Genomic DNA, 106,979 nt, shown 5'->3' with positions numbered 1-106,979 from the left:
GCCGTGCTCTTCATTTATGATGTCACCTCCCCTGCTAGCTTCACTGGCCTCACCGCCTGGTTAGAAGAGTGCCGGCAAAACTCCCTCGGTCAGGAAATACCCAGGTACCTGCTTCACCTTCACTTCTGTTTATGAAAAGTGCATGTGCTAATGCCATCTTCCTTAAACTTCGTGGTGTCCTGCGGGTCAAATTGACCCGTTGTAAAGTTGAAAAATGTGGGGAAAAAAACATATTTTCACAGTGAAAATTTCCACATTTTGAACATTTTTTGGAAATTTTTGAACATTTTTGGTGGAAAAAAAGAAATGTTTTTACATATATATATATATATGTATATATATATATATAAATAAAAAATATGTTTTTTATATATATATATATATATATGTATATATATATATATATATATATATATATATATATATATATATATATATATATATATATATATATATATATATAAAAATTTATTTTTTATTTATTTATTTATTTATTTTTTAAAAGAACATTCAGAAAAAAAGATTTTTTTTCTGGATGTTCTTAAAGAAAATATTAGAAGTTTTACTGATATACATGTAATCAATTTAGATATTTTTAGGATTTCTTTGGAAGATTTTAACTAATTTATTGAAAATATTTACAAGAATTTTCTTGCAAAATTTGGGGAATTTTTAAAACAATTTCTAATAAAACTTTTAAGGGAAACTTTTAAGGAATTATTAGAACTTTCTTCCTGAAGGTTTTGCAAATTTTCAGAATTTTGGGGAATTTTCTTGCTGAATTTCTGGATTTTTTTCAGACAAGGAAATAATATTTTTTTGGTGCCCGTAAATGAAGACAACAAGAGGGTTAATTCACTTCCCTGTCTGATTGCAGGTTCCTGGTGGGGAATAAGAGCGACCTCCGTGATTCCAGCAGGACCGGCAGCCAAGTGAACCAGGAGCAGGCCATGAGCTTTGCCAAAACCCACGGCATGATGTTTTTTGAGACGTCTGCAAAGAAGCCGCCGAAGAAATGCACAAAAGGAAGACGAGGTGACGGGGAGGCGCTGTATCAGCAGGACAAGGTGGAGGATGTCGTCACCGCTGTTGCTGCCAAACTGAAGAGACAGAAGAAACCCTCAGTGACAAACACACCAACATACGGAGGGTCATTTAAAGTCGGGAACAAGAAAAAACCAGAGAAGGACCTGTGGAACTGCTGCTGAGAGAAAAGAGTATGACTTTCTAGCTGTTTATATGTGAGTTTGTGAGAATGAATATGTGCAGGTTGTTCATTTTTGACCAAAGATCAGGAAACGTTTACATGTGAATACAGTCGTTTCCACACAGAACTTTGATACTTGTATGAGATGAACTTCTTGGAAATTTTTTGTATATATGTGATCTTACTGTCTACTATAGCTGCAAAATAAAATACTGTGAATGTAAACCTTCAAGTGACTTGCTAGTGCAGCGAGTAATTTACTGGGAAGTATCTGTGGCAGTGCTCATAGTAGCTGTGGTGTGTTCCTGCTTGGACTCTTTATTTGTAGAGTAACAGTGCAATTTGCCACAAGAAGAACCCCAGCAGCATGAAAATGTCATATGATGGGATTTTATCCCAGCATCTAAACAGTGTCTTGTAATAGACAAATCCAAACAGTTATTAGTCATGTGAGAGCTGCAAATACTGTCTAGTAGCAACCTAACTGTAGAGGTTCATTTGCATGTACTTAACTTTACAGAAACATTTGCTTTTCAGTTGTAATTGCAACTTGACAGAACAGCAGCACATAAGATTGCATCAACTTTCACCACCAGTATTATAAATGCAACACTTTCAACCCATTAAGACAAAGATAAAACATGTGTGTACCTGTGCGTGTGTTTAATGGTGCCTTAAGTTGCATTAGGTGCTTCTTTATTGGCTCTAATGTTTGCTCTATTTCTGTCTGAAACTGAACATGTAGACAGGAACCATGCACATTTATAAATGTTTTTGTTGACTGGCACCTCCAACTCCTGATGTTTCTCCACTTGCTGTGACACAAGCTGACAGCTGAGTGCCAATAGTTGCCTAAATAGCATTTGATTGGATAAATTTCTGCAAGCTATACTCCACCCAAGTGCTGGGTGAGTTATCAGAAGTGGTTTTACAGGAGAATAAAACATGCGCATACATTCACGTTTACAGGAACGTCCACTTCCAGGTCATAGTTACAACTTGACAAGATACCAACACAGATGTCACCTATTGTCACCAGAGTTATTATAAACACAGTGTCCTCAACCCATTGTGACCTGATGCGATGTATGTCTGTACTTGTGCTGGTATTTAGGCTGCCCAAGATGTTAATACATTAAAAGCCCACAGAAATGACAGTTACAGCTTTTTTAATTGCTTCAGTGGGCTTGAATTTAGTGTGAAACTGAACATGCAGTATGCAGTACATAAACCACACACATTTGTAAATGTAAAAGTTATTGCTAACTGGTTACTCAAACTCATGATTTTGCTCCATTAAGTGTCTCACAGATGAGTGCTGCTAGTTAACCAAATCATATTTGTTTAGATATATTTATGCAAGTTATCTACATTTCTACATCATTTTGCAGAAAGATAAAGCAAATATTTTACATGCAATTAGTAAATAAAGATCATTTGTCTGTTCTGACTTGCTAGATTTTGAGCAGTTTTGGAGAATAAAACGTATATGTATGAGAGTTTCCAGAAAAAATATATTTCCTAGTCATAAGTTCAGCTTAACAGAAGAAAGCGACACTCAGATTGCATCAATTTTCACCGCAGTCATTATGAACACAGTGGCTTCAACTCATTAGGACCTGCTAAACTATATGAGTACTTGCATGTGTTTACAGGTGTTAATTGGTTAAAGTGTCATTGAAATGACAGTTGCAGATTGTTTAGCTCTCATAACGTGTTGTATTTTTTGTTGTAAGGTAAACATGCAGACAGGAACCATGCAGATTTCTACATCTTGTTGACAACTAGCAGCTCAAACTCATCATTTTGTTCCAATAGCTATCCAAGCTGACACATTTATTCAAACTACCCTCTCACCAAGTGTAAGGTGAGTCATCAGAAGTGGTTTAACATTTTACCACAGGATAAAACATGTTTGGTGGTACAGTGGTCCAGTACCTCATGGTTAGGTGGTCCTGGGTTTGAATCTCAGCCTGGAATCTTTCTGCATGGAGTTTGCATGTTCTCCCTGTGCAGTGAGTGTTTCACCGGGTTCTCCAGCTTCCTCTCACAGTCCAAAAATATGCTGAGGTTAATTGGTGATTCTAAATTGTCTGTAGGTGTGAATGTGAGTGTGACTGTTTGTCTCTATATGTATCCCTGCGATAGACTGGTGATCTGTCCAGGGTGTCTCCTGCCTTCACCCTAAGTCAGCTGGGATAGACTCCAGCCCCCTTGTGACCCTACAGAGGATTAGCGGTGTAGGTAATGGATGGATAAAACATTTATTTGACCTGCACTTAGTGAATGAAAGTCATCTATCTATTCTGATGTACTTAATAATACAACTTTGTGCAGTGTTGTTTTCTAGTCCTGTCTACTTACAGTTTTCCACCACAGCACCACCACGTCCCGGTGGATCAAACATCACAGCAGTCATGCTCCGGTCTTGTGCATGAGCATGACGTGGGCGATGGAAAAGTGCATCATGTGTTTTTGTGATTTCATGTGTAATCGATGATTCAGAGGGAGTCACATGATGAAAGCAGACTGCTGCAGATGCTGCAGCACAGCAGAGGTTCGCTCAGCTGAGTGCAAAGTGTCACACTGGTGCCACATTCAGTAGCCAAATGTTAGACGGCTCTCTTTAAAATCAAAAAAGAGCATAAATGGAAGAGGAGAGATCATAGCAGCGGTTTGATATTTATGTAATTTGCCATGAAGACAGTATTGAACAAAATACGATCTGCTAAAAGATGTTTTTGTACATGAAAATCAATTTGTGAGTCTTGGAGAGCACTGTTCTGCCGTGAAATCAGCTGTTTGAAGTCTTTGATAATGTCACAGTTATGTCAAGAGGGGGGAGTCATTAGTTTGACTTGGGGGTTACAAACTTTGAATGGAAAGTCTCAGAAGAGTGAAAAACTGGGAAATTTGAAATACATGTAATTTCAGCAGGCAGGAGCAGAATCATGAAAGGATGTGTTATAGCTGCAATATGGGAAATGCAGGTGTCAGTGTTTTTGGAGCTTGACAGATACCACATAATACCTCTTCATGGGCATTTTATGAGTCCCACGACATTATGTAAGTGCAGTATTACATCTGTACCTAAAGAAAGCATGAAATTACTTACTTTAAGGCAGTGTTTCTCAAATATATATATATATATATATATGCAGCTTTGTATGTTCATTTGAATTTTGGAGCAGGCCTTTATAATCTTTAATTTTCTTTTGCAGAATAGCAATTTCCTCATTAACATCCTCTTGACTCACCGATGAGGCTGTTGCTCCATCCATTTTTAGTGTAGCCTTCCTTTTCTCTTTATTTTCCTGACCAACTTCTGCCACCTGCCGTCCGTTGTGGGTTTGTAGCTAGAGACCGTGGGACCATGTTGTGCAGCATGATGGTGGAGGGTGGTCAAGCTCTTACTGTAGCTACCAGTCCAAATTAGCGAAAGCCAGGACTGATGGTCAAATGTCTTCTGACAGGTCATAAACCAGGTTGCAGTTTGCAAGTCCAACATAGACCAACGTAGCTCAACACAGGACCAACGTAAGAGCTAAAACGGAAATAAAACACAGAAACGTCACATTAGCTGGCTTCAAAAGTACCACTGTATTTCCTTTAAACTATAACCTTGAGAATATATAATTACCGTACCTTGTTGCCACTTTCAACTAGAGCTAAATTCCTTGTTACACCTTACTCTCCCGTTTATCTTTGCCTTTTTTTTTTTTTAAATCACTGGTTACTCTCTCTGTGCTTCTTACCGTCTTTACCGTATACCGTTTACCTTGTAGCTCGCTGCACGCGCGAAGTGACCTTTCAAGATACACTTCCTTTATAACAGGAAATAACAATATAAAACACAAGAAATACATTTCAAAATAAAATTTCACACATTTTAACCATAATGAATTTGAGTCCTTCACACACATCATCACATAACTCCGCCGTTCCTTGGCGGAGTAAAGATTACTTGTGCTAAAATTATCCAAAATCTGCAGCTTCAGGTTTCTTCTCCTGACCACAAGATGGAACCAGTTTCCATTTCAGCTCTTTTCTTGGTTGACATCAAAATGTTCTTACTGATAGGAGACAATCAGAAGTGTTTTTGAGATAATATTTTGAAATTACACAAGACGCCTCAACACTTTTCTAAGAATATGCACATGCAGTCTTTTTATTTATTTATTTGAGGTTCATATGGACCCATTAATTTGGACAAAAATAAATAATTTTGTTGGATTTTTGAGGGTAGACATATATAGGGTGGGCCATAAGTTTCCATACATAGGAAAAATAAACATTTCATGTTGGGCAACCGTTTTTATTTATATAATGTGCTCTATATGATTACCATTGTTTCGAAAGCACGTATTAATACGTGTTTTCCACTGTTGATGAACTTGCATTAGCACAGTAGAAGTTATGCTTGTAATGGTGTTGGTGATACTTTCCTTGAGATGATTTATGTCTCGTATCTTCACCTGATACACCATGGCCTTCAGGTGCCCCGAGAGATAGCATCAAACGCATCTTCTAGGGTGTCTGAAACATAAAAAATATATATTATACATTTTCCTATGTATGGAAACTTATGGCCCACCCTGTAAATGTGTGTGTGTGTGTGTGTGTGTGTGTGTGTGTGTGTGTGTGTGTGTGTGTGTGTGTGTGTGTGTGTGTGTGCATATGTATTATGCGTAAAGAAGGGCATTGTTCTGAGCTTGCCCTTGGATGGAGAAGGGTAGGTCTGCTTGTGCTTGGATGTCAAATCAGAACTGCTATTTCCCATTTATCACATGTAGGGGGCGCTCTGGTAAAGTTACCTTCCTTTTAACACACACACACACTCTCTCTCTCTCTCTCTCTCTCTCTCTCTCTGTTCATCAGTAAAGCAGCAGCTGAGCTCTTTACTCATTGAACTTGAAAACCTGCTGGAAACGCTTTCACCGGAGCTGCTGCTGCTGATAACCGACAAACATGTTCTGCAGACGGGCATGGCAGAGAGTCGGGCCGCTGGCACGGAAGGCTTTCAAACCGGCATCCACAAACAGTGAGTCCCGTCCTTAACTCTGCCTTTTTAAACAGTTCACCGGCTTTCAAGTGACTTGGAGCGACTAAAACGTGCTTTTTTGAGTTAAATGTACGTTACTGGAGTTGCTTCGACGTTTTATAATTGTTTGAATATTTGTATTTCCAAGAGCTGTCCTGATATCTCTTAAATGATTTTTAAAGTTTCATTTGTGCAGTTGCGATTGCATTACAAATGTATATTTTTCAGTTGTATTTAAAATGTGTTCTTCCCATAAAAAAGCCACATTTGTGCGCTTCTCGGTTCGCAGAGACGCGCAGCAGCAGCATTCAGTCTGACAAAGGAGGTGTGTCCTGCTTTGGGAACACACCGTTCTGCACTAACGTTATGAAAGAGCATCACTGAAACACTCTCTGAGTTTAGGTTTTAAAACAAATCTGCATCAAGTGCACAATTTTAATTGCATTTTTTCATTTAGGCAGGCTGATATTTATGCAGAAATACGCGTTACAAGCGATTCTTTGCCATGGTTACACGTTGTCCCAGGACTTTTATGAGCAGGACCACATGGACACAGCTATGGACTAGAGCTGTTTCAAGGCCTGTCGAGGGTTAAAAATCTCTTACAAAATGTCACTTATGTAATTTCTAACCCTTTACTGAACAGAAGCATTTATTTTTGTGATGCATTTGGGTTTTAAACCTCACTTTGAAGAGTTTGTGTGGATTATGAAGGGGATTTGACATTTGTTCACTTGTATTTTCAGGAGGTTTTATCTTTTCACGCATGCATGCTTGCATGGCTCATCCTTTTAGTTTGGGATCTGAGCATGTGGAATTCAGCCCGAAGCAAAGCTGCTCCTGCTGCTTTAATTTCCTGTGTGAAGCTGTGTGACAGAATGCTGCAAATCTGAATATGGTCTGTGAGTTTTGCACAGTGGGAGTTTTTTTTGTGCATTTCTGACAAAAGCAGACCAAAAAGCTGCACATGTGGCCTTGCAGCCTTTGCAGTTGGTATAAGAAAGGGAGCAGAGTTGGATGCTCCAGGCTGCTGCTCTGTAATTATGTAACACACAGCTCTCTGTAGCCTAAAGGCAGCACCTATGTGCAGCAAGATCCCTTCAGTCCTACCCTCGACATCCTCCAGGTTTGCATGTCCGCCTCCTTCGTTTTGTCCAAGTGAGCACATGGTAGCTGACAGACAGTAGCAGGAGAGATCACCCCCCCCCACCCAACATGCATGCATCACACACTTGTGTCACTGCTACCACAGCAGCCGTCTTGTCTGTTGTTGCCTGACATGCGTGTCCATTTTTACAGGCTTGAACCTGGCAGCAGGGATTAGCTGATTACCTGTATAAATAACCTGTACTTGGCCTTGTCCCTGCATGCTGCTGCTGTGTCACAGGTATTAGAGCAGGACGCAGGACTTACAGCTACACTGGCTCAGCATCAACAACAGGACAATCCTCAGGCTTGTTTTGACTCAGCTTTAACTCTCTGAACCCCAGGTAGTTTCTGGGCGTTGCTGATTTTCTCCTGTCGCAGTTTTTTTTTGCCACTGTGGGCTCATTTTTCACTGAAATATAAAGTCCTGCACCTCAGAACAACCAGGTCTAGAAGTAGAGAGAACTCCAAAGTGTCTTCTGTGCAGTAGGGATAAACTACCTGGCCGATATTTGTCATTTTTCTGCTAATCAGTATTTTTATTGGCCAATTATTGATAAATTAAATGTGCAACTTCAGGTGTGATGCACCCTCCTCTCTCTGTCCGTCGTCACTCTGTGGTCTCAGAAATGTCTCTCAAGCAGAGAATTATAAAACTGAACAAGAAATACAAGCCACTGCCGCAAACCAGGAAATTAGCTACTCTCACAGTGGCTAAGGCTACGCTAACAACTAGCAGCTAAGTTGGAAGGCAACCACAGATTAACCTGAAACAGAGTCTGGAAACAATAATTAACAATACTTCAAGATCTGTACCTTAGTTGGTAATTAAAGTGATAGAATGCTAAAAGATTAAGAAAACAGAAGAACAGCAGACGTATCTGCAGGAGATAAACTGATAAATCTCAGTCGATTCCACATAAACAGAGGAGTTAATAACTCATATTTCTATTTTACATATTCAGTTGTAGTCACCCTTATTAATGAAGAAGCCTAGTTATGAATGACAGGTTCTCTGCTATAACATGCTGTTAAAATTTTACATTTGATGTGTATTGATTCAATCATCAGACTTTGACAAGAGTTTTTGAACACAGCACCCTGATCACATTTGAAGCTGATGAAGATCACATTCTTTTTGCTCTATTTTGCTCTCCACCAACTCCTAAGAGAAGTAGGTTGATGAAAAAGCCGAAATTTGAAAAATATTTCAAAAGCAATTGACATAACAATGAGTCACAAGTTGAATTTCTTTTATCATTTATTTTTGAAAAAAATAAAATAAAAAAACTGTGCAACATATTTCTAAGTGCCCTCTTATTAATACTGAAAAGAAAAATGTTGACACTATATAGTATAGATTGATGTTTTCATTTGTTTCCATACTCTCCCCTCTACTCTGCATCAACACATCCTGCAGTTCAGCCAAATAGGCGCTGAATTTTTATCAAATGACAGTTGGTATCAGCGGAGTCACTGTTTGCTTCTCAGTTGCACTGAGGAGTGCAGAATTTAGTTTTTTTTTTTACTGAATCTGGTTAAAGGAAACTGTTTATTATTGGCAAATTTTTAATGAGTATGTAAAAGTGATGTAATTTCTATTAAATAGGATTTTCAGCTGAGATTTTGCCACATTTTGCTAATGAGCAGCACATCACACATATTTCAAGGGCTGTCAGAACGTTAAACATCAGATTATATCTTTATTTTTACAGTTTCTAGCCCTGATAAATGCTGTAATTTCGCCATTTTTAAAAAAAATAACGTGCTTTTTAAAGCCGCCAGCAGATCTTTTGGGGTTCCAAGTGCTAATTGGCTAAACCAGTTTCTACCATATAAAAATCAGTGACTGGTTAAGTATATTGTGACTGATGTAGAACAGCCATCAGTGTTTTTACTTGAGTTGTCAATGGAAAAGTGACAGAATGAGGGAGGATTTGTCTGAACACACGTGCGAGACAAAAAGGGGCGTGTTGTGCTGTACATTGTGTCCTTTCACTGCCTCTGATGCCCCACTCAACTTGCTGAGCAAACGACGTGCATATGGACACACAAATCATGCTAAACGTATCATCTGCACTGTCACCCTCTTTGGGTGTGCATGTGAACGTAGCCTGTGCAATGTTTGTGTGTGTGTTTGTTTGTTTGTGTGTTTGTTTGTGTGTTTGTGTGTGTGTGTGTGTGTGTGTGTGTGTGTGTGTGTCTGTGTGTGTGTGTGTCTGTGTGTGTGTGTGTGTGTGTGTGTGTGTGTGTGTGTGAGGAGATTAAGCCAAGGCAGTGTTAGGATGCAGGCTGCTTTTATTTCTGGCCTCCCCTGCATGCACCACTGGAAATCCTTTAAACACCGGCAGATCTGTTTACAGCCACACTCACCTGTCCACCAACACAACAACAACAAAAGCCAATTAACTAGTTTTAAAGGACTAGTTTGTATATATTCCGGCCCATCTGCTCATTTTAAAGTTGTTTGTTTTTGATGCAAATTTAAGGGACAGCTGAGTGTTTAGCTTGGCCGCTGCTAAATCTTTCCGTCTCTTCAGCTACAAATGACCAGAGCTGTATTGTGTAACAGGATTAAGGGATGGAGACATGTTGACGTTGACAGAATACACAGTTCTTTCTGACAAATCATTCCTCTGATGGAATAAATAAAATAAGTCCAGATATTGTCAAAGATATAGTAGCTTCTCTGACTTTCACTCATTATTTACGCCCATTCTCTTTCTACACAAAGCATTGATGTCCAATCAGGGCATCAATAAAGCTACAAAAAACAATAATATCTCTTTAAAATATACTTTTCTAACTCTACTTTTGTATGTTTTGTAGCGACTCCAGTACGACACATGGCCTTTGGGGTCCCTGGAGGCTCCAACAACATGACATATTTTGTTTTGTGTGGAGGAGGCCTCACTGCTGCAGTCGTCTATGTGAGTATCAGTTCAGTTTGCAGTTAACAGCATACAAATGTGTGCATATGCTGCTATGACTGCTTGAAGTGATGTTTTAACTTTTTTGTATTAACAGGTTCTTCTCTTGTTAACATGAAAAAAGCTGGCCACAAGGATTCTTTTTAAAAAGTTGTAGTCATTCTTCTTTGTATTTTTTTTTAAATACATAGAAGTGTGAAGATGCTAATATTAAAATAATGTCACAAAACTGAAATTAAAATGAGCATGAATGCATCATGCACAATAAAAAAGCAGGAACAAGTCCAGAAACACAACATGTTAAGGTAAATTCCATTTTGATGATATTTTTTTTTTCCTGCACTGCTTCGATCACAGGACCTTCACTGATTTTAAAAAAAAAAAAAAAAAAAAAAAAAGGATTTCTTACATGGTGAAAGTTAGAATTAAATGTATATTCAGTGGTGGGTGGTTTTTAAGAGTTACTCATCATTTTTAGCAGCAACTGCAATAAATCGAAAATAAATTGCAACACTGCCAAATTCTCGATTCGCAAAATAGTGATACTGAACAGATGGTTTATCCCGCCACTTATCAGGTACTTAGAATGCAGTCTTGAGAAAAATTTACCTCCACTGAAGTCATCAGAATCAGAAATACTTTATTGATCCCAGAGGGGAAATTTCTTACGTTACAGTTGTTCTTGCTCAAAGTCTTAGAAATTTAAGCTGTACAGAAAATATTTCGATAAACACAAGTAGAAAAATATGCCCTAAGAATATAAACTTAAGCAGAAAGTATTACATAATAATAAAATATGAAATGTGCATTGTTCCAGGAAAAATAAAAAATGTAGGTAAGCAATGACTCTTGGTTTGCTAATAGGACATTACGATTTACAGGTTACAGTATGTATCTGGGACTTACATCAGTCAGTTAGGACAAAAATCGCTAATGACTTTTAAAAAAAGCGTGGTAACTGTTTAACAACTGAGAATCTATATAGACAAATTCCAAGTATAGTTTTCTACGTCTGACAGACAAGTTTATTAGATTCCAAGCTACAAGTTGAAATTACTGCAATGGATTGATCCAATTAATTAGTTGTTTTCCAGTCCAGTGTCTTTGCTGGTATAAACTAAGAGCCAGTTAACAGTTGACGTCACCACGGCTCAGACAGTGGAAGCACCACAGAGGCTCTTTGTACTTTCTGCCACTTGCAGTCATTGTCTGCTCAGACTGCTTGCTGTCAGGCTCTTGGCAAAGCTGTGTTGGTTCATGCAGGACAAAATGTCACTGTGAGGTGGTGTTTTGTAATTCTGTCACAGTTTTATGCAGTTATCACTGGCTGTGTGCTGGAATGTAATAGGTTCATATCTTATTCTGTCTTTCTCTCAGGCCTACAAGACAGTCAACGGTGATACTGAGGACAAACTCGCCAACACAGGCTCAGCGGCAAAAGGTCAGCTGCTCGTACAAACACACACAAAGATCACACAGTCAAGGTTTTGAACATAACTTTGTGCAGCACATGTGGCCTAAATGGGACAAACTAACAGCGGCATCTTCAGTTATCAGGAAGAGATTCAGCTTTATCTGTGTTGCTAAAAAGATCACCTTCGTAATTTCAATCCAGTTACACACTAAAAACATTACAACAGAAATGTGATTTTACACGCAATGACAGGCTCATCGTTATAAAAATGTCCTGACAGCTCTGTTGGAGCTCAGGATTTATCCAGAGAAGCTCTGATACAAATAAACCCTCCACTGAAACCTGGAATCAGCGTAGAACGGCCGACCAGTAGGATGTGTAGAGGAACACAAAGCATTGGTTACTGCTGCTGTCATCACTCTCCATTGCTTTGTGATGCTGCAGGTACTTTTAAAGTCAGAGGAAAGAATCTGACAAAAAGTCAGCTGGGGGCAGCGCATAGGACATCAGAAGGTGTATTAATGTTGTAGTAAAATCCTGCAGGTTTTCTTTAAAAAAAAAGAAGAAGAATGTATTGAAAATAAATGGGAAATACCAGACATTTCCACTAAGAGGGTTCATAAAAGGAAGACATATATGATGTGTTTTCTACTCCATGTTGGGGGAGAAATGTGGTGTTTGGTCGTGTCGTTGGTGTTTATTCACTATCTGACACAGCATCTACAGAATTATATGTCCTCGTGACTCTTGACGCACACTTGAGGAAGATATTCAGTTTGTTGTCAAATATGAGGAAAGAAACTAGAAAATCTTCAAATTTCAGGAGCTGGAAGCAGAAGATTCTACTCAAATAATCTCACAGGTGACAATTAATCTATTAAGCGATTAATAGTTGCTGGTCTAAATGTAATATAAGCATTGATAGCTGGATTTTAAAACCGTTGTTTGACATAATAGACATTTAGGTGTTTGTACTTATATGTCAAATATAATCTGAAAAATCTGCCAAGAACTGTGAAAATTTTGAACTTTAAAATGTGGACAGATTTTAAAGAACACTATATAACACTATATATTGCGTTTAATTTGTCTGTTTTGTTGAGACTTATTTGAGAGAAAATGGGATTCAGATCTCACAATACAGTTTCTTGTGAATATTTTGGAATTTTCCAACAGCAAAGGTCAGTTTTTACTTGGACACCAACCGAGATAGACATGATGTGACATGATTCAGTGCCTTATTTTTGCTTAATATCTTTACAGTGCGTGCTGACAGTTCAGGTAGTAACTCCAGAATGAGGTAATGGAAGATAAAGAGAGCAGACAGGGTGGCAACAGAAGCTCTGGGTGTATATCCGAGCTGGTTCTGGCTACGACACCCAAATATCATGCATGGTAGAATGATCACTCTCAATAGCTGTATCGTGCCTGTCTGTTTAGATTTCTGTCTGCAAATTATTTGTCTACTCAGCCTGGAGAGACGGTGGCTCTGAGCCCAGAGCTGCTAACTGGTCTGTAATGGGGAGAAGCTGCTGCTGTCACTGGTTCGGTCTTGTAAATGCAACCAGGAAATACTGTTTTTGGTCAGAAATGGAAACTTCCCAAAGCAGCGGAGAGATCTGTGGTCTTTAATCCACTGACCGCATTATGTAATCAATCAAAACTTTTCAGGAAACAAAGTAGAGCCATGCTGATGTGCATGTTGACTGTGATTAAAGTGATTGTGATCGAGGATCATTCTGTCCTGACACATTAATCTGAGTACACATCACTGAGCATCAGTACAGTGCTTCTTTATACAGTCTCTCCTATGTTCTCATCTGGGAACTGATCACTCACCTTCATCTTCATATAAAGAAAACATGTTTCATAATAAGTAGGAATATTAAGTTAAGTAGAAACCGCATTCAAATTTAAGAAAAGCTGTTGGAAAGACATTGCAGTAATAACATTTATGACTTTGGCTACATTCTTTCTTCAATCACATTTTTGGAAAAATTATCTGCTCTAGTATTGTATTTTAATGTAGAATTTAAGTGTATTTGAAATGAATGACTTTAGTAGAGAATTAAACCCACAACCACTCTTCTTGTGCGTTGACTGTGATTAAAGTGATTGTGATCGAGGATCATTCTGTCCTGACACATTAATCTGAGTACACATCACTGAGCATCAGTACAGTGCTTCTTTATACAGTCTCTCCTATGTTCTCATCTGGGAACTGATCACTCACCTTCATCTTCATATAAAGAAAACATGTTTCATAATAAGTAGGAATATTAAGTTAAGTAGAAACCGCATTCAAATTTAAGAAAAGCTGTTGGAAAGACATTGCAGTAATAACATTTATGACTTTGGCTACATTCTTTCTTCAATCACATTTTTGGAAAAATTATCTGCTCTAGTATTGTATTTTAATGTAGAATTTAAGTGTATTTGAAATGAATGACTTTAGTAGAGAATTAAACCCACAACCACTCTTCTTGTGCTTGAATCAGGGATGAGAATGACAAATGGAAAAAAACTCGGAAAATGGCTGAACACCCCCCCCCCTCCCCCGCCCCCAATGCGCGTTGCAATGCGCGTTGCAAAGCGCGTTGCAATGCGCGTTGCAAAGCGCGTTGCAATGCGCGTTGCAAAGCGCGTTGCAATGCGCGTTGCAAAGCGCGTTTCAATGCGCGTTGCCGAAAGATGTCGGCGGCGGGATGGCCATCACAAGCCTCGGCTCGCGACGCGTCGGCCGGCCGGCCGCTTGCCTACCCCTGCACCCCTACAATTTTCTCAACGGATTTACACGATTCACAAAAACTATACTTTCGGCGGAAAAAAACTCGGAATTCCGCGGATCCGCGGAAAATTCTCATCCCTGTTGAATAGTCATTGCAACATCCATTAATTGCTCCATAAATCCTTATAAAAGTATGAAGTGCATGCACAGACCTATTGGAAAAATTTTGCAGCCGTCATTGTGGATTTTCGACATGTTTAGATTAGAGCTGCAAGAACTAATCAATTAATGCTTAAATAATTGCCATCTATTTTGACCGTCATTATGAGTACTTTTTGGAAGAAAACATGCCATTATGTTTAGATGTCAGCCTTTCATATTTAAATATTTTCTGGCGTCTTTCCTTCTTTATGATGGCAAACTGAATATCTTTGGCTTATGGTTAAAAAAAGACATTTCAGGATGTTTTCTTGGACTTTAGGAAACACTGGGTAACATTTCACAACTTTCTGACATTTTACAAATCAAACAACTTTGTGATCAATCTGTCTATAAAAGAAAAAACTTAACTTTGGAATAAGAAAAAAAAATTAAAAGTAACGGTTCCTAACTGTAATTTTTTGAACAGTTTATAGCTTTTTTCCAGGTTTGTATTTTATGTATTGTTATTTATACACTAAATGATTTCACCATTAAATACTTAGTACTTATTTCCACCTCATTCTCACATACATCTACTCTGTCCATGTAAAGGAAATTGAGTTTCCTTTAGTTACTGACACTAAACAGCTGGTAACATCTTCAGTGAGGTCAGCAGTTATATTTCTGTCCCTCAAGTGGCACGTTAGGATTACAGATTATCCTTCACTTCATGGTGACCGTTTTAAGAGCAGCTTCTTCACCTTTTAGACCTTTATAACCCGACTTTGAACCCTTCATTACCTGCTGACAAAGGTCATGGGTCAAATAGTTTTTAAAGTTAAAATGATATTTTTGAAAACAACAACTGGATTATAGGAGTCTGGCAGTTTGACCTCTTGGTCACAGAAAGTGTTTAATACATTGCATTAAACACCTTTTCAAGGAAATTTTTTTCAGGCTGAAATACTGTTATCTATTGGTGTCTACAACTTGTGTAGTAGCTGCAAATATGAATGAAATACACACCCAAACATCATCCAACATCACAAATCTAAGATACACTGCAATGTTAAAAGCAAAAAAAAAAATCCTGCAAAGAAGAGTAAGTCAGCCAGTGTGTCAGATATTTTTTTTTAAATGACAGAATGCTGTAACATTAAGGAACCTTTTAAAATGGTGAAAATAACAGCAAATGTCTGTAAATCCTATTTTTTTTTTAGCAGATTTAAACAATGTAAAACTGTTTAATTTTATGGTTACACATTGTAAAAGAACAAATTATTTGTAAAAATACTGATCCTTGATGTGGGAATTCTGTACAGTTTTGGCCTGTTATTTGGAAATAAACACTTTATCATGATTTTACTGATATCTGTAATTTGACAAAATGGGGATGTTTTTTATTTTAAATAACCGCACAGTATCTGTAAAACAATACTGATTATTTTACTGATTTAAAAACAGTGAATACAGTGTCATTTTAGGAGAGAAACATTTTAAGGAAAGTTGCGTTCATGCATTTCTCACACTGACCTTTTCACCTGCAGCTCCTGCAGCCGAAGCAGCACCAGAGGCAGCAGCTCCTGCAGCTGAACCTGCTCCAGTGGAGGAAGCTGCACCAGTCGTCGAGGTCGCTGTCGAGTCTGTCGCTGCTGCTGTAGAACCAGTAGCAGAAACCGCCGCCGAACCTGTCGCCGAGGCTGCATCTGAAGAAGCTCCCGCTGTGGCTGTCGAAGCTGTTGTCGCCGAGCCTGCAGCCGAGCCTGCAGCCACAGAAGAAGCCGCTGCTCCTGCGGCAGCCGTGGAAGCTGCACCTGAAGCCGCTGTGGAAGTCCCTGCTGCTGTGGAAGTCGCTGCCGCTGTGGAGGCACCAGCAGAAGCCCCAACAGCAGAGAGCACTGGTACGGCAGCAGTAGATGAAGTCCCTCCTGCTCCCCCCGCTGAGGCAGAAACTTCCCCTGCTGCCCCCGAGGCTGAGGCCGCCCCTGCTGCAGAGGTGGCCGCATAAAGCTGTGATGTGGCTCAGTCGAGTTCACCCAGAGAGGAAGGCTAGGAGTTAGATGTGTTGCGTTCCACCTCCCTGGCCTCAGGAAAAAGGACTCATGAACCCCATTTCTATAATAAAAGGGAAAAAACAACTTTTAGTGGAAAAAAAATCAACATTTGCTGTAGGTCAATAAACATCAGTTAGGGGTTCATCAGTCCGGTTTTCAGGTGCCTTCCTCCACCCCCTCTCTCCAACCTTCAGATCCAAACCACAACATCTGGCATCAGTGTTTGTGGTTGGATTCAGTTTGGTAAATTCTGTTTCTTTAGGGATTCTCATCACCAGACCAGAGCAAATCCAAATTACAGTTTGGCGACTGTACAGCACACAGAGGAGTGTTTAAACTAGGCAATATAAGGGACAGAACTGAGTTGATAACTAATGTTCTCTGTAAAATTATACTTTAAGTGCCCTTAAAACAGCATGGTGTTGCATGTTGTTCCTTTGCTTGTCTAAAAATGTCTGAATGGTGAACGAATGCAGCTCATTTTTAGATGTCCACCCTTGTTTCTGTCAACATTTCCGCTCTGCCTCACTGTGACGTGACATAAAACCAGTGAGCTCCTTCTTGTCTGTTGTTCTGGACCTTCGAAATCCTTTTTGCACGAATCTTCTCAGAGTGAAACATACATAAAATGCCCTTCTATGCTTCTTTGTACTTCCTAATATTTACTTTTCGCACACTGAGATACTTTTATCTCCATTATTGCCATCTATCCATGTTCTCAGCCTACACCCAGTTTATACAGCTGATCCATGTTTCAGTGTCGACTTTTCTCGAAAATTCTAAGCCATTTTTTTCTAAAGCTCTTTTTGTGTGTGTGCTAAAAGAAACTTCTCTTTTCTCTTTAACTGTGAATCTTTCAGGGAACACTACAGAAAATTCACTCACCTCTGTGTGTGGGCATTGGAAGTTATTATTGCATTATGATTAATACAATTAAGCATTCAAACAATAAAACATCACTGGATGATGAGGAAGTTTGAAGTGTTTCAATAAAGACAACGTTCTGATGGTCCAGTTCTGCATGTTTCTGTTGAATGAATGGGTTTTTAAAACTATGATTTTTTTTTTCTAAAATGGTTTAAATTTCTCAAAAAATTCAACATAACTTGGGTTTACTTTGTAGCCTGTCGCTTTCTTAGTGATGCTTTCGCTTGTTGCTTCAAATATAAAACATGATCCTTTAGAAACGCCCTCGTCCTGCAGAGATGCTCCTTTTCCTGAAGAATCCCTGTGATGTGTTCATGCTCCTGTCAAGCTTCAGCTAAAACTTCATGTTTATGCCGTGAATACTGTGCTCTCTGGGATATTATAGAATGAGCCCTTTAACACTCTGAAGGATAATAAACATTCATCTGGATAAATACTTGCAGAAGGTTGGGAAACAGGCTTGTAGAAAACAGCTGCAGGCAGAACTCAGAAAAGAAAATATGGTCGGTCCTGCTTAACAAGTTGAGGAAAAATAAGTAAACAAATGCACAATGTTACAAAAAGATGCAGTTTTAGTTCTCTTAAAAGTTGGCTACATATTTGATTATAAAACTTCCGATTTGTAAGCAAGAGACATTGTGCCACACTGCTTTCAAATAGAGAAATACGATTAATGTTGATATTATAGACAGAAACCACATAATTCTCCTTGAGCAGCATTTCAAGACAGTGGAAAAGAGGAATTAGTTTCTCACAGGTAGAAACCTCCGGTGAAACCAGACTCGACGATTATCTGCCTCAACAGGAGGGGAAAGTCGAGAGAGAAACTGATGATAAACTCTGGACAGGTTTATTGAGACTGGAGTCTTTATTGTGACAAGTCTGATTTAAAGCTGTCTCTCAGACAGGTTAAGACTAATCCTAGATTACAATGCTCATTTTAAGGTGTCCTGGTGGGTTGCCAGGTTGGGGAGGCAGACAGGCTCACGGCACGCTGTGGGCAGCAGGCCAAGGATGACCTCTGATTCTGAGTCACTGTTGTTTAGAAACAACCTTGGATTTTTACTTGAGATCAAAATGTGATTTGAGGTTATTCCACATCTGCATGACCAGAATCAAGAATATTATATTGAAATTTACTGCTATCAAACAATTTTCTCCAATAAGGTTATTCAAAATGCTCAACACTTGTGTAACTAAGATGTTTTCTAAAAAGCAGAAGGAGCATGAACTGTAGTCTCCTGTAGTGCTTGAGCCTGTGGTGACTGTAGAACATCCAGTAACAGACACCTGATCAAGGTAAGTGGACTTTATATAAAATAGTATGTAAAATCTGTGTATTATCAGTATTTGTTACATGAATAAGTCTACTAATAGAAGAATCTATTCAATATCATGGATTTTTCTATAAATATGGGCCACAGGAATTTGTGCAATAACTGAATTTCCACACATGGAAGGTTCTGTACAGTATCAACAGTATATTTCTTGCTTATTTTATTACCTTTGCTGCTCAAAGGTTGCAAATTTCCCTGCTGTGGGGCTTATAAAGGATTACCTCATATCATATGCACATAGTTTAGCAGTCTTTGAGAGGTTCCAGTTTTCTTATGGTACATAGCTTGAAGTAAATATTAAGATATTGGTATTAGGCCAACTTTACTGACCGCTGGAAGATGGTTTTTCTATATAAAATATTTTCTCCCCACTCCCTCCAGAGTCTATGCCAGATCTGCTCACAGCTGTGAAGATCTTGGCCAGCTCTCCAGTTGAGATCGCAGCCGCTTCAGTTGGTGAGACAAGTCTGGTGACAGCTGTCCGACAAATTGAAAGTGAAGAAAAAGGAGTGGAGTCCACACAGGAGGTGTTGGAACCAGAAGCTCTGGAGGCAACTCCAGAGGTGACAGCTAAAGAGGCATCAGAGGAGCCAGCTGCTGTAGAAAGCGAAGAGGAGCTGAAGTCTGCAGAGCCTGAGGAGGTGCCTGGAAATGATGAAGCATCGGCTCCAGCTGCAGAAGAAGCGATAACAGAGGAGACATCTGCTCCTGCTGCTGCAGAGGAGGAGGAAGCTGCTGCTGCTTCTTCTGAGGAAACTGCTGCAGGCCCCACAGTGGAGGAGGCTGAGGCTGAAGGTCAGGAACTACAGGCAGAAACTGCTCCTGAAGATGCTGCTCCCACTGAGGAAGCTCCTTCTGTTGCGGAGGTCACCATTACTGCTGAAGCTGCTCCAGTGGATGAAACATCAGCACAGGAGGAAGCAGCTGGTGAAACATCAGCACAGGAGGAAGCAGCTGGTGAAACATCACCACAGGAGGAAGCAGCTGGTGAAACATCACCACAGGAGGAAGCAGTTGGTGAAACATCAGCAGAGGAGGTAGGAGCTGGTGAAACATCAGCAGAGGAGGTAGCAGCTGGTGAAACATCAGCAGAAGAAGCTCCGGCAGAGGAAGCAGTCATTGGCGTGACTCAGCTGGCAGCAGCCTCTACTGGCCCGGACCTGGAGGTTCTTTCAGCTGCAGAGCCAGAATCTCCAGCGCATGAGGAGGAACATTGCCACTCCTGCCACTCTGCTCCAGCAGCAGCAGCAGAGGAGGTGGCGCCATCTGCTGCTTTGGGAGAGAAGCTGGTCACTGAGGGAGCTCTGGATATTACACTTGAAGTCAATGAGGCCACATCACTGGTGGAGGGACAAGGTAAGAACACATACACTGTCCTTCAGCAAATGTCACATGCTACACAGTACATTCCTACAACTTTTCCAAATCTGAAGCAAGCCGTTCACTGTATAGCATAACTATCAACTTGTTGGGATTTACATAGAAGTGTAAATCATCTAAGTGCAAAAGTGCTGAAATTTATGTTTTACCTAAAAAAAAAAACAGCTAGACCAGTGAAGCATTTTACCTACAAGTGATGGTATACAAAATATAAAAGACTCGTGATATATAAATAAACAGAAGTTGAATTTCTTTGATAATTCTTTAACTAGTAATTATTACACAAAAACGGAAATAACCAGGATAACATTTTTACAACATTTAAGTGCCCACAGGTGTTACCAATACTGGAAAAACAAACTCTGACCCTATATACAATAGATATGTAACTAGTTACATATGGAATTTGTTCCCATACTTGTCTCTTTGTGGCTCTTTATTAACACAACCTGCAGTTCAGCTGAAAAGTCCCTGAATTTTTGTCATGTGACTATTTGTCAAAACTGAATCAGTCATGGCTGCTGAGTTCTGCTGTGGAACGCAGGAGTTATTTCTTTCTGTCAGAATCTAGTTTGTTTTTGTTTGGCATGATTTTCAATACAACACACTAAGTAAAATAATATTAATGAAATATTACAATTAAAAGCTTAGATTTGGTTCAGTTCCCTGACGGAACCACACATCTCAGATGGTTGTTCAAGAGCCATCAGAAAGCTCAAAATGTGACGCTAATTTTCTGGTTGTACAGTTCCTGACTCTGATAAATGGTGTTATTTTGGGGATTTTTTAAAAGATAATGTGCCTTTAAAACCCACTGGCAAGTTTTGGGGTTCGGAGGGTTAAAACAAAAAATATTGCCAACACACAGATTTCCCAGTGAGGGCTACTAAACAAATTTTAAAATTAGAATCAAAGAAAAAACAATATTTCTAGCATCACGGGATGTGGCTAAACTGATAACCACTGTTCAGGTTTGGCCTTGAAAAGAAAAATACAATCTAGTTTTCCCTGTATTTGGCTCTGACCAGATGTATTTCTGCCTGTATCCACAGAGCCACAGGTGTCTAGCTGGACTGTAAAAAGCTGCTCAGTGATGTAATATTGCAGTTTAGAAGGTAAATAGTTTACAGCAGCACAGCTACAAACACACCTGTTTGTGGAGAGTAGAATGGACATCATTCAGCATCAACCTTTTACATATTTAGAGGATGATGAGAGCAGTGTGCCTCAATAAAATGATACCAAAACCACTACTTCCACCTGGTAAACATTACACAAGATGCTGCAATAAAAGCTGTGTAACAATGTCCATTCTACTTTTTAAAATGTGCAAAATCACACAGTTGTTTACACTAAACTAATGCATTTCCATCTCAAAAAAGTTAATGTTGTGCTTGTGTGTTGCGGCCACAGGGACGATGGCGGTGGCGACAGCCCAGTCGTGACAGCGTGCCTTCCATAACACTCTTCCTATCTGTCGATCAAACCAGGATGACTGATGGAAAACACAGGAAAGGAGTAGCTGCAGATTAACTATCTAATGTGCCCTTTCTGAAGCGTTACCACAGAGTTCTGTTTTACTTGTGCAGTCAGTGTTAGCATGTGTGAAATGATTCCAGTGATTGTCCTCTAGGTGCTGCTGCTGCCAAACCTTTCGTGACCAGCTGAGGTTCTTGCAGTCTGCAGCGGAGTGGAAGTGATTTGCTGTTGCTGTAATTTTGTGATAGGCTGCACACAAGAGATTAGGTGGGGCTGCACCTACTGTGTATGTCATTTACCTGCTTGTGTCAGATGAGATTATAGCCAAGAGATGTACTTTTTGTCACTTTTTCCTGTAATACAAGTGCAGGTGCAAATATGAGTATCTTGAAGTACTTCAGAGCATTACACTTTTAAAATGTTGCTCATTTAAAATGGATGCATTTCTAGATTTTAAAAAAAAAATCCCAAAATCCAAATGAAAATGTTACACTAAGGTTTTTAAAGCTGATGTATGTAATAGCAAGTCCAGATTTGGTGCATGTATCTTCCTTTTTGAGGTGTTGTTGTTTGAATTTTACCCTGTACAATAAAAGATTTCTAAATCACATTTAAGCTCAAACTAAGATAAATTCGTTTGATTGTACTGAACAGCAATGCTTCCACTTATCTAAAAGTTGTACAAGGACACAAATGATTTACTGTTAAATGCGGGAATGAAAAAGTTATCAGTGCAATGAATTCCTGCTGTCATTGCCGGCTCTCTATTTTGATACCATTAATTACTGTATTCAGCAGAACTATACTAGAAACCAAAACTAAACAATATCAATAAAGTTTATATCCACACATATGCAAACATTTGTGTAGATACAAATATTTCCACTTATATACATACATACTGAGGAAGACAGTGAGAGAAGATAGATGTAGATGTAGAAGCAGATGGATACATTGTTTCAAATACAGTTGCATGTGTATTGTATAAATGCCCATATATGCTATTAAATTATGAATATATAGTGTTTATTTAGTAAATTGTAATACAAGCAAAGTCTCTGTTGATAACGAGCTCATCTTTTAAATAAAGTGATGTGGAAACAATTAAACTCAGTTTTGCTGTCATGAAATTCTGATCTTCACTTCAAAACTGATAACTGTGATTTGATCATGTGTCTAACTTGTATGATATTAGCTTTTTAGAAGCTTTTAATACAACTTGGACATTAATGGTGGAAAGTAAGTAAGTACAGTTACTGAAGTACTGCACTAAAGTGCAGCTTTGAGGTACTTGTATTTACTTGAGTGCTTAATTTATATGCTATTTTATTATGTTTTGTTTACGTAGGAATTTTTATGCAGGAATTTAATTTGTATCTGAATATTTGCATTGCTAAAGTTGTACATTTTAGTCAAGTAGAAAATCTGAATACATTGGAGTGAGAGGGATACATTAATAATGAACACATTATTACATTATTTATTGTCTTTTTCTGCAAATTAAAAGAAATAGCTTGACAACTAGACTTTTTTGTTCAAAAAGATAAAGTTTTAGTCATATTTTCAGCTTTACAATACTTTTTTCTTTTTAGTTTTTGTTTCCAGAATATTCTTCCTAAAGGCAGGATAAAGTTATCAAAGACATTCTAAAATGTATGTTCTTCTCAGAACATTTACCAAATTATGCACTGAGAATGTTTATCATTAGAATATTCTCTGATGTGTTACCTCGACAACGTCACAAAAACATCCTCAGAATGTCACAGACAAAATGTTCTGCCACAGTTTAGTACACCACATTAAAGGAACGTTTTTTTAAAATATAAAATACATTCTGTCTGACCAAACCATTACTTTTGCCTGAATTCTTTAAGTACATTTTGCTGCGGTGTACTTTTACTTTGGAAGGGTTTTTCATGCAGGAATTTTACTTGCTATTAAGTGTTTTTACATTGCTGAATTTATACTTTTAAGTTAAGCAAAGGAAATGAATACAATGGAAGAAGAGGGATCCGGTTTTTTTTATGACAAATTCTCTTTCTTGGGGGTCGAATTTTTAGTTTTAGCAAATGAGAGGAGAAAAAAACTTGCTAAAAATAAATAAACGAGCGGTTGTTTATTCTGCTGAGCCCGGATTGTTTATTGTACGTCGTGACGTCACGGGTGTAATTTGCCTGAACAGAGTAAACTGACATCAGACCGTCTCCATTAGCAGCCGCCGTCCGCTCCCAACCGACACTTATTTAACCACTTATTACTCACCGGGACCACCGGGCTCTCCCCCCCTCATCTGCTCAGTGCTGTCCGGGGTTCCTCACCATGGAGAAGAGCAGCTAACGTTAAGCTAAGCGGTGTCCGTTAGCAGCGGGACTCCTCCGGTTGACAGTCGACGGCAGCAGCGGGATCAGAGCGCGGCTCGTCCGGGGAGGAGGAGGGAGGTTACTGGATGTCACCGACACCGCGAAACTCTCGTTAGCCCGGCAGCCAGCTAACGATAAACCGCCTGTAAAGTCACAAACAACAAACGGAAAGCAGGAATTTAACGGTAAGTGAGCTGCTCAGGCATTAGCCACATGGTTTGTTGTTTCTTTTCTGACAGCTTGTTTTTGTCAGGAGGCTAACTTAGCTAGCTAGCGTTAGCCAAGTTCGTGTTAAGTGTTCAGTTTGTGTTTGTTTTGGTCTCGTTTGGGCCTCCTGTCTAGCTGTGAGTCACGTTAAACGAGGACAGGGCTGGCTGGAGAGAGAGCTCCTCTGAAGAGCAAAGGTACCACAGTGAATTTCCCCCCAGTGACCTGCTCCACATGCTCGTGTAATCTTCTGTTGTCTCTCCAGCTATATGTAACTCCAGGCAGGGGGTTGTAATCTTAATTAAACTCTAATTTTTGATATAAACTCACTGTTGTTTCTGTTTTTTATTTTATTTATTTTACATGTGTCAGAGGTGTAATCACTAAATCAACAGTCAAACTATATTGGCTCTGTTGGGTAGCTTGATGTAGTAACAGGTGGTAATAAGTAGGTCATAGATGTTTGTGGGGGATTTTTTTCACCTGAAACTTCAAATTAGTTTTCAGCAGGTGTATAGATTCGCTCCCCTTTCTGTACTGTTTGTTGACATGCATGTAGTTTGGTTTATTTAATAGATGCTATTTGTAGTATTTATCTACTGATTATACTGAGCAAGCATGTATTATTTAAGTAAATTCTAGCTCTTCTTTTTGACAAAGGGGAATAAGTATTTGTTTTTGTTTAACACACGACATCTCTACCACAGATTAAATATGAAACAATTAAAATGATAATGGGCAGATTGACAGACCAGATGTCACAAGTCAGTTAATAAATCAAACATACGAGACAGAGAATTTGTGAAGTTGTGAAAAACTGTTCCACTCTTCCTGAAAGGGCTTGATGAAGTTGGAGGACATTTTTGGATGTCCGGATCACATTGTCAGACACCCAGAGCATCATACGGCAGGTTCTTTGTTGTACCACTTTGTCTAAAGCAATTTTTTTAGATGGCAAATGGTTGAGTTGTGGACATTCAGGTGCCTAACTACAGCCCTAACTGGTGTGACAGCGTTGAGCAGCCGACATCACATTCTTGTCTTTCTTTTGTCATTTGTGACATTATGTAATTTGCATAAAGCTGCATTTTAAGACGGCCTTTTATTGTCACTAGTCAAAGGAATGTCTGCTTAATGGTCACGCTATCTGATCAGTAGGAGTGAATCTACTCAATAGTTGAGAATTTGTAAACAAACAATCTTTTAAAAGTTTTGGCTAACCATTTAAAAGAAGACAGTTTGCATGTTGCATTTATATCTTTGTTCAGTGTAAATTGGCTGTATTTGGATGACATGATATATAAACAGGTGGTGACAGGTAGGTTAATAGTAGACTATTTTCTCAATTCCTGTTCCATCCATCCATTATCTACACACAGCTTCATCCTCATTAGGGTCAGGCGAAGGCAGGGGACACTATGGACAGGTCACCATTCTATCACCGGGCTACACAGAGAGACAAACAAGCACACTCACATTCACACCTATGGACATTTTAGAAATCGCCAATTAACCTCAGCATGTTTTTGGACTGTGGGAGGAAGCCGGAGTACCCGGAGAAAACCCACACAGGGAGAACATTCAAACTCCGTACAAAAAGATCCTGGGACGCCAACCGACAGTGCTAACCACCGAGCTGCTGGTCAGCCCTCAATTCCTGTTCAACAGGTGGAAATATTCACTTCCCTTCCTGTAGTACTTGTTGACATGCATGTGATTTACTTTATTTGTAAAGTGTAATTTGGACCCTTTCATAATTATTTTGTCCTGTTGCAATATATTATGTCAAGATGCTGGTCTACAGTATGCTTTAGTAGGTACAGAAATTTACAGGTTTGATTGTGTGGGGCGAAGTAATTTGTGTTTAGAGGCGCTGAATTGTCTGCGCTTGTGCTAGTAAATGATTAACCAGCCCGCCTTTTGCTCAGCCGGTATATCCTGTTGTTTGAGCCAACAGTTGGACTGTGGTCTGAAGGTTTCTGGTGGGCGGACACAGTCGTGCTTGAATGTTCTGCTTTGGGGTTAATCATATGAGGCCAAACAAGGACACTGAGCACAAAGGTTTTGAACCACAGAGATGGAGGGATGATGGCTTACAGGAGAACACTGTACATCACAGTGGCAGGACTCAAATGTTACAGAGGGAAGCTTGCAGTCTCACTCAGGCTGACATCGGCTGTATATTATCATTACTGTTTTGTTGTTATTTCATCACGGACAAATGTTCCAGCTGATTTTAGTACAGATCATCTCACGTAATTAAGCCTTAAAATATTCACTGAAGCATATTTCCACAAGTGTTAACATATTAAAGCTGAATCCATAAGTCCGTTGGTTGAATGGTCAGTTGAAAAAGTCAATTGTATTGCAAATATTGCAAAACATTAATTGTTTCCAGCCTCTAAAATGTGAATTTTTGCTGTCGTGGTCAAACAAAACTAGACATTTTAAGATGCCATTGTAGTTTCTAGATAATTGTGATATTTTTGCTATTTGCTGACATTTTTATAGACTAAATTGAATAATCAGGAAAGTATTACATCAATTAACCTTCTGAACCCCAAAATCACACCGTTGTACATCTTTAAAAATTTTGGACAAAAATAAAACGCACTCTCTTACCAGATTCTGTGAAGTTAAAAAAAAATAAAAATAAAAAATTCTGTGCTCCATTGCCCTTCCAGCAAGTAATTAGGCTTTCCACTGTGACCATCAGTCAAGTGATAGAAACTTAAAATTTTTGCTAAACTGAGCTGTATCGCAGGCTATGTTTAGCAAAAGCAGATAGAAGACAAGTATGGAAACTAATTAAAAATTTAAGCAGTAAATATCTATATTATATAGTCATCATTTTTTTCTCCAGTGTTTGGTCACACCTGTGGGCACTTGTACATGTTGATTCCATGCTACCTACTGTTTTTGTGTAACAGTAGGTAGCATAATCAACAATAATAAGTTCACAACTGCTGAAGCTACATGTTATGTCATAACATTTAAAATGTAAGCCATTGCTTTGCTTGTTAATGCATTGACATTACACAAAACCTTGTTGAAAACTTTGTATTTAACATATCAGTAGGCAGAGATTATTCTTTTTGAATAATTTAGAATGGCAAATAATATTTCTTTCCATGATTGACAGCAATTTATTTTTTGTTAGGGATTTTTAAATAATCAACTCATAACTTACAAAAACCCAAAATTAAGTTTTAAAAAAATGACTTTTCTTTTTTATACCAACTACTGAAAATGTAGATGTATGTATTCATAAAACAGGTAATAGCAGCAAATCTTCGGGAGACTGAAACCTGTATGTACTTTGAATCTCTGCTTGATCAGGACTTAGAAGTTGAACTTCACGTAGTTAGAAAATAATTTTCTGTCTGTCACATAATTGTTTCACTAATCATTTAGCCACTAAATTAAATATAAAAGGCTCATTTCTCCTAACTTTGCACATTTTTGCCTCAACTCCTAGCCACATTTTTTAGCTTTTAGTAGACAGGAAATGTGGGAAACAGAGTAGGAAAATGATCATTTACAGGAAGGTCCGGCTGGACGGGAATCAAACTAGGGACTCTGAAACTAAAGGCGTTTTCACCCATGGGACTCTAACCAGTCCTCCATCAGGTCACCAAATGCAGCTACTTAAGATCCTCTTGACATGTAACGACTGAAGATGTAAACTAGTGCATTTTTCACTTAGACTTGATCACACAGTTTGCTGCCACTTGATATAATTTATACTGCAGAACAAACTGTGAATGTAGAACTATACACACAATTGGAAATGTTGTGGCTACAACTTGCTTCGTAATTTGTCTGAATGGTTTGTGTGACTGTCTGTAAAGGTCATACTTGCTGTATATTTGCTTGTTGTGTCATCGCTGTGTGTGTGTGTGTGTGTTTTGCTGGTGGAGGGCACGGTACAAGGCAGGGCGTTGTATCTGGACCAGCAGCCCCAGTTACATGGAACAAAAGCGCTGTTGTTGAAAGATCATGTGACTGTGTGTGTGTGTGTGTGTGTGTGTGTGTGTGTGTGTGTGTGTGTGTGTGTGCGCGTTTTCCACCCTTGTCATGTGATGTGAGCTCAGGGCAGGGTCTGAGAAGTGCTGAGTCGCTCTGTGAGGTTCCTTCCGCCCAGGGAGCAGTCAGACAGCAAGCATGTAGGCAGGGTTAGGAGATGGTCGGCCAGACGAATGGACGGATGGATAGATGTCAGGCAGAGAAGTGGAATGGGGAAGATCAGAGATGGACAGATGCAGAACAAGTCCTGTTGCTTTCTCTTGCCACAGCAAGATAAGCATCACTTTGATTCTCCTTGAGTCTTTGTGGATTTTGAACCAGCAGATGGGTAAAGATGCAAGACTGCATTTTGAATCGACTTCTCCGCGTCGAGGCAAGTTCGGACTTCTTTTCCTTTTAGTTTTTGATGTGCTCATTGGGATTGGGCGGTGGAAAATTTGCCCTGTCAGGATGAGTCTGCTTTTACCTCCTGAAGTCTTGAGTGTGCTTCTGACTCACCATAAACCAGAGCTACATTTATAAAAACAAAACTGAGCTATTCATCTGCTCTTACCCCACTTATCAAAAGTTAAAAGTGAGCTGAATCTGACATGTCTTAACTGGATAACATCTCAGACGTGGGTGTTATCCAGACTGGTGCGAATATTTTCAATTCTTGAAATGCCCACATGACCAACAGCTAACTGCATGGAGTTAAAAGGTTACACCAACTGCTTTTGATGAAAAATCATTAGTTCTGTTGCTCTTCTTCTGGCAGTTCCTGAGGGAAATGGTTTGTTGAAATGATAATAGTGCAGGCAGCTGAGAAGCAACATGCAGCCACGTATTCTCAGTTGTCTTGTAAGTCCTGTTATACTTGTTTGAATCTATGCAACCTGGGTGAAAGACTCGATCTTTGATTTGTGTGAGTGTGAATACAGTGAACTCATTTATAGTCGCCCTGCACCATACATGCTGCATTTTCCATGTGGCACTGCAGATTGTGTTGTGCAGTTGTTGCATTTTTAAAATTAGATGGATTTTCTTAATTTATTTTTCATTTTTTCTACATTTCTACAGTCTTTAAGTGGCATTGTAATACATATTTTGTTGATGAAATGAGAGCACTCAGTACATTTACCACACTGAGGACTCTGCACTTTGACACTCCTATCTCTCAATCTCTTGCTGATTAGCTTTCTAATGGACTGAGGTGCATAGATTACAAAATCCCAGTGTGTCACAATCTTCAACTCCTCCATAAAGTTACACAACAACAGCAAAATAACGACACATAGTGCAGCACACATGTACGACTCTTTGGTGTGCCTGTTTCTGTGTCGGAGAGGAAAATGTATGAAATAACAAGTAAAGGGTGAAATATTTAAACAAAGATAGAGCAGAAGACAGAGAGGGTACTTAAGGTAAAGGAAGTTGGTTCATTATAGAGGTTGGCTTGTTCTTGGGATCGATATTCAAAATTTGTGCAATTACTATTATTTCAATTCCAAATTTTAAAAAAATGATGAAAAAAATTGACTGCTTTGACTTTGTGTGGTCTGAAGCAATGTCCCGCCCACCGCATTATGTGATTGGTGACATGTCATGAGTAATCATAATCAACGATGTATGATAAAGGCTAAATTTCTCTTTTTGTTGAACATATGGAAAATAGAAATACACAAAAGCATTTCATTTAAGTTATGTCCTTTCATTTTAACTGCAAATACCTATTGTTTACACATTTCAATTTCAGCTCTGAAAAAAACCCCAAAACATATCATTAGGCCTATAGTTTATTCCTTTGTGCTCTCTGTAACTCTGTAATTTAACTTAAGAAAAAAACCTGTGGAGTAAAGTGTGTGTGCTTTGTCCTGATGTCCTGGGACTCTGCTTGGGACTCCAGATGCTTTTCTGCGAGACCTGTGGATTTGTCATATTATGACTAACCTCTCTGTGAGCACAACGCAAATTTGATTAACCGAGGCTTTTTGAAACGGTATGTACAGTTCTCTTGGTTGGTTTCTGCTATATGATATTGAATATTTGATCAGGAGGAATTTCCATCTGAGCCGATAGCATGCTGGTCTCAGTAGCTGAGGGAACACCAGCACAGCATGGCTCATCCATTATACAGCAGGCGAAGTAACTGAGCATGTCTTCATGTCCTCATACACACCATGTAAGAAGCTGGTGCAGTTGGCTTGTACAAAACTATAAAGACCCTGGATCGCGCTTGGATTTTACATTCTCCTCTGGGTATTTTTAAATATGGTGCTACATTTTCACTGAAAAATCAAAGAAATCAAACCATCAAAGATAAATAATTATTTTAAAATCTTTTGTCTCTGCAGAATTTGAAGAATTTAGTGTAGGATTGTCTTTAAACAGGGCGTAGGCACTTTAGCTGTAGAAGTGTGCAGATGTGCTCTGGTTGGTGAACTGAGACTGTTGTATTCCTTGATTTTGATCATAAAAGGTTCAGTATGCTCTAAACCAGGGGTCACCAACCTTTTTGAACCTGAGAGCAACTTCAAGGGTACTGAGTAGTATGAAGGGCACCTTGTTTGATACAAACTTCCTCAATAGTAAACTTGTACCATCATCTTTAAACAATAATAATAATGAAAATAATATGTAAAAAGACTGTCTGATCACATTTATCTTAATTATTCCTTACAATAATTAACAATGATTTCCACAACAATGACAGTAGGAAACACACACATATATATGGAAATCTGTTCCAATATTTAAAGGTCAGAGGTATCCCATCTCTGAAACTTTAGTAAATATCTTTCTTGGCAGTTTTGTATGAATCAGCATATTTGCAGCATTTTGTTCAAAATCACACCAGTTACATTTCTGTACAAATTATCACTTCTAACATTTTTAGGAAATCATTAACTGTCATCAAATCATGCTTCATTTGTGCAAACCACTACCTTTGTAACATTTTTGAACAATTCATGAACTCTGTCCCATGTTTTTATAAATTATCAGTTATGTAAGAAAAAAATCAACTCTTTCACATTTTGAAATGAATCCTATCACATTAGTACTAATCACCAGCATTTTTCACCAGCATTGCAACATTTTTAACAAATAACAACAAATCATTATGTTTTCAACAAATTATTTTTCACATACTTGTGTAATGGCACAGTGTTTTGAATGACAACAGATGCTACCTCTTTCTTTGTCTGTAAATGTGTGTTCGTGGGAAGCCTGGCATTGCAGAGCTCATCATGTCTTACCTTTACCTTGCAGCTCACAGTTCAGATGGTTCAGTTTCCCAGTGATGTCCGTTAAAAATGCAAGGGCAAGAATCCACTCAGTGTCCTCAAGCAGCAAGATGTCTTCCCCTTTGGATTGCATCAACTCTTTGATTTCGGCCAACAGTGACAAAAAAACGCTGCAAAACCGTTTCCCTGCTGATCCCTGGGGTTTCTGTGTGTAGTAACAGGTCACGATGTTCCGCTGACAGCTCCTCCAGCAGCACCTTCAATGTCCTGGTTGTTTGGCTTTGGAGTCATTTATGATCTTCACGACACGAGTCATCACAAGGTCAAATCCGGCCACTTTTGTACATACATATGTCCTGCTGGTGAATGATGCAGTGGTAATGTAGGAATGTTGGGAAGTCTGGATCACCTCTGCATCGTACAATGAAGCCTGCATGGCGACCCGTCATGGAGGAGCCCCATCTATCGTCACTGAAACAAACTTTTGTAATAGTACATTTTTCTCCACAAAGAAACTTTTCGCCGCGTAGTAGATGTCAAAGCTGCCTTTAAGTCCCAGGCTTTTTCTGTCCGTAGTGCGCATACAGTCTATGTGCGCTACCAGGTGGCTAGTTAGCATGGAAGCTTTGTAGCGAGTAAAGTAGCGTCTCTCCACATTGTGCCGCTTTGCCGACGCAATAGTCGCCCCGCAAATAGGACACTTACATTTATCTTTCACTGTCGTGAAAAATAACTCTTCCTCCCAGTCATCGTGAAAATAGTGTTTTCTCTTTCACTTCTCTGTCATGTTTTCGGGGTAAAAACCACATCTAGCTTCCCAAAGCGTCTGTGTCCGGATGCTGCAGCAGAATGACGTGGTGGTTTGACATGCGCAGTGAACTTTGACTCGGACAAGGTCAAAGTTCATTTACACCGAAGACATTTTTGTTTTTAAAAAAATATATAATAAATATTGTAATTTAAAATCTGCATTAATGTAAGTATTTTGGATTTAAAAAGAACAGCAACTATAATTTTTGATAAGGAATTTCATGGTGACTAGTGTTATTTTTAGAACATGTGTGGTGGGCAACTCACACGGTCTCTTGGGGGAAATTCTGCTGTACTGAAATGCAATATGTGAGTGTAGAGAACTGTAAGGAAACAAAGTCCCCTCACACTGAATTGCAACAGGATGTTTTCTCTTCAGGTGATAAAACATTGAGCTGTACTGCTGTGGTTTGCTCCTGAAAGTAATTATAGGGACTCTTCTACTTTGAAAGTGTTCGGTTTTTGGAAGCTTTTTCACTGAACCAAATTGGACTTTGTTTCCGCCGCCACTGTTTAGAACTCCAGTGCAGAGTTTTCAACAATGGCAATAAAATCCAAGTCCACTGACTGGAACCTAGACACAACAATTACAGTGATACTCATTTAGTGATAAACATTTGTTTTAATGGATTTAAGGTTTTGTCGTTTTTTGTTTTTTTTTTGTTTGTTTGTTTTTTAAAGGAAGACCCCAAAATATCAATATTATTCTGTGAGTTTACATTATATAGGCTAAGTCTGGTTGAAAAGCCTGTCTTCATAGAGAGGTGAGAGAACATTTTGTTTGAACTTTACTAACATCTTAAATTGCATTTTCTTATTCATTTTTGCTTTGAGCTGCAAGCTACTTTACTCAGTAATGTAAGAACATATCAAATCCCAGCGGGTCAGTTGTATGTCTTCAAAAACTGAACAAACTAAGTATAGGTGGGCCATAAGTTTAAATAACATCCAGCAATTTGTGTATATGCCTGTCTCTGTGTTCCGGTTTTCCCTTTGTCTTGTATCCTATTGTCACCCTACAGAGCAGCACAGAACAGGAACTCAGGGCCCTGCGGTTCTTAGCAACTGTTACCATGGCTCCAGTCCACTCTGCCTCAGTCTTCTACTGGACACTGTGTTTGTGTCTGAGGGAAGGACTTGGCTTGGTGTCAGTGCATTTCTTCCTGTAATAGCAGACAGGCACTTCCTGCAGGCTGAAGGCTGAAGGGAGGAGATGAAAGAGATGAGATCTCTGTCTTTAATGAGACCTCGGTTCACAGTTGGGACAGATGGATGAAGGTGTAGTTCAGTGTTAGACTACTTTCATTTTCTAAAGTATGTTCAGATTGTCAAACGTGAGCCGACAATTTAGCTTAACTTAATCTTTAGTCAAGCAACTGGTTTTGAATACTTTTTTTTTTTTTAACCAGAGTTGGTGAGGAGACTGACACCACTCGCATGTCTGTAAGGTAAATAGATAACTGCAGCCAGCAGCTCGTTAGCTTAGCCTAACGGACAGAATGGAAATATGGGGGACCAGCTAGCCTGCCGCCGCCCAAAGCTAACCACATCTAGCAATCAGCACCTCGAAAGCTCACACATCACTGGGTGCAAAACCAATAGGAATATATTTCAAAAAATTATATGATTTCTGATTGTTTAACCTGCATGAGAAGATTAAAATGCATTGTCAGCCAGACAGAAGCTACCTTGGATTGCAGTGATCAAGAAATCAGAATCAGCTTCACTGTATGTGTGCACATACAGTGAATTTAACATTGTGCTCCTTAGCTCCTAAAGTACTTACGCAAAAACACACATACATTTAAACCACAGGTTAAATATTAGAAAATGATTATTTAAATACTATGTACAGCTATTGATATGTGTAGAAGAGCATATTTAAAGTGAACCAAAACTGCCATGCAAATTGTACAGATTCTGATGATAGGAATAAATACAATTATTAGAAATAAACACGGGATTATTGACCCTTCACACGATGCAGGTGGATGATGGTGGAATGGAGCAGACAGCAACGTTGCTGGAATGAAATAATTGCAGGTATCTGATATACAGTATACAAAGTGGTCCAGGGTTGTGCATTCAAAAACAGTTGTTCCTGTCACTCTAGACTGAGTTAATTGTTCACATAGATCACAGTGTTGATCTATGGAAATGTATAACATCTGGTCATCTGCTATTGCTGCAATATGAACTTCACAGTCTTAAAGTTTTGTTTACCATCTTCTTGTTTCCAGGCTGCTGGCCAGAGGAGCTGTGGCGAACCACTGACTGTGGATGCTGATTCACGAGGAGCATGAGTCATGACCTCGGTGGTGCTGGTCGACACTGGTGGGACGGTGGTGGAGTATGTCACAGCTGAGGAGGATCCACAGCAGGTGCTTTGGTCACAAACTTAAAGCAACACTGGCGCTGTAGCTCACAATAAAGTATCACATTTTTCCTGACTCACTTTCTCCAGCAGGATGGAGAATGTGAGGTGGATCTGGAGCTGGAAGGAGAAGTGGAAGGCGAGTGTGAAGCTGAGGAGGCCTATGAAGATGCACTGGAAAGAGAAGAGGCAGACGAGTACCCAGCAGTCATAGTGGAGGAGATACCCGGTGCCAGCCTGACCGAAGAGCAGGGTTACTCAGCCCAGGTGGTGGTGTATGACAATGAGGAGTATCTCATGCAAGAAGTAGCCGATGAGCAGGAAGTGGAGACAGAAGGGGAAGCAGGTGAGACATAACTATTCTCATGTTTATAAGAAGTTCTATTTTTATGTGCTATGATCGTCATTTTGGCTCCGTATGTTCGTGCGTCAGATGATCAGACAATCTCTACTGCAGGTCAGAGCACATATAACTTACTGCTCAGAACAGCCAGAGGAAACTTTGGTTGTTAATAGTTTATTCCAGTTAATTTCACTCTGGAGTATTAGCTATTAATGTGACTCTTGTGTCTCTATGGGTCAAGCTAACTTTGCTCTCTCCATTTCAATTGTGGAGGCTCAGGGAAACAAGGAGTCGGACAAAACAGCATATTTTAAGGGAAAAGATTCCTGTAGCTCTCCCAAAAAACTAAGACATCCAGTTACTGTTTACTGAAGCTTTTTGGATTACCATGACCTGGATGACTGAGAGTTTACACAGAAAGTCATTCTAAACATTTGTTCTTGGTTCAGACTGAAAGTAAACACAGAAATTAACCACTTGGAATGACAGTTTTACTAATTGCAGTAAGGATGGCCATCTGGGACAGCTTGCCTGTTGACCTAATCACCTTGCATAAGATCAGCTGGCGTATTCTTCCACATATGCTGTTTACGTGTGCCAGGCTGACTTTCTGAAAACTCAGTAGCTAAATGCAGTGGAGGACTGCAAAGCTTGCATGAGTCACAACAACCACTTTAATACGGAGTACACCAGGGTGAAATAAACGGAAATTGTTCTTTAAGCAAATTCTTGTTTCTTTTGCAGCATCTCCTAGTTACCATTGCTGATGCACAGTTTCCATTTTCACTGGGTCACTAGTGTTCTGGACTTGTGAGACATTTACATTTATATCTCATCTATATTAGCTTCAATTAATAGGCTCATAAGCATAGCTTGGAGAGTAATGCAAAGGTTCACATTCACACAGTTGCATATTTTCTGCTGGATTCTACTAAACCTTGTAGTTACTTTTTCCCCTGATTGCTTCCTACCACTGGATTCTTGTGAGTTCCCATGAATCTAGATCTAAACTCCAGTGTTGCTTTTGTTGGGTGGTTTGGGTTTCAGTGAGTCATAATTGTCACATGATTCCACTACCAGCACCAGAGGAAGTCTGGCAAATTAGGCTGTCTGGCTCCCATGCCTCTGTGTCCAAACACTGCCACCTTGTGGTTATTTTTGAGCAGTTAATGCCTGATAAACAGCAAAGATGTCCAGCATTGCCTCAATAATCATGAGTTAATCTCCTGGACTCCTTTCAGACATGCATTCCTTTCTAATCTTCTGAGAGTATCTGAATATGTCACCTAAAGGAGCATCCTGGTCACTTTTCAGCTTACAGCTATTTTACTAGGTCAGACCTAATATCAGTTATATATCACTTTTAATACAGCACAAATCTGAGCAGCAAGCAGTCCCATTTACAAATAAGCATGCACGACTTGAATGAATGACAGTTGGGGAAGGTTTTTCCAGCATTTCAGCACCAATATTTGTAAAAAAGAAAACAAACATACAACAAATACTTATAGAACATTCAGTTTGTATGCCAAAAATCTGATTTATGCTTTTCATTCACTTTGTCATAGAGCAGAGGAAATACCAGCCTTTAAATAAACCCGCTTAAAAAATACAGTTTGATTTTTATTATTGTTTTTCAATTATGTCATGCGCTTACACTCATAATAGACTAAGGGTCCCTGACATGTAACAAACTTTTCAGGTTTACCATGTTATCTTAAATTGTGTTGTGTTCATGTGGTAGATGCGCCTGTAAAAAATGGCTTAAAAAGTGCATTAAAACTAGCTGTCATATAAGATTCCACATGTGCATTTTTTGCACAACTGTCTTAAGTGCTGCTGTATTTACAGCAAACACTGGTTGTCAACTAACAGTAAGCACATACACTGTCCTGGTGTATTTAAGTAATTCACCCAATTCACCTTAAATTGTATTTTACCTATGGAATTACTTTACTAATTTTTAGTTAAATATCTTGTTGGAGTGCGTTTGGCTTATACAGAATCAGAATCAAATTTGTTAATAAGAAATAAAGTACACACCGTTAAGTAATTCTAATCCATTGCTAACCATCTGAATACCAAACCCTGTAGGGGGTTTTGAAAGACATACTATCTTTTAAAAATTGCGAAATTACACCTTTTAACAAAGAGCCAGAGACTAGTAAAAACAGAATTGTTAAAGCTTAAACTTTCTGATGCTCTTTGAATAATAGTGCAATGTGTGGGTCCATCTGAAAAATTAACCTTTTTACTTGAAATTGTAATATCCCATCAAAATTGCTTTATTCTATGTGTCCCATTTAAAAACATTGGCAAAAAATATAATTTTCCCTAACTAAAATTTGTAAACAATTAAAAATTCAGCGATCTTCTGTGCAACCATGAAGCCATTACTTACTCCACCGTTACAAATAGTAACATGGCAAAAATTCAGGGATTTTTTGGCCGAACTGCAAGCTGTGTCTACACAGAGCAGAAAGGATATAAACATTGAGACATAATGGAAAAATTTAAGTAGTAACGAAAGAATCATATAGAGCCCTTATTCCCCATGCTTGGGGTTTATAGGTTTAAATCAGAGAAACAAAAAGTTGCATTGTGTTGAATTGGCTCAGATAGACTCTCCTGTTGTATTTCTTAGCAGTGAAGCCTCTTTCCAAAGTGCACTTCTTCTTTTTTTTAAAATTCAACTCTTGTCCGATGGGTGTATTTTAAAAACGGTGAGGCTCATTTGACGTAGTCCCTACGTAACAGAGGGAGGGCGAAGGAAGGATTTCCTGTGTCGGCGGCGGCGGAGGGATACCGCTGTGCCGCGTCTCGTTGAGATTTTTCCCATTAGCGGCGGACTGATCTGAGCTTCCCATACAATCCAGTGAGAAGTCAATGTGAATCTGCGGCGAGGGGGAAAACATGGCGACTTCACAGCATGAGGGGCACGCAAACCAGCTCGATCTGCTCATCAGAGCCGGTAACGTACCTTTGCTTAACCTCGGAGCGGGGAATTTACGTTACAACGCGCCGCTTTTGTTTCTCGCCTCGACCGCTGCGCCTCGGTGCGCGGAGCGGTGTGGTGGAGTAATGGAGGGCAATCAGGAAGTGATCACCTTGGTAGCAACCTGCATGGCGTTGCTACACGGTTTATCAAACACCGGTTTAACGATAGGGAAACTTTTCCAGTCTGCGCGGTTATGTAGCTGCCTGCATGAGGCTTGTTTTGCATGTCGGAGCTGTTTTTTTTAATCGCGGCGGTGTGGTGTTGAATAACGGTTTGCAGATCGGCGCTGCACAACCAGGAAGTGTAGAGATGTTGTCTTTGCTACGTCTTTGCCACGCTGTCTGAGTCGGAAGGACATGTGGGTTTATTTTTACTAGTATAAATGTGGCACACCGAGTTACATATAAGATGTGTTGCTGTTATGACTGACTTTTGTTTTAGCATTTGGGTGTTGTTAGTTTTATTTTTGCTCCGTTTGTTTGGATAATCTGCACTGGAAGTTCTCACATAGTAACAGTCCCTGAAATTACAGACTTTGATGTGGTGTTATTGTGAATTTTGGGTGTGATCGGGTCATTTTTCATACTCATGTTGTGTAATTTTGGCTCCTCTATGGCCGTTACCGTGCTGATTGAAACGTGGGACGGCCTGGCTTCACTCGCTTTCTTAGCTGCAGTTGTTTTGAGCTTCAGCCTTCGACTTTCCCGAATAGAAAATGCACAATTTATTAAATTGTTTCCAATTTTTTTTTTTAGATAAAAGTTTTGTCAAGAATCCAACGATAATTCTGTTTATTCGCAAAGTATTTTTGTCCCATTTCGATGGCGGAAGCATTGTTTATGTGAGGAGGCGTGGCGTGTGTTTGATCGACGTGTCCATTGGTCCAGTATCATCCGCGCTGCTTTAAAACGTCAGTAGGCCTCCAATCAGATCGCGCCGGCGGCGGGCTCTTAATTCGAGCGTGAGCCAATAGGAGGTGAGGCGGGTGTTGAGTGACAAGAGGATTTGTGTGCTTCTTCGAAGAGAACTGGAGGGAAAGGATGAGGAGTGTAAACACGGAAGTCATCACGGGCCGCACTACTTTTTGTCGGACTTGCTGCTATTCTTGGTGCCGTTACTTAGTAGTATATGTTAATAAGATATTTCCTCACTTCATGTTAAATGCTTTTACCCAGACACTGTGAACATTTATTGCAAGCTTTTTGGTATCTGTATTTTTATTACTCACTAATCAGGGATAAATTAGTATAATGCAAATTTAGAAAGGCTTGAAATGGCCACAGTCTTCATATGTGTTTATGTAGGTCAAGCTCAGCTGCAGCTCTTTGCACTCGCACCTTTTACAGCACGCTTGGTGTCAAGGACAGCTCAGCAGGCTATAGGATCTCTGCTGCGATGGCTACCAGCTTGTCCTGTTTGTTTGTGAGGTGGGACTGAGTGAGTGGGACAGTCTAAAGATAGCCCATGTCTCTCCCCTACACAGTGCCCATTGCCTCAGCGAGATAGCCAAACATGGACAGGGCAGGTTGTAACGGGATCTCGTATTTCCCACCGGTGATTGACAGCAACAGCAGGTGCCCTGGGTTCCTTCTCAGGATCCCACACAGGGCCACGTACGGTTTCTCTCACAAGAGGCTGGATTCCATTTTTTTTTTTAAGTCGGCTCTTTGTCTCAGTATAGATGAAGAGGTCGTCTTCTTTTTCTTCCTGCTTGTCACTCATATGTCTAAATGCTGATACTGAAGGGCACTTTTTAGAATCTGAATCTATATTTTTGCCAAGTAGGTTAAAACAAATGGTAAATACAAAAAGTACCAAATTTATAGAAGGATAAAAGATTAATAAATGCAAGTGCTGCAAATCAAAGCTATTATAAAGCTACAGTGATTTGCAATGGAAATGTGGAAAATGTCACAGTATGTAATGTTAGTGTAGTGAAGCAGAAGGATTTATTTGATCTGATGTCACTCTTTAGCAACCTCAAACCATTTGTGGTGTTTTCTCAGCTTCAAACAAAATCCAAAGCTCCGGTGTCAGAGACTGCCTTGATATGTAGGTTGGAGTTTGAAACAAGGCATGCTGTGTCAGGATCAGAGTGAATGTTTTGATGCTGAAAATGGCATATCAGTGGCCCAACAACAATCTGTTTTTTCACTAGGGGGCAGCATGTAGGTAAATGTTCTGATTGCTGATGTTTTATTTGGATAACGGTTAAGTCAGACAAGCAAACACAGAATTTGTGCCTTTTTATAGTGGTAGATATGGGGGAGGATTGTTTACCGTGTTGGATTTAATAAAATGCTTTTGAAGCCAACACCAGTCCAAATCAGGAACTGTATTTGTCCTAATTGATGATTTGCTAATATATTGAGTGTATTTCTGTTTTACAGTGGAGGCTTCTGTTCATGGCACCAGTGTTCATTGCTCAGACAAAACCATTGAAGCTGCAGAGGCTCTGCTGCGAATGGATTCACCTTCCAGTCTCAGAGAAGACCGAAGCCCAGGTAACACATGAAAAGCTGATGATACTCAAAAGATGTGTTCTTACTCCCATTATAAATGCTCACTCTTGTACAGCCCAGGCAGCTCAGCTGGCTGAGTGGGCGACCCATAAACAGGTGGGCTATAGTCCCCGATGCAGCGGTCATGGGTTTGAATCCAGCCCATGACCATTTACTGCATGTCATTCTCCCACTCCTCTACCCACGTTTCCGTCTGTCTCTCCACTGTCCGATATATAATAAAGGCAAAAAAAAAACTTTTAAAAAATGCTCACACTTAAAATGAATGTTTGCTAATTAGTCATCTGTTTTTGCCACTAATAGCTATTTTAATAATTGAATAATCTATCAGTTATTGAAACAAATCCTTGTAAATTGCAAAATTGCTTAATGGCTTTTATATTAGGTGTCAGCTTCTAAATTTAGCTTTGGGATGCTTTAGTCTTGTGCCAACTAGCAGATAATTAAGATGCCTGCTATGCACTTTTTAAAAAAATATAACGTCTGTTTTTTGTGGTTTATATGAATCGTTGCTACAACACTGCAGTTTTCAATGCCTAGCTTTATGACTATGTTGAAAAATTGTTAAACTGAAATGCACATATTTACACTACTTTAGCCAGGTGTCCTTTTGGACTAGAGGCCAGTGACAGACTAATGGCAGATTTAGATTAGGGTCCTGCAGTTTCTGTGATAACTTACCAGGGATGCACTAGGCTACCACTGAGATGTGGTGGAGCAACAAAAATTAGATGTCGCTGTTGAACTTTACAACCAAGCTCTAACTGTGGTTTGAAGTCTTTATTTTTGTTTTGAGTGTTCCTTCAGCTGTACTGTGCTGATATCAGCAGTGTACTTGGTCTGTATGTCCCCCACCTGTAAGAAGGTGATCTGTGCCTTCTTAAAATGCTTACTGGAGTGAATCACTCACTGCACTCTAGCAAGTGGAAATGCTTTCATGTCGGAGTATTCTGAGTCAGTGCAAAAACACTCGCAAAGACATCTCCTACTCAGCAACAATAAATTAGCTGGTGACTAATTTAGTTGTTGACCACATCAATTATTAATTCTCTGCAGTGACATTCTCTGTCATTTTTACTGTTTGTACACACAGAACGTTTCTTAAGCCTTTATAACTGATCACAGTCAAACTAAACATTTGGTGTTCTTCCTCAAGTTCTTCTAAAATACATTCAAATTTCTCTTCAAGCAGACTCCAATAATGCATTTTTCTCTTTTCCAGAAGCTTTTATCCCACCATGCGTAACCACGCCAGACTTCCTTCATGCGGCCATGCGACCCGACATGATTGCAGAGACAGAGGTGGAGATTTCAACAGAAGACTGTTGCGAGGAGGAGGAGGATGAGGAGATGGTCACCCTGCTGGAAGAGCCAGAGCCAGAACCGGACCACCAGGCTATCAGGAAGAGGCGAGGTAGAAAAAAAACTTTCTAACCCTAACACTAACCCTTAGTATGTCGAGGCTGTACACAAACCCACAAAATGTTTTTAGAACTTGTATTTCATTTAGTTTTAGACCTACTGTCATCAGCTTCATGGGGGTTGCTTTAACTATGGAAAAAGGAAAACCGTTTTGACTGTTTCAAAGCAAGTTTTAAATGGAAAACATCTGGCAGGTCTGTGTTTACCCTCAAGCCAAACCACAAACCTCAAACCTATAGTTACATAGTTTATTACACTGAATGACTTTATCCGAGAGCACCATCTAGTGGTCAGCTTTTACTGTTGTCTCACACTGTGGGATCTCAGGGTATTTGGCACTAAAGTAGTATCTTTAAAATGTTTCCTTTGTAGCTGGACGGAAGCCAAAGACACATCAGACGGTGATATCTAATGGCTCACCGGATCTCGGCATCAAGAAGAAACCAAGAGAAGGGAAAGGTATGTAACAATAGCAATAATACTGGCGCTCACTGACACAGACAGATGCATTGAATTTTAACGTACTAAACTAACTTTGATTTCCAGCTGGGAACACAACCTACCTTTGGGAGTTTCTGCTGGACCTCCTCCAGGACAAGAACACCTGTCCCAGGTATATCAAGTGGACCCAGAGGGAGAAAGGTATCTTCAAACTGGTTGACTCAAAGGCCGTGTCCAAGCTGTGGGGAAAACACAAAAATAAGCCAGACATGAACTACGAGACCATGGGACGGGCACTAAGGTACAGTCTCACACTGAAGCCCATAAATCTGTGCTGTTTTTTTAAGTAGGCATGCCAATAATTTAGCATATTAAGAATATAACAACTAAGAAGACAGAGGACATGCAAGTCAGAAAATGCATTGTAGATTAGCTGTAGTACTTGGTTATGGGATGCTTCTTATTGTTTACCACTTCAGTGACCTAAGGAGGCTGTCAATCTGAATACTGGCAGTTCTGTGTTGGCAAGCAAAGAGCATTGTGTGACTAGCTAAACCCCAGCAAATATCTGACAATGCTCTAGAAAAGTGCCACTTTGAGAAAATCTCCTGTGACACTTAATTCCCACCGACCAGTGTTACTGTAGCCTAGGGGCTGATTGTCTGTCATGTCAGGGTAGCACCTGTCACCTGTAAATAGCTTTTGGCACAGCAAGTGTCACTACATTAGGACATGAAACCATGTTCAAGGAGTTCATGTCATATTTTTTATTAATTTATTATTGGTTGTTGAGGCTCCTAATTATCAGTAAAAACAATTGTTTAAAATTTGCATCTCAAGTTTAAAGCAACATCGTAATGTCTGATTTTTTTTCTCAGGTATTATTACCAGCGCGGCATTCTCGCCAAGGTTGAAGGCCAGCGGTTGGTGTACCAGTTCAAAGACATGCCCAAAAACATTGTCATCATTGACGATGACAAGGCAGACATGCCCGCCCCTGAAGATCTGATCGGTTCAGATGCAGCAGCATCCTGCGAGCGTGTTCCTCCGCCATCAGATATGCTGCTCCAGGCCTCTGACCTGTCTTCCACAAAGAAGCCCAACATTTTGCGGGGCGCTAACAGAGCCAACGTAGTCCAAACTTCGGCCGCCAGCGCCAGCAAGCCAGCAGCAGGAGGTGGAGCAGTGGTGACGGCAGGGGTACCAAGGATAGTGGCAGTTCCAGGGGCAAACGATGGGAGCCAGACCCAACAGAGTCACACAGCTATCATCCCGAGCGCCACAGGGCCCAGGTAAGACTCCTGCAGAGATGGACGTTCACCTTGGACATGATAGGGCATCACTGCTAATGCAAGTGTTGGCATTGTGTCCCAGCAGTAAGCACTGACTTCTGTCTTGGCTCTCCTCTCATCTACAGGACGGTGCGGGTGGCTATGCAGGTGCCTGTAGTCATGACGACATCACTCGGTCAGAAGATATCTACAGTTGCTATGCAGCAGCCAGCGGGAACAACAGGGGCAGCCGGACACACCACCCTCCTCACCAACACCTCTGCTATCGGAGCTGCTGCTGGGAACACCAACTCACAACAGAAGGTGTGTACATGTGGAAACGAACCCACTGACAGTGACAAGGTGTCTGCGCTACTACCTGAAAGCTGTTTATTTAGGCTGCTAATTGTATGTTTTAATTGGGACGGTTCCCTATTTAAAGAACAGGATCAGGAGCGATCAAGAGGATCTCTGATACGATCAGTTCTCTAATAATATCCCTATCTTGCACAGAAAAATGTAAAAGTGCTACAAGTACAGCTGTAATATATTGCTTTTGAATTTAAGATTACTATCGTACTATCCTCATGGAAGTCTTTATCAAGTTGCTCCTTTACTAAACTTCCATAATTGTCTTTGCTTGTCAAGTGCTCGCCTCCTTCAGTTGCCACACTCTTAAACAGTAAGAGGCTCTATCTGGCATTTCAGCCAGGTACTGCAGGTGATCTACAATACTTGGGACGTGTATTATCTGGGAAAATGCTATCTGCATATATTTAATATTTAACAAATAAAAGAAACTTTATCAGGACAACCCTGTGATTTGAAAATGGAAAAGTACTGGAAAATTTTAAGTAAATCTGATAAATAATCAAGTTTTCTGGTATGCTTGCGTAGTTTGGTCAGTAAAATTGGTTCCAGGTATTAAATAGCATGGTGTGTGGTGTTGACATGTCTTGTTGAAACCTCCAGAATCCCTGTACATGTTCATAGATCAATCAAGGGAATTGTTCCAGTGTCACATCCTTAATTTTCAGTTAAGTTCAGTTAATTTTGTGTTTTCTTGGCCAGGTTGTGATCCAGACTATCCCCACCATGGTCCCTGCCACAGCGGAGAATGGAGACAAGATCACCGTCCAGCTGGCCAAGATCATCACAATTCCAGCCCACCAGTTAGCTCAGTGTCAGCTGCAGACCTCCACAGGCTCAAACAAGCCCAGCGTTGGAGCCTCCCCAGCAGGCATCAGCCTCCTCGGGAGCCCCCTGACGGTCCGGGCCCTGGCGCCCGTCAACGTAGCCCCGGGAACGCAAGTGATGAGACTCACCGTGCCGGCGCAGGCGCAACAACAGACTCTGGTGGTGTCACAGCCTGGAGGCGTCAGCAGCGGGGCGGGTGTGGTCACAGTGTCAACAGCCAATCAGGCGTTGTCGCCGCAGCCTCGCATCATTGGTGGCGTCATCAATGGCTCGGAGCTGGTAATCGGAGGAGCTGGAGGAGTCTCAGTGGAGAAGCTGAAGGCGGCAGGAGTCCAGGTCCAGGCTATCCAGGTACCGGTGACGATGGCAGTACAGCAGAACCAGCAGAACCCCAAAATTGTCCAGAACATCAAATCAGAGGCCGTGGACACTGAGGTGGTAATCAAACTGGAAACACCTGATGTGACGATAAAGACAGAAGAGCTTGAGTGTTAAAATACATCCTTCTTCTCTGCCAGAGACAGTTAGTTTGTACATTTCCGAAGTCATTTTTACTCTTGTGATAACCAGCAGTAGTCTGTGAGACTTTAAACACTCCTGAAGGCCTGTTTTTAGTCCTGAACCCATCTTCACATCTTCCATTTCGATGCCTAGAACATTTTCTGAACTCAGCCGGTCTCCCTCAGAACTACACAGAAACCTCCAGAGTGCCGTTTCCGGAGCCCTGCAACATAGGAACACACAGACTTTAAAGGGATTTGTTGGGAAAAGCAAAGGGACCAACCTTGATCACTACAATTTATGCCTTCAAAATGGATCGCTGTCACTGACTCAAATTAGGAAAAAACCTTGGAAAACAAAGTGAAACACTACAAAAAGAAAACAAGGCGAGTAATTACAAGCAACCAAAATGTGAACCATCAAGTTTTTAAAAAGACAAAATGAGGGCAGGGGTGGTATAATGCAGCTTTTGTAGAGAGCAGGTATTTGTGATTCTGCCTCTACAAATGTTAAAACCAGCAACTTGTTTTTTTAAAAAAAAAAAACAAAAACTTGTATCACTGTGCAGATCAAGTGTGGGTGGTGCTACAAGAACCCTTAAAGAGTGAAAGTGGAGCTGCGAAAAGCTCCCACAGGAACGATATCAGAAAGAAAATGGTCATGTATGTACATATATATATATAAATATATATACTATACAGTTTACAGAGCTAATGTTAACAGAACAGCCTTAGATTTTAATTTTGACTTTCTTTTTCATGTATTGTCTGAATGGTAAGATGAAATTTGTTTGTGTTTTGATACCTTTGTACCAAGCACAGTATTATTGAAACTAGGAGGATTAATATTTGTATTATTATTGGTTCCTCTTTTCAGGCTGTTAATGCTAATATAGGTTGAATCTCACAGTAAAAACAGCACCATGTTGTAGATCAGTGGCCAGATTGCTTGCGGTGTCTCCGAAACCGTTTTGACAAAAGGATCCTGTTTTTTTTTTTCCTCTTTTATGACAGATGTTTGCGGTTATTCCCAAACCTGCAGTCAGGTGCATGCACATGCCAAGAAATGTGGGCTGACGCATGCTGCCATGTCTTGGAAAAAAAAAAGTTTGAAAACATAAATAGGAATATGTCTAATCTCAGATTTCAATAATGAACTGAACCAAACTATTTTAATTACTAAAAAAAGAGGCGTTGGAAATCATGAGTTTATGCAAAATGGCTGCAAACATTGTCCACCCACTGTGGATTTCAGGTCACTTTACTTCTTGCTTAAAACAAAGGGTCAGTTTGCCAGAACAGAGTTTCTGCCATGTTGGCTCTGCCCCTACGTTTTATTATTTTTCTTTTTTTTTTTTAAACCTAGGAAGAGGGAAGAGAGAGAGAGAAAGAGGTTTGTGTTCAGACTGAACTGTTTGTATATTCAACATTTGAAGTATATTCTATTTTGTTGTACTCTTGTTTCAAAGTGTATTAAAGTAGATTTTACTGAAATATAAAAAGACATTTGAAACCTGACTATGGTCGTTCTTTATCACGATTTTTATATGTTTGTGTTCTTACATCTGGCCCGATGTGTGGAAAACGTACATGATTTGGCCTACTTTTCCTTTCTGCTAGTTTCCGTTTTTTCCCTACATGGTTTTAGTTAAGCAATAGCTTACAATAGCATACAATAGGAGCTTACATATAAATCCAAATCTGTCAAGCAGTAATCTCACTTTCAGGTAATGATAACATTTACTGATTTATCAGAAGCACAGTTGGCAGAGATTGTCGGTGGTTACTTTGCACATTCTGCTGTACAGTTTGAGGTCACAGAAATTTCCTTTTTAGTTTCGTGGCTAAACCAAATAAAAAATCAGGGTGAAATTCAGTTGGGCTGTAGCTGAGAAGATGCTCACGAAAAACAAGCTTAAAATGGTGCAAAAGCTCATAAATCTTTGGTATGTAGAATCAAAAATAGTTTCAAAAGTCTAGAGTGGCTTTTTACAGTGTAGTTTGTGGGATATTTAAGAAGTGTTGGTGTACTGCAGTAAGTTACAGGTAAGTCTACGGGGGGGGGGAACTGCTGCACCAGGTGAAGGAGTTTGGGAGATTTACCTTCGATATAGATCGAGGACTCTGCACATCTGGAGGGAGACTGGAGTAGTCGCTGCTCCAGTCAAAGTAGTTCGGACATGGATTTGAATGCCTCTAGAGCACTTTCCTTCGCAGGTTTTGAGGCAGACCACCAGGACCCAGAACTCACTGGAGGGATTATACACCATACAAAAAAATTACTCAATTTCTGTCCATACCTTCAAATTACACCACCTCTCAATAATTGCATTGTTTCTTTATAAGCTGACAAGAAGAGTACAAAGCACGGTCAACAGTCAGGCTTCCTTTGTGTTTACTGGCTCATCAAAACTTAAAATACCAAATTTGAGATAATGGGTATAATTACAGTGAATTTAATATTTATTAATCCAGGTTTTCTTATCAGGTCCATAGAACAAGACATTTGTGTGATTTGACTCTTCTTCCACATGAACTGGACCAATCTGGTGATGCCTACTTCAGTCGCCTGTTTGTGTAACGACAAAAGGATCATAAATCATGTGTTACAGCTCATGAGCTAAAATGCTATGTTTTATGGCACTCCAGTGACTTGTAGTAAAACAGCACTTTTTACGGTGTTTGAGGAGCGACAGTTTATGGCCCCTGTAGGCTTTTGATAGAGGTTGTTATATTGGTGAGCTATGAAGAATATAAAAACTTTATTATGGTAAAAGCGCTGCTACTTACTGCAAATAAAGCCAGAGAGGAATGTTGCAAGCTAATGTATTTATTTTACCTCTCTCACACATCTTTGACAGTAGTATATTAGAGCTTTAGAACTTCATACGTTTATACATTATACTCAAAAAGTGCATTTGCGTCAGACTCATGACTACTGAAGGATATGTGGATGTCAGTTTTAATTTTTGGCCAAATTAGTATGAAATTAATCATTTTAATTGAATATTTACTGTGATAAATATCAAAGATTAATCAATTTTCTAACCTGTGTTGCATTAGCTGCAGTTCAAGCAATGTAAAATGGACTTGGCAGCAAATCAAGATCAAACATAACATATTAATGCATTTTCTGCATCAGCTGAACACATTGTGTGCTACTGTAGCTGCACAGATAGGCTCAGTGGGATTACTAACGTACAGCTCAACAGGTTTGCAGCTCATAAAGAGAATCATCACAAAGCAAATTATTATACAGTCTAATTAAATCCTAAACTTTGAACAGAACAGTTAGCAGTGAAGTGCTGCATAAGTGAGTATGGTGATCTAGAAGGTTGATGCTGAAAACTCTGAAAAGGCTTTCATGCTCAACATACAACCTGGCCTCAGGATCCTCCAGGAGGAACTGGAAAACATCACTGAGGAGAGGGATGTCCAGAAAGACCTGCTTATTCTGCTGCCACCCCAACCTGACTCTGGATAGGTGGAAGAAAATGCAAAGATGGAAGTTACAAATCACATGCAGTAATGTTTCAACAGATTGTACAGAAAAACAGGACGAACAACGAATTTAAAAAGTTGTTTTCATGTCTTTAAGCTACTAGAACAAGTTGAGGTGAAGTAGAAATATCAGAGAACAAATAAAACCAAAACTGTATGGATAGAAAGATAAAACTATAGGTAAGCGAGATTTTTTTTTCTTCTTGGAAACAACCCTTTAAATCCTTTAATAAGTAACTTGCAAACTGACAAGAGGATAGTCAGAAATGGCAAACGGTAATGACAATCAAAATCTCACAGAAGTCAAGCAAAAACACTTTATTTACAATCTGTAGTACATTGGCAGTGTGAAGCAAACACTGACTATAGTTTGATTTTAGGATGATTTTAAACTCATAACAAAAAAGTACATCTGTGTGCAGTTTGAGTTTAGAAGGAAGTAGGTAACTTGGTGCAGAAAACACTCATGTAGTATGAGGAAGGTAGTTGATACAGAGTGTATCTCCGTAAATTTAGTGTCTTAAATCATCTGACTCTTAAGTCCAGTCACCATTATTAAACTGTCCACTCCAGTATCTCGGCCTCCTGTCTTTCTCTTCACCGTTTCACGTGGCTTCCCGTCTGGTTGCCTTCTTGTGGAGTGACTCGCACCAGGATCCAAACTCGACTCCACAGCATCATCACTTCTCGTGTTTTGATTCTTCGCCTCCTTCTCAGTCCTTCTCTTTAAAGCTGAAGTCACAAACCAGAGAGAGATGATCGGATGGATAGCTGAAGGATGGGAGCCTGTTTGGTCCGATTTCCTCCTCAGTGGGCATATCCAGAACAGCGTCCACTCGCAGCGTGTCCTGACTGTACCAGATGTAGTCCAGAGTGGAACAACATTCTCCCGTAGGCCGAATCTTCCACGTCGTGTACTCCGGCTCCGTCAAACCGTCTTGGCTGAGTTTCTTGTAGGCCGAGTCCAAACCGAGAGGTGAAGTGGAGAACCGCCGGTACACCTCCTCTGATGGCACTGCGTTAAAATCCCCACATATGAGCAGAGGAATGTTTGTTTTTGGTTCACCTGCAGGTCCACTGGAGTGTTTCTGAACCAGATTCTGCAGGTGGCGAAGGAGATCCGAACCCTGAGCGCTGCGGAGCCACTCCCAGCCAGAACGAGCCTTCAGGTGGGTCACGGCCACGCACAAACACCTGCCTGTGGTCCGACATCGCAACGTGGTCACTACGGCAACCTGCGGCAAGAAAGTGTAGGATTAGAGGCGCATCTGAGCGGATTTTTATGTGAGAATCGCATGAAATTTTACCCACTTGATTGGTTGGAATCCTTATGGCGGAGAGTCGAATGTTCACGCTGTCCAGGAGCTCGAATCGTGACTGGTCAAAGAACAGCGCGCAGCCGTCGGGGCCATTGTTGCCCTCCACATCCAGGCAGGGAGACCAGGGTTTGGGGCAGAAGTGGCTGCTGTAGCCCAAGCCTGCCAGGACTGGCTGGAAGGTGTCATAGTAGTGGTCGACTTCCTGTAGGCACAAGATGTGAGGTCGGTAGGTGAGGATCTCCTCCAAGATGAGGTACTTTCTTCGGGACCAACTGAGGGCCTCCAGGGGACACTGGACAAAACTGTCAAGTCCTTCGCCCAGAGCTGAAGGAGAGGAGAAAGAAAGAATGAAGTCTGACTTCAGTACATTTCAAGTATCATGAGATATGCAGCTAAATGCTAATGAGCCACCCTTGCCGAAGAGGCTGTTGGTCCTCGGAAAAAGCTCACATCCACCAAGATCTGGACTCTGGCCTCCTTTACATTATTTTACCATATGGCATGTTTTCACAACATGTTGGAAAATGACATTTTTCGACAGTATACTATTGTGTTTTTTTGCGCCAAAATTCATGATTTTTTTTTCAGAGAAAACCTTACCATAGTGTTTTTCACAGCCTCCTTTACATTATTTCATCATATGGCACGTTTTTACAACATGTTGAAAAATTGCATTTTTTTTTCAACATAGTATTCTATTGTTTTCCTTACAAAGTCTACACAACAGACTTTAAACACTGAAGATTTTGTTTGAATTTTATCATAGTGGTTAAATAATTATAGTATATTAGAACGTGTAAAAGACTCTTGTTAATTAAATTTTAAGTTTAAATGTTAAAGTTGACATCACATTATTAATCGTTGCTTAACCATGCTTAAATCAACAGAATTGCAAGATGACGATGATCTTGATGCTTAACAAAGAGCGATGCAGGAAGAGAGCTGTTGCTAACGGGCTTGGGATGAGGAAAACTGCTGTCAGACTGACTCTAAGGAGAAAACAGTCTGGTTTTACTACAAACCACAAATAAAGAGACAGAAAACACTGGTCGTAGCATCCTAATAATAATTTCCAAAGCTGTATGTGGCTTTTGTCATAGGCAGGTATCTAACTGCCCATGACTACTTGCTGTGCAAATATCTCAAACCTCAACACATGCCATTTTTTTGATCTTTTACATTATGATCCCTACACATTTCAGCGCTACAAAACTGGGCAGTTAATCTTGAAAAGTTATATTCAAATCCTGAGCTAATAATTGATACTAAATTTGTTGACGTGGTGTTAATAAAATCAGCATTTGTAGGTTTTCTTGGCCACCTGGGGGCAGCAGGAGCAGGTGTAAACCATAGACTGTACAAGTTACTGATGGAACATCCACCTTGTGGTGTGTTGCAATCATGTTACACCCTTGATAAACTGCTGCAACTCGCAAATGTGCTCACATTGCTGCTGCCACTGCTAGCCTCATCTATACATCTATGAGTCTGCTTTTGAAAATCAATAATATCATGTGGTATTATATATTTGATTTACATATTGAACTTAAATTGAGTTTATCCTAATTCAGAACAAAACAGAGAGCACTAAAAATATACTGGCCTTCACACAATGTTCACTTATTGACATGATGTAATTATAGCCTTCACTGGGTTTTTGCTGTGACTTTGTAGCACATACGTGGCCTCCACTTTGTCCTCTAACCCTCTGACCCCCAAGCAGGTTCTAGATGTTTTTTGTTCCTGTCACTGTTTCACTGCCCCTTTATGGACACAGCACACAATGGCTGGTTGTAGAGAGAACTTTGAAACTGTCTTTTGCGCAGTATGACACAGTTAAAATGTCATAAATCATAGACAAAAGAAAACAAGTTGAAGTTCTTTGATTGTTTATTTTTATAAAAAATTGAAAATAAAACAGGAACAAGATGTAAAACATTTTTCAAAGTGCCCATGAGTGTTACCAGCACTGGAAAAACTGATGACTCTACATACTAAAGATATTTTACTTCTTATTTTTAAAATTTGTTTCCATGAGTGTCTCCTATCTGCTCGGTGTCATCATATCCTCCAGTTCAGCCCAAAAGTTAGACTTTTTGTCATATGACTGTTTGTTACAGCTGAATCAGTCACGGCTCTGTGGTTGTGCCGGTAAGTGCAGAATTCTTAGTTTTTGCACAGTTAGTGCAAATGATTGATCAAGAAATGTAAAATAAAGTGATTTTCAGATGATTTCATGACAGAATGAAGACCATCGGAAAGCTGAAAATCTGATGATTGTTTTTACAGTTTCTGGCTCTGACAAATACTATCATTTTGGTGATTTTTTAAGACAGCACGCATTTTAAACTTGCCAGCAGGTTTTGGGGTAAAGAGGTTTAGCTTGTACTAAAACAGAGACAAATAGAGGAGACCTGATATCTAAAATTACACAGTGTCTGAAAAAATGACCTGGAATAAGGACTAGTGCATGATTTAAGTGCTTAAATCATCACGGCTCACTGAACTTGCCAAATGTCTGTTACTAGATGTATCTGAGCCTACAGTTCATTGTGATGTGGTGTCAGACAGTGTTCAGTGTAAAGGGAGTCTACCTTGGGCTAGTATGTTCCACTGCATCACCCTGATGGGGCTGCTGGAGGCGCCGTCCCCATCGCTCAGACAGATGAGCTTCCTGTGGAAGCGAGGTGGTCGATCCCTGAGGGCCTCCTGACACCGTCGAAGCAGCTCCACTGGATCAGGGGGACACAAAGGAGACCCCGTCTGCTCCTGCAAGGCAACGTGATGTTTATGTTTAGACATTTATCGACATGAAATTACTTCCTTGAGGTAAATGTAGTCAGAACAGAAGAGAAAGAGCGACCTGGCAGAAATCTGGATCCAGGTTTGTGTTTGCAGGCTGGTGAGGGTCCAGGTGTGAGGGAGGGAGGGGCAAAGGAGAACCGGTGCTGCTGAGGGTCTGAGTCAGGGTTCTGTACAGTCGGGTGGCTCCTCCACCCATCGGACACACTGTGAGGAGGAAAAACAGGGATTATGAGGCGGCGATAGGATGGAGAAAATTGAACAGTCAATGATGATACTAAATCTGCGTTAATAACTGAAGTCAACACACATCTATATTTTTATGGCAAAGACAGCCTCTGGTGAGCAGGTGGTGCCGTTTTCAAAATCCTTCCAAATGCTCAGATCAGATCATGTATTTACTGTGAGGATATCACCACCTCAAACGTCACTGCTGCTGCGTCATTTGGAGCGGCATAATGGACACAAATCCCTGCTTTTTAAACACTTACCAGATAACTAAAGTGTTTCTGATTTGACTCCCACAATGACAGTGAGGCTGCAGCTCAAGTCACCTTTTATCCTCCTTCAACAACATCTGTTGGCTCACATGTGAGCTGAATCACTAATGCGAGCTAAAAATAAGACTGTGCTTCCTAATTACTGCTACAGAGTGATTTTAGCGGAGTGGATGACGCATTATTTGCCACATCTCATCTTGATCTTTACTATACATCAGTTTAAACCTGAAATTGCAAGAAATATTTTTGCCTTTCAAGGGCAATGGCAACAACAATATTAATATGTATCGAGCTTCACTTTCAGAGCACTGTTCTTCACAAAGTCACAAAGCCGTTTATTGAGAGATTAAAAAAGGATCACATTAAGAAAGCAAATATAAACGAGCCAAAAAAAGTTTACACTGATATAAAAGCTATTTTTTTAAAAAACAAAGAACATTAAAAAAAACCCAAAAAACTGTTAAATGTGAGAGCCTTGATGGAAAAAGCACTCAGAACCTAGTCACCAGCTGGGTTTAGTGAAATAACAGAAGGTCTTCTTAGATCACTACCAGCTGACCTAAGATGTTCTGTGAGCTCATATGGGGTAAGCAGATCTGATATTGTGAATTAATATCAACGCGAAAAACAAGTTGTAAACACTGGCATAACTGTGACAGCGTAATTGCAACATACAGCTGCTTATTTACAGTCCAGCAGACAGAAGCTACTTTGTTATTTATGTGGACCAGAGGTCTTTAGAGTTCCTAGCATCTGGGATTCATCCTTGGACCTGTATGGGTTCCTGGTTAGGTGCTGTTACTTTCCAGGTCTGTTTAACATTTGATTACATCTAGGCCTAATACTGCATTCAATGGCAACTCGAACATAAAAAAAAATATTATTTGTTGTCTGCTTTCAAAGTCCGCATCACATGTTCGCAAGTACAAAAGGGTCCACTAGGGACCACATGACTTAAATACTGACATAAACATTCCAAGAACTGTTAAAGTTTCTTGAACTCATACTTCTGCTTTCACCACAGACATAAAGTTTTGTGTATTTGCACGTCATGACTGATGTGCAGATGTGTAGAAATTAGGCAATCCAACTTCAACAAGAGGCTTTTGTCAGACGATCACATTTTAAAATTACATCAGATGTTTTTGCTGAAGACTTCTGAGTTTCTGTTGTTTCTGGACACTAGAATGAATGCATATCCAATATTCACACTGTTTCAGTTGTGTTTTGATACAACTGCTAAATGTTACACTGTGTTCTACTGCTAATACCAGGCTCACTACTCTGTTACAAATAAACCTTTGACATTGAAAATCTAACTGGTACTCATACTTTAATGTATAAGCAGAATTTTCCTGTTGCAGTTGATTGAAATAGAGGTAATTTCAAACTATTTTATCCAAAGCTTGGATTGATTGCTTGGTCTCTAAAAGATCTGAAAACAGTGAGAAATTACCGAAATAGCAGATTTTCTGTCAATTAGTGAATTGATTAATCGACTAATGATTTCAGGTTGTATGAACTGTTGATTAGTTTCATTACCTACAAAATATCTCATTTTATAAGCTCTTCATACGTTTTGTGTGCAAAACTGTACATGCAGTGGAATACTTCCCTCTTAGATGCAGTTAAAGGAGTAGAAGAAGAAAGTGGCATCAAAAGAAAAGATAGGTGCATATACCTCAAATTTGCACTCAATTGCACAACATGAGTAAATGTACTTTGTGACATTCCAGCATTGCAGCAGTGAGAGCGAATCAAAACAATGAGCTAAAAGTGAAAAAGAGCTACAACTGCATAAAGCCAAGGGGAGCTGCAGAGATGGGTTTTAATTATATATCTATTAGGGTTTACAAGCAACACCTTTCACATATGCAGCCATCTGATCCATTAATGCTCATAAAATTTTATTATAGCGGCTTTAAAATTGCCCGAGTAAATGTTCATATTGTTGGTCTTTTCATTACAACAGCACTGAAAGGAGGCAACTTTCAATTTTAAATCACAGGTTGCAGAGGCCACACCCTGCTGGATAATAAGCACTGTGGCATGTGTTCACACAAACACACACATACACAGACACCATCTGTTCATCTACTTTGTACCTCCATGACTATTTAACACGGTGTCTGTGTTTGGCAACATTGAACTGCAGTAGGCCAAACCGAAGTGGGTCAGACTGATTGTTTGTTTTGCCAACAGACATTAAGTTTGGGCAAATCCAAAAGCTGCAGGCGCTAAATAATGTTAATTACACTTTTGTCTTAAATGCAATGCTGACCGTTTTCCTTTGCGGCAAGATAACTGCTACAACAACAACCAAATATTTGTGTTATTTAAGATTTGAGCTTAAATGTTCTAAAGGCAGGAGTATTTTAGTCAATTATGTTCCAGTTCATTGCTCGCTGCAGACACTCTCATCAAAAATGGAGTTTTTCAGATCTGTATAAAAATGTTGTGAGTGCTAATATGCACAAAACTGACCTCTGCACTGTCAAACAAATCCTGGCTTCTCTTCTCAGCTCTCCTAGACCAGAACTATATGACTATAAAAGGATGTGTTAGATATAGTTTGACCACTGGATGTTTAAATTATGTTCAGTACTCCTTTATGCATTTAAAACAAAATTCAGTGCATTCAGATTAACCAGAACAGACACAGTCACTGTTTCAGCCATGTTATTATAAACAATACAAACATAGTTTACCCACATACATGCCACCACAGCAAGTTCGGTAATTAAATTCCCACACTCTGCTCCATTGCCTCATCAGATATGCAGGTCTTCAACACCTTTATTCTAAGCTACGAAGCATCCAAACATCCAACATCTACAATAAGAAAAAGAATAGCTGCCTCTTACCCATAGTCTCCATCACTGTCCACTTCAATAAAATGTCCTGAGTCTCTCCTTTTAATTCTAGCGTCACCTCAACAGATAAGTTAGCCGTCAGCGATTTGAAGCCAAGTGTTTTCTCTACGTCAGAAAAGAGTCACAGATGTGTTGTCTGTGTGTGAATGCAGAAATCTGACTTCTCACTGCTGCCTATAAAGCCTCAGGGGGGAAGAGAGAGGGAGAGAGAGATTAGGAAACACAGACGTCACCAGGCCATATGGAGTATTACAGGCCATGCGGTGGTGAGGGAGAGAGGGATACACTGCGCAATCCAAACCGCTGCTCTCTCACAGTCAAACACAAGTTGGCTTTGTGGCAGATAAATGTCTGACAGATTCATTATACTGACTTGGCACGCCCTCGCTTCAATACAGAGCAGAAACATAGACTGACATCCTCACAAGTGGACACCGAAATGGAAGGACAAAGCAGAGGATAAGTCATTTTATATGGTTCAGTAGGTTAATGATTTCTACTCATTTGCTACATAACAGTCAGTGTATGAGCGAATGAGCATGTTGCAACAACTACTTCCCCAGTCTGCAATGGTGTAACAGCACCCACGTTGGTGTGATTGCATTTTTGCTAACATCATGACAGTGTTATTTTCCGTGTAGTATACTGTAGTTTTCCAGATTCATAAAACTAAACTCACTAATATCCTGGGCTGGAATCAAAGCTGGTAATTTTTAGCTACAGTCTGAATGAGGAATAACTGCCACAACACGGAGGGCATAACATTTTAGACTTTTATAAAAGGATAAATATAACATATACACTACCAGTCAAAAGTTTGGACACACCTTCTCATTCAATGGTTTTTATTTGATTATTTTATACATTGCAGATTAGTACTGAAGACATCAAAACTATAAAAGAATACACATGGAATTATGTTGTAATAATAACATATTAATCTACAATGTAGAAAATAATACAAATAAATAAAAATCATTGAATGAGAAGGTGTGTCCAAACTTTTGCCTGGTATGTATATTAGGCTGTATCGTGACAAATAGGAAAATCTTTACATTTATGAAACAGCACTCCTGCTGTTTTCCACAGTCTCTGCACTTAGCCTCTTTTAACTACCATATGCTGTTCAACAAGAGAGAATGACATGAGTGATGAGAAGCTGACAGCACTGTGAGTTTTAACCAAAGCAATGTACATCTACTATTGTAGGTCACTTTGGATAAAAGTGTCTGCTAAATGAAATTGTAGAATTTACACAAAGTTGAGGTCTAGGTTACTTTATACAAATGAGTAGCATTGAGTATGATCTGACAGCTCTGGAAACATCTGAAAAGCTTTTAAATTAAGCATTGTTCAGATTCAGCAGCCACATGGCTTATTTCACACCTTGAAAACACATTTTGGTGAACAGTCTTAGAATTAAAGTGAAAGCTTCTAAGCGAGTTGACATGTTTGTCCAGTTTGACATCCAGAAACAGGCAGCCTTTGAGTTAAGTGTCATCCAATCAGTTGCAGCCAATGGCCATAGGAGCTTAAAGCATGTATTGATTTTTGTTGAAAGCAGCTGTCAATCATCCATTGTGACATAGTCAAGTGTGAGCATCAAGTGTCCAATGTTAGGAAGCACCGTGATGCATTGCATCTAAAAATGCTCCTTTAGACACAAATCATAAGGACTACAGATAGCAGCAGCCAGTCTGTCATGTGTCCCATTACACAGCACAGAAGACACAGGCTTCATTCAGAGATCCATAATACTGAACTATATTAGTGCAGTATGTCAGGAAAAATGTGTGCGTCCCACAACATGATCTGTCAAATGCAGTATACCAAAAATACCTTGAACTTTGGTGACCATAGTAACAAAATGTTAAATGTACCTGCAGGACCAGTAACATTCACTAAAAAAAAGGAAACCATATATACCATTATGTGACTTTTTAACTCTCACAAGGTTGCCTATTACGTAACCAGTAATGGGAAATCTTCAATCAACGATCATTTAATCAGGGGCACCCGTATAGCTCAACGTGTTAAGCAGGGTGACCCATGTATAGGGGCTGGTCCCCGACGCAGCGGCCAGGGTTCGATTCCCGCTAGTGGCCCTTTGCTACATGTTTTCCCCCGTTTCCTGTCTCTCTCTCACTGTGCCTAAATAAAGCCAAGAAAAATAACTTTTAAAAAAACCCAAAAAACAATCATTTAATCAGTAACACAAAATGAACTCAATGGATATCATTCCAAGCACTGAAACAGGTCACGCAATCATGCAACACAAATCGCTCCAATAGTGCAGATTATCAGACACAAGCCGTGGCCATGCTGTCCTAGCATGCTGGCTAGTATGTATTCAGCATCAAAGACTTTTTCATGCTTTTTCATGTCCTAACTAAACTCCAACAATGCTGTCTGCTTGCCTACACAGAACTGCTGGTAGTCCGTGTGACCACTTGCTCAAGTCGCTACAGTGCCACACAATAAGAGGCAGCCTGCTGTGAGGGCCGACAGACTTTTTTGTCAGGATGCGAGCAGAGACCTGTGCCAGCTGCTAGAAACTTTATGCAGTGCGATGGCTCTAGGTGCAGCTTCATGTTTTGCTTGCTTTCTTTATTATATATGTGTGAAGGTGAGTTCAACAGAATGCTATTAAAGACCTGCATTTTGTTTTTCTGCACTAAAAACATGTCAACACATCATTAACAAACGTGGATGCTTGAGTGACTACGCAGAATCAAAATGAGGAATCATCATCAGTATTCTGCAGAGAGCTCTATGTCTTAGCTACTTGTTGTGCTATAAACATATAGAAGATAAATTTCTGCACTTGTAGATACTCAAAGAATTCCCATGTTTTATGAGCAGAGACAAAGCCACATCAGGCCTCTATCTGTAAATCCCCTTAATCCAGCTGAATAGAGTCAAATAGCGAGGAGTGTTTTCCTTTTCCATGCTGTTCTTTGACGTCAGTGTGCTGACGTACTGATTGGACAGCATCATGATAAAAAACTAAAAGCCCTGCTGACCTGTGAGTGGTGATTCATTTCTGTAAGCTCAAGTCCTTGCCTTTTATCATGAGCGATATAGGATTTCTACAGCACGGAGGTTGTTTTGAAAGCAGCAAAACCACAAACTAGTAACAGACCGAACCTTCGCTGATAATGTGTATGCACGCTACAGTGACTCACATCCTGTGGACAAAGTCTTGTGGCTCCGGGCAGAATAATTTATTGTAGTGGGGTGATCGGGTGCGCTGGGATGTGTGTAGGAGATGTGATTGTTTGTAAATGTGTGTATACAGTATGTATGAGTGAGTGAGAGTGTCACTGTATCCTTTAGTGGCACATTGACATTTCCACATTGAAGGTCAGCTGCTTCATTACAATATGTGAGTGGGTTTTTGTGTGTGTGAGTGTGGGTCTGAGAGCAGCTGAAACAGCTTTACTGTGTCTATTTGTGACACATCTTTCCCTGCTGGCACTACCATATACAGCAGATCATCATACATGTTTAACAGATTTTTTTTCAGATTTGCTGATTTACTAATCATAGGAAAAAATACAGAAAACTTCTAATTTAGATGGCACTCATTAAAATACAGGGGAAAAGTGTAAATGATGACTACATGAATATATCTGTCATTTTACAAGTAGTATTTAGTTTTTACTTGCAGGATATTTGTGATATCATTTGTGCCGGATGGAGCTTTAAGGTTCAAGGAGTGACTACTAAAATATTAAACCTAAACTAATAACACTTGTACAAACTGAGCAAATAACTAATAGTTTATTATTTCAGTCAATGTGTGATGATTTTTTTCTAATTACAGCAACTTATGGTACAAAAAAAAGTGCATTATTTTTGCTTGGCCACCTGTGGCCATATCTTGGTATTTACTTTAATGATTTGGTCACACTCTAGATATCAGCTAGATATAGGAAGCACCCATGTGCACAATAATGCTAACATTCTTATGTGAGACAGCAAAACCAAAACGTCTTTGTCATAAAAAACTTGATACGACCGGAAAATACTTAGACTTCGGTAAACAGATTTTGCAGTAGAACTGTATTCTGACAGCCTTGATTAGGCTCAGGACTTAAATGATTTAACTGTAGCTTATAAACTGTGACTCTCTGTGTAACAGTTCACCTGTGAAGTGTTAGATCCTGACTGATCCCATTGTTCATGTCGGGGATAATTTATAATATGAAGTAATTCATGAGGTTACTGCTGTTGTACGTAAATGTATGCAACTTTCTCTCTTTGGATACGCTCATAGGGATCCTGCTGCTGTCTGATGCTGCAGGTAATTAATACACCAGGAGGAAAATCTCTGGAAGCAACAATCTAATCTTCAGCTCCTGCTAATGTTTTGTCAAAACTCATTACTTTTGAGCCTCAATAATCTGACCTGTTCTGCCTCCATCATCCATGAAGTTTTATGGCAAATTCACTGAGGTTTAACTCAGCATACATGAATGGTGTTCTGTGATTTTGGAGAGGTCTGTGTACATGCTTTCAACAACTAAACGCATGTACTCTGTGTCTTAAGCCTTACTCAACCATTCCACTAGCATGACCAAATCAACCAACGCTTGTATACAGGGCTCCATATGATAGGATTAATGCTTGCATGCTGAGTATGAATGCATGATGCGTGGAAATCATGATTTTTCTAGTCATGGCAGCATTTCAGAAAGTCATTTATGATTTCTTTAATGCGCATGTAAACTGAGCAATGACAATGAAAACTTTCATGGCGCAAGAATAATTCATACTCGCCTGCAGCTGACAGTTCCCATAGACATTACATGTTATAGTGCAAATTTGACCTGATAATGGCGCTGGAATCACCAAGGTGATAATCTATCTGGAGGGAACATGGGGCCTGAATCAAATTCAATGACAACTCAACAACAATTCTTGGCATATTTATGTCTGGACCAAAGCTGTGAATTGGTATGGCTCATGAAAAATAAATATGAAGTTTCACATAACTGAATGACTGTTAAGTGTGTTTACATTTCCCACACAATGTAAGCCAAGGCTAGGAGTGACACCAGAATCAGAATTACAGCTAACAGTGCATTTAAAAATCCATTAAAGCCGGCTCTTACCTGTAAGAATCTTTAGCGCAAAGAGCTAAGATGTGTTGTTAGGTCTCGCAGTAATACATGTGCAGACATACTAGCAAGTACATCAGTGTGATATTTTGGGGACCTTAACGTGTAGTGTTAAATTGCAAATTTGCTCTTTGACCTTAAGACAAGCAGCTTCCTTCCACTGTACAACTGAGCAAACACAAACTACAACATACCGTCAAAAGAGCTGCTAATCCGTGACAGAAAAGACAGTGGCAATTTGTTATCTTTGTGAGAGATGTGACACACATTGGCCTGATTTGGTTACACACTGTGCCTTGCATTGCTTTATATTTTCAGAGCCCCAAACAGTCCTTGGCTCGCAGTATTACCCAGATTGGTGTGTCAATATTTTAGTCTGTTAAAAGTGGCATTTGTTTAAAAGTGTGAAACAATATGTGAGAATATAGAAAATCCATTTAAAAGTGAACAAAAACATTGGGCCATTGCAGAATATGAGATCGGAACCGGCTATCCTTCCTATCTTAAGTCATTAAACATCTTCTTAATCCATCTTTTACACAGCGTTATTGGTTATTATAACAGCATTTTTTTCTGTCAAAAACAAAGAATGAAAATTAAGGATTTTCCTTGTCCTGCAGTCTGGAAATTAAGTCAGCCACACATTTGACCTTGCATCTTTTGGTGACAACACTGTTTTCTCTAATTTTTCAAAGCCCTAAATGATGTAAAAATGCACAGGCAGAATATTATTATTTAAAGGTATTGGATACTTTAATGGTCCTTTACTTTCACTGAATTATGAAGGGACCTGGGACTCAGTTTTGAGAGGAAGATTTCCAAATCAGGGAGAGTCTGAACATTGTGTGTCTTTGCGTCTTTAATTGGTATTACGCTGGAAAGATCGGTTATGACTTAAAACAACATAAAGCTAATTGGACTCGATCCATTAGAAAATTTCTGTCTTCAAAACTTTTCACATCCCAAAACGAAGCCATTTTGAGCTCAGCTCACTGCAAAACACAAAACATTGAGAAAACAAACTGGGCTTTTCCAACTATAGAGCAACACATGTCCTTAAGCTGAACTTAAGTGGCAATCATCAAGAAAATTTTCTTGTGTCAAAAGCAACAAAACGTGCTGTACAAACTGTGTTTTGTGATGCAACATGCCAGAACAGAACAACTTGTGTTTTGACATCAGCCACAACTCTGATAAAGTAGATAAGCAGATACATTGAAACAGAGGGAACACTAAAGATAGCATACAGCTTCTCATACAGTCGGACCACACCATAAAACTAAAGATACTGTAGCTGCCGGTTCAGAGCAAAGCTAGAGTTCCTTAACTTTGCTCTAAACCGGCAGCTACAGTATCACTAGCTGTTAGTTCAGAGCAAAGTTTACTTCTTGGTTTTTCTGAAGCTTTACCTTCTTTACTGGAATGAACTGATTGCTGGCTCTCAACTTCAACTCTTCAGTTGCTGAAGTCTTGTGTTCCACTCTCTGATTTGACCTGTATTGAGTCCTGAGACACAGAAAGACGTAGTGTGCCTCTACATGCATGAGTCTGTGCGCTTTAGTTCAGAGGGAAGTGGCAGTATGTGGTTGTTTGACCCTAGTGCTGCAAGGCAAGGTCACAGCAGACAGAAACCTGGGCCCTTCTGCCATCTGCTGGTAGGTAAGAAGAGTCTTTTATCACCAAACTTCATACAGGGAAGTCTGAAAAGAAAGAAAAATAAATGTTCATTATTCCCAGGATCCAACTAGAGAAAGAAAGAAATCTCTCGAAAGGAAGGACTGATTAAAATGGTTTTATTAAATCAACATTCCTATGTGGACTACTAAAAATATGCCCACAGCTTGTGTCTTCTTCAAGGCATCGTGCAAATTGATGCAGTTAATCAAAAAGGACAAAGCAGAGGTGTCTATTAGTACTTTCACAAGAGCTGCACCAAACATCCCAGATCCCACCTCCAAAAGAATTCCACTGACTGCAAAATCTAATTAACTCGTTCTGCATGTGACATCTCTTAACTAAACACCAGCAACAACAAAAAGAGAAGACTCAAATACAAGAAATTCAATATATCGTCAAAGTCACAAATACACAGGATATGATATCCTCAGTATAGAATAACAATGCCTTGCGTTTATCTTCACATATTTATAAGAAAAAATTAAGAATGATAAAATAAACCACACGGCTATTGCAAAAACTTTAAAATCAATTGCCTTATTAAAACTTGGGTTTTGCCACAACTCTCAGTTTTCAAATTCAAAGTATTTCTAGTTAAAGTAACATTTTCAGTCACCTGCACACACAGATCTTTCATCATGTCAATGCATTACCCTGAAAGGCACCACATTGTGCCCACTTTCAGTGAAATAATGAAAATCTTATATGCCTCTGGAATGTGTCTTTCAATTTGTTTTAACTCAAAACACTGCAAAGATGGTTAATTTCACCTTGACTGTATAACTCCTGGTTTTAGCGATGTTATAAGCAGGCTATTTCAGTGAATGCATCTGAGCTGCTGCTGTTAATGTTCCAGGAATAAGACTCTCATTAACTGAGGGAATGGCAACTATACTGTGTTATGCAGCATGGTCAAGAGTTTTTTAGAGGACACTGGCTGTTGCACCCTCAATTAATGCCTGTGGACAACCCTGTTCACATAATTTGGATTTAGTTTAATTATTACCTATTAATACAGAGCATGCTTACATTTATCTTTCTTGACTTAAAGCATGCTGCAGACGATGGTAGAACACTCTCAAAATCAGTGGAAATTGTTGTATTATTGATCCTTCCTTCGCAAAAGAAACTGGTTCAAAAGATCCTTGGTATGTTTGTGTTTTTATTCCAGCACATGGAAGAACAAACCAGCAGGTAAAGTGCAATAGTTTTATCAAGGAATTTCACACCACGAATATGAAGGTGTTACAAAAAACAATGAAACAACAAAAATGTTCAAAGGTATTGCAAAGCTCCAAAGTAAAGTGCTAACTTTATGACCATAAATTTAGGATTATATAAACACTCTTATAGAATTTGATCCAGTTTTTCCACTGCACAGAAAATGAGCATTTGAAAGCCATTAGCAGTATTTTCAAGTAGGCACATTGGAGGACAGAAGCACAGCACGAATATTCTATGGAAGACCCCAGGATGGGACTGTGTGGACTTAATACACTGTATCTCTTTTAGTTTCCATATTATAGTCAGATTTTAGTCAAAGCTGATAGGTAGAAAGTGCTATTTAACTAAATAACTTAATTCTACCCTCAATTATAATTTACAGTAACCACAATTAAATCAACAGGCAAAAATAACATGGTCCTAAAACAAAAGAAACAAATCAGTTTGTGTTCAAGTTTGAATAAATCCCCAACAGTGTCACCAGCAAAGCATCCCCACACCATCACACCTCCTCCTCCATGCTTCACAGAGGGAACCATGCATGTAGAGACCATCCATTCACCATTTCTGCATCGCACAAAGACACAGCAGGTGGAACCAAAGATCTCAAATTTGGACTCAAACCAAAGCACAGATCTCCACTGGTCTAATGTCCATTCCTTGTGTTTCTTGGCCCAAATAAATCTCTTCTGCTTGTTGCTTTTCCTTAGTAGTGGTTTCTTAGCAGCTATTTGACCATAAAGGTCTGATTCGCACAGTCTCCTCTGAAAAGTTGGTTCTTGCCATAATTTGGATTCTAACAGTTTTCAAATAGAGCTGTCAACTGTGTACCAAACTGACACAAGACAACTGATGGTCCCAACCCCATTAAGAAGGCAAGAAATTCCACAAATTAACCTTGACAAGGCACACCTGTGAAATGAAAACCAGCTCATGGAGAGAATGCCAAGAGTGTGCAAAGCAGTAATGAAAGCAAAGGGTGGCTATTTTGAAGAATCCAAAATTTAAAACATGTTTTGACTTATTTCACCCTTTTTTGTTTACTAGATATTTCTTACTTTGTGACAGTGGCATCAGTCACAAAAATCTAGTATTGCCATGTTTTCATTTTGTGTGCATTCGCTTCCAATAAAACTTAACCTTAAAGGGTTACTCTGTTTACAAATCTAGGTGAGGATGGTACATGTGAAAAGTTCTATTAGGCTTTTTGTGGCTCCAGAGAGAGCTGCACAATGCCTGAAAAATGCCTCAAGTGACTGAGAAAAAGAGCAGATTTATAAATGAAAGAAGTCTAGGCTAACACATTGAAGCTACATTAGGCACTACTAGCACAACACACCCAAGTATCAAACTGAACATGTTCAAGTTGCATTGTGGTTAACGTGGTTGCCAGGTTCTGTCAAGGACGATGAATGCAGTATCAATTTAAATATTTTTAACTGTTCAGCGTCGGATAATATTACAGGAATGCTAAATTTGGCTCATTTAATACAAAGAAAATAATAATAAATCAAAAATTAATTTGAGCAAAATTAATGAAATGTGCAAAAGTTTGGATTTACTTAATGAAACTGACCACAGGTGGGTAAAATGCTGCAGTTTTATGAAGGGATTTCACATCACTTACCAAATGCTTGCAGCATTATAGTCATGTTGCTACAAGTGTTTTTATTACATCATCCTTAAATATTGCATGTACACAACTTATCTGGAACTCAGACCAGTTTTGATGCCTGAAATGAGACCGTGTATTATGTATAAAGTCAGCTTTGCTGTTTTACTGTTGTTTTATCTCCCAGACGTTTGCTGAAGTCCAGCATATGTTGGTGCAGGAGTGTGCTGACATGTCCCAACTCCTGTCTCCTGACCTTCAGATGGTTCAACAGAGAACCTATTGACTCTAACAGGACACCATCTCTGCATTGACTTTCCTGCGTTACCAATAAATCCTCCCTCCAGGCCTCCTGTAAACTCTCAAATAAGGCCTCAGTGTCCTGGTTGAACTGCTGGAACTCCTGCTGATATCGGTCTTTGTGCTGCTTGGCTCTGCTCACCTCTTCTGTCATCTGTCTGATACAGAGATGCATTCGGCTGTTCTCCATGTTGACCTCCTCCAGTTTCACATTGTTGTTATAGATGCTCACCTCCACGGCCCTCAGCTCTGAGGCCTGTTTGTCGAGTATGTTGATGTAGCGCTCTCTCAGCTCCTCCAGCTCGGACTTTAGTTGCTCTTTGGGCTGAAGCAGGAAGCTGGTTTTCTCCTTCAGCTGCTTAATGGACATCTCCAGCTCAGTCTTTTTCCTCTTCAGCTCAAGGGTGTGCACTTTCAGTTTCTCGTGCCGGTCTTGCTCCTTGTTCCACTCAGCCTCCACCTCCTTCAGCACCTCCTCTTTCTCTTCCACCTCCCTCTGCTTCTCCTCATTGCTCTTTGTGATGCTCTCAAACTCTGCAGTAAACTGCTGGATTTCCTGGTGGTGTATGCTCTCTATTTGTCTGTACTCTAACTCAGACTGGTTAATATGGCTCATCAGTAAACCATCATCTGAGCTCTTGGGCTGCCTCAGCTGGAGTGCCGCCTCTTCTCGTTGCAGCTCCTCATATCTCCTCCTGGTGTCGCTGGTATCAGACTTCATTTTTGCCACGTACTCCTCCTGCTTCCTGTTCGCCTCCTCCAGGAGGTGACTGAGCTGCCTCCTCTCCTCCTCTAAATGGCTGATGTTCTTCTTCTCTGTATCCACATTCTCACATAGCTCTTCCTGATTCCTCTCAAACACATGCTTATTAATTGTGTCTGTTTCCAGGAGTTCACCAATCAGCTTTTCCATCTCTTTGATCTCCTTGCTGTGTCTGACAATAGATGCAATGCGCTCCTCCAGTTGCAACTTGGACCGCTTCAGCTGCTGCGACACATGGAGATACTCAGCCCTCACCTCGGTTTCTTCACGGTGCCGAAATTTGAACACCTCACAGATCTGAGCCAAAGTGTCTTGACGGAGCAGCCTTGATGTTCGACCCTCCTCTATTTTACCTTCAGCTGTGGTGATTTCCTCTTGAAGGTACTGGACTGCAAGCGTGAAGGCTTCCCCCAACTCACGCAACTCCTTCTTCAACGTTTCTCTCTGCTGCCTCAGCTCCTGATGCTTTTGGATTTCCCCTTCCAGGTGTTTCTCACACTGGCACCGAGACGCTGTCAGTCTTCGCATGTTGCTCTCCTCCTTGGCCATGTGAATCGTAACTTCATTCAGATGGTCAGAAGATTCTTGTTTCTTGCTGGTGACTCTGTCCAGCTCTTTTCTGCGCCTCCTGATCGCTTGATTCTGCTGCTTAATCATCTCCTCGGCCTGGCCCACCTCTCCTGACAGGTTGTGGTTTTTCACAGAGAAAGCTTCTCTCTCCAGCGTCATGCTTTGCTGCAGTGCTACTTTATCCCGTTCCACAGCAGCAATGCAGGACTTGATCTCCTCTATCCGCTCCCGTGTCTGATCCAGTTGTATCTGCGAGCTATATTTGAGGGTGATTTGATCATTCAGAGTGGCGACGACGGCTTCATACTCAGCTTTCGCCTGTTCTCGCTCTGGCTGCAGCGCTTTGTTTTGGTTCAGAAGCTCCTGATGCGTCCTCGTGGTCTCTTCTTGGAGCTGAGAAGCTGCGTTGAGCTCTTTGCGGAGCGTCTCTATCTCCTCAGCGTTGGACGCCCGGGCTGCTGCTATGTCTGCCATTATTTCCTCAGTCATTCGCTCGCGTATACCGTTAATCTGGTGCCTCAGTTTGCTGTTTTCTATCGTTTCCACTTCCAAATGTTCGTGAGCAGCCCGCCTGTCCGCCTCCAGCTCGGTGATGGCAGCCGTTATCTCCGTGAAGTGGAGGCTGGCCTCAGGTGCGAACGGGACTCCTTCCTCTCTCAGCTGCTTGTCAAGCTCCTTTAAATGCTCCAGAGCCACCATCACGGCCGGGAAGTCGGGAACGAGGCAAGAGGCCATGCTAAACCAGTCGTTTTGTTTGTTTTAGCTCCGTGTTTCTCGAAAGTGTGTCCGCGGCGTTAAAGTTCAGGTAGTTTCTGCGGAGTGCTGTCGCCATAGCAACAGCTGCTACGGCAAGCCGGTGAGGCCAGAAGCGCTAGCTAACTGCCAGCTAACTGCTAGCTAACGGCTAACCGTGAAATAAAGCGGAAACGTGTACTAAAGCTGGAGCTGACAGCAAAAGAACTAAGCTAAAACGTAATTTAGAGGCACAAACAAGTCGGATGAGTTATGTACTTGTAGGCATTGTTAAATACGAAGCACTACGACAGACAACATTCTCGAAAATAAAGCATTTTAAATGTCAGCAACGGGTTTAGCGCTTACCTGACAGGCGTAGCAATTCTCGAGTAGACGTTCAAATTCACCCCCAGTTCCTCAACATGTCTGTGTTCGTCTTTACAGTAAGCTAATACTGTGAACGAGCTCAAGTCACAGGTTTGGTAGCCAAACGACAGTCTGTGGCCAGATGAACACGAGCTGCGGTGTTGCCAGATTTGAACATTTCACGTAAATCGAATAAAAGGGGGGCGTCGTTACCGCTGCTGTTACATGGGCATCTGGTTGTTTTTTTTAAAAATTACTTTTATGTTTGTGCTTTATTAATTACTGTTGAAATATTGCATATTTCAGTTTTCTTTTGTTTTAGCTCATCTTATATGCACCTTTATATTCACCTGGCCTTACTGTCTTTGGTGTCCTGCTTTTTAAAAGCGCCATGCTAAACAATAATATCCTTTTTTTTTTTTTTTTTTAATTAAATATTTGAACAAGCTTATTGAGAAGTCCTATTTAGGAGAGAGACAGACCTGTATTAAAATTTCCAACCTATCTTTCATATTGCACATTGGAGTTTAAAATGCTTTCATTAATTTATTTGCATTTATGACTGTATAAATATTGTGTTTTGTATTTTTGTGCCTTTTGTATTCTTGTTTTAAAGTCCTGCACCACTATTTATGCACTTTTAAACTGAGATTTAACTTAAATGTTCACCTTTAGTATGCTTTGATTTGTTTGGTCTTACTGTCTGGCCTCTTGTTATTTTTTGCCTTGTTGGTACACTGCTCTTTAAAAGTGCACTTTATCCTGAATGTTTACCTTACCATTTTTTTAAAAAATAGATACTTTTTTTTTACATGCTACTCTTCAATACATTTACATTTACCGAATTACCACAAACTGACACATAGCAAAGCAGACAAGTTTAACTTTTTATTTATATTTAATTATTTGAAAATGTAAATGCCGGTATGTTTCTGGGGTTTGGGCAAAATATATTGAACCATGTGCAGTCTGCTTTGTACACTGTACCTGATGGGCATTTTTTTTGCCCTGAAACCCAGCAGGTTAACCTTTCCCTGGTGACCTGTTTGTTCCTCACCTTCTCTTCACTTACAGTTATAGAGTACACATGACAGTTAACTCTAACTTTTGCTCGAGCAAGTACTAATATTCTACAATAAAGTCACACATATTCCAGGTTTGCTGTGTGTCAATTTGTTAGTAGTATGTCCGATGAAAGGACTTTATTGCCTTGAAGATATTAAACTGGGCCTCATGATTGGATAAAACTGCAGAAGCTGCACAGGAGCTAAAGGTTGTGGCTTCAGAAGATCAAGCAAAATACCAAACAAATGGAATTAATCAAGATTGCAGATACTAACCGATACACAGGTTTAGACATCCAGCTTGTAAACTACATTCATTTAAAGCAAATAGTTAATTATACATCTGACACAATGAGCTAAATTAGTTGTTACTTTTGTAATTGTACTGTAATTTTGTTATTTTAGTTACAACACAAAAGGAAGCAGTAGCTACAGTTAAAAAAACGGCTCAGCAGAGGGATAAACGTTTGTCACAGCTGACATTTTAACTTGTCACAGCAAGAAAACCAGTGGAATTAATAGAATAAATCCTAGCTCAGTTTTATTAAGTGTTCCAGTAAGCTGTAAGAGTCAACCAGCACACATGAAGGCTAAAACAACCCTCTCTATTACACCTGTGCATGTCCTGCTTCGACATTTCAAACTGTCTGATGTGAAAATGATTTATTGCTGCCAGGGAGAAATCTAAAATAAAATCTATTTTTTTTCTAGTTTGGAAATAAATTGATTTACATTTGCATTTAAAAATGCAAATCTCCCAGACATTTGCAAATATCTGGTAATTTGTTCCTTTTCCTTACATGCATGTTCTGTGCAGGTGTTGACAACAGGATCTGGCAACCCTGACCGTCGCAGTGTGTTGTCGTTGGTCCACAAAGAAAGACGTGCAAATCATAGAAATAGAGCAGGTAGAAGGTGCACCAACCGCCAAATGATTGTCATCCTATGAGTTTATAAAGGCAGCCACTGAAAATTCTTGACACATTTGTTACTGATTTAGCATTTGCACAAAAATAAATACTGAACTGTCACATTTTTACTGTGTAATAGAAGCTATAGTCGTACTGAAATTAATGTGCCGTGCAGTTATGCAGCGGTCATGATATGAATCTGAGTCTCATGTTTTTCAGCCTAGAAATTGTAATCGTAATTGTCATGATAATATGAGACGTGTTTATTGCATTACATTAACATTGTTGGTGCAGTTTGCCTATGAGTGTCCTTTCTATCCACCCCAGGTCTGCAGCCAGCGGACAGGCTGCAGAAAAGCAGAAAGAGACCACAGAAACATGGATCTTATCGCTAAACCGCGGAGCAAATCCATGGTGTGGTTGTATTTTGGGCTGAAAGCAGATGACAAAGGGCAGCCTTTAAACTCCAGGGAGGCTGTTTGCAGGTTGTGCCGAAAAATAGTGCTAGCAAAAGGTGGAAATACCACGAATTTAAGAAGTCATCTGAGACGTCGACATCGTGCAGATTTTTTCGAGACCACTTCCTCCGCGACCTCTGGAGCTTTGTTTGAGGCTCAAGGTGATTTAACAACTAATTCTGTTATTTCTTTGCAAAAGATATGCTGGAATGTAAATTGTGCATGATGTTATTGCCTCACAGCAGAGATCTCTTACTACACATGCATCCACAGTCTTAACAGTTGCAACATGCAGCTGCAGTGGGACTCTGTTATGGGTGTTTTAAAGTTGGATTCAACTGCAGAGCTGCTAAATGGAAGAAACATAGACCCTGATAATAATGCTGTTATTCAATTCAATTCCATTCAAAACATTTTATTTATGCCCGAGGAGCAATTAAAAGAGAGCAGCACATAGGACGCAAACAAACATGAGACTTAAACACATAAACTGTAAAAAAAAAAAAAAAAAAAAAGTCCGCAGTAACCAACCACATTTTAAGCAGTTGTGATTATCTGGTTCAATATATAATTGAGGGGCTTTTGAAGTCCATGGGATATATCTTGCATACATTTTTATTAAAGGTAAAAAAAAAAAAAAAAAAAAAAAGTTTTTATGTTTGTTATGATCTTGTCTTTACAAATTCCATAACTATTTATTATGGAAACAATAACTCAATCAAAAATGACTGGATATCACTAAAATGTCAATTAAATAACTGTCCGAATTTAATAACAACCACCTTCTAATTAGCTAAGAAACAATAAAATGAAGTTATTCAAAAAATGTTTGATTGATTGTAATCATGACAGATATTTCTTTTTTTTTTACAATATATCAAATTTTATATGGAAAACAACAAATTGCATCTGTGTCTGAGAAATCCCTTCAACTAAGTTCCCCATTACAAAAACACCTCTCAAGGAAATGTGTTAATTCCAGATCACATGACCTGCTCCACATGATGTCATTTCCTCCTGAAGAAAAGCCTGGCAAGACTCCAAGGCTTTCTGAGTTATTTAATATAAAGTAGTGTGTGAGTCAAGTGTGGATTTATGGCATGTCAACAGGTTTACTACAATATCTTTATAAATAACTTCAATTTCAATTTTACTCAATAGTGTATATAATATTTAGAAGAATCTTTCTGTAAAAATGCCATGTGGTGTTTGGTTATAGGTGGCCATGTTGATTTTAGGCCTGAAAACAGCAAACATGTCAGCTATGATAGAAAAAGTCCCACAATTATATATCGACCCATCTGTTGTTCTCAGAGGTGAGATATCCAATAATTTTGGAGCAGGACTTTGTGATGGTGTTCAAGTGTGTCTGATTTTGTAAGTTGACGGAATTAAACCAGCAAGTAAATGAGAATATGAGCACACTCTCAATGAAGGAGTGGTAGAAAGTGGTGAAAATATCCTTGTTCACCCCAAATGATCTCAGCTTCTTTAGTGGGTACTGGCGCTGGTGATATTTCCTAAGGATTTCCTCAGTGTTGGAGGGAAACCTCAGGAAAATGTCAAAAATTGTACCCAGGTACCTGAACTCTTCCACCATCTCCACCAGCTCACCGTGGATGACGGTGGTCACATCTTCTGCCAGGTGTCTCTACATATTAGACCATCTCACAATGAGTTCCTTTGTCTTGTTTATGTTCAGTTCAAGAACTTTGACAACAGGTGGCAAACTCCTGGAGAACAGAGCTGGGATGTACTGCAGGGACAAAGAGCAGAGAGTTATTATATATGCACAGTCTGTGGAGTGAGTATTTTTAGTAGCTTTTTTAAAAAAATCAGCTGATATAAATGTATTTACAGTGTTGAAAACATATGACTGCAATGCTTCAATTGTTTTAGACATGTTCAAATAGTGCACCAAAGAGCAAGTTTTCAAGCAAAATAGTGTTTACTTCTTTAAATGTGGAAACTTCACGATTGTTTGCAGGCTATTGTTTGCTGGCAAACAATAGTATTGCAAATAAAGTCTAATATTCTTGTACGCATGCGCAAAGAGAGCACAGCCTAACCGCTCGAAGTCTGTTGTTGCCATGGTATCAGCTACACTGTTTTATCAGGGAGCAGACGGTCACATTTGGGGATGACTTCTTATTGAAATTTAATTTGCTGCGATTGTTTTAGTAAATATGCGTTTAGTGAGAGTCCAGCAGGGGTTAGCCACCTGCCATTTCTAGAGTTTTTAAAGCCCATTTCTTTTCAATACAGGCCGATATTAACTGTGGTATGTTCCCTGTAATGCACCTGAGTACCAAAACTGTATCCCTCCGCTGTGTTTACATTCATACGCACAGCTGATGGAGTCTGAAACCAACATTGAGGATTTATTTGAAGCCGATGTGAAAACTAATCTGAAAGAAAGGGGAGAGTGTGACATTTTCAGACATGTGGTGGTGTCAGACTTGGAGCTGGATGAGCTTTATGACAGCAGGAGTGAAATAAGCGAGGTGACGAAGAAGCAGACAAATCTTGGCAGTGAACTTCTTAATGGGCTGCTTGGAGTCGCAGGGCCTCGAGGTGGATCTGACCTCAGTGGAGAAACCCTGAGCTGAACCTGCTGCTCAGCCATGTCCTGCTGGGAGTCACTTATCTGGGATCAGCGTTGGCTCACATGTGCAAGGAAGATGACTTATACCAACCGCTGCATCAGAAGCACAACTTTCCACCAGCTGTGTGACTCTGGACCAGAGAAGAGGGAGGTTATTTCCTGTTAGAGCTCATAAGTGTGAGGAGCAAAGGAGTGAGATCTTGCCAGAAAGTGATCCACCCGGTCCAGCAGCTGCACCCTGACAATGGACTCCCTTATCAGAAGTTCACACACTGCTGTGAAGGATTTATTTTTGAGGAAAATATTGAGAGAAACACCAGCAGAAAGTCAGAATGAAAAAACATGTGATGCTGTAGGAGGTTAAGTAAAGTTTTCATGGTCAGGGAGTTAAAAACATGTTGTGCCTGTATTTTTTATGTAATATTTCTAATGTTGAACAGTAATATCGCATTTTAATACAGCAACATCCTCAAAAGGTCTTTGGTGTCTTTCTGTTCTTTCATCTAAAATGATGAATTCACCCCCACTGATTGTCAGCAACATCTCACCATAATTCCTTATTTCACTGTTTCTCTATTGTTTTTTTTTCTCCAGGTTTGGATCTCAACCACGAAGAGTTCTTTGAGGATGTTCCCTTCCTCCAGGCAGCTTCCAACCAGAACTACGTCCCAGATGCGGCGCTGCCGCCCGGAGAGCCGTGGCTCCATGGCGGCCCCTCTCGGGCGGTGCTGTCGCTGCCCTCCTGTCTGTGCCTCTGTGGGGATGTCGGATCTGGATTATCTGGTCCTGGATCTGCTGGCGAGGAGCAGATGGGGGAGATGAAAGTGTTCGCCAAGTGTCACCTGCAGCAGGGCGTTATGTTCGGGCCATTTGTCGGGGAAGTGTGCAGGGGACAGATGCCAGCCAACCTCAAATACGCCTGGGCTGTGAGTAGACCAACTGATTATTTTTCATACAGGATTGTGTAGACAGTATTTTAACTTATACTTTAACCTATAGTGGCAGAGCTTCTATCTCCAGCTCTTCCTTCCTCATGAAGGAAGATGAGTGTCAAATTGCAGAGAATGTAAACTGCATTGCATCACAGTTAAGATGTGCAAAGCAGCTAATCACACCTCAGATCAAATAGAAACTGTAAAGAAGAGTTATGTGTTAAGATGCAAGAAACAGAATTATTTCTATTTTCTGAATTGGATTTAAGGAAGTCAGAAAACTGAGGTCAGCCAGCAATTGTGGTTACTCTTTATTATAGTAATGGTATTAAAGTCAGACTGTCTGATAAAAGAAATACTCCCTTATATAAGAAGAAAAACACAATATTTCTTTTACACATAACTTAATTTCATAAGCAATAAAATGCAGTCTTACTTGATCTGGTATGAGCACTATGTCCATTAATTTCAGCTAACTTTTAACAATTAATCCTGTGTGACTGACATTACAGACTCAGTTCTTCTGACTCCATTACGTATATCTACTTATGCTACTGTTACATACTACTGTTTTCTGTAAATGACACCAGTTTTATAGTCTCACTGCACATCAGGCTGAAGTAGCTGCGTATTGCTGCCCTCTATGGTCGAAAATTTAAATGAAATACCACAATTCCTTAGAGGGAAGCAAGATATTACACCTAGAACTAGAAGTTAGCAAAAAACGATTTTAAAAATGTCTCAAGTTACTCTTTAAATAAAAATGTTCATATTTTGAATGATTAGTCTGTTAACTCTCTGATCTCCAAGCACTTTCTGCATGAACAGCATTTTGTACTGAGTCTGTATAGTCACAGCCGAGTTACTAATGGCATCACAGTTGTGCCAAAAGTTGGCATTTTTTTTCTCTTTTACAGGAACTGGTTAAGCACAAATGCTTTATTTTCTGAGATGTTTATGATATATGTGTGATGTACAATGATATGTAATGATTTGCTTAGATTTGTTAACGTTTAAGATGGAACAACACATCACAGATACATAGTTCAAGATCCTTCTAAAAGTTAATGAGCTTTTACAGTTTCTGGCTCTGACAAATAGTTTAATTTTGTATTTTTTTAATGATAATATATGCCTTGTAAACCCTCCAGCAGGTTGTGGGGTTCAGAGATGAACCATTTCAGTTCTGTAAACTTGAACTGTTGTTACAAGCTAATTTTGTTTCTGCTTGTCTCTGATTCAAACTTTGTATCATGTTTTTGAGTAAAAAAAAAAATCTGACTCTGGAATGGTTTCTACTTCCAGATCAGGGATGATGCTGCTTTCATATATGTGGATGCCTCTGATGAGAACATATCAAACTGGATGAGGTGGGCAGTTATTATCTTGTCTCTCTGCTTATTGTTGTTGTCTGAATAATCTTACCTCGCTGATTATAGTTACATGCTGTGTGTGTTTGCTGTTTCAGGTATGTAACATACACCAGCAACGAGGACAAACACAACCTGGTGGTTTTCCAGTTTTACCGTCACATCTACTACAGGGTTTCCCAGCCTATACCAGAGGGGGCAGAGCTCAGGGTCTGGATTGGGAAGGAATACGCCACCCTTCTGGGCCTGGGGATGGGTGAGTTCTGTCCCACTAGGTGATGGATACATACTAGCTGATTTTGGATCTTTCACTTAAGCAGAGAGTTAAATTCTCTTAAAACTGAAAATACAGCTTGCCAACATTTTCCCCGTACCTTTGTTTTTGGTGGTGATTTCAGGTGACAATGTGAAATGTGAAGTTGGAGACAAGGAAACAGCTCTGCGCCTCCTGCAGGACATCCAGCTGGTCACCCTCCCGGAGCCTAGCAGCACTTCCCTTTGGTCGGACCACAGCCAATCACAGAGCCCCATGCCTGTCATCAGTGACGTGATGACAGTGTCAAACCCGGATGCAGCCAGCGATCCTGGCATAATTTCTGGCTCCATCTTCCCCTCCACCTCCCTGATCTCCTTTCCCTCTCCTAGCGCTCATCTGATTGAAAAGTACGATTTTCTGCCCGGAACTGAGAAATTGCTGAGCAACCCAAATGCCACGCAGAACAGCCCGTGGTACTTTTTTGGGTTTGAGCCGGACCCGACCGGCCAGCCTCTGGATCGGAGCACCGCGGTGTGCAAACTGTGTGTGGATCAAGTGGGCTGTGCAGGAGGAGTCACCGATCTCCAAAACCACCTGCTTAACAAGCACCACATCAGACCACGTCACAACAAAGAAGATCGCAGTGTGATAACAGGTAACTGTTATTCTACTTCTTCTGTGTCGCATAATAGATAACAGTGTCAGAGCTGCAAGACTAGAGGAAAGTTCAAGGTTATCACAAGTTATTTTTGTAGATTTCACGATCATTTCTATCAGTTACGATAATCTTTTACTCACCAGAGTAAGTGCAGAGATATGAATGCAGAAACGTCAATGCAATAAAGTCCAACACAGCAAAGAAATGTGCAGTCAGTCAGGCTGTAAACAAACCAAGCGTTTAACCACAAGATATTTGAAGGTCAGACTACAAATTAGCCCAACTAAAGTGTTAAAAGTAATAATCCTTCATTTATTGCTGCATGATTATGGCAAAAATGATAATACATAATTTTAGGCTTAAAATATTTTTGTTACACTTTCACATTTTCCTTGTTCTATTTTTATGCATAAACATTAGACTGCTCCTTCTTCACAGAGCATCTTAGAGACGCTAAATATGATTAAACTAGTACCAACATTTTGCCTTCTATTTAATTATACAGTTGTACCATCATTATTTGAAAAACAGTGAGCTAACAGATGTGAGTTTTTAAGTACAGCAAATTTACAAATTGCAATTTAAGTAATAATTTTGCTAATTGTTGCTGAAAGAAATGATGGCCAAAATTCGACTAAAATTCTACAGTCATTCGAACACCTCTCTGAAATCTGTAACTCATCCTGAAGGGTATATGAATGTTTCTACAGATCCATAATATAGCAGTTTAGGCATTTCATTTAAACCCACCAAAGAGCGTCAGAGTTTCACAATTAGTTTTCACCAGTCATTAGAATTCATCATTCTGGAACCATGAATTGTTGTAGCAAATTTTGTGCCAATCTGTTTTGTTGATGTTGAGACATTTCTTAGTACAAGTGAACAGTTTGACTTACCGATGGCGATACAGGAAAACTTGGAGGATCACCCACATCTGTAGGACTTGTCCTCTGGGGACCCTGCATGTCTTTAAAAATGCAATTTAATAGCAGCAGTGCATTCAACCACACAAAATTAATATGACAGTTCACAGAGCTGCACAACTGTCATGGCTAAAAATAAGAGGATTATTTTTTTACCCAACCTAGACTTTTGTGGTGATGGAGACAAATTTCTTGTCAAAATGAGTCTGAAAACCGCTCTTTTTTTCAACCAAACGTACAGGTTTAGCCAATTAAAGGACATGTAGTAGAGAACAGCGTGATCAGATGTTGCTAAACTCTTGAAGCTTATTTTCTGATTAAAAATGTGTTTTTTTCATAACAGGTCAACAACGCTCTCAGCCAATGATGCTTACCAGCGGTTTGATCGGCACACTGCCCCTGGTTTTATCTGCTCAAGTGACTGATGCCATCGCCAACTTTCTCATCATGGACCTCCAGCCCCCAGCTCTGGTAGAAGGGGAAGGCTTCAAACAGCTGATCCACACCCTCCTGCCTTCCTGCAAGGAACTGCCTTCCCCTTGTCAGCTCGAGGACCTCCTGAAAGACCACCACGCCAAAGGCAAGACGAGTCTAGCTCAGCTGTTCAGGCGGAAAAGCGAGAGCATTGAGAACGAGGAGTTCAGTGACCACACCGCTCCCATCGAGTTTGAGGTCAGGAGACGTGGCCGACCTCCCAGCAAATGGAGGGAAGTTCCTCACTTTGTTACGTTGAGTGGAGATGTTTGGCTTCATAACTGGCAGGGCAACACTGAGAGGTACCTCACCCTGTGGGCACACTACACAGACGGTCATTTTCGTTTTCAGAATCTGGCCCTTGCGACCCAGAGACTGACAGAGAGTGGAATGAAGGACTACAGCCTTCAAGCATTGGAGGCCCAGGTGAAGGCAATGGCACAGGAATGGGGAGTCTCTCAGCCCAATCTGGTCTTACTGGGAGGAGACGGGAGAAACAGGATGAGGCTGGGGATGATAAAGAGTGAGAAGGGCGAGGAGCCTGCAGCAAGTGTCCATCACCCAAACTCCACAACATTTTTAGAGCGGGATGACTCTGTATGGCCTGAGGAGCCACACGCCTCAGAGTATGGCCATTCCAGTGACGGACTACCACCTGTCCCGTGTTTCTTCAGTGCCGTCCAGGGATGCATTGAGGAAGTTATGGCACACCCCACTGTCTCTAAAACACTCAGCCAGTTTCAGAATATTCTATCTACCCTGTTCTTGCCACCTGCCCAGAACAGAAACTTGTATCATCATCACAGCCAGAGCCTCTTGCACGGCCTGACGAAACAGGAACAGGCAGGACTGAAGTCGTGGGCTCACAGCCGGCCGACCTGGAATAGGCTGTACCCTTTACTGAACACGCTCATCAAACATAAAAGCCTTGTCTGTGATATAATAAGAGAGATTAAAACTGAGGGTCTCTCCAGAGAAGACGCTGCTTCAGAGTCCAATTCGTCTGGCAGCTGCCATGCAAACTCTACCTCCAACACGTCCTCAACAAGCGTCGCAACGTTACGCTCTGAGTGGAAGGTTCTGGAGGAGCTCTGCTTGGTCCTCAAACCTCTGGACGTGGCTTGTAGAACTCTCGCCAAAGAGGCCTTCCCTCGCCTATCACTTGTCAAACCCATTCTCACCGGCTTGCTGTCACGCCACCTTGTGTCCCGGCCCGGAGATTCATCATCCATCTTGAAGGAGATCAAGAGGACGATGAGGCAGAACTTGGCGAGCTGTTATGACAACCCTGCTGTGAATAGGGCCCTGAGTGTGGCATGTTCCGTCGATCCACAGTTCCACGGGCTGGGCTTCATGGAGGAGAAGGTGAGCTGTGAAGTTAAAATGCTAAACCCCGTACCCCTTTTTGGTCACTGTTGCTATGCCTGTCAAACCCTTTGTTCCTGCACAACATACGTACACAGTGCCTATAAAAAGTATTCACCTCATTGGATGTTTTTACCTTATATTGGTTAATTTGATTTAGTTTTTTTGACAAGAATTTCCAAAAAATAAATTCTTTCATGTCAAAGCCAAAACAGATTTCCACAAAGTAATGCCAATAAAAAAAATATATAACATGTAAAATAAGTGAAGACATTAGACATCACCTCTTTAAATTCAATCTGTAGTAAATGCACCTTTATTCTCAACTGCAGCATTGTGCCTGTGTAAACAGGTCTCAAACTGCCTTGCATGTCTGTAATTTTACATCATTCATTCATTTTACTCTGTACTTTTACGAGCCTTCCAGGGTCTAATGCCGAGAAGCATCCCCACGTCATGATGCTGCCACCATCATGCCTCACAGTAGGGATGGTGTGTTTGTGATGATGTGCAGTGTTTGGTATCTGCCAAACACAGTGTCTAGTCTGATGGACAAAAAAACTCAATTGTGGCCTCATGGAACCAAAATGCCTTCTTCCATTTGACTAAAGAATTTCCCACATTCTTTCTGGTGAATTTTATTTGAAATTTAATATGAGTTTCTTTCAGCAGTGTCTTTCTCTTTGTCACTCTTCCATACACCTTTGACTGGTAAAAACCATTCAACGGTTGTTGCATGGACAGTCTCGCCCATGTCAGCTGCTGGAACTTGTGACTCCTTCAGAGGAGTCATACGTGTCTTGGTGGCCTCCCTCGGTAGTCTCTTTCTTGCATTGTCAATCAGTTTTTAAGGACAGCCTGTTTTAGACAGATTTATACATCTGCCAAATTCCTTCCATTTCTACATGATAGATTTCACTGTATTCAGTGACTTTCTTGCAACCATCCCCGACTTCCAAAAAAACTTCCAAGAGAGGTGAATACTTTTTATAGGCACTGTAAAGCGTGGACACTCACATGCCTGATTCTAGACATATCATCAAAACTAGTGTTTTAGAAGTCATGTTACCTTTTCATATTGTATATTTGCATCAATGATATATATTCTTTATATTTACAGCAATATTACTCTTTCATTGCCTGTGTTGATTTTGAGCTTTAAACATTCTGCAACTTAACTTGAACCACATTAATTCCTTCGTAACAGTTTTAATAATGTGTCAAGCGAATGATGAAAATGTTGCCCTGATCATTTTCTAGGAGCAGACAGCCACTTTTGCCTGGCTAAAGAAAGAGGCTGTGAGGATTGTGAAGGAGGACAGGAGAAGGCAAGGTAAGAAGCATAACCACAGCAAGAGAAGCCCTTCACCTGGATCTCCAGAGTCTGAGAGTGACTATTTGAGGAGGAGCAAGCGCCTCAAAGAATCTCGGCCAATCAACTTCAGAGAGATCGAAGATGAGGACGAAGACAGCGACCTGGGAGAAGCCAATGAGAGTGAGTCAGCCGACCCTGGCTCTCAGGGCGGACTCTCTGGTATGGAGTTTCTGCTGGGTGACCTGTTCTGCTCGGCTCCCAGGAGCAGACAGAGCTCCGTGGAGGAGTCTGTTGACATGGAGATGTCTGTTTTCAGAGCCGACAAGGGGGTTTCGCTGGGAGTGGAGCCCCTGCAGTGGTGGAGGACGAAGGCAGTACAGTTTCCACTGTTGGCCACAGTGGCTAGGGCCTACCTGGCTGCCCCAGCGGTGGCAGGCAACGCTGCGCAGGACTACTTGAAAGATGGAGCTGGAGCCATGTACTGGAAGAGGTCGAACATCCCACCTGAAAGTCTGGACGCGATTCTGTTTCTGCATCACAACCATGGTCCTGCCACTGACAGTGGATGTGCAGCAGCTAGGAGTGATGACAAAAACAGTGGGAGTGAAAAAGTCCCATAATAACACAAACAGCATATTTGACTTTTTTTTTTTTTTTTTTTTTAAACAAGCTTACGGTTCTCAGCTGCAAAGCCACTTGTCTTTACCCTCATCCAGCGTCCAACCAAACCAAAGCCTGAACATAGCATTTAAAGATAGGGAGTTTGAATGAGGAGCATTTTGTGTGCACTGAGAACACACCTTAGCATTGTCCATCTTTTATATACACTCTTAGATTCAAACATCTTTTCACCATCAAAAGTTTTAATGGCTTTATTTGACCCTAGCTGTGCAACAATTTTTACATTTTGAAAGTAAAGCTAAATTTTTTTTTACCATAAAAAATGGGAAAATAGTTGGGTAATATTTCTATTTTTATTTGATGCATACAAAAGAGAAGGAAGACCAAGAAAGTTTTTTGTATTCAAAATCTTTTACTACTGATTTACATCTAACTTTGTTTTGCATAGGTACCTTGTAGCACTGAGTGCCTTATCTTGTTTCAATACTGTCACACAGTAGAAGATATATGTGTGTAGACCCACAAAGTTCTTCACGGTGCCACTGTGTAAAACATCTATCATGTGCCTTCACTGTTGCATTATTACTTGTGTTTTGGGTTAATAATCAGTAAATTGTGAAAGAAAAAAAACCCCAAAGACTTCATGCTGCTCTTCTATCAATTCACAGAAGAAATCCAAACATCATAAAGCAAGTTGATAATTTCAGAGGGATCGCAAGAAAAAAGGATGCAGCTTTGAAAAAGAAACTTGCATGGAATAAAACATGCTGTTACAATGAAATAGTAGAGGAATGTATACTCTTCGTCCTGTGGGTCTGCTGTGCTGTGGTGTGTCTGCACCACACTGTTCACTGTTTGCACAATAGAAGAAGCCCAGTAACACAATGTCTGTATTGTTCATGACTGTGGCGTTCTTGAATCTTTGCATGTTCACGTACAGACAGAGTTTTGGTCCTAGAATCATGTAAATATACCATGTACCTTTTAAAATAAAAAAAGATATATTACCTTTTGAGCATGTTTATATTTTTTCATAAGGAATATTTACTACATGTAAACATCGTACACAGTACCTTATTTTTATATTGTATGCTGTGGCTGAGTATATAAATAAATATATATTATACTGCATATTAAAGCTCAAAACTCAATATTTCAACCAGTCCAGGAAACAAATGCATTTATCAACATTTTTTTATTAAACATTAAAAATGCATGTCTGTTCTGACAGACACTAAAAACATTTTAAATTTTTTTTTTTTAAAACATGCCTTTTGATCTGTTCTAGGACACTATGAATTGTGAACAGCTGATTCAGCAGGTCTCCAGTCAGTTACAGTTGAAGAGTTGAGTGAAGTCCCCATCAGGGTCCATGAATGAGAGAGAGCTGTGCATTCAGGCAGCTCATGAAGCTGTAAAGTCATATCCGAGTGTTTCAAGTACCAAGTGCAAAATGTAATCAAAAAGCACAAGTCTGTGTAGATTCTCAGTCATCCAGATCATGGTAACCATAGGAGCTTCAGTAAAAATCAACTGGACTTCTCTAATCTTGCATCTTCTACAAGAGAAGATGACATCATCCAAGATGAGAGGTGAAAAGTCTTTAAGAACCTACAAGAGAAGTCCAGTTGATTTTTACTGAAGCTAGGTTGATTTTTATCTACAAGAGAAGTCCAGAGAAGTCAACACCTACAAGAGAATTCCAGGTGATCCAAGATGAGAGGTGAAACATCAAGAACCTACAAGAGAAGTCCATTTGATCCAAGATGAGAAGTGAAATATCTTCGAGAACCTACAAGAGAAGTCCAGTTGATCAAAGATGAGAAGTGAAACATCTTCAAGAACCTACAAGAGAAATCCAGTTGATCAAAGATAAGAGGTGAAACGTCTTCAAGAACCTACAAGAGAAGTCCAGAAAAGTCAAAGACCTACAAGAGAAGTCCAGTTGATCAAAGATGAGAGGTGAAACATCTTCAAGAACCTACAATAGAAGTTCAGCTGATCCAAGATGAGAGGTGAAACGTCTTCAAGAACCTACAAGAGAAGCTCAGAGAGGTCAAGAACCTACAAGAGAAGTCCAGTTGATTTTTTATTGAAGCTCCTACAAAAAGCACAAAGATGTCCACAGTGTGAAAAAGCTCAGAATCTGTGGTAGAAAGCCAAAAGTGACCCCTGGACTGACATAAAGAATGGCAGAGACCAAGAAAAATGTGCATCCTGGTGAATCTGAGCAGTTCTGTACCATCACCTCTGAACAAGGTGAATTCCAGCTTTAGTTTGTGTAGGGAACTCAAAGACCTGGAGATCATCACCAAACAAAAGTGGAAAACCTCAATAGAGACGTGCAGAAAGATTATTAGCAATTATAAGAACCGTTTCATTACTTTGATGCCAAATAAAGGTTTGCTGTTGATCACTAAGATGAGTATGAGTAATTGTGGATATGGCAGTTTTAGTAAAATATATTTTTAAAAATGTCAAAATGTTTAGAAGTCATCACTAAAACCAAATTACAACGTCTTAGTGTCTTTTGTCATCTGTTTTCATCATTTCCAGGAAGAAAAAAGTCATTGGTTCCAACAAAAATTCACTATAAATCAAAATACAGCACAGGTAGGAAAAATTCGGGGTCTATCTGTGGATGTATGTTACAGTAAATACAGTAAAATTAATCAAGTCTTGTGCTTTATAAAACCCTGTAGTAAAGCATTCTGCTTTAAGGGAACAATAAATATGCATGCGTGTGTTAAATGCATGTTGTGTGTTGCAAAATTTCATATATAAAAGGCATATTCTTGATGTAAAACTAGTAACAGAGACAACAGAACCTCAGCCACCTCACCTCGGAAACTGTCGACTACCTCCAACCACTCTGTTAAAAAACACATGATTTTTGTTGTTATTTTATTATCTAAAAGTTGCTTAAAAATATGCAATTCATCAGCCACTATATACTTACATTTTATCTTCCCAGAACAGTGTATATTTTTGCTTTGTATTCTTATACTTTCTTACATATCTTTGTATGTTTAGGACATATTTTTCTACTCAAGTTTATCTTATCTATTTAAAGCATGACCCATCAAAAACTAGCCAGAAAACTCAAATTTTTTTTGGAACTGAGATGTCTATTAAACGTTTTAACAAAATCCACCCAAAAAATTACCATATCATTTTGTTTATGATATATTTTTGTATCACATTTGATACATTGGGCAGTTTTGGCAACTTTTTGCTCACAACAATGTCAATTTTAGAAACAAAAACGAGTTTTGTCCTTTTTATTTATCTATTTATTATGCTCATGAGATAGAGGTCTCAGAAACTCATGTAGCAAATGAGACACAAATGGTTATAAAGGGTTAAGTATCTTCTAATGCTTAAGGCTTTGAATGGGAACAACTGTAGCTGATCCCTTTATTGATCCCTTGGTGATCAAAAAAGTATTTGTCACTCTGAATTATGGTGGAAAACATTAAATCCCCTTAACTTTAATTCATTTAACTGTACCTCTAGTGAAAAACTATGAATAGGATATCTTTTAGGCTTGCATTTATGTAGTTTCATGTAATTTGCTGGTATCAAACCTATTTATTACTTATTTGATTGTATTTTGTTTGCTATTCTGTCATTTTAAAAAAAAGTCAAACCCATTGAGTTGTGCTTGCTGTATGAACTTTGCCACACAAATACAATTATTATTATTATTATTATTATTATTATTATTATTATTATTATTATTATTACTATGTATCCATGAGCACAAAGCAGTCAGTTATCGGATCACCTCAGCTTGCTGCAGTTTAACCTTTGCTCCAGCAGTCCACATCCTCTCACTCAGCACTGTTCCACCAGAATCTGGGCTGCATCCAAAATGCCTGAAGATACAAATTCACCAAAGCAGGGCGGCCTACACACTGCCCAGAGAAAGCACACAGACATAATAGTAGGGAGGTTAAGTGACTTTTGACTTCAAGCCATGACGCAAAGGTCCCCTTTGGCATGGAAGTACCTTAGAGCCATGGAAATAAATTTATCCTAAGACACAAGTGAGATCACACACGTCGGCGCCGACTATACTTCAGAGGCCCATATCTTTGCTTCTGCTATAGCTATAACGGCAAACTTGGTGTCAAAGTGTACATTTTTAGGGTCAATGAATCCAATAAAATAAGTTCCAAGACTAAAAAAAATAACATTCTCCTTACCATGACAATTGAAGGTAAAATATGCAATTTATTAAAAAAAAAAAAATGCATGCCAAAATCACAGTCTATTCACAACTCAATAATAATTTAATTAATAACAACTTAAAGTGTTGAATATGTGTAGTTTGGTTGCAGAGAAACTGAGTAGTGAGACAACAAGTTCATAACTACAGTCATGGAAAAAATTATTAAACCACCCTTGTTTTCTTCAATTTCTTGTTCATTTCAATGTCTGGTACCACTAAAGGTATCTCGTAGGAGATTCTGATTAGTCGGCAGTGACAGACGAAGGAGGAAGCGCAGGAACAAGTCCAGGTGTCCGTTTGGACTCTGTAAGGCCTCGTCCACAGCTCTTTGGTAGAAAACGACTGAATAATTTTGTAACAGTTCAGTCCAATGGGATGTTGTTTGTTCTTCTTCCAGCAGGTTGATTCCAGAGTTGATGAAGGTTTGATGGACATGAAGAGCAGCCAGAAACTCCTGAACGCTCAGATGGACGAAGCAGAACACCTTGTCCTGGTACAACCCTCTCTCCTCTCTAAAGATCTGTGTCAACACTCCTGACTACACTGAGGCTGCTCTCATACTGATGCCACACTCTGTCAGGTTGGACTCATGGAAGATCAGGTTTCCTTTCTGCAGCTGATTAAAAGCCAGTTTTCCCAGAGACTCAATCATCCTCCTGCTGTCTGGACTCCAGTGTGGATCTGTCTCAGCTCCTCCATCATACTTGACCTTCTTGACTTTGGTAGTGGATGAACATCTCAGTCAGGGTTCTGGGCAGATCTCCTCCCTCTCTGGTTCTCAGCAGCTCCTCCAGAACTGTAGCAGTGATCCAGCAGAACACTGGGATATGGCACATGATGTGAAGGCTTCGTGATGTCTTCATGTGGGAGATGATGCTGCTGGCCTGCTTCTTATTTCTGGATCTCTTCCTGAAGTACTCCTCTTTCTGTGGGTCGGTGAATCCTCTGACCTCTGTCACCATGTCCACACAGTCAGGAGGGATCTGATTGGCTGTTGCAGGTCGTGTGGTTATCCAGAGGCGAGCAGAGGGAAGCAGCTTCCCCCTGATCAGGTTTGTCAGCAGCACATCCACTGAGGTGGACTCTCTAACATCAGTCAGCATCTCATTGTTGTGGAAGTCCAGAGGAAGGCGACACTCATCCAGACCGTCAAAGATCAACACAACCTGGAAGTGTTCAAAGCTGCAGATTCCTGCTGCTTTGGTTTCACTAAAGAAGTGATGAACAAGTTCCACCAAGCTGAATTTTCTCTTTTTCACCACATTCAGCTCTCTGAAAGTCAATGGAAACATGAGCTGGATGTCCTGGTTGCTTTTGTCTTCAGCCCAGTCCAGAGTTAACTTCTGTGTTAACACAGTTTTCCTGATGCCAGCCACTCCCTGTGTCATCACTGTTCTGATTGGTCCATCTCTTCCAGGTGAGCCTTTAAAGATCTCTTCTGGTCTGATGCTTGCTTCTGCTCTGGCTGCTGCTTCAATCTGTCTGACCTCGTGTTTATCACTGACCTCTGCAGTCCCTCCCTCTGTGATGTACAGCTCTGTGTAGATCTCGTTCAAGAGGGTCGGCTCTGAAAATGGAAACAGTTATCTCCACATTTAAACCACCTCGCTGTGACGTGGACGTTCACAACAGTCAGAAACACTTTGGATTTCAGAGCAGGTCAGACAACACGTCGTACAAACTGGTTCTGTTCTAGAATCAGTGACTCTTTCTGTCAGTTCCAGCTTACATCTGATCAGCAGTTGGACAGACGTCTTAAAAGTTAATTAATTCATCCTTCGACTGGTCAATCTTGAAGGACAGACAGCTGGGTTCAGGACAGTCTGGTCTCTGCTGCTGGATCCTCTAACAAAACCACAACAGAAAAAAAATGATGAAAAACATCTTCAAGCTGTTAATAAACCCAACAAAAACTTTGAGTCTGAAATGGCTTTCTGTCAGTTTTACTGTCTCACCTTCCACCTGCAGATCGTCTGAAATGAAGGGGATGCTCCTTTGACCAGTCACTCTTCATGGACACACAGCTGGATCCAGGTAGGTCCAGGTCCAGGTCCAAGCCCAGGTCCAGGTCCAGGTCCAGGTCCAGGTCCAGTAGAGTGTGTGTTCTGCTGCTCTGGGCTTCAACACACAGAGCTGTGAGTGTGAATAATGACAGCAGTGATGTGATGCTGAGCTCTGACAGTTAGAGATGCTCATCTCCCCTCTGAGCTTTGCTCTGGTTCTCCTGTTCCCCACACAGAGATCTTCCCTCCTCTCTGTCCTCACCCTGATGCATAGCAGACAAACATAACAACCTGCTGGGAGAGTCACACATTAGTTCGCCTCCTTCCTCTTAGTCACATGACAAACACACTCAGCTCTGATTGGAGGAAACCTGTCCAGCTTTGGGACAGTTGCTTCACCTCAACACTCGATCTAAAAACTGAAAAGCTCGTCAACATCTGACATGTTTCTCTTAGTCCAAGTCCATTGTATCCAGTCAGAGGCTGCAGTGGCAGCTGCTCACATCCAGAGCAGAGCTGAAACATGACAACTTCTCCCCACAGGAACAGTAAAGTCTGATCTGACCTTTATTGTTCACACGTTGCTGTGATTCTTCGTCATGTTCACATCAACCACATCTACATCCTTGAGAAAAATTGCTTTCTGTTCACATCAGCCTCTGGAACACAACAACTGTGGAGAGTGTGAAGAAACATCAGAAATGAGAAATGAATGTGACTGGATATAGAAACTTGTCAGTATGAACTTCTGATAGAAATGTTTCATTGACAGGTAGAAACAGTGAGTCAGACAGATCCTTCAGGCTCAGCAGGAGTCAGAGAGACAGTTAGAGTCTGTTGAAGGAAAAACCTGCCGGTGACCAGGCGATGTTCACACAGTCTGTTACCGTGGTAATTGGACTTTCCTTCATCTCAGAGCAACAAACTCAGAGTTTTCACAAGAAACCTGCTTTCGGGATCAGAGTCTTGCTGCAGATCCCGTGTTTGCAGAAAGTCATAAAAGCGTAGTTCTATTCTTTCAGCTTTGATTTGAACATTTTTACATTTCATTTCTGCTGCCTGTCTGTCCTCAGTTCTACTGCTGATACCAAATGAGAATCCCAAATTCAGTATCTCAGAAAATTAGAATATTGTGGAAAGGTTCAATATCGAAGACACTTGGTGCCACACTCTAGAAAATCTATGGAGCATTGTGAAGAGGAAGATGCAATACGCTAGACCCAACAATGCAGAAGAGCTTAAGGCTGCTATCAGAGCAACCTGGGCTCTCATAACACCTGAGCAGCGCCACAGACTGATCGAGTCCATGCCACACCGCATTGCTGCAGTAATTCAGGCAAAAGGAGCCCCAACTAAGTATTGAGTGCTGTACATGCTCATACTTTTCAGTTGGCCAACATTTCTAGAAATCCTTTTTTGTATTGGTCTTAAGTAATATCCAAGTCAGACTAACAAACTGCAGCGTGCGTCAACATATTAACATCTATCTGAGAATGTGCACAACTCTGAGAGTAAACTGAACACACATCATGTACTTCTGGATGCAACGTGTTCTGTACATATGCTGCGTTCCAAATCACTTCCTTCTTCTTTTTACTTCCAGTCTGAACTCCAGCTGCCCTCATAAAGTCCTGATTGTTTCATGCAGCACGGATACAACTAATAATCACTTCAACTTTCACTGTCTGTGGAGTGAAATGGGCTGTCATCTGTTTGCTCTCTAAGCTTGTTGATACTCGTGTAATGTTGGTGACGTAACTGTGCAGAGGATTGTAGCTCAGAATGGACGGAAAAGCATGTTGGCTGCACACTTCAGAATCCCTCCACATGTAGTAAAAATCCTGGTTTTAGTAAACTACATTTAACATGCTGTGTATCAGGACAGACTAAATCTGTTTCTGGTGTCATACATATATGGAAATATTGGAATGCAGTCATAGTTTCAACATTTTCTTCAAACCCACTAAAAGTTTAAAGGACAAAAAATGAAAACTGCTTTAACAAGGAAGACAGAAACAGTAGAAGTAAAAGTTTTTCACACCCACACCATGGTACACAGATACATGCAGACTGTGCAGTAGATCAGAGAGACACTTACATCCACCTCAACATCTCCATTGAGAAGAAACTCCATCAGCACCCCTGGGAAGTCCTTCAAGGCTGTTGGAAAACCATCCAGGAGACCTCATGAAGCTGATGGAGAGAATGCCAAGAGTGTGCAAAGCTGTCATCAAAGCAGAAAGGGGGCTGCTTTAAAGAATCTAAAATATAAAACATAATCTGGTTTAACATTTTTTCAGTACACTACATAATTCCATATGTGTTCTTTCAGTTTTGTTGTCTCCAGTATTCACTTACAAAGTGGACAGTAATTAAAATCAATAAAAACCACTGAATGAGAATGTGTGTCCTAACTGTTGACTGATATCCAGCAATTGTGTCCGCTTGCACTTGACAAAGGCCACTAAAATGAACCTTAACAGTTAAAAATGAGGAAACCAAAAATGCTAGTGCAGCTGGATTTAATATGCTGTCACAGGCTAAGCTAGCAAAACTCTGTCCAACTTTGCTACTGCAGTGTGAGCCGCTGTGGAGCTCAGAAAACACTTTCTGTTCCACATGTCCCGCTGGTTTAAAGTCTTATCTGTTGGCCGACCAACAAAATATACAGAACAGAGCTAGCTAAATGGCTAACAAAATATACAGAACAAGGCTAGCTAACCGGCTAACAAAATATACAGAACAGGGCTAGCTAACCGGCCAACAAAATATACAGAACAGGGCTAGCTAACCGGCTAACAAAATATACAGAACGGGGCTAGCTAACCGGCTAACAAAATATACAGAACAGGGCTAGCTAACCGGCTAACAAAATATACAGAACACGGCTAGCTAAATAGGTAACACAATATACCAAACGGCGCTAGTAGCAAATCCGAGCATTGGCGCCAAAATGGTGACGTCATCGATCACGCTGCCTGCTCTGGACCAATCAGCAGCCGAAGCTCCGCCGCTCTCTATATAAACTCGGTGTTTCTGCTCAGCCGGCAGATGCAGCTTCGTTGACGCCACATCAGGACACATCTGGACACATCAGGCACATCAGGGCACATCAGGGCACGTCGTCGTCGTCCGCAGCGAAGTTGCTGCTGGCAGTGCTTTTGGCGTTACATACGGTAAGAAGATAAATTCTTTTAACCAGTAGTGTTGTGTTGTTATACATTAAGTTAGCGACATGTCAAGAGTTGTGTTTTGTCATGTTTGAGCGCTTTTGGACTGCAGTTGGTCCAGACTAAGAGGCTAATTGAGCTAGCGGGCTAATTGAGCTAGCGGGCTAATTGAGCTAGCGGGCTAATTGAGCTAGCGGGCTAATTTAGCTAGCAGGCTAATTTAGCTAGCGGGCTAAAGTAGCACTGGTGTTCAACGGCTAATTTAGCTAGCGAGTTAACTTGGCTTCTGAATACTTGTGTTAATTACTGCTGCAGTTGTCTATCATTATTAGCGTGAGCTTCTCAGCTTGTATCTCTCAAAAAAGTTATTTCACTTTAAAGTTAACTGAAACCCATTCAGCTGCAACAAAGTTCAACATCCACCGGTTTGAATTAAACTGCTCTTCACTTAATATTGCATAATATTGCACAGCATTACCCCTGATTTTTCATAATTTCATTACATCTCCTCTCTCTTCAACTGCTGAAGTTTAGTACAGTGTGTTAAGTGAGATTAATAGTGTATAAACTAACGACCGGCCATTGTTTATTATTTATCATTTACTGTGTTTGTAGTACAAGATGGCACATCCTACTTGTAGATCTATAACTGCATAAGCCATAAGTTGTGTCTCTGATGTGTGTCTGTTGTATCTGTATTGTGTGTGTGTTGTGTTCACCTCTTTGTGTAGCCAGTTGAGCAGGTAATGTGTCTCTGTTGTGTGTCTGTTGTGTGTGTTGTGTTTCTGTTGTGTCTGTTGTGTGTGTTGTGTTTCTGTTGTGTCTGTCATGTCTGTGTGTCTGTTATGTGTCCGTTGGGTCCCTTTTTCTGTCTTGTGTGTGTGTGTGTGTGTGTTGTGTAGACCTCCTTGTGTAGTTGGCTGAACAGGTACTGTTGTGTCACCACCTTTAACCAGTTGATTTGAAATAAACTGCTCTTCACTTAACATTGCGCAATATTGCACATTACCTTTGATTTCTCATAATTTTGTTACATCCTCTCACTCTTCAGCTGCTGATGTTTACTACAGTATGTTAAATGAGATTAATAGTGTATAAACTAACAACCGGCCATTGTATTTATTTATTATTTACAATATTTGTAGTACAATACAAGATGGCACATCCTACTTGTAGATCTATAACTGCACAAGCCATAAAATCCACAAAAAGAGCCTACAATAAATCATCTCAAATAATATTTTAAAATGTCCTCATTTGCGTAATAATCAGAAGGTTTTGTTTGAGAGAGAGAGGTTTTTAGAGATGTCTATTTATCACATTATAAATCCAAAGTAGTGTGAATAGCTCTTTTGTTGCAGGATAGGTTTTGGCAGCCGACAACTGTTTTAGAGAATTAGCTCTTAAAAAACAGTGTATATGTAATGTACTGCAGCTATTATTCTACAGCTAATATACCACAGCTAGTGTATTGCTGTTAATGTATTGCAGCAGATGTGTTACAGCTAATGAACTACAGTTAATATACTATAGCGAATGTCTGAGAGCTAATGTACTGCATCTTCTGTGTTACAGGCAGTGGAGTGCAGCCAGCGAGTTGGATCTGTCGGTGTGCGACCAGTGGGTATTGTACCCCAGCTAATGTATAAGAGCTCAGTTTTTGCATTGTGTATTGTACCGCAGATAATGTTTGAGGTCATTTTTTGCATCTGTTCTACCACAGCTAATGTATAAGAGCTCATTATTTGCATCTGTTGTACCGCAGCTAATGTCCAAGAGCTCGATTTTTGCATCTATTGTACCACAGCTAATGGCTGAGCTCATTTTTTTTGCATCTGTTGTACCGCAGCTAATGTCTAAGAGCTCGGTTTTTGCATCTATTGTACCGCAGCTAATGTCTAAGAGCTCATTTTTTTGCATATATTGTACCGCAGCCAATGTATACGAGTTCATTTTTTGTATCTATTGTACCACAGCTAATGAATTAGATCTAATGTGTTACAGATAATGTCTTAAAGCTAATGTACTATTAATGTCAAGTGTGTTCCAGCCCAGGTGTTCCAGCCAAAGTGTTCCAGCCAAAATGTTCCAGCCAAGTTGAAAGCTGTGCAGGGAGAGGATCCAGCTAAAGCTATTTCATCACAGGTGTCCGTTCGCTCGCTCGCTCTGCCGCCCTTGGCTCGCTCGCTCGCTCCGCCGCCCTTGGCTCGCTTGCTCGCTCCGCCGCCCTTCGCTCGCTCACTCGCTGGCTCCGCCGCCCTTCGTTCGCTCGCTTGCTCCGCCGACACCTGTAATCAGATAGCTTTAGCTGGAACCTCTCCCTGCACACCTCGCTGCAGCCTACATGCACAGCTTTCAACGTGGTTTTTATTCAGAACTTGAACCATTTTTGTATACCGCAGCTAATATTTAAGAGCTCACTTTTTGCGTCTGTTGTATCACAGCTAATGTTTAAGAGCTAATTTTTTGCATTGTGTATTGTACCGCAGCTAATGTATACGAGCTCATTTTTTGTATACCGCAGCTAATTTTAAGAGCTCAGTTTTTGCATGTGTTGTATCACAGCCAATGTTTAAGAGCTCATTTTTTGCGTTGTGTATTGAACCGCAGCTAATGTATACGAGCTCATTTTTTGAATCTGTTGTACAGCAGCTTATATTTAAGAGCTCCATTTTTGCATTGTGTATTGTACCGCAGCTAATGTATACGAGCTCATTTTTTGCATTGTGTATTGTACCCCAGCTAATGTATACGAGCTCATTTTTTGAATCTGTTGTACTGCAGCTAGTATTTAAGAGCTCCGTTTTTGCATTGTGTATTGTACCCCAGCTAATGTATGAGCTCATTTTTTGCATTGAGTATTGTACCCCAGCTAATGTATACGAGCTCATTTTTTGTATACCGCAGCTAATATTTAAGAGCTCAGTTTTTGCATGTGTTGTATCACAGCCAATGTTTAAGAGCTCCGTTTTTGCATTGTGTATTGTACCGCAGCTAATGTATACGAGCTCATTTTTTGCATTGTGTATTGTACCCCAGCTAATGTATACGAGCTCATTTTTTGCATTGTGTATTGTACCCCAGCTAATGTATACGAGCTCATTTTTTGAATCTGTTGTACTGCAGCTAGTATTTAAGAGCTCCGTTTTTGCATTGTGTATTGTACCCCAGCTAATGTTTAAGAGCTCATTTTTTGAATTGTGTATTGTACCCCAGCTAATGTATCAGAGTTCATTTTTTGCATTGTGTATTGAACCGCAGCTAATATTTAAGAGCTCATTTTTTGCATTGTGTATTGTACCCCAGCTAATGTATAAGAGCTCATTTTTTGCATTGTGTATATTACCGCAGTTAATGTATACGAGCTCATTTTTTGAATCTGTTTTACCGCAGCTAATATTTCAGAGCTCCGTTTTTGCATTGTGTATTGTACCCCAGCTAATGTTTAAGATCTCATTTTTTGCATTGTGTATTGTACCGCAGCTAATGTATGAGTTCATTTTTTGCATTGTATTGAACCGCAGCTAATGTATACGAGCTCATTTTTTGAATCTGTTGAACCGCAGCTAATATTTAAGAGCTCATTTTTTGCATTGTCTATTGTACCCCAGCTAATGTATACGAGCTCATTTTTTGCATTGTGTATTGTACCCCAGCTAATGTTTAAGATCTCATTTTTTGAATCTGTTGTACCGCAGCTAATATTTAAGAGCTCCGTTTTTGAATTGTGTATTGTACCCCAGCTAATGTATACAGGCTCATTTTTTGCATTGTGTATTGTACCCCAGCTAATGTAAGAGTTCATTTTTTGCATTGTATTGAACCGCAGCTAATGTATACGAGCTCATTTTTTGAATCTGTTGAACCGCAGCTAATATTTAAGAGCTCAGTTTTTGCATTGTCTATTTTACCCTAGCTAATGTATACAAGCTCATTTTTTGTATCTGTTGTACCGCAGCTAATGTATTAGGTCTAATGTGTTACAGCTAATGTGTTAAAGCTAATGTACTACACATGTCAAGTGTGTTCCAGCCAACGTGTTCCAGCCAACGTGTTCCAGCCAACGTGTTCCAGCCAACGTGTTCCACCCAAGTTGAAAGCTGTGCAGGGAGAGGATGTATTGTACCCCAGCTAAGGTATAAGAGCTCATTTTTTACAGTGTGTATTGTACCCCAGCTAATGTATATGAGCTCATTTTTTGTATCTGTTGTACCGCAGCTAAAATTGAAGAGCTCACTTTTTGCATTGTGCATTATACCCCAGCTAATGTATAAGAGCTCATTTTTTGCATTGTGCATTATACCCCAGCTAATGTATACGAGCTCATTTTTTGTATACCACAGCTAATATTTAAGAGCTCAGTTTTTGCATCTGTTTTATCACAGCTAATATTTAAGAGCTCATTTTTTGCATTGTGTATTGTACCCCAGCTCATGTATAAGAGCTCATTTTTTGCATTGTGTATTGTACCGCAGCTAATGTATACGAGCTCATTTTTTGAATCTGTTGTAGTGCAGCTAATATTTAAGAGCTCAGTTTTTGCAGTGTGTATTGTACCCCAGCTAAGGTATAAGAGCTCATTTTTTACAGTGTGTATTGTACCCCAGCTAATGTATATGAGCTCATTTTTTGTATCTGTTGTACCGCAGCTAAAATTGAAGAGCTCACTTTTTGCATTGTGCATTATACCCCAGCTAATGTATAAGAGCTCATTTTTTGCATTGTGCATTATACCCCAGCTAATGTATACGAGCTCATTTTTTGTATACCACAGCTAATATTTAAGAGCTCAGTTTTTGCATCTGTTTTATCACAGCTAATATCTAAGAGCTCATTTTTTGCATTGTGTATTGTACCCCAGCTAATGTATAAGAGCTCATTTTTTGCATTGTGTATTGTACCGCAGCTAATGTATACGAGCTCATTTTTTGAATCTGTTGTAGTGCAGCTAATATTTAAGAGCACAGTTTTTGCAGTGTGTATTGTACCCCAGCTAATGTATAAGAGCTCATTTTTTGCATTGTATTGAACCGCAGCTAATGTATACGAGCTCAATTTTTGCATGTGTTGTATCACAGCTAATGTTTAAGAGCTCATCTTTTGCATTGTGTATATTACCCAAGCTAATGTATACGAGTTCATTTTTTGCATTGTGTATTGTACCGCAGCTAATGTATACGAGCTCATTTTTTTAACCTGTTGTACCCCAGCTAATATTTAAGAGCTCCATTTTTGCATTGTGTATTGTACCCCAGCTAATGTATGAGCTCATTTTTTGCATTGTCTATATTACCGCAGCTAATGTATACGAGCTCATTTTTTGAATCTGTTGTACCGCAGCTAATATTTAAGAGCTCCGTTTTTGCATTGTGTATTGTACCCCAGCTAATGTATACAAGCTCATTTTTTGCATTGTGTATTGTACCCCAGCTAATGTATACGAGCTCATTTTTTGAATCTGTTGTACCGCAGCTAAAATATAAGAGCTCAGTTTTTGCATTGTGTATTGTACCCCAGCTAATGTTCAAGAGCTCATTTTTTGCATTGTGTATTGTACCGCAGCTAATGTATACGAGCTCATTTTTTGAATCTGTTGTACCGCAGCTAATATTTAAGAGCTCCGTTTTTGCATTGTGTATTGTACCCCAGCTAATGTTCAAGAGCTCATTTTTTGCATTGTGTATTGTACCGCAGCTAATGTATACGAGCTCATTTTTTGAATCTGTTGTACCGAAGCTAATATTTAAGAGCTCAGTTTTTGCATTGTGTATTGTACCACAGCTAATGTTCAAGAGCTCATTTTTTGCATTGTGTATTGTACCCCAGCTAATGTTTAAGAGCTCATTTTTTGCATTGTGTATTGTACCCCAGCTAATGTATGAGTTCATTTTTTGCATTGTGTATTGAACCGCAGCTAATGTATACGAGCTCATTTTTGGAATCTGTTGAACCGCAGCTAATATTTAAGAGCTCAGTTTTTGCATTGTCTATTGTACCCCAGCTAATGTATACGAGCTCATTTTTTGCATTGTGTATTGTACCCCAGCTAATGTATACGAGCTCATTTTTTGAATCTGTTGTACCGCAGCTAATATTTAAGAGCTCCGTTTTTGCATTGTGTATTGTACCCCAGCTAATGTATTAGGTCTAATGTGTTACAGCTAATGTGTTAAAGCTAATGTACTACTCATGTCAAGTGTGTTCCAGCCCAGGTGTTCCAGCCCAGGTGTTCCAGCCCAGGTGTTCCAGCCAAAGTGTTCCAGCCAACGTGTTCCAGCCAAGTTGAAAGCTGTGCAGGTAGAGGATGTATTATACCCCAGCTAATGTATACGAGCTCATTTTTTGCATTGTGTATTGTACCCCAGCTAATGTATATGAGCTCATTTTTTGTATACCGCAGCTAATATTTAAAAGCACAGTTTTTGCACATGTTGTATCACAGCTAATGTTTGAGCTCTTTTTTTGCATTGTGTATTGTACCCCAGCTAATGTATACGAGCTCATTTTTTTACAGTGTGTATTGTACCCCAGCTAATGTATACGAGCTCATTTTTTGTATCTGTTGTACCGCAGCTAAAATTGAGGAGCTCAGTTTTTGCATTGTGCATTGTACCAGCGCTAATGTATAAGAGCTCATTTTTTGCATTGTGCATTATACCCCAGCTAATATATACGAGCTCATTTTTTCTATACCACAGCTAATATCTAAGAGCTCAGTTTTTGCATTGTGTAATATACCCCAGCTAATGTATAAGAGCTCATTTTTTGCATTGTATTGAACCGCAGCTAATGTATACGAGCTCATTTTTTGGAGACCACAGCTAATATTTAAGAGCTCAGTTTTTGCATCATTTCTATCACAACTAATGTTTAAGAGCTCATTCTTTGCATTGTGTATTGTACCCTAGCTAATGTATACGAGCTCATTTTTTGTATCTGTTGTACCGCAGCTAAAATTGAAGAGCTCACTTTTTGCATTGTGCATTATACCCCAGCTAATGCATAAGAGCTCATTTTTTGCATTGTGCATTATACCCCAGCTAATGTATACGAGCTCATTTTTTGTATACCACAGCTAATATTTAAGAGCTCATTTTTTGTATACCACAGCTAATATTTAAGAGCTCAGTTTTTGCATCTGTTTTATCACAGCTAATGTTTGAGCTCATTTTTTGCATTGTGTATTGTACCCCAGCTAATGTATAAGAGCTCATTTTTTGCATTGTGTATTGTACCGTAGCTAATGTATACGAGCTCATTTTTTGAATCTGTTGTACCGCAGCTAATATTTAAGAGCTCAGTTTTTGCATTGTGTATTGTACCCCAGCTAATGTATAAGAGCTCATTTTTTGCATTGTATTGAACCGCAGCTAATGTATACGAGCTCATTTTTTGAATCTGTTGTACTGCAGCTAATATTTAAGAGCTCCGTTTTTCCATTGTGTATTGTCCCCCAGCTAATGTATACGAGCTCATTTTTTGGAGACCACAGCTAATATTTAAGAGCTCAGTTTTTGCATCTGTTGTACCGCAGCTAATATTTAAGAGCTCGGTTTTTGCATTGTGTATTGTACCCCAGCTAATGTATACGAGCTCATTTTTTTAACCTGTTGTACCCCAGCTAATATTTAAGAGCTCCGTTTTTGCATTGTGTATTGTACCCCAGCTAATGTATATGAGCTCATTTTTTGTATACCGCAGCTAATATTTACAAGCTCAATTTTTGCATGTGTTGTATCACAGCTAATGTTTAAGAGCTCATCTTTTGCATTGTGTATATTACCCCAGCTAATGTATACGAGTTCATTTTTTGCATTGTGTATTGTACCGCAGCTAAATTATACAAGCTCATTTTTTTAACCTGTTGTACCCCAGCTAATATTTAAGAGCTTCGTTTTTGCATTGTGTATTGTACCCCAGCTAATGTATAAGAGCTCATTTTTTGCATTGTGTATTGTATCCCAGCTAATGTATACGAGCTCATTTTTTGTATACCGCAGCTAATATTTACAAGCTCAGTTTTTGAATGTGTTGTATCACAGCTAATGTTTAAGATCTCATCTTTTGCATTGTGTATTGTACCCCAGCTAATGTATAAGAGCTCATTTTGTGCATTGTGTATTGTACCGCAGCTAATGTATACGAGCTCATTTTTTGAATCTGTTGTACCGCAGCTAATATTTAAGAGCTCCGTTTTTGCATTGTGTATTGTACCCCAGCTAATGTTCAAGAGCTCATTTTTTGCATTGTGTATTGTACCGCAGGTAATGTATACGAGCTCATTTTTTGAATTTGTTGTACCGCAGCTAATATTTAAGAGCTCAGTTTTTGCATTGTGTATTGTACCACAGCTAATGTTCAAGAGCTCATTTTTGCATTGTGTATTGTACCCCAGCTAATGTTTAAGAGCTCATTTTTTGCATTGTGTATTGTACCCCAGCTAATGTATACGAGCTCATTTTTTTAACCTGTTGTACCCCAGCTAATATTTAAGAGCTCTGTTTTTGCATTGTGTATTGTACCCCAGCTAATGTATATGAGCTCATTTTTTGTATACCGCAGCTAATATTTACAAGCTCAATTTTTGCATGTGTTGTATCACAGCTAATGTTTAAGAGCTCATCTTTTGCATTGTGTATTGTACCCCAGCTAATGTATAAGAGCTCATTTTTTGCATTGTGTATTGTACCCCAGCTAATGTATAAGAGCTCATTTTTTGCATTGTGTATTGTACCGCAGCTAATGTATACGAGCTCATTTTTTGAATCTGTTGTACCGCAGCTAATATTTAAGAGCTCCGTTTTTGCATTGTGTATTGTACCCCAGCTAATGTTCAAGAGCTCATTTTTTGCATTGTGTATTGTACCGTAGCTAATGTATACGAGCTCATTTTTTGAATCTGTTGTACCGCAGCTAATATTTAAGAGCTCAGTTTTTGCATTGTGTATTGTACCCCAGCTAATGTATAAGAGCTCATTTTTTGCATTGTATTGAACCGCAGCTAATGTATACGAGCTCATTTTTTGAATCTGTTGTACTGCAGCTAATATTTAAGAGCTCCGTTTTTCCATTGTGTATTGTCCCCCAGCTAATGTATACGAGCTCATTTTTTGGAGACCACAGCTAATATTTAAGAGCTCAGTTTTTGCATCTGTTGTACCGCAGCTAATATTTAAGAGCTCGGTTTTTGCATTGTGTATTGTACCCCAGCTAATGTATACGAGCTCATTTTTTTAACCTGTTGTACCCCAGCTAATATTTAAGAGCTCCGTTTTTGCATTGTGTATTGTACCCCAGCTAATGTATATGAGCTCATTTTTTGTATACCGCAGCTAATATTTACAAGCTCAATTTTTGCATGTGTTGTATCACAGCTAATGTTTAAGAGCTCATCTTTTGCATTGTGTATATTACCCCAGCTAATGTATACGAGTTCATTTTTTGCATTGTGTATTGTACCGCAGCTAAATTATACGAGCTCATTTTTTTAACCTGTTGTACCCCAGCTAATATTTAAGAGCTTCGTTTTTGCATTGTGTATTGTACCCCAGCTAATGTATAAGAGCTCATTTTTTGCATTGTGTATTGTATCCCAGCTAATGTATACGAGCTCATTTTTTGTATACCGCAGCTAATATTTACAAGCTCAGTTTTTGAATGTGTTGTATCACAGCTAATGTTTAAGATCTCATCTTTTGCATTGTGTATTGTACCCCAGCTAATGTATAAGAGCTCATTTTTTGCATTGTGTATTGTACCGCAGCTAATGTATACGAGCTCATTTTTTGAATCTGTTGTACCGCAGCTAATATTTAAGAGCTCCGTTTTTGCATTGTGTATTGTACCGCAGGTAATGTATACGAGCTCATTTTTTGAATTTGTTGTACCGCAGCTAATATTTAAGAGCTCAGTTTTTGCATTGTGTATTGTACCACAGCTAATGTTCAAGAGCTCATTTTTGCATTGTGTATTGTACCCCAGCTAATGTTTAAGAGCTCATTTTTTGCATTGTGTATTGTACCCCAGCTAATGTATGAGTTCCTTTTTTGCATTGTGTATTGAACCGCAGCTAATGTATACGAGCTCATTTTTTGAATCTGTTGAACCGCAGCTAACATTTAACAGCTCATTTTTTGCATTGTGTATTGTACCCCAGCTAATGTATACGAGCTCATTTTTTTAACCTGTTGTACCCCAGCTAATATTTAAGAGCTCCGTTTTTGCATTGTGTATTGTACCCCAGCTAATGTATATGAGCTCATTTTTTGTATACCGCAGCTAATATTTACAAGCTCAATTTTTGCATGTGTTGTATCACAGCTAATGTTTAAGAGCTCATCTTTTGCATTGTGTATTGTACCCCAGCTAATGTATAAGAGCTCATTTTTTGCATTGTGTATTGTACCCCAGCTAATGTATAAGAGCTCATTTTTTGCATTGTGTATTGTACCGCAGCTAATGTATACGAGCTCATTTTTTGAATCTGTTGTACCGCAGCTAATATTTAAGAGCTCCGTTTTTGCATTGTGTATTGTACCCCAGCTAATGTTCAAGAGCTCATTTTTTGCATTGTGTATTGTACCGCAGGTAATGTATACGAGCTCATTTTTTGAATCTGTTGTACCGCAGCTAATATTTAAGAGCTCAGTTTTTGCATTGTGTATTGTACCACAGCTAATGTTCAAGAGCTCATTTTTTGCATTGTCTATTGTACCCCAGCTAATGTATATGAGCTCATTTTTTGCATTGTGTATTGTACCCCAGCTAATGTATACGAGCTCATTTTTTGTATCTGTTGTACCGCAGCTAATGTATTAGGTCTAATGTGTTACAGCTAATGTGTTAAAGCTAATGTACTACTCATGTCAAGTGTGTTCCAGCCCAGGTGTTCCAGCCCAGGTGTTCCAGCCCAGGTGTTCCAGCCAAAGTGTTCCAGCCAACATGTTCCAGCCAAGTTGAAAGCTGTGCAGGTAGAGGATGTATTATACCCCACCTAATGTATACGAGTTCATTTTTTGCATTGTGTATTGTACCCCAGCTAATATATATGAGCTCATTTTTTCTATACCACAGCTAATATTTAAGAGCTCAGTTTTTGCATCTGTTTTATCACAGCTAATGTTTAAGAGCTCATTTTTTGCATTGTACCCCAGCTAATGTATGAGCTCATTTTTTGCAGTGTCTATATTACCGCAGCTAATGTATACGAGCTCATTTTTTGAATCTGTTTTATCGCAGCTAATATTTAAGAGCTCAGTTTTTGCATTGTGTATTGTACCCCAGCTAATGTATAAGAGCTCATTTTTTGCATTGTGTATTGTACCGCAGCTAATGTATACGAGCTCATTTTTTGAATCTGTTGTACCGCAGCTAATATTTAAGAGCTCAGTTTTTGCATTGTGTATTGTACCCCAGCTAATGTTTAAGATCTCATTTTTTGCATTGTGTATTGTACCCCAGCTAATGTATACGAGCTCATTTTTTGAATCTGTTGTACCGCAGCTAATATTTAAGAGCTCCGTTTTTGCATTGTGTATTGTACCCCAGCTAATGTTCAAGAGCTCATTTTTTGCATTGTGTATTGTACCGCAGGTAATGTATACGAGCTCATTTTTTGAATCTGTTGTACCGCAGCTAATATTTAAGAGCTCCGTTTTTGCATTGTGTATTGTACCCCAGCTAATGTTCAAGAGCTCATTTTTTGCATTGTGTATTGTACCGCAGGTAATGTATACGAGCTCATTTTTTGAATTTGTTGTACCGCAGCTAATATTTAAGAGCTCAGTTTTTGCATTGTGTATTGTACCACAGCTAATGTTCAAGAGCTCATTTTTGCATTGTGTATTGTACCCCAGCTAATGTTTAAGAGCTCATTTTTTGCATTGTGTATTGTACCCCAGCTAATGTATGAGTTCATTTTTTGCATTGTGTATTGAACCGCAGCTAATGTATACGAGCTCATTTTTTGAATCTGTTGAACCGCAGCTAATATTTAACAGCTCAGTTTTTGCATTGTCTATTGTACCCCAGCTAATGTATACGAGCTCATTTTTTGTATCTGTTGTACCGCAGCTAATGTATTAGGTCTAATGTGTTACAGCTAATGTGTTAAAGCTAATGTACTACTCATGTCAAGTGTGTTCCAGCCCAGGTGTTCCAGCCCAGGTGTTCCAGCCCAGGTGTTCCAGCCAAAGTGTTCCAGCCAACATGTTCCAGCCAAGTTGAAAGCTGTGCAGGTAGAGGATGTATTATACCCCAGCTAATGTATACGAGCTCATTTTTTGCATTGTGTATTGTACCCCAGCTAATGTATACGAGCTCATTTTTTGTATACCGTAGCTAATATTTAAAAGCACAGTTTTTGAACATGTTGTAGCACAGCTAATGTTTGAGCTCCTTTTTTGCATTGTGTATTGTACCCCAGCTAATGTATACGAGCTCATTTTTTTACAGTTTGTATTGTACCCCAGCTAATGTATACGAGCTCATTTTTTGTATCTGTTGTACCGCAGCTAAAATTGAGGAGCTCACTTTTTGCATTGTGCATTGTACCAGCGCTAATGTATAAGAGCTCATTTTTTGCATTGTGCATTATACCCCAGCTAATATATACGAGCTCATTTTTTCTATACCACAGCTAATATCTAAGAGCTCAGTTTTTGCATTGTGTAATATACCCCAGCTAATGTATAAGAGCTCATTTTTTGCATTGTATTGAACCGCAGCTAATGTATACGAGCTCATTTTTTGGAGACCACAGCTAATATTTAAGAGCTCAGTTTTTGCATCATTTCTATCACAACTAATGTTTAAGAGCTCATTCTTTGCATTGTGTATTGTACCCCAGCTAATGTATACGTGCTCATTTTTTGAATCTGTTGTACCGCAGCTAATATTTAAGAGCTCCGTTTTTGCATTGTGTATTGTACCCCAGCTAATGTTCAAGAGCTCATTTTTTGCATTGTGTATTGTACCGCAGGTAATGTATACGAGCTCATTTTTTGAATCTGTTGTACCGCAGCTAATATTTAAGAGCTCAGTTTTTGCATTGTGTATTGTACCCCAGCTAATGTTCAAGAGCTCATTTTTTGCATTGTGTATTGTACCGCAGGTAATGTATACGAGCTCATTTTTTGTATCTGTTGTACCGCAGCTAAAATTGAAGAGCTCACTTTTTGCATTGTGCATTGTACCAGCGCTAATGTATAAGAGCTCATTTTTTGCATTGTGCATTATACCCCAGCTAATATATATGAGCTCATTTTTTCTATACCACAGCTAATATTTAAGAGCTCAGTTTTTGCATCTGTTTTATCACAGCTAATGTTTAAGAGCTCATTTTTTGCATTGTGTATTGTACCCCAGCTAATGTATGAGCTCATTTTTTGCATTGTCTATATTACCGCAGCTAATGTATACGAGCTCATTTTTTGAATCTGTTGTACCGCAGCTAATATTTAAGAGCTCCGTTTTTGCATTGTGTATTGTACCCCAGCTAATGTATACAAGCTCATTTTTTGCATTGTGTATTGTACCCCAGCTAATGTATACGAGCTCATTTTTTGAATCTGTTGTACCGCAGCTAATATTTAAGAGCTCAGTTTTTGCATTGTGTATTGTACCCCAACTAATGTTTAAGATCTCATTTTTTGCATTGTGTATTGTACCCCAGCTAATGTATAAGAGCTCATTTTTTGCATTGTGTATTGTACCGCAGCTAATGTATACGAGCTCATTTTTTGAATCTGTTGTACCGCAGCTAATATTTAAGAGCTCCGTTTTTGCATTGTGTATTGTACCCCAGCTAATGTTCAAGAGCTCATTTTTTGCATTGTGTATATTACCGCAGGTAATGTATACGAGCTCATTTTTTGAATTTGTTGTACCGCAGCTAATATTTAAGAGCTCAGTTTTTGCATTGTGTATTGTACCACAGCTAATGTTCAAGAGCTCATTTTTGCATTGTGTATTGTACCCCAGCTAATGTTTAAGAGCTCATTTTTTGCATTGTGTATTGTACCCCAGCTAATGTATGAGTTCCTTTTTTGCATTGTGTATTGAACCGCAGCTAATGTATACGAGCTCATTTTTTGAATCTGTTGAACCGCAGCTAATATTTAACAGCTCATTTTTTGCATTGTGTATTGTACCCCAGCTAATGTATACGAGCTCATTTTTTTAACCTGTTGTACCCCAGCTAATATTTAAGAGCTCCGTTTTTGCATTGTGTATTGTACCCCAGCTAATGTATATGAGCTCATTTTTTGTATACCGCAGCTAATATTTACAAGCTCAATTTTTGCATGTGTTGTATCACAGCTAATGTTTAAGAGCTCAACTTTTGCATTGTGTATTGTACCCCAGCTAATGTATAAGAGCTCATTTTTTGCATTGTGTATTGTACCCCAGCTAATGTATAAGAGCTCATTTTTTGCATTGTGTATTGTACCACAGCTAATGTTCAAGAGCTCATTTTTTGCATTGTCTATTGTACCCCAGCTAATGTATATGAGCTCATTTTTTGCATTTTGTGTTGTACCCCAGCTAATGTATACGAGCTCATTTTTTGTATCTGTTGTACCGCAGCTAATGTATTAGGTCTAATGTGTTACAGCTAATGTGTTAAAGCTAATGTACTACTCATGTCAAGTGTGTTTCAGCCCAGGTGTTCCAGCCCAGGTGTTCCAGCCCAGGTGTTCCAGCCCAGGTGTTCCAGCCAAAGTGTTCCAGCCAACATGTTCCAGCCAAGTTGAAAGCTGTGCAGGTAGAGGATGTATTATACCCCAGCTAATGTATACGAGCTCATTTTTTGCATTGTGTATTGTACCCCAGCTAATGTATATGAGCTCATTTTTTGTATACCGTAGCTAATATTTAAAAGCACAGTTTTTGCACGTGTTGTATCACAGCTAATGTTTGAGCTCCTTTTTTGCATTGTGTATTGTACCCCAGCTAATGTATACGAGCTCATTTTTTACAGTGTGTATTGTACCCCAGCTAATGTATACGAGCTCATTTTTTGTATCTTTTGTACCGCAGCTAAAACTGAAGAGCTCACTTTTTGCATTGTGCATTGTACCAGCGCTAATGTATAAGAGCTCATTTTTTGCATTGTGCATTATACCCCAGCTAATATATATGAGCTCATTTTTTCTATACCACAGCTAATATTTAAGAGCTAAGTTTTTGCATCTGTTTTATCACAGCTAATGTTTAAGAGCTCATTTTTTGCATTGTGTATTGTACCCCAGCTAATGTATGAGCTCATTTTTTGCATTGTCTATATTACCGCAGCTAATGTATACGAGCTCATTTTTTGAATCTGTTGTACCGCAGCTAATATTTAAGAGCTCCGTTTTTGCATTGTGTATTGTACCCCAGCTAATGTATACAAGCTCATTTTTTGCATTGTGTATTGTACCCCAGCTAATGTATACGAGCTCATTTTTTGAATCTGTTGTACCGCAGCTAATATTTAAGAGCTCAGTTTTTGCATTGTGTATTGTACCCCAACTAATGTTTAAGATCTCATTTTTTGCATTGTGTATTGTACCCCAGCTAATGTATAAGAGCTCATTTTTTGCATTGTGTATTGTACCGCAGCTAATGTATACGAGCTCATTTTTTGAATCTGTTGTACCGCAGCTAATATTTAAGAGCTCCGTTTTTGCATTGTGTATTGTACCCCAGCTAATGTTCAAGAGCTCATTTTTTGCATTGTGTATTGTACCGCAGGTAATGTATACGAGCTCATTTTTTGAATTTGTTGTACCGCA

At 39.7% G+C, this 106,979-nt stretch overlaps 6 protein-coding genes across 17 annotated transcripts; 3 read left to right on the top strand and 3 right to left on the bottom strand.

Moving 5' to 3' along the window:
- Positions 1-6,053: 6,053 nt before the first annotated feature.
- mgarpb (mitochondria localized glutamic acid rich protein b) lies at positions 6,054-22,893 on the top strand. Of its 2 annotated transcripts, XM_035941086.2 has the most exons (7): positions 6,054-6,248; positions 10,224-10,324; positions 11,702-11,765; positions 16,155-16,508; positions 19,307-20,281; positions 21,358-21,420; positions 21,719-22,893. In XM_035941086.2, exons 1-6 carry the CDS (start codon positions 6,176-6,178, stop codon positions 21,402-21,404), a joined length of 1,614 nt encoding a protein of 537 aa, XP_035796979.2. In that variant the 5' UTR covers positions 6,054-6,175; the 3' UTR covers positions 21,405-21,420; positions 21,719-22,893. The 2 variants fall into 2 exon arrangements, with proteins under 2 accessions (XP_035796979.2, XP_023150317.3); XM_023294549.3 differs by lacking the exon at positions 21,358-21,420.
- A 1,065-nt stretch (positions 22,894-23,958) lies between these two features.
- elf2b (E74-like factor 2b (ets domain transcription factor)) lies at positions 23,959-46,997 on the top strand. Of its 4 annotated transcripts, none has more exons than XM_023294547.3 (10): positions 23,959-24,329; positions 34,652-34,792; positions 34,879-35,131; positions 40,517-40,630; positions 41,871-42,062; positions 42,443-42,529; positions 42,617-42,812; positions 43,390-43,803; positions 43,929-44,106; positions 44,854-46,997. In XM_023294547.3, exons 2-10 carry the CDS (start codon positions 34,718-34,720, stop codon positions 45,472-45,474), a joined length of 2,130 nt encoding a protein of 709 aa, XP_023150315.2. In that variant the 5' UTR covers positions 23,959-24,329; positions 34,652-34,717; the 3' UTR covers positions 45,475-46,997. The 4 variants fall into 4 exon arrangements, with proteins under 4 accessions (XP_023150315.2, XP_023150311.2, XP_023150313.2 ...); XM_023294543.3 differs by having other exon boundaries at positions 34,876-35,131; XM_023294545.3 differs by lacking the exon at positions 23,959-24,329 and adding an exon at positions 28,501-28,750 and having other exon boundaries at positions 34,876-35,131.
- A 2,286-nt stretch (positions 46,998-49,283) lies between these two features.
- noctb (nocturnin b) lies at positions 49,284-68,999 on the bottom strand. Of its 3 annotated transcripts, XM_023294551.3 has the most exons (6): positions 68,845-68,999; positions 63,007-63,297; positions 53,163-53,308; positions 52,894-53,068; positions 50,292-50,623; positions 49,284-50,215 (listed from the first exon to the last, which is right to left on the bottom strand). In XM_023294551.3, the coding sequence occupies exons 3-6, from the start codon at positions 53,298-53,300 to the stop codon at positions 49,694-49,696; spliced, it is 1,167 nt and encodes a 388-aa protein (XP_023150319.2). In that variant the 5' UTR covers positions 53,301-53,308; positions 63,007-63,297; positions 68,845-68,999; the 3' UTR covers positions 49,284-49,693. The 3 variants fall into 3 exon arrangements, with proteins under 3 accessions (XP_023150319.2, XP_023150320.2, XP_023150318.2); XM_023294552.3 differs by lacking the exon at positions 63,007-63,297 and having other exon boundaries at positions 68,845-68,991; XM_023294550.3 differs by lacking the exons at positions 63,007-63,297; positions 68,845-68,999 and adding an exon at positions 56,466-57,259.
- ccdc175 (coiled-coil domain containing 175) lies at positions 63,336-68,829 on the bottom strand. Its single transcript, XM_023294555.3, has one exon. The coding sequence runs from the start codon at positions 68,476-68,478 to the stop codon at positions 66,262-66,264; it is 2,217 nt and encodes a 738-aa protein (XP_023150323.2). The 5' UTR covers positions 68,479-68,829; the 3' UTR covers positions 63,336-66,261.
- A 2,164-nt stretch (positions 69,000-71,163) lies between the features above and the next one.
- On the top strand, positions 71,164-82,811 carry LOC111585152 (uncharacterized). Of its 2 annotated transcripts, XM_035941088.2 has the most exons (8): positions 71,164-71,438; positions 74,477-74,808; positions 76,120-76,184; positions 76,283-76,440; positions 76,583-77,095; positions 78,365-79,860; positions 81,121-81,355; positions 81,492-81,834. In XM_035941088.2, the coding sequence occupies exons 1-8, from the start codon at positions 71,198-71,200 to the stop codon at positions 81,632-81,634; spliced, it is 3,183 nt and encodes a 1,060-aa protein (XP_035796981.2). In that variant the 5' UTR covers positions 71,164-71,197; the 3' UTR covers positions 81,635-81,834. The 2 variants fall into 2 exon arrangements, with proteins under 2 accessions (XP_035796981.2, XP_023150324.2); XM_023294556.3 differs by having other exon boundaries at positions 81,121-82,811.
- A 3,605-nt stretch (positions 82,812-86,416) lies between these two features.
- Positions 86,417-97,302, bottom strand: LOC118469187 (protein NLRC3-like). Of its 5 annotated transcripts, none has more exons than XR_008601330.1 (4): positions 90,948-97,302; positions 90,132-90,226; positions 87,986-88,706; positions 86,417-87,875 (listed from the first exon to the last, which is right to left on the bottom strand). XR_008601330.1 is itself a non-coding variant. In XM_055009625.1 (2 exons), exon 2 carries the CDS (start codon positions 87,416-87,418, stop codon positions 86,729-86,731), a length of 690 nt encoding a protein of 229 aa, XP_054865600.1. In that variant the 5' UTR covers positions 87,419-87,875; positions 87,986-90,119; the 3' UTR covers positions 86,417-86,728. The 5 variants fall into 5 exon arrangements, 1 of the variants encoding a protein (XP_054865600.1); XR_008601332.1 differs by having other exon boundaries at positions 87,986-88,148; XR_008601329.1 differs by having other exon boundaries at positions 90,132-97,302.
- Positions 97,303-106,979: the final 9,677 nt, after the last annotated feature.

This window comes from Amphiprion ocellaris, chromosome 4 (assembly GCF_022539595.1).
Source record: "Amphiprion ocellaris isolate individual 3 ecotype Okinawa chromosome 4, ASM2253959v1, whole genome shotgun sequence".
Lineage (NCBI taxonomy): Eukaryota > Metazoa > Chordata > Actinopteri > Pomacentridae > Amphiprion > Amphiprion ocellaris.
The sequence above is the reverse complement of the archived record's forward strand: the minus strand, read 5'-3'. Positions and strand labels throughout refer to the sequence as shown.

Coding starts and splice junctions, on each gene's coding strand:
- mgarpb (XM_035941086.2), top strand. CDS start 6,176: ATGTTCTGCAGACGGGCATGGCAGAGAGTCGGGCCGCTGGCACGGAAG. Junction 6,249..10,223: donor CAAACCGGCATCCACAAACA/GTGAGTCCCGTC, acceptor TATGTTTTGTAG/CGACTCCAGTACGACACATG. Junction 11,766..16,154: donor CACAGGCTCAGCGGCAAAAG/GTCAGCTGCTCG, acceptor TTTCACCTGCAG/CTCCTGCAGCCGAAGCAGCA.
- elf2b (XM_023294543.3), top strand. CDS start 34,718: ATGACCTCGGTGGTGCTGGTCGACACTGGTGGGACGGTGGTGGAGTAT. Junction 42,063..42,442: donor GGCTATCAGGAAGAGGCGAG/GTAGAAAAAAAA, acceptor TTTCCTTTGTAG/CTGGACGGAAGCCAAAGACA. Junction 42,530..42,616: donor GAAACCAAGAGAAGGGAAAG/GTATGTAACAAT, acceptor TTTGATTTCCAG/CTGGGAACACAACCTACCTT.
- noctb (XM_023294550.3), bottom strand. Junction 53,069..53,162: donor TGGATCCAGATTTCTGCCAG/GTCGCTCTTTCT, acceptor GTTGCCTTGCAG/GAGCAGACGGGGTCTCCTTT. Junction 50,216..50,291: donor TAAGGATTCCAACCAATCAA/GTGGGTAAAATT, acceptor TTCTTGCCGCAG/GTTGCCGTAGTGACCACGTT.
- ccdc175 (XM_023294555.3), bottom strand. CDS start 68,478: ATGGCCTCTTGCCTCGTTCCCGACTTCCCGGCCGTGATGGTGGCTCTG.
- LOC111585152 (XM_023294556.3), top strand. CDS start 71,198: ATGGATCTTATCGCTAAACCGCGGAGCAAATCCATGGTGTGGTTGTAT. Junction 76,185..76,282: donor AACATATCAAACTGGATGAG/GTGGGCAGTTAT, acceptor TTGCTGTTTCAG/GTATGTAACATACACCAGCA. Junction 77,096..78,364: donor AGATCGCAGTGTGATAACAG/GTAACTGTTATT, acceptor TTTTCATAACAG/GTCAACAACGCTCTCAGCCA.
- LOC118469187 (XM_055009625.1), bottom strand. CDS start 87,418: ATGACACAGGGAGTGGCTGGCATCAGGAAAACTGTGTTAACACAGAAG.